The sequence below is a fragment of the Phocoena sinus genome, chromosome 10, assembly GCF_008692025.1.
Source record: "Phocoena sinus isolate mPhoSin1 chromosome 10, mPhoSin1.pri, whole genome shotgun sequence".
NCBI classification, from domain to species: domain Eukaryota; kingdom Metazoa; phylum Chordata; class Mammalia; order Artiodactyla; family Phocoenidae; genus Phocoena; species Phocoena sinus.
This window is the reverse complement of record NC_045772.1, coordinates 96,634,378-96,770,134: the sequence shown is the minus strand read 5'-3', so window position 1 is coordinate 96,770,134 and position 135,757 is coordinate 96,634,378. Positions and strand designations below refer to the sequence as shown.

At 51.3% G+C, this 135,757-nt stretch overlaps 9 protein-coding genes, 1 long non-coding RNA gene and 1 other non-coding gene across 55 annotated transcripts in view; 2 read left to right on the top strand and 9 right to left on the bottom strand.

Annotated features, from left to right (window-relative positions):
- IFFO1 (intermediate filament family orphan 1) overlaps window positions 1–1,313 on the bottom strand; it is a 13,783-nt gene extending 12,470 nt beyond the window's left edge. For 4 of the 13 annotated variants that reach the window (XM_032645974.1, XM_032645980.1, XM_032645982.1 and 1 more), the window contains exon 1: window positions 356–1,197. In XM_032645974.1, coding sequence (XP_032501865.1) covers window positions 356–1,134 — 779 coding nt within the window. In that variant the 5' untranslated portion in view covers window positions 1,135–1,197. Of the gene's footprint in view, window positions 1–355 lie in introns of all 13 variants that reach the window. The other 9 variants (XM_032645987.1, XM_032645978.1, XM_032645979.1 and 6 more) reach the window with 5 other exon arrangements.
- A 360-nt stretch (window positions 1,314–1,673) lies between these two features.
- Window positions 1,674–10,548, bottom strand: NOP2 (NOP2 nucleolar protein). Its single transcript, XM_032644328.1, has 16 exons — window positions 10,419–10,548; window positions 10,026–10,135; window positions 8,915–8,960; window positions 8,645–8,733; window positions 8,216–8,454; window positions 7,047–7,102; window positions 6,769–6,926; window positions 6,473–6,672; window positions 6,228–6,317; window positions 5,290–5,377; window positions 5,073–5,213; window positions 4,426–4,565; window positions 4,194–4,283; window positions 3,928–4,050; window positions 3,589–3,817; window positions 1,674–2,463 (listed from the first exon to the last, which is right to left on the bottom strand). The coding sequence occupies exons 2-16, from the start codon at window positions 10,129–10,131 to the stop codon at window positions 1,784–1,786; spliced, it is 2,475 nt and encodes an 824-aa protein (XP_032500219.1). The 5' UTR covers window positions 10,132–10,135; window positions 10,419–10,548; the 3' UTR covers window positions 1,674–1,783.
- Window positions 10,549–11,380: 832 nt separating this feature from the next.
- Window positions 11,381–41,514, bottom strand: CHD4 (chromodomain helicase DNA binding protein 4). Of its 17 annotated transcripts, none has more exons than XM_032644317.1 (40): window positions 41,388–41,513; window positions 40,377–40,554; window positions 36,729–36,850; window positions 36,349–36,564; window positions 35,949–36,142; window positions 35,586–35,827; window positions 33,830–33,957; window positions 33,463–33,598; window positions 33,139–33,317; window positions 32,685–32,924; window positions 31,873–32,076; window positions 31,548–31,753; window positions 31,090–31,221; window positions 30,914–31,010; window positions 30,041–30,232; window positions 29,365–29,565; window positions 29,043–29,180; window positions 28,501–28,622; window positions 28,202–28,375; window positions 27,662–27,803; window positions 27,437–27,568; window positions 27,216–27,333; window positions 25,533–25,657; window positions 24,942–25,179; window positions 24,605–24,780; window positions 19,903–20,083; window positions 19,732–19,818; window positions 19,552–19,640; window positions 19,314–19,447; window positions 18,828–18,972; window positions 18,549–18,714; window positions 18,188–18,285; window positions 17,949–18,078; window positions 17,631–17,702; window positions 17,171–17,308; window positions 16,808–16,916; window positions 16,561–16,693; window positions 13,086–13,281; window positions 12,175–12,338; window positions 11,381–11,991 (listed from the first exon to the last, which is right to left on the bottom strand). In XM_032644317.1, the coding sequence occupies exons 2-40, from the start codon at window positions 40,474–40,476 to the stop codon at window positions 11,974–11,976; spliced, it is 5,814 nt and encodes a 1,937-aa protein (XP_032500208.1). In that variant the 5' UTR covers window positions 40,477–40,554; window positions 41,388–41,513; the 3' UTR covers window positions 11,381–11,973. The 17 variants fall into 17 exon arrangements, with proteins under 17 accessions (XP_032500208.1, XP_032500217.1, XP_032500202.1 ...); XM_032644326.1 differs by having other exon boundaries at window positions 35,949–36,067; window positions 36,349–36,543; window positions 41,388–41,455; XM_032644318.1 differs by having other exon boundaries at window positions 11,423–11,991; window positions 13,083–13,281; window positions 19,903–20,080; window positions 41,388–41,514.
- On the bottom strand, window positions 18,370–18,509 carry LOC116761412. The gene has a single exon (XR_004351982.1).
- Window positions 41,515–50,157: 8,643 nt separating the features above from the next.
- On the bottom strand, window positions 50,158–62,670 carry LPAR5 (lysophosphatidic acid receptor 5). The gene is made up of 2 exons (XM_032646733.1): window positions 59,453–62,670; window positions 50,158–53,975 (listed from the first exon to the last, which is right to left on the bottom strand). The coding sequence occupies exon 2, from the start codon at window positions 53,753–53,755 to the stop codon at window positions 52,652–52,654; it is 1,104 nt and encodes a 367-aa protein (XP_032502624.1). The 5' UTR covers window positions 53,756–53,975; window positions 59,453–62,670; the 3' UTR covers window positions 50,158–52,651.
- A 132-nt stretch (window positions 62,671–62,802) lies between these two features.
- On the bottom strand, window positions 62,803–70,180 carry ACRBP (acrosin binding protein). 5 transcript variants are annotated; one of them, XM_032646727.1, is made up of 10 exons: window positions 70,069–70,180; window positions 69,621–69,839; window positions 69,324–69,418; window positions 68,803–68,920; window positions 67,743–68,118; window positions 67,165–67,297; window positions 65,044–65,223; window positions 64,770–64,937; window positions 63,663–63,746; window positions 62,803–63,137 (listed from the first exon to the last, which is right to left on the bottom strand). In XM_032646727.1, exons 1-10 carry the CDS (start codon window positions 70,109–70,111, stop codon window positions 62,985–62,987), a joined length of 1,569 nt encoding a protein of 522 aa, XP_032502618.1. In that variant the 5' UTR covers window positions 70,112–70,180; the 3' UTR covers window positions 62,803–62,984. The 5 variants fall into 5 exon arrangements, with proteins under 5 accessions (XP_032502618.1, XP_032502620.1, XP_032502621.1 ...); XM_032646729.1 differs by having other exon boundaries at window positions 62,803–63,107; window positions 70,069–70,167; XM_032646730.1 differs by lacking the exon at window positions 64,770–64,937.
- LOC116761046 lies at window positions 69,506–77,292 on the top strand. Of its 3 annotated transcripts, none has more exons than XR_004351916.1 (5): window positions 69,506–69,594; window positions 70,417–70,540; window positions 73,564–73,703; window positions 73,839–74,061; window positions 74,546–74,979. It is a non-coding gene; the product is annotated as an uncharacterized LOC116761046 (long non-coding RNA). The 3 variants fall into 3 exon arrangements; XR_004351917.1 differs by lacking the exon at window positions 69,506–69,594 and adding an exon at window positions 70,086–70,195; XR_004351915.1 differs by lacking the exon at window positions 69,506–69,594 and having other exon boundaries at window positions 70,255–70,540; window positions 74,546–77,292.
- ING4 (inhibitor of growth family member 4) lies at window positions 71,015–80,846 on the bottom strand. Of its 5 annotated transcripts, XR_004351913.1 has the most exons (9): window positions 78,647–78,729; window positions 74,989–75,060; window positions 73,093–73,259; window positions 72,798–72,912; window positions 72,497–72,602; window positions 72,094–72,241; window positions 71,752–71,813; window positions 71,415–71,643; window positions 71,015–71,178 (listed from the first exon to the last, which is right to left on the bottom strand). XR_004351913.1 is itself a non-coding variant. In XM_032646734.1 (8 exons), the coding sequence occupies exons 1-8, from the start codon at window positions 78,681–78,683 to the stop codon at window positions 71,604–71,606; spliced, it is 750 nt and encodes a 249-aa protein (XP_032502625.1). In that variant the 5' UTR covers window positions 78,684–79,651; the 3' UTR covers window positions 71,015–71,603. The 5 variants fall into 5 exon arrangements, 3 of the variants coding, with proteins under 3 accessions (XP_032502625.1, XP_032502627.1, XP_032502626.1); XM_032646734.1 differs by having other exon boundaries at window positions 71,015–71,643; window positions 72,497–72,605; window positions 78,647–79,651; XM_032646736.1 differs by having other exon boundaries at window positions 71,015–71,643; window positions 72,807–72,912; window positions 78,647–79,650.
- Window positions 80,847–80,996: 150 nt separating this feature from the next.
- On the bottom strand, window positions 80,997–100,589 carry ZNF384 (zinc finger protein 384). 3 transcript variants are annotated; one of them, XM_032646724.1, is made up of 11 exons: window positions 100,382–100,589; window positions 99,138–99,197; window positions 92,459–92,529; window positions 91,933–92,170; window positions 91,649–91,696; window positions 91,111–91,444; window positions 86,491–86,715; window positions 85,609–85,791; window positions 84,072–84,150; window positions 83,147–83,305; window positions 80,997–82,576 (listed from the first exon to the last, which is right to left on the bottom strand). In XM_032646724.1, the coding sequence occupies exons 1-11, from the start codon at window positions 100,584–100,586 to the stop codon at window positions 82,211–82,213; spliced, it is 1,968 nt and encodes a 655-aa protein (XP_032502615.1). In that variant the 5' UTR covers window positions 100,587–100,589; the 3' UTR covers window positions 80,997–82,210. The 3 variants fall into 3 exon arrangements, with proteins under 3 accessions (XP_032502615.1, XP_032502617.1, XP_032502616.1); XM_032646725.1 differs by lacking the exon at window positions 100,382–100,589 and adding an exon at window positions 100,116–100,350 and having other exon boundaries at window positions 81,252–82,576; XM_032646726.1 differs by lacking the exon at window positions 85,609–85,791 and having other exon boundaries at window positions 81,007–82,576; window positions 100,116–100,389.
- Window positions 100,590–104,454: 3,865 nt separating this feature from the next.
- PIANP (PILR alpha associated neural protein) lies at window positions 104,455–110,954 on the bottom strand. Its single transcript, XM_032645805.1, has 6 exons — window positions 110,757–110,954; window positions 108,534–108,593; window positions 107,779–108,290; window positions 106,986–107,067; window positions 105,971–106,192; window positions 104,455–105,657 (listed from the first exon to the last, which is right to left on the bottom strand). The coding sequence occupies exons 2-6, from the start codon at window positions 108,548–108,550 to the stop codon at window positions 105,636–105,638; spliced, it is 855 nt and encodes a 284-aa protein (XP_032501696.1). The 5' UTR covers window positions 108,551–108,593; window positions 110,757–110,954; the 3' UTR covers window positions 104,455–105,635.
- Window positions 110,955–128,883: 17,929 nt separating this feature from the next.
- COPS7A (COP9 signalosome subunit 7A) lies at window positions 128,884–135,321 on the top strand. Of its 5 annotated transcripts, none has more exons than XM_032645807.1 (8): window positions 128,884–129,016; window positions 129,498–129,702; window positions 131,614–131,689; window positions 131,908–131,996; window positions 133,072–133,298; window positions 133,959–134,064; window positions 134,174–134,325; window positions 134,480–135,320. In XM_032645807.1, the coding sequence occupies exons 2-8, from the start codon at window positions 129,541–129,543 to the stop codon at window positions 134,517–134,519; spliced, it is 852 nt and encodes a 283-aa protein (XP_032501698.1). In that variant the 5' UTR covers window positions 128,884–129,016; window positions 129,498–129,540; the 3' UTR covers window positions 134,520–135,320. The 5 variants fall into 5 exon arrangements, with proteins under 5 accessions (XP_032501698.1, XP_032501701.1, XP_032501700.1 ...); XM_032645810.1 differs by having other exon boundaries at window positions 128,885–129,016; window positions 133,096–133,298; window positions 134,480–135,321; XM_032645809.1 differs by having other exon boundaries at window positions 128,981–129,129; window positions 133,096–133,298; window positions 134,480–135,321.
- The last annotated feature ends 436 nt before the right edge of the window (window positions 135,322–135,757 follow it).

Genomic DNA, 135,757 nt, shown 5'->3' with positions numbered 1-135,757 from the left:
CCGGATGTGACCTCTCCGACCCATGTCCCTTTTACACATCACAAAACCCCCAGTTAACACAGTCCTCCAAACACTGCAGCCTAGATGAAAAACAAGTGTTCCCCGCAGTATTCGGCTCCTAGACGCCTCCTTCCGGTCACGAGTCTCGACTTCTGCATTCTCTAGGGATTCTAGTCTCCGGGTATCCAATTCCTTCTGTGGACTTCCAAGCTCCTCCTTACACAGCAGGAACTTTACTCATACTGACTCCTCCCTGATTCTTGGGCCCCAGCTGCTCTCGGCTCCTGTACGCACACCTAGCCCCGGCCCCAGTGTGGCGTGAGCTGAGCCCCCTCCCCACCTTCCCGATCCCTACCTCCGCTTGTACTCGTCCCGCTCGCGCTTCACTTTAGCCAGCACGTTGTAGAGAGCGCGGATCTCGGGGGTGATGGTGTCGATCTGGACGCCCACCCCGTCGGGGTGCACCCACGACAGGCCAGGCCCTTGCACCAAAGTGGGCTCCAGTCCCGGCCCGAGCCGGCGGGCGTGAGAGAAGGACCAGATAGTGCCTGGCATGAAGCGGGCCGACGAGGAGGAGGCGGAGGAGGCGGAGGTGGAGGTGGAGGGAGCCGGGTGGCAGGCCGCGGAGGGCGCGAGGGGGCCTGCCGGCGAGCGCGCGGGCGAGCCCAGCACCCGCGCCGACGGGGTGCAGACGGCAGCCGGCCGGGCGCCCAGGGGCAGCCCCAGGGGTCTGACGGGGCTGACGAAGCCGGTCTGCACGGCCTGGTCTCGGCGAGCCAGGCCCCGCCGGCCCTGCTTACCCTCCTCCAGCGCCTGCTGCAGCTGCTTCTCCAGCAGCCGGTTGCGGCGCTCCAACTCGTGCACCTTGGCCAGGAAGCAGCGGAAGCGGAGGTTCAGGGTCTTGAGCACGTTGATGTTGGAGCCCAGGTCGTTGCGGAGCGCCATGGCGGCTGGGGGCGCCGGGCCCGGCCCGGGCGGCGAGTAGGAAGCCGGGCCGGCCCGGGCGAGCGGCGCCGGGGGCACGTCCCCGCCGCCGGCCAAGTGGTCGCTTCCCACGGGGTCCCCCAGCGGCCCGGCCAGGCCTTGCTGCTCCTGCTGGAGGAGGAAGAGGTTGGGGCCGAATAACGGATTCATGGCTGCGCCTTCTGCTGGGAGATGGAGACCCGTGCAAGAGCAGGGCTGGAGGGCGAGGGAGGAGAGCCAATGAGGCGCCAGGGGGACGAGGGGCAGCCAATCAGACGGCTCGGCGGAAGGGGCAGAGGTCAGCGGGGCGGAGGAGGCCAGGGAGGAGGCCAATGAAAGGCTCATTCGGAAGCTGGCACCTGGACCGACCTTTCCGGGTCTGAGGCTGAGCCCGGAGCCGACCGGACCCCGACCCATGCCCAGAATCCAGCCAGCGTGGCAGGACATAAAACCCAGGTCCTCCAGTACTCCATGGTTCTGGTGGCACGAAATTCACCTTCCCTACACCCCAACTGCCCTCCTCTCCCCTGAATCCAAACACCCAGGCTCTGACTCCATGACTCTCCTTCCCTGGGTCCCTGGGAACTGACCTTATTTCTCAGTATACCACACTGTCCGCTCTCTTCAGGGGTTCCCTGTCCCACCCTCCCACCTCTACCCTTCAAGCAGCAAAGCCAGTACCCAGTCCCCTCCAAAAAACACACAGCGGCCAGAGATTGTAAAACGTGTATTAAATTTCACATCCACAGTGGGGAAGCCATCCTCACAGAGGTAAGAGTTCCAACCCAGTAACAACGGCAATGAGCCACCCCAGTATCGTTCAACCATCCATCGGAGACAGCAGGGGCTGGCTGCCGCCTCTGGACAGAGGTTTTCTCCTCTTTGCTGGTGGGGGCCGGCTGGGACCGCAGGGGGACACGACTGGAGTCTTAGGTGCCTTGGGGGTGCCATTCTGTTTCCGGAAGGCAGCTTTCTTGAGGGGCTGCTCTGGCACCCGCTGTTTCACCTCCTCAGCCCCTGTGGTGTTCCCCAGGGGCTGACCACGGTCCTCAGGCTGGAGAGCGGCCTGGGTCTTGGAGAGGGACGGCGCAGCACGTCTTTCCGTGTAGGTGCCCTTGGGAAGAGCATGCCGCTTCCGGAAGGCAGCTTTCTTGGAGGACTGCCGTTCGGGTGACTGTTGCTGTAGCTTCCCAGCTACCTTTGGTTCCCTGACCCCTGCTGCTTTTTCAGCTGGCTGACTGCTATCCTGCAGCTTTGAGGAAGCTTGGGCCTTTGTGACAGAAAACACAGTGGACACTTCTGAGTCTGTCCCTTTGGAGACGCCGTTCTGCTTCTGGAAGGAAGCCTTCTTGGGATGTTTCCGTTTCTGCAGCCGCTGCTTTGCTTGACCAGCCACCCTGGCCTTCTTGGCAGGCTGGCTGCTGCTCTCAGGCTGGGGGGTCACCTGCCCTTTCAGGTGGGGCAAGTCTAGGTTTGTAAGGGTGGATATCACAGAATTTCCTGAGGTTAAAATTAAACAGATGGTTTGAGAAAACAGGCCTCATCACTGGGTCTTGATCATTAGTGGAGGAGGAGGTAGGCAGAGGTATTAAAATAAGGAGATTGCTGGGGTACTATCTCTTGGCCAAGTGTTCCACACAACTGGGACGGTGCCTAAGAGCAGATTACCTGGCTTCATATCACTTAATATCACCTGGTCTTTACGCAAGTCATATTTGAACCCTGTATTAAAGAGAAGGCATCGCTACCCATCCCCATCCTTGGGCCAAAAGGTTTTCAGAGGAAGCTGTGCCCCCTTGAGGCCAGCAGGTGACAAGACACTCTAAGGAGGAGGCGAACGCTGAAAAAACCTGAAGCACTGGGCTTTTCTTTCCATCAGAAAAGATATTTTTTTCATGCAGAGTTTGATGAGATGCAGGAAAATAAGAATGCACACAGAGCAACTAGAAAAAGCTAGTCTTCATTAATGAAGACATATTAAATATGTATCTTTACAGTTACAGCAAAAAAAAAAAAAAAATGCAAGAAATTTTGCTACTTCTTAAAGAGGTTTTTGTTCTGTTAACATTCAGATGTGACTTTTGTTAAGAGGCATTGTTTATAAAGAGGAAACAAAATCAACTCAATAAGTCATGTTGTTTGTGTCCAGAGAAGCCCGCCTCTCCCTCTTCCAACTCAGCTCAGGGTGGCATCCCAGCAGGCAGAGCCCTCAGGCTTGTTTCAGAAAACCCCACCCCTCCCCTTGAGATCAAGGCCAGACTCCTCAAGATGGCTGAGGAAACGATCTGCAATTAGTGTGATGGGCTCTGAGAACGGACAGTTCTGAGGAGTCGCGTGCCAACCCAATGCTGACAAGGCTGGACTGGCAGAGGCCTATTACCAGTAAGGCAACCCTCGGCCAAGAAACCACACTCGCGCTGGGAATGCGTTTAGTGCCGAACAATTGCAGCCATTTGGCAGGATCAAGGAAAAGACCCCACCCACGTGAACCCTGTAACATACCGAATGGGGCCCAGCCTTGGGAACAACTCTAGCTGGGATGAAAGGGGTCTCTCACCCAAGCGTGCAAAGGCCAGGAGAGGGAGGAAAGGTGGAGAGGAGAGGTACAAAGAGCACACTGCTTACCTGTTTGGGACTGGGGGATAGAATTGGAGAATTTCTTGAACTTGGCAATAAAGAAACCGTCCACGTTGTGGGTGTGAGGGTAGAAGCGGCGGGTGGAGCGCAGGGTAGGGTGGAAGCGCCTTTCCCGGAAGCGGGTGAAGCCCTCCTGGCCAAAGTCCAGGCCCGTGGGCACCAGCCGCACGTTCCTTTTTCTCAGGGCGTAGTCTACCACCCACTCGTTCTCTTCCACCTGACGTGTGGGGGAGACAGAGACGGAAGGGAAAGCGGAGCTGGAGCCGAGGGGGTGCTGGGGGGTGCCGGCGCCAGCCCTGCCCCCTCTTGCCCCACGACAGGCCTCACCATGATGGAGCAGGTGCAGTAGACGAGGTAGCCCCCCGTCTTGGAGGCGGCGCTGACAGAGTCGATAGCGCTCAGGAGCAGCTCCTTTTGAAGGTGAGCGCAGCGCAAGACGTCCTTCTCATCCTGTCCCAGGACGGAGAGACCCACAGCGCTGGACTTTCTAAAGGTGGCCTCAGGAGACGTGAGCTGCTGACTGCCCACCTCCCACTCCGCTTCGCCAGCCCCACTTCCCCGAGACTTTTCAGCGGGTCCCCCAACCCCTGCACCTTGTTCGTCTTCACTGCTGGGTCCTTGGAGATGATACCGGTGCCACTGCAGGGGGCATCCAGCAGGACTCGGTCAAAGCCCCCCACCACCTGGGGAGAAAGGTAGGCTAAGTGGATGTTTTCGGCAACCTGAACCATACCGATTATTTCCTAAAGGGAGGTCTCAACATCCTGAGGTCGGGAAGGGAGCAGGTGAGGCGCCCCAGGAGAGACGCACAGCGGGGAGCCCCACCTTGGGAAACTGGCGCCCGTCATAGTGGCTGATGACGGTGTTGGTGACTCCCAGCCGGTGCAGGTTGCCCACGACGCTCCTGAGCCGCTCGGCGTTGGCGTCATTGGCGAGGATCACACCTGTGTTCTTCATGAGCTGGGCTGAAGGGAGGAGGGCAGTGCTCACCGGCAGCTCCTGTGCCTCCACACCTGCCGGCCACCCTCTAGCCCAAGACTCTGCCTATGAAGTCTCACCCCCTTCCCCAAATAAGCTGCAACCCCACCGGCTGCCCGGTCCGCACCGGCCCTGTGATGAGCGAGCCCGCCAGGATGGCTTTTCTGTTTGTTACTGAACGCGCTTCTGATCCTTCAGACTAAGTTACTTCTTCCAAGGGGTAACAGTTTAATAAAATGGTTACGACTAATTATACGTAGCTGTTACTGTTCCAGGGACTTGCATATGCGCACCTCGACCCTCACGACCCACGCGTAACGTAACGGCCAACACGAGCACCATCACCTCGCCGTTCCACGGTGCCCAAGGTTACGTGGGCAGTAAGAGGCCCAGAACCTGTGCTGCTGCCCACCCTGCTGACCGCCTGTGCAACCCCACCTCCTTTCATAAGCGGAGAGCCAGCTGAAGCCTAGCCCTGCCGGCCCTTCTCATACCTATGTAGCTGGTCTTTCCTCCAGGGGCACAACACATGTCCAGGATCCGCTCATGTTCCTGGGGTGCCAAGGCCATGACAGGCAACATGCTGGAGGCCCCCTGCAGCATGTAGTGTCCAGCCAGGTACTCGGGAGTGGCACCTGTGGATGAGGACCCGCCTGTGACATGCTGGGACGAGGGCAGGGGCGGAAGGGCTCCGGGGCGGGGAACACTTACCAATGGGCACCGAAGAATCATATACCACGAGTCCAGTCTTCGACCACTTGCCCAGGGGATCCAGGTTAACCCCACGATTGATCAGCGCCTGAAAATAAGATGGATGAAAGTGTTAAAACCTCGGAAGCTACTACACCCAGTAGGGGAATGGAGATATGAAACCCTGGTCCTGGCAGGAGGCCCGTGGCACCACAACCCCTAGAGCTTAGTCAAGACACAATCATCACAGGCGCACGGAACAGACTGTCCCATCGCGTCCCGTGGTCTCCTCTTCCTCAGGTTCTAACTCAAGGTCCGAATTCCATCCCAATGGAGCACACTGCCAGCTCCTGTCCTTTCATCTCCTGGAAATGGACCCCGACTTTCCAAGAGCCTCAGCCCCCTTGCCATCCTAAAACCTAGCATTATTGGTTATAGCAACGTTAAAGATAATTATCGAGTTACCTTCCAGGAGAGACAACAGAAGATAGACACCAGGAGACAGACAACACACAAGGCCACACCACTGCCTCTGGCACCAGGGTTTTAACCTGGGGCCCCTGAACCCCTGGAAACGAGGAGCTTAAAACACTGCTTGTGAGTGTGTGTCACGTCTTTTCCTGGGGATACACCAGCTTCTCAACGATCTACGAGGCAGACAACCCCCTCCCACTTCTCTGTGAGGCGGCACTTTCATCGTGATGCGGATGTCTCAGCCTTGTCACAGGGAGCAGAGGCTGAAGGGACGAGCTCCCCAATCGACAGAGGTCCTCAGCCCTGCCAGACAGACCCAGCGTGACACCAGGCCTAGGTCTGCCTCCTGGGACCATGCCTGTACCAAGAAATGCCTAGGTACTAAGACCCCCCCCCCACGCCCAGTGGGGTGGGACGGCGGGGGCGGGTGTCTCTGGGATTCAGTGCCGCCCTGAGACAAGCAAACCTCAGGGCCCACCCCTCACCTGAGCGAGGTCCCGGCGCCGGGTCTTCAAGGTATTGGTCCTGAGGGTGATGGGCCGAGGCACCTCATTGGCTTCCAAAAACTCCACCAGCTGGGACAGAGCATGGCAGGGAGCAGGTCAGGCTGGCCTAGGAGCGCAGCCAGAAAAGCAGAGAGCAAGGGGGCTGGTTGCTTTCTTACACAGTGTAAGAGAAGAGAGGGCGAGGAAAGAAAAGCATGAAGGGCATCAGAATGGCAAGTCGGTACCTCAGACAGAGGGAAGAGGTCCATGAGCTTGCCAAGGAGGAAGTCTCCATAGGAGTAGTAAGTGGCCAGATCCTTCCGAAGCCGCTGCAGATACTCAGAACGAGACCGACCTTCCTCCCGCTGAGTCCCAAAATCACGCAGCACTCCCACTATGTCTTGGATGCGCTTGTGAACTCGCTGCAAGTCTGGAACCTGGGCATGTGGACCTGTTAAGGAACTGCTTCCTGATTTCCTGGGGCCTGGAAATGCCTTCTCCCCAGCATCTCCCTCCGGCTCCCCCTGCCCCAGAAGGATATCCTGCTCCATCTCCCCAGCAGGGGGCAGCACAAAAGTCTCCCCCTTGTCTGCGTTGATCTGCAGGTCCCCTTCCATCTCATCCTCTTTGGGGCCTGACTCAGGGGACACTTTCTCCTCTTCCTCCTCTTCGTAGGTCTCCTCCTCACTCCACTGGCCCCTATAAACAGGTCCAAGAACAGAGTGGTTCACAGATCAAAGCAGACACCTCCTCCTTCCTCACATTTTCCTTCATCCCAGCCACTGCCTACTCTCCGCCCTAAGAGTTTCCAAAACTCACCCAGCAACAGCCTCCTGGGCCTTCTGCTTCCGAGCAGCCCTTTCAATGGGCAGCAACTGAATAAAGAGACAAAAGGCTGGTGATGCAAAGCTTGCCCTTCCACCAGCCCACAAAATACTTCCTACCTCTGTTTTTTTCCTAAATACAAATGTAACTCTTGCTCCCAGAAAGAAATTTAGACCCTGAACAAGTGAATATAAAAAAAAAAAAAAAAAGAAGTGAATATAAGATTGGCAAAATATTTACTGTTACTGAAGTGAGATGATGGATTGAAAGAGTTCGTTACATTGTTCTTCCCATACCCGTATGTACACGGGGGGCGGGACACACACACACACACACACACACACACACACACACACACACACACACACACACACACACACACTGCCCTGGGCACCCATTTTGCCATATTTTCCTCCACGCTTACTCTACATTTTTCACACAGTTAAAATCATGATTCATTTTCGAGTCTGTTTCTCGCCTTTTCTCATTCACAGATCACAAGCATTTTCGCAGACGTAATGGCCAAACGTTAACTTAGCACACGAGTGAACCATAGTTCACTTAAGCATGTTAGGCATTTTGGAAGTTTCCAGAGTTTTGGCATTATGGTCCACGTGGTGCCTGGAAATCGCAGAACAGTAGCTCTGCAGAGAGAAGGGGGGTCGGGGGAGAGGGGTGAAAGTGGGAACTTTCTTTCGATTACGCTTGAATCTTCCTAGTAACACACTCATATACTTAAACTGTATAATACACGATAACTTCTTACACTTCGGCAAGTAAACCTCTGTCTACGTTCTGGATCACCTTCCTCAGGTGGAATTACTAAGTGAAAAGGAAAAACCTTTTTAAGGTTCTCAGATACCAAATGCTTAAAAAAAAAAATTGTGTGCATTTCTAGTCCCATCAGTGGGGCCATACAAGTGTCCGCCTTACCACGTCCTCACCAGCACTGAGCGTCGTTACATTTTAAAGTGCTCTATCCTGTGGCTCTTTTAAACTTGCACATGCGCTGAGAGGAGGTGAGGGGCCACGAAAGTGACGGACACTAAAATCCCCTTTCTCCACTCAGGCTTATCCCTGTCACCGAGAGACAGTCTCAAGGATCTGGAAAGACTCTGAAAGGCAAGGACAGCTTTCTGAAGACCCAGAGAGATAAAGCTCACCTCTGCACCGTCATCCTCATCTTCGTCCTCTGAGCTGGAGTCAGCTCCATAGTCATCTACCATATCAGCGTCACTGTCCTCGGAGCCCCAAAGGTCCCCCTGGTTCACCACACCACCCCCTTCAGAGTCTTCCTCCTCTTCTTCCTCGTCACTGCTGTGGGTTGGTGCTGGGCGCTTCTTGCCTCGAGCACTGTTAAATAAGGACGGGGCTCCCTTCTTACTGGGTGCCTGGACAGCTCCTGCAGAGATCCCAGAGGGTTTGAAGAATCCTGGACTGAGGGCAGCCACACGCTGATGGAGCCTCTGTACTTTCTACCCCCAAGAACGTCCTCTGGCTGTTCCTTTCACTTCAGAAATACTCAACAAGCCCCTCCCTACCCAGGACCCAGAGGACTCCTCACGTGGCACCCTGCTCCTATGTCCACTGACCTTCTGATAGCTTTCCAGGCAATGGTTTGGCCCCAGGGGACTTATTCATCTCAGGGGCTTCAGCAGAGCCCAACCTCCTCCTGGCTGCCCTGAAAACATAAAAGGAGTGAGGAAATGGAACACACCTCTAGGCTCTGCCACTTCCCAGTGCAGGGAAACCTGACAGTCCCCAACAGCTCTTTCCATCAGCATGATCACATGGGAGCAGTGCCTAAAGATGAGTGGGACCAATTTAACCTGGGTAACGTAAGTCTAGACATGCACACTCACCTCTTTCGGGCACGACTGGACAGCCTCTTGAAATTTTCATCACCACCTGTTTAAAAAAAAAATTTTTTTAAACAGGCTGAACAGGAGGTTACAGGGGAAATGAAAAAGAAAGCAACGGGAAAGGAAATAAAAGGGAAGAGAATTAGAACACTAGTTAGAAGCAGTAGATGATAAGTCACTCCACTGTGCTCTACCGGGAGCTGGATAAGAGATGTAGAGGAGATGAATTCCACCTGGCTGTTCACCAGCCAAATCCAAACAGGGCCTCCCTCCAGACTGGTTTCAACAAACAGCATCACCATCATTCTGGTGACACAGATTCAAAACTTTCTTCTCCCCTTTCTTTTACTCTCAACTCATCAGTCACCAACCACAATAGATTTTACCTTTACAACTGCTGCTGTTCGTATGTTCTCCAAGAAACAGAAAATTTAAATCTCAACTCTGTCATTTAATAACTATTTACAGGTTAACCTCTCAGCACCCAATTCCTTGGCAGGGCTTCTCTCACAGGACACTGAGAATGAGAGGATACAATGTGTCCAAAGGCTTCCGTATAGTGTTTAGCATGTGCCAACACCTCAGTAAACTGCATCTTTTATATGATGTTCAACACAAACTACTTGCCCATTCTTCCCTGCCACCCAGTCTTCCATGCAGTAGATAATAACCATGCAGGAACCAGATCTGTGCTTTCCCATCTCCATGCCCTCAACAATGCAGTTCACAGTGACTGGACTATCCCCTTCCAACTTCCACTTGCTAAAATGTCACCCATTTTTCAAAACCCAACTGCTTCACAAAATCTTTTCAAACAAAACCTTCTCAAACTCTCTAACTCCGTGGGATCCCCCTTCCTCTGAACTCCCGCAGTGTTAAACCACACCTCTCCTTGCATGGGTACTTGTGTCCCAGTCGCATCTTCCCTAAGTTCTAAACGCTAAGAGAGTACCTCATTCCTACTTATTTCCTAGTAACTCATTAAAAGAAAATTCCGCTTGAACAGAAAGCGAACACACAAAATGACTAAAAAAACGGAAGGGTTGCGCTACAGATAAAAGAATAGCGCAAAAGCTGGAGAATCGGGAGAGGGAGCACGCCAGACCCTTACCTGCAGGCAAGAATTTGGCAAGTTCGGTCTCGGCACCTTTCTGTTTCCGGGCCTTTCGGCCCGGCCCGCGCTTCTCCTTCTTCGTAGGGTCCAATTTACGCCCCATGGTACTGGGGAAAACAAAACGGGAGACAGTAGAAGAGCGCGTATTGTAAGGGAAAGGCAGAACGCAGACGAAACGAAATGGAGCGGGAGAGGGTATCGCCTCCACCAAAACCTCGACTCAACAGCCCCTCGAGGCCTGGCCAAACCTCCACTCCACGCTGAGCCCCGGGCCCTGGGTCCCACGCCCTAGGTACCGCGTACTCCCACCCTCCCCACGCCCCAGTCCAGGTCAGCGCCTCACCCTTCCTTCCCCAACTTCCTCCAGACCCGCCTGAAGCCTCGGCTCACCTGGAAGCCAATCCAGCCCCGAGACGGGATTCGGAAGCAGGCGCGGAGCTCCACGTGCAGCCCAGGTCAGGCGCTCCGACGCCGCACCACGAAAACGTCTTACGCAGGCGCCCTGTGTGCCTGCCGAGGCCCCGCCTCTTCCGGTCTTCCGGTCCGCCGCGGAAGCCGGAACGTTTGCTTCCCCGGCCCGCGCGGGGCTGGGGGGGGGGGGGGCAGTGCGGCCGGGCACGATTCTCGGGCGGACCGCTCTGCTTTCCCCCCGGGCGGAGAAGGTGGTGCACCCAAGGCGTTTTCGGCTTCCCCGCCCTCCTCTCCGGGCATGGGCCTTTCGCCTCACTGCAGATTTGTCGGAAATACTGTACCCGAAAGCAGCCCCTTCCCCTCGAACGGAGGCGCCAGAGCCGGGCCCTCCTCCGCCCGACGTCGCCTCAAGATCGGGGGACCCCACGCCTGCGACGCGGAAACCCTCTTCCCTGACCCCAGACCCCGCGCTCCCCCTCAGGTAACGGTCCTCTCCGCCCAGGTTCCCGTCTTGGAGGTCGGGAGGAAGGCATCTCGCGTCCGGACTTCATTCACGCAAGTTAACAGAAAAACCGACTTCAGCCTTTCTTCAAATAGACAGCAAGGTGGCGCTTAGCTGTAAAAACTCTTCCAGCCCTTCGTTGGTTTTGTTTTCCCAACTCTGCGAGGAAGACCCCTTCATTTTATTCGCGCGACGTCCACAGCCCGGAGAAGTCCGCTTCCGCACCCTCGCGGAGCCAGGAGGCCGCGGTGTGGGCTGTGAACCCCGCTGTGCACAGGTGGGCTTGTCAGCACGCAGCCCGTGCACAGTGGGAACTCGGCTCTTTCGTGAAATCTCAGGACACAAGGAAACCCTTCGTCTCCAAACACACGTCCCAAGGCTCCCATCAGAAACATTCATCCACCTGCACCTACACCCACACTGAACGAGAGCACTAAAATACAAGGAAACTTTTATTTTCAATTTTCGTCAAGAAATTTGCTGTGGTTTTTTTATGCTTTTGGTTTTTTTTTTTTTTTTTTTCCACTTTATTTAATTCTAGCCACTCAGGGGCTGGAGCCGCTGGGTTCCTGGTATTAAAAAGATGCCAACAGAGGTAGCTGTGTCTCACCCAGGGGCCCGGCCCACTGTGAATACCCCCCAAAAAAGGAGAAAAAACACAAAATAAACCAACAAAATAAAACCAAAAGGAGGAAGAAATTCTGATCATTTTCTTCAAGCCTGTTGGGAACCCGCAACAGTTTGTGTGTAACAGACGTTACAGTGGGGAGAAGCCAGGGCCCGGAAGGCCAGCCCGCCAGCTCCCCGCAGATGGCGCCGGCGCTACTGCTGCATGTCTCTCCAGCAGGAAGGGCACCACTGCCCCTCACTCCCTCCCCTCCCCCAGTGCTCAGCGGGGCTGTTCCTCTACAACTTGGAAGATGGGGCAGAAGGAAGGAGAGGGTCTCTCAGGCCCCCAGGGGAGAAGCTGGGCAAGGGAAAGTGAGGAAGGTCACTGCTCAGCGGTGGAGGTGGTATCATCAATCTGGATCTTCACTGCTGCTGGGCTACCTATAGGAAGAGAAAGCCAAGGGAGTCAGAATTCCAGACTCCAGGAACCCACCTGATCCCAAGGGAACTCACTGGTAAGCCAGCCCCACCTGCCCAGTATGTAAAGCTAGGGACAGACAGCAGAGTTAAAAGTTCTAGAATGGCTCTGTTGGAAGGGCTGGCCAGACGAAAATGGTCCTATACCTGCTGTGGAGGTGGTTCAGGTGCCCGGTTTGCCAGGCGACTGAGAATATTACGCTCTGACATCTGTAGCCTCACAGCAACTGGGGGAATTCGGGCAATAGTAGCTGGGAGTCGAGTCACATCGGCTTTCATGTCACTCAGCAGTTCTTCTAGCTGTTTCAGAACTGCAGGGGGAAGAAAAAGAGGCGGTGAGCCATGGTAGTCAAGACCGAGGTCCATCTTTCCCATTAAGTGGACCCCCCCCACACACCCATTACTTCTCAATGACCAAGTGACTGATGTGCCGGAGTACTGTCTTTTGTCACCGAGTCACCTGACCTGGCTCCACCACACTCAAATTCCTGTCCCTCATATTCCAGTTCCAACTGTCCATGATTCTGTGCTTTCTAAAGCCAACTGTCCCTTGATCCCTATTGTCTCTATTTCCTCCACTTCTTCAATAGCTATTCCTATTGTTTCCTCTTCTCACTATCTTTCCTCTGCACCTTTGGAGCTGTCTCCCTTTTCCTTTGTAACAGCTTTCTTTTCCTCATTTCACCCTCCATCCCCCTCACAATGTCTTAACTTTAATTAAAAACAGAATGTTGAAAGCAGTCTAGAATTTGACAGGATCTTAAATCACCTTGTTACCTCTAAACTATCCCAGATCACACTATATTATTCTGCTTTGCTTTCCACCTCCAAGAACTGGAATACATTCAAGAGTTAAAAAGCAAAGAACTACTGTCCTTGACCGTCTCTAAGATGTTAGCTTCCTAAGAAGGAACGCAAGGACCCCCAGCACACCCTAAGCTCCCAGACAAAGAAAGGGGCTCCAAAAAAGGCTCCGACCTGAGAAGTAGGTGTGTGTCGGGGAGGGGCAGAGGAGGAAGGAGGCCAAGTCCACAGGAGGCAGGGGAGCCACTGGCTACCTTTGTGCAGGACCGCATTTGCTGGCTTGTTTCCCGCCATCGACTCCTTGGACAGGTGCTGATGACTCTCTGCCAAACACTCCACCTCAGCAAAGCGGGTGTTCAGGGCCATGGAAGGGTGAGAGGGGTCCTCTGACATGTTCAGGTAAGCCGCCCGACGCAGCTGCTCCTCAATCACCAGGGCTTGTTCTAAGAGCTGGACAAGAGAGAAACAGGAGATGGCAGCTGGACTGACACTCACTTTGCTCATTTCTCATGGGCCTCTCAGAACCCACACCTGGCCAGTTCAACATTCCATTGCCTTTTTCACCCCACTTTGAAGGTCTGTGTTTTTAAAGCTCTTTACCCTTTATTGATTCACTCTTATACAAAAATGATAAATCCTCAATTTAGAAAATACAGAATTGTATAAAGAATTAAAATCACAATTCCACCTCCGAGAGCTACTGTTAACATTCTGAGGTTTTCTGTTACATGTTTTCTACAAAATTAAGATTCTATATACGTATTTATATTGTTTTCACTCAAAGTTACATGGTAAGCCTCTTCCCTTGTTATTAGCTGCTCTTTATAAAAGATGACATTTTTCCCCCATTCTTTTTCAAATTCTTTTCCCGTTTAGGTTATTACAGAATACAGATGACTTAATGGTTGCATGGCAGTCCATCTACCCTATCAAGTTGTTTTACTCTCTAAAATTATTCCTGTTGTTTCTCTTCTTTCATCTCTATATCTCACTCCCATTCCTTTCCTTCCTCAATAGGCAACCCTTCTGATATACCTACTGTGTGTCTTTTTGTGGGTTTTCTTGAAGACAGTATTGTTTCATGTGCACATTTCTCATTTACAGAATGTTTTTCTGTACATTATAAAATGCTTTTTCATTTCCCCACTACATACCTTTTTTAAAGGTCCATTTATGTTACAAAACGTGTATTTTGTTGCTGCCAACTGTTTCTTAATGCTCGGTGATGTGAACCCACATTTTACCTACCCACACTCCCAATGTCAAACATCTAGGTTGCCTCCAGGCCCCACCACCAAAAATCATAACGCAACGAACACCTGCACATGTCACCTGATGGAGCTGTGTAAAACGGCCTTTGAAATACACTTCAAGGGACAGAATGTTGATTCATGACTTACGAGACTTATTTTACTCAAGTATCCACTGGTTCTTAAAAAGAATGAATCCACCAGGGGTCAGGAGAAAGGACAGTATGAGAATGGACTACTGTTTCTTCCAGAAGACCTGGCTCCGTTCAGGCCTAACTTATCCCCAAACAGACCGAGCACCTCCTTTCAATCTATATACCACCCTGTCTCCTTCACCAACTCCCCTCCCTCTTGCCCCGAACTATGAGCTTTCTCCAGGATCAGCATTCTCCCAAGAGCTCTCTCCCCTCCTGGCATCAGCCAGCACCTCTATGCAAGTGAGTTGGTGCTTTTCAAACATGCATCTCAAGCACTGATAGTTCTGACCCCACTCGTGCATGGTTGATCACTTTGATCCCACTTGTTTAACGGTGGTGGGAGTACTGGGAGGATATTTACTTGTGAAGAACACCAAATGGCTTGTCTAAAATTGAACTGAACTTTTTTCTACAAACTGCTCCCTCTCCTCACTTCCCTGATCTGCCAATTTACTTTCTCAGTGACTCAGACTCAAAACTTCAGTTATTTTTGGAGTCTCACTCCTTTGTATCTCAAATTCAATAAAGTAACTCAGGGGTCAGCAAACTATGGCCTGTGGGCCAAATCTGGGCCACTGCCTGTTTTTGGATGGCCCAAGAGCTAAGAATGGGTTCTTCATTTTTAAATGGTTGAAAAAAAATCAAAATAATAGTTTATAAAGCTTCATAAAAATTATATGAAGTTCAAATTTTAGTGTCAATAAATCAAGTTTTACTGGAACATATTCATACTTATCACCTATGGCTGCTTGCCCACTATGACAGAGCTGAGTGTCAGTGTCTCACAAAGCTTGAATTACTCTGGCCCCTTAACAGAAAATGTTTGCTGACCCCTACAGTAAATCAGTAAATCCTGTAAATTCCTTGGTGCTTCATTCCCTTTATCTTTTATTTATTTATTTAGTATTTATTTATTTGGCTGCACCGGGTCTTAGTTGCAGCACGCTGGATCTTAGTTGTGGCACGGGGGATCTAGTTCCCTGACCAGGGATCAAACCCGGGCCCCCTGCACTGGGAGTACAGTCTTAACCACTGGACCACCAGGGAAGTCCCTCGTTCCCTTTATCTTATCCTTCTCATTTTCCACAACCAGCATCACAGACGAGCCCTTACTACCTCATGACTATATGATAGTTCTGTAATCTCATGAATGTTCTGTTTCAGTTTCCCTTGGTTGTATCAAAACCCTTCACAAACCCTCAATGGCTGCCCATGAACTATAAGGTAAAGTCCAAACTCTCTCATCTGGTGCCAAAAACCTACCTACCGACCTCCAGCCTTACTTCTCTCTCCAACTTACCTCCCACCATCACCAACACAAGTGTCTTCTACACCCCACCTGGACTATTTGCTGTTTCCAAACACCATAAGCTCTACAGGCTCTGTCTTTGCCTAACCTAATTCTTTTGATCAAAGGGCCTTCCATTTCTATCCGGCGATCTCTATTACATTCACCAAAACTTCATTCCAATGCCATCTTCTCCCTGGAGCATTTGTGAGCTCTCCCCACTCCCCACATTCCCTCTGGAGAACTTCCTTAAGGATTTAGCAGTCTCCCTCGCAACACACAGAATGACATTCATCTGACCACACATCTGCCTCTACGTTAAACTGAGAGCTCCTTGAGAACAGGCACCAGGCCTGCCCCTGGCCCACCCATTCCCTAGCACGTGATATTTGAAGGTTTATTAGTGTACGTTTCTTATTCCCCCAATTATACTCAGCGTTAAGATCCACGTGTCTCATCTCCATGGTATCCCATTATGATGGTCTGCACACAAGGTGCCCTTAATATGCATCTGCTGAGTTCCTGAGGAAAACTCCCCTTCAGTCCTGGGCGTATCAGCCCTAGTGATTCTGAAAATGGAGCTCTACACCTTTGCGTCTACCCCACCCTTCATCCACACAGACCCAGAAAAAAGTACCACCAGCCCACTGGCAGCGCTGCCTCCTCAGAGATCCAATTCAGTCCCACCTCTGCATCTTTCCTCCTGAACACTCCAGCCTACCGTGTTCCCCCAGCACACCCACTGCACTGGTCTGTGTCCTGCGTCAGGCACAGTCACCTTCAGCCCTTAACCAGCTGGTTAACCTTCAGGTCTGTATGTGTTGATCTCTAATATTTAAGATACTTGGGAGCAAAGCCTTTCACAGGATACAAAGCGAAGTGCACAGGGGAACACAATAATCGATGTGGCTGAATGAGCAGACCCCCTCCTTTAGTCCCTTCTGCATTTTAAAGGCTGCCACGTCAACGCTGTATTCCTCCTCGTCCTGCTCACCTTGAACCTTCGGGCTAGAAACTTATTCTTGATCTCTAAGAAATTGCCACGGTTCATTTCACCCTTGAAAGGCTCATTGAGGATAGCATAGCGTGGGTCATTCTGGATGTCCTGCCACCGGGCATAGCCATGGCTATTGGAAAATTAATTGCTCAGGAAAAACGAAACAAGGAAATTAAGAACTTCAAACTGTGGACCCTCAGAAACCTTCACCAAGGACCTCAGCCCCAACTCAGGCAAAGGATACTTTATGATGCCAGCCAGCAGCCAGTAGTCATGCCGTCGGTGCCAGATCTCATAAGTCTTCTTGGTGACTGTGGCTGCCCGCTCCTCATTCTGCCAGAGGGAGTGCAACTCTGAAGAGGAATTTAGGGAAGGTTGGGGAGAAAAAGAAAGGCAAACATCTGTGAGAATTCAAAAAGCTATTTATTCCTGATTCCCAGATACCAACTTGATACGCCTCTGGCTTTCTAACATGGACCCCAGAGGGGTGTGCAGTCAGCCTGGCATTCTCTCTATGAGAGGTAAAGTCTCTGTACCCTGGTTTCTGACAAGAACCCTGGTTTCACCTCGAATCCATCTAACCCCCGTGGGCCCCTCTTTTTCATACCAGTAAAACCGCCATCTGCAATGTTGAACATGAAACGCTGTTTAATATTTTTCTTCTGCTTCTCATCATTCAGGTCCTTGGGGGTCTCTCCATTCTGAAGCATCACCTCTTTTTTCTCTTCTTCTTCTTTCTTCTCCTCTACAGGACATGCAGAAGAAAAATGTCAGCTCCAGACAGAAGCCAGCACCATAGCCCTTACCCATACATAGCACCATATGCTACAAGATACCCACCCACCTCCACCCTTTCTCCACAGAAGTGTTCTTAAACCCAGGAAAAGGTGCCACTGGCCCACTGACAGCCACGTGTGGGGAGAGGTGGAGTCTTTTAGCTTGGGATAAAATGATTATATGGGTATGGATCGGGGAACCTGGGGGTGGAGGGGTGTCCAAGAGATAAAGTCCTTCCTTTCAGCTTTAGAGTCCTTTTAAAAGCACAGTCAGCTTCTCCAAACACCCACCTTTGTCCTCCACCACAATGGGAATCAGATCGACTGCTGACTTCTCCTCCACCTTCTCCACATCAGCAATACCTGGGAGAACAGATGGCACTGAGAGCATATCTAAGGAAGTGTATTCTCTGTTCTACACTATATCCTGAACCTAAATCATGATGAAAGTCATAAAAGGTGTCTTGAGAGAGAAAAAGCCCACAGTTTAAAATCAAGGGTACAAGATTCTTCAGTGTGTCACTTCCTCTGGACTTCCCTCCAGCCGGGCTGCAAGCCCAAGAGCAACTGTGGTTCACAGGGATCTGCAGTGTGTGAAAATGTACATACCTTTGGGATCTGTCTCCATTGGTTCCTCTGTTCTCTCCTTGACCTCTGCCTTTTCCACTTTCTCCTCTCCCTCGGGAGGCTCAACAAGGACTTTTTCATCCTCTGAGGCAGGGGCAGGGGGCTGTGTACACTTCAAAGGAAAGAAGAAAGAGGCTGAAGCAGACAAGCCAGCACCCAAGGGGAAGAACAGGCTTATCCGTCTGCCTTTGGTGTGGCATCCAGTCACCCCCGTCTCTTACCTCAACAGTGGCTTCAGGGGCTGCAGATTTCACTTCCTTTTCTCCTTCTGCACTGTCTTCTTCTTTGAGGCTATTTTCCTCTATTTTTATCCCATCCTCTGCACACCAATAATAGACATTCATTAGGAAGAAGGTCCCAGATCAGAGAGAAGGTCACACCTTCTCAGTTTGTCTCATCTTAAACTGTCCTCTCGTGCCTTTAAGAGCCAGCCCTATTCTTAGGACAGCCCTCCTAAACTGAGAGGGAGATTGCTGTGTGTCCTGCCAGACTCCCCTGTTAGAACTGAGTACAGGGAAACAGAAAAAGCAAAGGCCAGGACAAGAAGAAAAGGATAGAAAACAACAGTCCAGGCAGACTTACCAGCAGGTGGGGCAGGTGCAGGAGTATTGGGTTGTGTGTCCCCTGGAGTGGAGGGTGTGGGAGTCTTTGGGGAAGGTGACCCTGGCTGTGACATTTTCTTGTTTTCCTCTACTTCCGCAAGTTCGGGCATGCTCCAGCGCCCATTAACGTGTTCAAACTCCTGAACCTGCAGCAACGGGACAAGATGCTGAAGACCCAATTCCATCTAGGTTCCTTTCCTGCTGGCTCTCCAGTTTCACCTAGAAACCCCTGAACGATGGAGGGAGGTTCTGGGCTCACCTTCTTGCGAATCAAGGACATGACACCAATCCTAGTAAGGACGTGCTGGCGAGACAGGCCTTCTCGGGGTACACCATCAGCAAAGGTCTCGGCCCCGTCTGCTCCCGGCTCACATAAATGCCGCATAAAAAGAGAGACGTAAGCCCTGCAGTAAACAAATAGAGAAATGGGTTAAACAGCAATCATGCCAACTCCTAGATCAGATTCTTTCCCACCCGCAGTCAGGCATCACCCCAGACAACAACTATGGCTCCATTTGAGGCAAAGCCCACCATCGTGCTGAAAGCTGGTCTCCAGACCCCACACCATGTCCCAGGTCCTCTTCCAGGGAAGCGAGGAGTACAAGGAACGCTATTACTAACAGCTTCCCTTGCCAAGGTCAGCAGAGGAGACAGCCGCTGTCCTGCGTAGCCTGCACTAGTACTGTGGAGTGACCAGAGACTAAAAGCCCTTGCTCTACACCAGTCATTCCTGCTCTCAACTTACTTGAACTCCTTCTCTGACTTGCCTCGCAGATCTCTCACAAGCCACTGGGTGGTAAAAGCATCCTGAGGTGGCATCCCATATCGCATAATCGCATTGAGAAAGGCTTTTCGCTGACGAGCGTTAAAGCCAAGAACCTGGGGGGAGAAGGAACCTAGGTGAGAGAAGGAGTAGACCTTACCCCACCAAAGACCTGACAGCAGCACTCACCCAACCTTCCCTAGAACGGAACGGTACTTACTTCAATATTCCCACCAACACGGGCCAACAGAGGAGGCAATGGCTTATCTTTATCATTCCGCAGGCCCTTGCGACTGGGCCTGCGGGGAGCTGCGAGAAGAAAAGGATGCGTGAGCGACACCGATAGGGATATTAGACAAGGCAGTATTTTAAAAATCCAGCAGAAAGGCATAGCCCTCACCTTCTGAACGTTCATCAAAGTCTTCATCACCTTCCTCTGAGGCCACTGAATAATCGGACTGGTTGTCGGACTGGTCGTCCTGCCAATCTGGAGGGAGAGAGGGCAGATGAGCGGGGCCCACTGCTCTAGTGGAACGGCCCATGGGTTGGGGGCGGGGCCGGCCACACACACCTCGGTCCTCCTGGGAGCCATCATTGTAGTTGACCTGTTTACGGATTCTTTTTCCTTTGCCCAGATTGCGGGCCAGATCTTCTTGCTGCTGCTCATAATGGTGCCGCAGCAATTTCTCCCAGTAGTCAGGATCCACACTTTCTTCCTGTTTTATGATTTCCCGTTCTACCTCCTCTTCCTCCTGGGACAGAGGGAGGGCCAGGACTCAGGGGTGCTGAAGTCGGCACCACCAGCTACCCCTGGTCCTCACAGTCCCCATTCTGCTATAGCTCCTTCTCATGACTGGACTCTGAAATACTTGGTGAGCCTGCTTGGACCTAAGAGCTTAAAAGAAATTTAATGGACAAGACATGGTTGGTTCCTCGTGGTTATGTTTAGATTAGCAGTCAAAATAACTAAAGAAAAATATAGGATGGAGCTGTTATCACAAGAGAAGAATGAAGAGACAGTATGTTTTCTTTTAACCCCTTTCACTGATGCATATACAGCTGCGAGACAGTAAAATGAAGAAAAGTGAGGTTACAGCCTTAGCGAGGTAGAATGGAGAAGCTTCTGAAATACTGCAAAAGATTCTCCCAGGAGATAAAGCAGAAGGGCCATAAGCCCTTTCTGTTCTTCATAAACTTCATAAAAGTTTACCAACTGTGAAAAAAAATTATATATATCCTCTTATATCCCAATAGTGTTTATGCTCCTTTGAAAGTCTTACCTTTTTTTCAGATCGTTCAGGACCACTTAATTCCAAATCCCTTACATTAGAATTAAGCTGCTGCTAACAGCATAATACTAGAAACAACCTAAGTATCCATCATTATGGAACTTGAATAAACTATGGGGGGTGAAAAGGGTGAAGAGAGTCAAAAGGTATAAACTTCCAGTTATAAAATAAATAAGTCATGGTGATTTTATGTATAGCATAGTAACTATAGTTATAAACTTCCAGTTATAAAATAAATAAGTCATGGTGACTTTACGTATAGCATAGTAACTATAGTTAATACCATACTGCACATTTGAAAGCTGCTAAAAGAGCAGCCCTCAAAAGTTCTCATAGGAAAAAAAAAAATGTATCAAATCATTATGTTGTACGCCTGAAACTAATATAATGGCATATGTCAATTATATCTCAATATATTCTGGTACTTCCAAACAAGGACATATTATGCAGCAAATAAAGGGGTGGGGAGGGGGGAAAGCTCTTTGGGTACTGATTTGGACGAAATCTTCCAAGATTTATTAGGTGGATAAAAATAAGGTACAGAATGTCACGTATAAGAAACCACTTTCCTTATGCAGCAACATGGATGCAAGTAGAGATTATCATACTAAGTGAAGTAAGAAAGAGAAAGACAAATATCATATGATATCACTTATATGTGGAATCTAAAATAGGACACAAATGAATCTATGTAACAGAAACAGAATCACGGACAGAGAGAGAAACAGAATCACGGATGTAGAGAACAGACTGGTGGTTGCCAAGGGGAGGGGGCTGGGGGAGGGATGGAGTGGGAGGCTGGGGTTAGCAGATGTAAGCTTTTATATAGAGAATGGATAAACAACAGGTCCTACTGTATAGCACAGGGAACTGCCACAGTGGAAAAGAGTATATATAAAATAAGAGAATATATATATATGTATATATATGTATAACTGAGTCACTTGGCTGTACAGCAGAAATTAACACAACATTGTAAATCAAATACACTTCAATTAAAAAAAACAACAACTACTTTCCTTAAAAGGAAAAGGAAAAAAGGCGTTCGTGTGTATATACGTGTATATGTATATATACATATATATGTAATTTGTGTGCACATAAAATAATTTATAAAATAAATACCACTTATCCCCAGGGAGGGAGCTAGGTAGCCAAAGGACTGGAGTGGGAAAGAGATACTTCTGTAGCTTTTGAATTTTGAACTAGGTGAATTACAGGTGACCCTTGAACAACACAGGTTTGAACTGCACGAATCCATTTATACGCAGATACTTCTCAATAGTAAATACTACGGTATTACATGGTCCATGGCCAGTTGAATCTGCAGATGTGGAGGAACCACAGATATGGAGGGCTACACTATCTATTCAAAAAATAAAGTTTAACGGGACCTAATGAAACTTAAAAGCTTTTGCAGAGCAAAGGAAACTACAAACAAGATGAAAAGACAGCCCTCAGAATGGGAGAAAATATTTGCAAACGAAATCAATCGACAAAGGATTAATTTCCAAAACATATAAACAGCTCATGCAGCTCAATATTAAAAAACCAACAACCCAATCCAAAAATGGGCAGAAGACCTAAATAGACATTTCTCCAAAGAAGACATACAGATGGCCAAGGGGCACATGAAAAGCTGCTCAACATCACTAATTATTAGAGAAATGCAAATCAAAACTACAATGAGGTATCATCACCTCACACCAGTTAGAATGGGCATCATCAGAAAATCTACAAACAACAAATAAATGCTGGAGAGGGTGTGGGGAAAAGGGAACCCTCCTGCACTGTTGGTGGGTATGTAAATTGATACAGCCGCTATGGAGAACAGTATGGAGATTCCTTAGAAAACTAAAAATAGAACTACCATATGACCCAGCAATCCCAGTACTGGGCATATACCCAGAGAAAACCATAATTCAAAAAGACACATGCACCCCAATGTTCACTGCAGCACTGTTTACAATAACCAGGACATGGAAGCAACCTAAATGCCCACTGACAGAGGAATGGATAAAGAAGATGTGGTACATACATACAATGGAATATTACTCAGCCACGAAAAGGAACGAAACTGGGTCATTTGTAGAGACGTGGATAGATCTAGAGACTGTCATACAGAGTGAAGTTATGTCAGAAAGAGAAAAACAAATATTGTATATTAACGCATATATGTGGAACCTAGAAAAATGGTACAGATGAACTGGTTTGCAGGGCAGAAATAGAGACACAGATGTAGAGAACAAATGTATGGACACCAAGCGGGGAAAGCGGTGGGGGGTGGGGGCGGTGGGGGGATGAATACGGCGATTGGGACTGACATGTATACACTGATGTGTATAAAATAGATAACTAATAAGAACGTGCTGTATAAAAGTTAAATAAAATAAAATTCAAAAAAAATAAAATAAAATAACATTTAAAAATATTATAAAGTAGGGGCTTCCCAGGTGGCGCAGTGGTTGAGAGTCCGCCTGCCGATGCAGGGGACGCGGGTTCGTGCCCCGGTCCAGGAAGATCCCACATGCCGCAGAGCGGCTGGGCCCGTGAGCCATGGCCGCTGAGCCTGCGCGTCCGGAGCCTGTGCTCCGCAACGGGAGAGGCCACGACAGTGAGAGGCCCGCGTACCGCAAAAAAAAAATATATATATATAAAGTAAATAGCAGCCTCAGCCACTAATGAGAGGGCTGTCTGTAGAGGGCTGTCTGTATACCTGTGTAGTCATCAGGAGAGGTCATCAGTGGGAGGGAGAGTGCCACCCCTCCCCTACAACCACTCAGCACGTTCTGCCCCAGTCAGTCACTCCCATATGCGGTCACCACCCTGACAGAAGGGCAGTTTTGGCTGAATACTACTGGTCTGTAGACCTGTCAGACTTTTCAGCCACAGTTACACCCAACTGAAGTTAGTAGAATCACTTTCAAGAACAAGGATAATACGTATCAGAAAAATTAAAAAAAGAAAAGAAAAATACAACAAGAGGGATGGTTCTGAATTGGAAGGATGAGAAAAGATGGCAAGGACCACCAGAAACTGATGCCAATTCAAAGAACCCTGACCTGGTGGCTAAAAGAGGACCAGAAGCGAAAGCAATTTTTTGTTTCATTTTATACCCTAGATATCATTAGGAGGAAAAACTTCATTACAGAGGCCAAGCATTTATAACTGAGTATGTTTTGTTTTCTACTAAAAAAAAAGACCAAGAATACACAAGAAAACAAAAAGGGAAAACAATTCTAAAGTTTTAAAAAGCACAGGGGGAAAAAAAAAAAGCACAGGGGATATGCTAAGTATGTATCGTATCTCCTACCTTTTCTCCGGAGAGACTTGAGATAGCAATCCAAAATTTATTTATAGGGCTAATAAAATACATAAGAGAAAATAAGATGAGATTCTGATAAAGAAGAGCTAATACAGGGCTTCCCTGGTGGCGCAGTGGTTAAGAATCCACCTGCCAGTGCAGGGGACACGGGTTCGAGCCCTGGTCTGGGAAGATCCCACATGCTGCGCAGCAACTAAGCCCGTGCGCCACAACTACTGAGCCTGCGCTCTAGAGCCCGCGAGCCACAACTGCTGAAGCCCGCACGCCTGGAGCCCATGCTCCGCAACAAGAGAAGCCACCGCAATGAGATGCCCGTGCACCGCAACGAAGAGTAGCCCCTGCTGGCCGCAACTAGAGAAAGCCTGCACACAGCAAGACCCAACGCAGCCAAAAATAAAAAAGTTATTAAAAAAAAAAAAAAAAAGAAGAGCTAATACAAGTGTTTTGAGTGTGAAAAGTGGCCGGACAGCCACGTCAAAGATGAGAATGTGATTTGCTCCTATGTTACAGAATTTTTCTTCAAAGGAAGAGGTATATCAATTCAGCAATGTACTAATTTGCCTGCAGATGGTTTCCTCTCATCTCAAATACCATGGTGGTCTCAACTCCAATTTTTGGACCAATCACCAAGCACAGCATTGCTTTGGACTCATACTCACCCCCATTTCTTCTTCTCGCACCACATACTGGGCCACTTTGAATGAGCTCAAATATTCATTCATGCCCTGCAATTCCGTATCTTCTGTCTCATCCTGGTTCCGGTCCAGCAGTCGTTCAATGGCCTTATCGTCATAGTGGATAACACTGCTGTCTTCTCCCTCTTTGTTGTCTCCTCCTATAAAGAATCAGGGGTCCATACCCCAGTTAACTTCAGCAGCTGCAGTGGAAAAAGCAAGTCCCAGAGGACCCTAGGTCTGAGTCTCAGGACCCTAGGTATCAGAGATACCCTTTAGAGAAGCCAAGCCCCACACCAAAACAAGCTCCTGCCTAGCTCACCTCCATCTGTGGCTTCGTCCTTGAATAGCTCCTCAGTGCCAAACTTGAGGATGTCATCAAGCTCCTGTTTGGACATGGATCCAGTCTTGGAGCCCAGCCCAGGCCGAACAACTAGATGCGTCAGCATCATCTTCTTCTTTGCCACCTGCGTGATGCGCTCCTCCACTGACGCACGCGTCACAAACCGGTAGATCATCACCTTCTTGTTCTGCCCAATACGGTGAGCTCTGCTAAAGGCCTGGAGTTGTGCACAAAACGGAGGCAAGAACTGAAGTAATCGTATTTCCTTGCTTCTACTCTTGCCCTGACTTCCACATAATAAGTTAAATCCGGCACAAGGCAGGAGCTGCGGCTTGCCCTCACACAAAACTTCCCTTTGCACCCCTACCCCAAGATACCACCCTCTATCACGTTACCCAAAATAGGACCATAGCTAACCCAAACTCTCTGGCTTACAGTAAGGTAAAAGACATTTGAAAACAATCTATTGTTTCCCCCTGAAACAACTAATCCCAGACGGTGGAGCCCTCACAGAGAACACTATGCATTTCCAAAAAGTCACTGTAGACCAAGGCTGCTACCTCTGCTCACCTGGATGTCATTATGGGGGTTCCAGTCAGAGTCATAGATAATCACTGTGTCAGCAGTGGCCAGGTTGATTCCAAGGCCCCCAGCTCGAGTGGAAAGCAAGAAGCAGAACTGCTGAGCACCTGGTGCTAAGAGAGGAACCAAAAACACCATTAGAGGTGTCTCTGGAATTCCAGTTAATACATGTTTAAGGAATATCAGAACTATAAAACCTCAGTAGGAGATGCAAACTGTTGTATATAGAGTGGATAAACAACAAGGCCCTACTGCATAGCACAGGGAACTGTATTCAATATCCTGTGATACACCATCATGGAAAAGAATATGAAACAGGATGTATATATATGCATAACTGAGTCACTTTGCTGTACAGCAGAAATTAACACAACATTGTAAACCAACTATATTTGAATTAAAATACCCACCTCATTAGGCAAACACAAAACTAATAATATTAATAAGTAATACTCATAAGCAAGGTCCACCAAGGGATACCGAAATCAGTGTGAAGGTTTAAGGAGAAACAGGATGTCACCACAGTCTAAAGTATCTCCCTCAAGATATCTATTAATCACAATGCAAAAAAAAAAAGAGTAACTTTACATGGGAGGAATTCAACAGACACCACCTTAACCAAGTGATCAAGCTTAACACCAGCAATGGAACATTATCAACATCATGTCCTCCCTGGGAATGATGCACTGAAAAGGACACAGCATCGCTTCTCCGGGATTCCTGTCCAAAATGTCTAGTGTCCATCTCAGCATGAGAAAATATCAAAGCAGAGACGTTCTAGGGCTTCCCTGGTGGCGCAGTGGTTGAGAGTCCGCCTGCCGATGCAGGGGACACGGGTTCCTGCCCCGGTCCGGGAAGATCCCACATGCCGCGGAGCGGCTGGGCCCGTGAGCCACGGCCGCTGAGCCTGCGCGTCCGGAGCCTGTGCTCCGCAACGGGAGAGGCCACAACAGTGAGAGGCCCGCGTACCGCAAAAAAAAAAAAAAAAAAAAAATACAGAGACGTTCTACAAAAGAGCTAACCAGTCGTCATCAGAGGTATCAACGTCATGAAAGGAAAGGAAAGAATGAAGAACTGGGAGAGAAACAACAACTACGCTCAACGTGGGATCTGGGACTGGATCCTGACACAGGAACAGTGGTGACATTCAATTCAAGTCTACAGTTTAGGTAGTAGTATGACGCCAGTGTTAATTCCCTGGGTTTGATCATTGTACTGAGGTTATATAAGTCATTATTAAGAAAAGCTGGGTGAAGTGTATACACCAACTCTCTGTATTATTTTTTGAACTTTAAGTTCACAATTATTTCGAATTAAAAAGTAAAAAAAAAGAAGAGGAGGTGGTAGTGGCTACTGAGACAAGCCTGCCACTAACTTGCTATCTGGGTTTGGTAAGTCCTGGTCCCTCCTGGGCCTCAAGATGCAATGCGGAGGGTTAAATAAAGTGCCCTTCTTTTTAGCAGAAAGAACAAAGACTCCAAAGGGAATAAACAATCTCCTAGCAATAATCCAAACATCCTTCCAATCAAGACATTCAACAGTACTCTTCCACGTCAATTGACAAAAGACCCTAAACCTCTACACAGAAAAGCAGATGCTCAAGAAGAACAAGTGATCGGTCCAGGGCCGTGAGTGAGGGTGCCAGGACCGAAGGCACTCCTTCCCTCTCACCATTGAAGCGGTCAATGGCCTCCTGACGCATGTTCCCAGTGATTCCACCATCAATACGTTCATATTTATAACCTTCATGTTCCAAGAAATCCTCTAGCAGGTCCAGCATCTTGGTCATCTGGAAAATGAGCATACTTTAATTATGGGATTAATCAGATGACAATTCCTCCCCTATGTCACTGAGCTGTCCACTGCTACCCACAAAAGCTCCCACACAATACCTGGGAGAAGATGAGTACACGGTGCCCACCCTCCTTAAGGTTCTTGAGCATCTTCTGAAGGAGCAGTAACTTCCCAGATGCTCTGATTAGGGCACTGCCATCATACATGCCATTAGGCATCTTAGGGGCTTCCTGAGGAAATAAGCAAAAAAGAAAAAAATATTGAAAGAAACCCCAAACGGAGCAGTTCCTGCCCAGGGAGGAACAAGAGGTGGCACAACGTACCATGGCAGCCACGGGGAAAAGATACGGGTGGTTGCAGCACTTTTTAAGATCCATCACGACATTTAGCAAAGAGACCTGGTTGCCGCCACCTCGAGCATTGAGCGCTTCAAAGTTTCGAGTGAGGATGTACTTGTAGTATTTCCTATGTGGGCAAGACAGCAAGTAAGTCATGCTCAAGAGCCTTTATGTGACTCATAATGCAGTCCCAGGGTCTGGGATCCTCTTTCCAACATATCTCACTTTGGGACCGAGGAAACCTAAGAAGCGCCACCATCATCATTTTAAACAAGGTAAGGATTAACTCAATAAGAACTCTGGGCTGCGCCGCTGTAAAGCAATTATACTCCAGTAAAGATGTTTAAAAAAAAAAAAAAAGAACTCTGGGCCCCAGCAACCTGGCAACAGGTTTCTTTAGCCCTCGCTGGCTCCTGTCACCACACGCCTTGTGGCGGAGTATGGAGAAGGAAACACTGTGCAGACTGGCAGGTGTCTAAGTGTGTCTGCAAAACGGAGCCAGTGCTTCTGTCCCTTCAGACTCACTTCTGCATAGGGCTCAACTCCACGCGCACAATGAGCTCTGTCTTGGAAGGCATGTTCTTGAACACGTCAGCTTTGAGCCGCCGCAACATGTGAGGCCCCAGCATGTCATGCAGCTTTTTAATCTGGTCCTCCTTGGCAATGTCAGCAAACTCCTCCAAGAAGCCTTCCAAATTGCTTCAGAAAGAGAAAGGAAAAAGTTGTTGGAGAGGGGGAAAGGAAGAAAGGAAAGTGACATAGGAAACGGGCAAAAGGAAGAATTAGAAGAATGCGGAGCCGATTATGGATAAGCACACACTCACTGGAACCTCTCAGGGGTGAGGAAGTTGAGCAGGTGAAACAACTCTTCCAGGTTGTTCTGTAGTGGAGTCCCTGTCAGCAACAGCTTGTGCTGGAGCGAGTAACCGTTTAAGACCCGGAAGAACTGGTGAGGCAGGAGAGAAGTGGAATTCAATAAGAAGAGGGCTCCAGCACATGTCCACAGACTTCTGCTTTGCCGCCCAGCAGTTACGCCCCCATCCCCACCTTTTTTTTTTTCCTTTATCTTCTTTCCCGTTACTCTTTTTTCTTTTTTTTTTTGGCCGCACCGTGCGGCATCCCAGTTCCCTGACCAGGGACTGAACCCGTGCCCCTTGTAATGGAAGCGTGGACTCTTAACCACTGGACCGCCAGGAAAGCCCTCCATCTTACTTTCGAGGCCTGGCCTCCAAGGGTCATCTATCACGAGTGAGGAAGGAAGGCAGAGAGCCTCTCTCCCTTTCCTGTCCTCCTAGGTCTCCCCTTAATGAGTAGGCAGTACTAGAACACTAAAACTGGAGGCCATACCTCCCGCGCCCCCCCTCACCTTAGACTGATTGTTCTTGAGCCGATGGGCTTCATCCACGATGAGGCAGGCCCAGTCAATAGAGCCCAAGATGGCCATGTCAATGGTGATCAACTCATAGGACGTCAGCAGCACGTGGAACTTCACAGATGCCTCTTTCTGCGCAAGAAGGCAACCTGGTCACTCCTGTCCAACTCTGCCGGTACAGGCCAAGTCAAGGGACTCCGGGGGGTTTCCCTCCTCCCGGCTATTATCCTTTTGCCTCACCCCAGGGACCGGGGCACGAGGGGCCCAGAGCAAGAACTCCCCTCTCCGAGGGTGGGTCTCCCTCCCGCTGAGGTACCTTCATGCGGGAAGCCTTCTTGCCACCACGAATGGCATTGTCCTCAAAGGAGAACTCATTCTCTCGGATGATGGCACGGCTGTCTTTGTCACCCACGTAGGTCACCACATACATATCTGGAGCCCACATTTCAAACTCCCGCTCCCAGTTGATGATGGTAGAAAGAGGGGCGCTCACTAGGAAGGGGCCTTTGGAATGACCCTTTGAGGAAGAAGAGGAGACGGAGAGTAAGGACTGAGGGTCCCACACGCAACCCGAGCGCCCACCCTGCCCCTGACCCTGCCCCGGAGTGGGCGGAGGACGGGCGTGTGCACAGGCCGCTCCTCTCCCTCCCTTCTCCATGTACCAACACGCCCTGCCTGCCCTGCAGGGAGCTTACACCGCACCCCTGCCGCTCGATGTCTCTCCACACTACTTCTACCCACAGTTCTGCTTGTCTCAGCGCATATCCGTCCCCCAGGACCGAGGCTCCAGGCACCCACCACTAATCCCACCCACAGCTCCATTCCCTCCAGTCTGTCTCTGTGTACTTGCGTCTATCTTACTGTCACTCAACACTGTTCTCCAGGGCCAGAGACCAATTTTTTTTCTTCCTTTTTCTGTCTCCTCAGAGTGTAAGAGAAGACCACGAACACAAAATACCCACACAAAAAACTAACAGCCCCAGCTCTCCTACCTCCTTGTAGAGGGAGTAGAGGAAGACTGCGGTCTGAACGGTCTTCCCAAGGCCCATCTCGTCAGCCAAGATGGTGTCGGTGCCTTGAGCCCAGGAGAAGCGCAACCAGTTCAAACCCTCCATCTGATAGGGGTGCAAGGTTCCACCTGTAGCGTCCAGGTACTCTGGCTGTCGCTCATATTTCACTGTTGGCTGAAGGATGAAATAAAGAAGTCAAGAGCTGGCCAGGAATTCCCTTCCTTCCGTAAGACAGCAGCTGCCTCCTCCTGACACACTCTCACTAGATCCTGCTTGAGGGGCCACAAAAAATGGTGGGAAAAGGTGCTTAATGGTTACTGTAACTTTGTGTTTTATTTAGGATCCTCCAGGAAGCAAGGCAAGACGCAGATCTTGGTCCTACAGACATCCAAGAAAGACACATCATAGTCTCCTTGGCAGTACAGTAAATTCTACTGGTCAGGAAGCACCAGGTAAATGATCCTATGCCCCCTCTAGATTTATCTGTTTAACCTTAACCAGACTCACCTTATGTTACACAAAACCCCGGAAGAACTGAGCCATGAATTAAGGGTCAGAAGGCCCAGTTTCCAAAATAAGTTTCACAAAAGCTCGGTTATGTGACCCCTCCATACAAAACACCTCCTCAGTCATATAAACACTAACATCTATGTTTTTATTTTTCTGATGAGGAAGAGAGAAAATAAAGTAATCCTAGTATTTTCCCCCTGATTTACAGAGATGTGGAGAATTAGGGAAGCAGTCTGTGTGAAGCAACTTAGCTACAGTGATCACTTGAGATCATGCCTTCAGACTGGAGCACACAACATACGTCGTCCTACCTGACAAACCGCCCTCCCTCTCCTGATGACTCACGTCAACCGTTGGGGTTTCAGGGGGCCTTTCCAACTTCCTCAGCTTCACCTTCTTGAGCTTTTTGCCTGGTCGTCCTTCCTCACCCCTCATCAACTCCCTAAGGAAGACAGATACGTCACACAGCTGCCTGGAGTCCTTCTCAATGAGCAGCAGCTCTACTCATCAAAGTCCCTCACCTGTGATTCCAATAGCTCTGCTTGAACAGGTCGTAGTCCTGTATCTCCACATCCTCACTCTCCCAGGATGCCTGATCATAGGGCAAGTCCCGCCACTTGATCAAGTAGTGGACATGGCCCTTCTTGTCCACGCTGCAAAGTCAAGGAGAAAAAACCCTCAGAGCCAGAAGGCCACCCTGCTCTGCTCCCCTCAAAAAAACCAGACCTCTAAGGAGGCCAGACACCACACGTGTTCAGAAGCAAATACATCTGGCCTACCAGTCTTTGCACCAAAAATGATCTCTAGTCTACAGCCTATGGCTCAAATACCAGGATTCAGTCAGTTCATAACATACTGAGTGTCTCATCCAACTGTAACTTACTGGTAACATCCATTTTCTTAATGAATCCCCCACGGATGCGCTGCCCACCTCCAGTATGCCCACGACAAACGCAGCGTGGCCCAGCTCCCCCGGTACCTGTGGTTGAGAATTCGGTGGATCATCATCCACTCAGGCTTTATCCCGTAGCGATAGAAGCGTTCCTCCATCTCTGCAAATTTCGGGTCCTTGTTCTTCCGCTTTCGGCTCTTCTCTTCATCACCACCGAAGTCCCCAGAGGGTGGCTCATCCATATCATTCTTCCGCTGATAGTTTCGGAACATCACTTGACAGTGCAGCTCCAGCTGCAGAAGCGGCAAGAGAAGGAAGTCCGCGAGGAGTCATGTCCACTCCTACCCACAAGGCTGTTTTCTCTCACTACCCTCTTCATCGCAGCCCCACATCTACTCTATCCCAGGTTTACCTGCAGTTCAGACACCCAGGAGCAGTGCCAATACGACATGCCTTGCCATTTCACAAAGAACTGCCGCTCCGGCCGCCCCTCCAAGGGCTTGGGGGACGGAGTATTGGGATCAGCATCTGGGGGCCGAGGCACTGGTGTGGGAGATGGTGGCTGACCCCACTTCCAGATTAGGATCTTCTGAACTTTGCCCTTAAGAGCTGGACACTAAGAGGAAAAGAGATGATCCAACACCGAATCATTACCACGGCACAGCCCACAGGCAGCTTCAACCTCATCAAAGCATTATTAAAACCTCATTTCAAGTAAGACCTAATCCCAGGACCCTAATCCCAGGAGAGAAGAACAGAATTCCCTCTCTGTTTCTGGACTTCATCCAGGATTTGTGAGACATTATCACTCCTATCTGCCTAACAGAGCCAGTAGCTAGACTTCAACAATAACCCAGAACAAGTAGGCACAGAGAAGTCACAGACCTGGGGCTCAGAAGTCCTCTCTGAAGCAATCTAACAGCATTCAGTGGCCCTGTTATGCCACCAAGACCTCGAGGCTGGGTGTCAAGACGGGAAAGGACATTCTGGGCTAAAAGAACACCGCTTCGGAGAGCTGGCAAAGCATCAACTCTGTTCAAAGTTAGTCCTACAGTTTCCCAGAACAAAGGTATCCCATGACTCTACGAGGAAGGAAAATCCATGCCTCAGGGCTAAAAGGCCTGTAGCTCTCCAGTGACCTCTCCTGCACCTCAGCCTCACGACACCTACACGTAAGAGGGGTAAACCCTGCTGCTGGACCACCGGCCGGGGCCAGGCACCCACCGTACAGCGGGGACAGAGCCACTCTCCGTTGGGGATCTCTGGAAGGGGCGGGTTCAGGCAGTGGATGTGGTAGGAGGAAGGACAGGCATCGCAGCACAGCAGCTCCCCCCCATCCTTGCAGACCCGACAGAACTCCATGTGGTGGTCATCCTCCTCTTCAGGGTCTCCCCCCACCTCTTCCAGGATCTCCTCACCCTCCGAATTGTCCTCCTTAGCCTCCCACTGGATGCCTTCCTTCTCCTGCAGTCAAGGACCACAGAGTCAGATTACCACCACCCCCACCCCCACCCCCACCCAACCCCCGTCTGAACCGCGCCCATCATTCCTTTGAAAGCTTCCCAAAGCCCGTAGCCAGCAACGCCACCACTTCTACCCCCACCCAGGCCCAAAAGAGTTTCCTCATCCCACCCTTCCGCTCAAGGGTCCCAGAGGGCCACGACGGCCCGGCACTCACGCAGTGTGGGCAGCTCCACTTGCCCTCGGGAGCCTTCTCCATATCCGGATCCAGGCAGACCATGTGGTAAGCTCGGGGACAGGTATCACACAGGATGATCTCTCCGCCTTGCTGGCACACCTCACAATAGTCCTGGTGGTCTGTCTCATAACCATCCACAGCAGTCACCTCCTCCTCGCCTAGGCAAGGAAGAGGGAAAGCCCAGTTATTAGAAAAAACCTACCTCCCCCCACCCCCTAAACCCAGCCCCTATCTCCTTAGGGAGATGCTTCCCCAGTCATGCCCCCTCACTCCACTACATGCGGAGACAGAAGAGAAACACACCTTTCTTCTTCTTTTTCGTGGTCCGGAGTTTCTTGCGGCTGCGGCTACTGCGGCTGGTAGAACCATCCGAAACGGAGTAGCTGTTGATACTGGCATCGTCGAAGTCAGACTCCACATCCAGGTCGTCATCCTCACTCTGGCAGGATGAGAAGGTCAGAGGTTCAGGCCAAGGGGAAGGAGAGAGTGATGGAGAAGGGATCACCCTTTACTAGGGGTGCTGGAATCCCCGCAAGGAAGCCTAACCACCTCTTCTATGGCCAACTCCCCACATCCTCATGCACCTACCGTGAACCCTGAATCCTGACATAAGACCACATCCTCCCCGTTAGCTAAGGCACCCTCGCCAGGGGATAGGCTGGGCTCTCACCGAGGATCTCTTACGCTTAGAACCAAAACCTCCCAGCTTGATTTTCAGGGGAGCTACTTTCTTGGGCTTAGGCTTCTTGGCATCAGGGACACGAGGGCTGCCCTTGGGCTTCCTCCGAGCGTTGGGACCTAAATCAGGAGAAAGCAGGTAAGAGCATACAATCCAAATACACACCACAGAGCAGAACATGGGAAAGATACTAGGTTGGCCAGAAAGTTCCCTCGGTTTTTAAGTAAACATAAAAGACACGTTTTTCATTTTCACCAAGAACTTTATTGACGGTAACAGCGTAGTCACCGTTTTGTTCCACTACCTTCTGCCATCTTTCAGGCAACTTCATCATTCCATCTTCCCAGAACTTTGTATCTTTTTGAGCAAAGACCTGTTCCAGGTGCCTTTCACAGTCTTCCAGGGAATCGAAATCTTTTCCATTGAAAGAATTTTGTAAAGACTCAAAAAGATGGAAATCCGAAGGTGCAACGTCTGGTGAATATGGCGGAGGAATCAGAACCTCCCAGCCAAGCTGTAACAGCTTTTGCCTGGTCATCAAAGAAGCATGCGGTCTTGCAATAGCCTGATGGAAGATGATGCATTTTCTGTTGACTAATTCCGGACGCTTTTCGTCGAGTGCTGCTTTCAGCTGGTCTAACTGGGAGCAGTAGTTGTTGGAATTAATCATTTGGTTTTCTAGAAAGAGCTCATAATAGAGGACTCCTTTCCAATCCCACCATATACACAGCATCACCTTCTTTGGATGGAGACCGGCCCTTGGCATAGTTGGTGGTGGTTCATTTCGTCTGCCCCACCATCTCTTCCGTTCCAGCATCACCTTCCTTGGATGGAGACCGGCCCTTGGCCTAGCTGGTGGTGGTTCATTTCGTCTGCCCCACCATCTCTTCCGTTCCACACTATTGTACAGCATCCACTTTTCACCACCTGTCACAATTTGTCTTAAAAATGCAACATTTTCCTCACATTTAAGTAGAGAGTGGCATGCAGAAATACGGTCGAGAAGATTTTTTTCACTCAACTTATGTGGAACCCAAATATCAAAGCGATTAACGTAACCAAGCTGGTGCAAATGATTTTGAGCGCTGGATTGGGAGATTTTGAGTATGTCGGCTTCTCTCGCGTGGTATAATGTTGACTGTTCTCAGTTAAGATCTCGATTTGATCACTATCAACTTTAACTGGTCTACCTGACCGTGCAGCATCATCCAGCAAGAAGTCTCCAGCACGGAACTTCGCAAACCGCTTTGGATAGATTCGATCAGTCACAGCGCCTTCTCCATACACTGCACAAATCTTTGCGTTCCAGTTGCCTTTTTATCTTTCTTGAAATAATAAAGCATAATACGTCGAAAATGTTGCTTTTTTTCTTCCATCTTCAATATTAAAATGGCTACACAAAAATTCACCAATTTTGATAAGTTTTTTTTTTAAATGCACGCTGATATGACAGCTGTCACAATATAACCTAACGAAATTGTTTCAAATGAAGTTAAAGACAACTACTAAGTGCTACTAGAGCCATCTCGTGGAAAAAACAGAATGAACTTTTTGGCCAACCCAATAAAAGATTCCCCACCTAAAATATTTCTACGTGGCCAGCTTCCCCAGTTTCCCTCCTAACCCACGGTTCATTCCCACCTCCTAGCTTCCATCTTTGGGCTGACAGAATAGCGCGTCCGCGCTTCCTCCAACTTCGACATCCCAAGCCCGCACTAGTCCCCACTCCCACTGAGTCCCATGTCACCTTTGCCCTCCTTGGTCTTGGCCTTGCGGATAGGCACCTCCACAGGGGGCGGAGGAGGTGCAACTTCAGTGGCCGTCACCATGCTCTCCACCACGGCCACTGCCGCAGCTGCCGCTGCTGCCACAGAAGCCCCAGAACTGCCTTTGAAGGGGTTGTTGGTGCTGAACTCCCGCCACTTCGCACCCAAAACCATCATCATCTTGGAGACAGCGATCTTGGGGTTTTTGGCAGCAATGAGGGGTCTGGGGGAAAAAATGGCAGGAATAGAAAAGAGAAAAAGTTTAAAAATAAAGGAGGCGAGGGAGGTGAGAAGAGATTACAGAAGCGCTCTCCATCTCCTGCCCCCAAGACCCTCCTGTTTACCGGACAAACTGGCTGAAGGCCTTGTAGTTGGTGAGCGTGCGATAATCCTCCTCTGAGAACACGTGGTCGATGTCTTCCATGCCCCAGTCTTCCAGGAGCTGAGCAGATGACTTAGGCTCCTGCGGAGAGAGCAAAGCCAAAGCCTGACTCCTAGTGCCCCAGTCTTCCAGGAGCTGAGCAGATGACTTAGGCTCCTGCGGAGAGAGCAAAGCCAAAGCCTGACTCCGAGTGCCCACCCTCGCCAAGGGAGTTTGAGTTGCCACTGAGGCTGGCAAGTCCAGGGTAAGAGGGCTAAGAAGCAATCATCAGAAACAGGTGGAGAGAAAACATTCTAAGGGGCAGCAGAGTGTCTGGAAAACAAAGGACAGAAGTACAGAGAAGAGGATGGAGGTCCAGGCACCTTTGAATCATCGTCTTCGTCATCCTCCTCCTCTTCCTCTTTCCGCTTGGACTTACTCTTCTTTTCTTTCTTAGGTCCGAGCTTCTTCTTCTTCTTCTTGCCAGGGGTGTAGTCGCTGCCCTCACTGTCTGAGCGCAGAGCCACCTCTTCGTCCTCCTCCACAAACTCCGGCCCCTCCCCAGAGCTGTCCCCCAGCTGCCGGCATAAGAGCATACGCTGGAGCAGGGAAGGGGGGAGGGAGACACACACACATGCTACACACATGCTGACCTCAGGACGGCCCTGAGGCTCACGCCCGGGACCTGGCCCACCGAAGGCCCCAGCCCTCCACGGAGCACTTCCCACCCCCCGCTGCCCATGACACCCACTCACCCACTCACCTCCTTTTTTTGGCGCTTGCTCTTAGGGATTTTAGGGTCCCGAGGTTTCTTAGGCTTTTTCTTTTTCTTGAGCTTTGGAGTCTCTGCTTCTGACAAATCCTCTTCCGGGTCCTCTTCGTTTTCTACATATATTTTGGCAAAGAAAGGTAGGCAGGGAACAGATCAATAGCAAAAGGTTAGAGCCCAATCCAGAGGCTTTAGACTTTATTCCCCCACCTTCTGTCCCAGATTCCACTGAAGAGAACTGCTATACACGCCACAGAAGGAAGCTGATACTCAGGACAAAAACAGACAAAGAGAGAGCTGTATATGCCTGAAATAGGCCTGCCGGGCCAGACCAGGCCCACCTCGGGCAGCTGTCCAGACCCCTGCCTCCTCTCCCTCATCCCTAACACGAGTCCTCTATGTGTTCACCGGTGCAGCTGAATCAAGCTGCATACGGTTAACCAAGTAAGAGAAATATGCCTAGTCCTCCTATAACCAGCCACCAAGTGTTCAATAAGCCGGGAAATGAGAATAAGCGGTCCTACGCAGAAGGTAAAAACTAAAGAATATACCCTCAGCACATTCCCAGAACAGTACCTGCTCGAGGGTCCCAGAAACCACGCCCTTCACGAACCCCTTTGGCTCATCACTGCGCAGAACCACCAGAACCTCCAAGCCCAGGCTCGGTGCCAGCCCAGGACCACGCCCCCTCCCAAAGCTGATTTCCTTTCCCCATCTCCAGCTCTACTGCTCCTCCCCAGCTTCTCCTGGGTCAGTAGCCTCTTCTCCCCAGGGGCCCAAATCAGCCCAGCTGTCACCATCCCCCCCCTTCCTCCCCCCATCTGGCTCCACCTCCTCCCCTGGCTGGGAGCACACACAAAGCCTGGGGTAATACTGAGAGCTCCTGGGCAGGCCTAGGTGGGAAGGGGCACAGAGAGGGAGGAGAAGGCCAGGAGGCAGCTTCCTTTGTAACAGACATTCACACCAGCAAACCGGCTCCCTCCTCCTCCCCCTCCTGCTTCCCAAGCCACCCGCCCCCTCAAGGTGGGAGGAGTGGAGAAGGGAGTGGAGAGAAGGAGGGAATGCCTCACCCACTGAGGAGAGGGAAAATGGCTCCTGACCACAGAAGCCAACCCAGGGCACCCAGCTGCCAACAGAGGACAGACAGGAAGTGGCAGGGGAGGGAGTGCGGTTGAGAGAGGTAGCCGGGGAAAGACTGCCCTCTCACAGAAGACTTCCCAAATTACTACCTGGTCCCAGGTCCAAATGCCACCTCTTCAAACACCTACTGTGGGATGACACTGTTCTCAAGAGGCCATTCTTATAATGTCTTAGGCAAGGAAACCCAAGACACCTTGAAGGGTGACACCATGTGAGGGGCTGACTTACTCCCTCGTTATGCCTTCAATCATCGGAGCTTAGACTTAACAAGAGTTCGGTGGAGCTGTGGGCAGAGCACACAACCTTCCTTCTGACACCCAAAAGATTTACCTTGAGGAATGGGAGCCCACAAGACGCCTCTGAAACTCAGTTTCCTCATCACCTCTACCAGAGTGCAGGCCACAGATCCTAAACCACCGCTAACAGATCAGAGGTAGCCACCTATCCAACAGAGAAAAAGGAGCAGTACCTAGAGAGTGGTGACAACAGAAGGCTTCCTTTTCTCCTACACATGCTCTCTGCTCCTGACCCCCAGAACTGGCCCGAAAATGCCTCTGACTCCGCCCTTCCTGTGCGAGGCAGATACCAGGGAACGGGCGGTGCTGGGCTGGACAAAGCACCATCGGCCTCCCCCTTTCCCTCTCAGCCCAGGATCAGGCCAGGCACAAGACAGCCCCTCCCATTCCCTTGGGAGTGGGACACCAGCCTGGCTCTCACCAGAAAGAATCATTTTCTTAAGGGCTTCTCCCCAGCAATCCCTGTGGTGCCCACCTTCCCAATCAGCCACGCCTCCCTAAAAGCTGGAAGTAGAGACAAGGACAAACTCGCGGAGGCAAAAGGGACACCCTTCCATCCACCTAAGACCCTCAAACTTCTCAGGCAGATGTGCTGACACGGCAAGCGGCAGACTGGCTGAGATATAGAGAACGATTTGGGAAAGGGGCAGGAATGGGGTGGGGCAAGTGGAAAAACTGGGTCACGCTACAGCTTGGGGCAGAGTTCACCCTGGGAGCCCACAGGCTCCCAGTCAACACAGGGGCAGCCCCAGACCAAGGGGCCAAGGGGCCAAGCCCCAGACCAAGGAAGCCAAGATGTGGAACCAACACTGGCTGGATGGCACTGCTACTTCTCACGCCCCGCACAGAAAGGATGGGACTGCCTCACCACTAGCACCACCCTACCCCCACCTTGGGCAACAGCACAGAAATCTACCACCTTGCCCTACACGGTGATGAGGCTCAAGCCTAAGATTCTTATCCCAACAGCTGAAGATTCAGTAAGAAGACTGACCCTCTCCTAAGTGACCTCAGGTTGAAGTGAAGACTTCCAACTTAGAAAGTGCCAAATGCGGAAACATCTCTCCCAGACCACCTCAACGTGCAGCTGGAGCTAAGGAAAGAGAAGGCAAAAGTGAAAGATGTTTGATGGGAAACAAAAACAGGACCAGCAGGCTCCAGGATTAAAATAAAAATATAAACAAGGAAGATGAAGAAATGGCATGTAAAAAAAAAACACTAAACTAAAAAGAGCTCAAGGAAACAAGTAGATGACTTAGCTAAGCGCCCTGAAGAACGAAGGACAGAGGAGAGAGACATCCACTTAGAAACATGACATCCACCATCAGCTGAGGATAGACAAGAGCCATGCCAACCATGCAGGCTGGTTATAGCCACCGGGGTTCGGCCAGGCCAAGGAGCCACCCCAAAACACAGACAGCACAACCCCCAACACACCGACACAAACACTTCACACCACCAGCCCAAACCCCAGGCTACCTGCACAGGGCAGAAGCCTCCTGGGAAAAAAGCCAGGATTAAGTCCACTTGCCAGGGGAAGAGGGGTGCCCAGGGTGTCACCTTCCTTCTTTTTGCTCCTCCTAGTATATCCTGCAGGCTATGACATCCTACCCCTAGCCTCACTCAACATTCCAGCGATCTGCCTGACTAAAAGCGCTCTAGATCCCAGCTGAGGAGCGCGATTCAAACTTCACACGGTTGAAACTGCACAGAAAGCCGGTAACTGATCAGAAGCTAAAAATAATCAGAGAGTAACCCGCACTCCCTCTTTCCTTTCCACAGCAGCAGCTACAGGATCCTACTAGCAGAGATGCCCGGCTGGTCTCCTCCAACCGCAATCCTCAACCCCGCCGCCGCCGCCGCCGCCGCCGCCGCCGCGCAGCCTCCAGGGGTCCCAGCTACCTGCTTTCCTCCTAGGACCCACGCCAGGCAAAGCCTGCCAGCCCGGAGAGCTCCCTCAACCGGGATCTGCACAGCATTCCCGAAGACAGTGCAGCAAGCTTGCATCGCGGTCCGCGGAGCCCAGAAGGCACATGGCTTCCAGCCCCCTCGCACAACAGCTCCGCAGAAGGGAACCACTCCCTTCGGATGCCCTCCACCTCCGACTGCACAGAGAAAGCCCAGAAACTCAACCCTGCCGCACCAGAGTCGCCAGGGAGGGCCCAGATGGCTCCTTCCTGCCCGGGGCCCTTGGGGAAGCTGTTACCTGGGTGGGGAGGGGGCAAGCTGTTGTTCAAAAGTGCATCCATATCCTCCTCCTCGCTGCCCGCTGAGCAGGGGGACGGGGAGCCCAGGCCCGACGCCATCCCCTTCCGCTCCCGGCCAGGGAATTGGCCCAGCTGCTCCTGCCTGCGGCCTGGGGCCCTCGACACTGGCCCGAGTCACTGTGCGGGGGAGGGGGGAGAGAAAGAGAACAGTGACGCGCACGGCCCCCTCCCCCACCCCGCCGCGCTTTCCGCCCACCCCCGGCCGCCCCACAGCCACCCGAGCAGGGCACCCGAACCACTCAGGCTGAACTTTAGTTCCACGCTCCCGGGGGCAGCCCGGAAGCCGGCTCCCCGGCTGGAGCCCCCCCAGACGAGAGGGAGCGGCGCCCCCGAGGGCAGGCCGGTGCCGGCGTGGGGAGGGGAGAAGCCGCTGGACGGAGCCGGGCGTGACGGGGGAAGGGGTCCGAGTGGCCGCGGCGCGGGGGGGGCCGGGGGAGGCGGCCGGCGGCGAGGCGCTCAGGGACACAAGGTCACTGGGGGGTGGGGGGGCGCCTCCCTGCGCCTGGGGAGGGGCCAGTCCCCAGACAGGGTAGCTCTCCAAAGGCTGTCCTCTGGGACAACTCGGGTTCTCCGGAGGAGCCGCGGGGACGAGGGGGCGTGGAGGCTCGGCGCTCCAGGGGGCTGGAGGCAGGGGCGTGGGGGGCCGGAGCTCCCACCGGGCAGGGGGCCGGGCCACGTGTCCCGGGGGGCAAGTGAGCAAAGGGCGAGGGGGGCGCCGGGCATTGTGGGAGGCCAAGCCCGAGGTGGGGAGTCGCGGGGAGCGAGACTCGGGCCGAACGAGGGCGGGGGCTGGGCACCCTGCAGTAAAGGGAGAAGCAGGGTCGGCTCCCCGGGCAGAGAGCGGTCCGCGGGTCCGGGGACGCCCGAGGGGCGGCTGGGTGGAGGGAGGACCTTCGGGGCTGGTCGGGCTGAGAGGGGTTGTCTCTCTGGGAACCCCGCGTTCTCCTCACCCCAGAGCCGCCGCAGGTCGCGCTGGGTCCGGCCCGGTGTCACTCCCGCTCCGGCTCCTCCTCGCCGCGGCCGAAGGGGGGAAAATGGCTCCGGCTCCAGCTTCGCCTCTTAAAGGGCCCGAAACACCGGCCGGGAAATCCCACCGCACAGGCCCCGCCCCCCCACGGACAGCCCATAATAACCTCAACCAACTCCAACCCCCCCCTCCACTACCGCCACCCTCCTCCCTAGGTCTCCCGGGCAACCCCCGCCCCCTCGTCGCTCCGGCAACCATTGACCACGCCCCCTCGAGCGCGCGCGCGCGTCACCCGGGCAACCACCCACCCCCTGGCCATCCCATAATACACACGGACACCACCACCCCCACCCCCACCACCACCCCCACCACCACCACCCCCACGCACACACACTCCATACACATATATGCCAGGGCTGTTGACATCTCATGGTATTGCCGACCCTTTGCAACTAACCCTTTACACCCCCAGACATCCCATAATAGCCATCCTTTGCCAACTTCTTCACTCTTGGCCCTAATGCTAACATCCCATAATAATTCGTCACCTCTCCCTCCCCGTGGCCATCCCATAATAAGCACCCCTCCCAGCCATTCAGCCTCACATCCCATAATACTCAATCCCCATCCCCCACAGACATCCCATAATAACCACTCTTCATCCACCCCCAGTTTGATATCCCATAATAGGCAGAAACTCACCCCCCACACACAACGGACACTTCGGCCTCCTCCCACACACATCCCGTAATAATCAGTCTCCCACCTTCTATACTGACATCCCATAATAACCAACCCCCTGGCGCTGCCCTCGGCCCCTGCAAGGCTAGATCCTCACAACATGACCCCCAAGCTTCGCACATTCATTTTAAGTTCACAGCCCGTAATAACCACTCCTCCCCTATCAAAGAGATATCCCATAATGATCAAGAGCCCTACTGTCACCCCACAGAGGGACAACTAATCTCCTTTCCTCTAACACTGGAAAGATATCCCATAATTTTACTCCCCCACCCACACCCTGACATCCCATAATAATTGCAAAGAACCCGTGGTCAACCAGACATACCATAATACTCCCAGCACAACCCAGAGTCACATCCCATAATGCTTCATCTCCACTCCACCACCCCTCTACCTTTCCAGCCAGGCATCCCATAATATTCATACTCGTATCTCCCCTGTCTCCAAGGCTGTCAGTCTATTCTAACACCCACACCAGCGAGGTTGAAACAGGCTACCCACATTGCCCTCTCCCCCACCCCGACTTGTACACACCTTCATCCCTTAATGAGACAAAGCAGTGTCCTGGCACAAAGCCCCTTGATGTCTAAGATGGACCCTAGCTTCCCTCGTCCATCATTTCCAGACACGCAGGAACTGAGAGTCATCCTAGGGCCCCACCCAATCCCACCAAAATCCAGGTGTTCTCCAGACACTTACCTCCAGTTGAGTTTTGAGTAAGACCAACCAAATACCATACTGGCCAGATGAGCCATTTACATAAAGTTGAGTTCACCCCAAAGCATCCCATAAAAATTACAAACTCCCACCTAAAGATTATTTCTCAACATTCCAGCAGTCCTCTTCCCACACCGCCTCCCCAGGTCAAGTGGTCTATTCTCACCCCTAGGCCATTCCTATGGATGGACATCCCACCATGGTATGAACTGAGGATCCGCTATATACACACAAAGATCCAGGAACTGCTCTCCCTCTGCTCACTGCTACTCATGCTTATGCAACAGATGTTGACGGAGTACCTAGCAAGGCACAAAGCTGGGCACCATGGGGAGTGCCTCCCTTCAAGAAGCATAAACAACCAAACTCCAAGATGAGATAGAATGTCTGGTGTCAACGGAAAACTGAGTGCTATTTCCTAATTTTCTGTTACAGAGAATAAAACAAATGCCAACTGACCTCAGGAGAGATCAGATCCCAGTAGAAGTTCTCAGCGGTCCTTCTAGAGCCCGGAAGGTATTTCAAAAGGATTTACAATATAGATGGATGGTCAAGACAATCTCCTATCTGCTCCCCACATACTAAGGGATTTTGATTGGAAAGCAATGTTCATCCATCCAGCGTTTCTAATACGAAATCCTATAATATCACCACGTGCTTCCTTCTTGAGAGACTCATCAACATGCCAGAATTGTCATCATCATGCTTGAACGCCAAGTTCTGCTTACCCTCAAAGCCCCATGTTTCTTATTTATATCCTTTCTCATTTTGTATCCTGAAATCTCATAATACTTCCAACTGTCCCCATCTTCATCTTGTTGAGGTCCCATTCTCCACCCAAAAAACACCCCTGATCTTTGTATAACGTTCACCATCTTCCCCTCCTGTGTACAAGTCAACATCCCAGAATGCCTTCTTCATTTATTATGCCACAAGGTAGCCTCACAACACATACCACCCCCTTCCCTAACTGCACCTACCCTGCAGCCACACTGAGGACCCAGCCCAAGAAAGTCAGAGAGCCCAATCTTAGAATTTTTTGGCCCTAAGAGAACCTAAGTCTACAGCCTGTCACTTTTCCCTCTTCCTGATCCCCAGAGAACCAGGACCTGGGTGAAAACCAATATCCCAATGCCACTTCCTTGCTGCCACCGCTCCAGACCCCAAAGTCAGATAACATCTTCCTCTGCTTTTCACACAAGTCCAAGACCCTTGGTGGTAGGACAGGTTGAAGAGAAACCGGAACTTCCTCCTAAGAGAGGCCCTTCCTGACCAGAAGTGAGTGGGACGAACCTCACATCATCTCTGCACTGCCCTTCTAATCTCACTTCCCTAGAGAAAGGGCCTGGCCAGATGACTCTCCCTCCTCTGAGAACCTCAGGACTGGAGAACTGGTGAGGAGAGATGAATTCAGGAGACGCAAGAGCTTGCTTCGGGAAATCACTCTCCTTGTGCCCCCAAGCAGACCACCAGTGATGCTGATAAGGCTTTCCCCCAGCTCCCACCTGACTTAACTCCCTGGACCACCCTTTCGGCATATCCATTGTGGCACACAGGCTGTTTCCCCCTTTGTGCAAGGCTGCCTAGTCTTCTCATTAAATTCTCTTGACATCAAGATTGGGCCCCATTCATTTGTGCAACCCCTCCCCCATGCTTATTCTGAGTACTAAGAGGAAAACTTTTACTCCTTACTTGGGGGAGAGCAGACAGCTCTTTCATTAAGATACCATAACGTGGGTAGACCTCCTTTCGAGAAGTTTCTCATTCGTGTATGAACTGCCAGGTACTTAGTGCGCCCTCCTCCTTCCCCATTTCTCTAGGGGATCCAGCCTGCCTCCGGGGCTCAAATTCCCTTCTGTAACGTCTCCATCTGCCCCATACCCTCTTCTTCGCATATATATACCACCACGTTACTACAGTGACTCATAATATAAACCAGGAAGAGAGTTTTGTAACTGGGTAGTCACAGCCTCTTGCCTGGGATTACAAACATGGTCCCTTTTGTCCACCACAGCCCCTCTGCCCCACCCCTGCAGGTTGTATCCACTTATCCCCCGGCTCCCCTTACTTCCCACCTCTCCATGATACCACCACAAGGAGAAGGTTAAAGTCCCTTCCTCTCTTCTTGAGTTCCAGAGGGCTAGGATGTGTTTGTGTTTTGCTTTTGTGGTCCTTCTGTGCTTCGCCTCCATACCCTAGCCCCATGCTACCCTCCCAGATAAATTATAAATAAACCACCAGCATGATTGGCCCACAGAGACTAAGGGTGGGATAATCTCCTGATTAATGCACCCAGGGGGACAGCCTCTCTAGCTGGTCACCTTAGAGTTCTGCTTCCATCCCATGGTACAGAAGAACCTGGAATAACAGAGTGGGCTGTCCATGGAGTTTTCAGCACATGCTCTATAGCTCTTCTCTCTACATCTCTGTTCTGTGAGTCCCAGAAACTCTGCTCATAAGACGTCTAAGGGACTAGGGTTCCCCTGCTCTGCCAGAAAAGGGGGTTTGGGAAGGCGACATAGGACAGAAAAGCCACAGTGACAGTGCACTCTGATAGCCAGACAGGATGCAGGTGGTGCAGGACTGGGGGGCACCACACAGGCATGTGTCCTGCAGGAGCCAACACAGTCTCAGCTCCTTGGGTGTGACTGCAAGGTGGCAGAGCTCCCCTGGCCTGACCCCTACCTGAGCTACAGTCCCAAGGCTCAAACCCAGGAAGGCAGGGAGCAAGGGGAGTACTTGGTGCTGTGGTCACCCAGGAGCACTACTACCTCGTGTGTTACACAGCCAGAACCCAGGCCTCCTCACTGCATGCCTGGACTCAGCGACCCCGTAGCTCACAAGCTGTTTAGGGACCCAGGTGTCCAGGGCTCAGATCCGGCTAGCTCTAGCCTGCCCCCAGGGGCCTCTTCAAACAGCTGTCACTGAAGAACCTCTCCAGCCAGTCACTCTTGCCAGGCCTCAGGTCTGGCTCCAGGGCTCACCCCACCCTCCCCAGCTTCTTCCCTCCCTTTTCCTTCCTTTCCTTCCCCATCCCCCTTCCCCAGAGCTTCACCTACCCAGGACAGCCCCACCCAGCTGCGCTGGGCACATCCCATAATAATCCTTCTCCTTGCGAGGCCCCCCCCCCAAAAGAGAGGCGGCCATCCCATAATAGCCACCCACAAGAGACATTCCGCGGTGACCGCCCCCTCCCTGCAGAGCTGCTGGGAGCAGCCATCCCATAATAACTGGCCGCCTGTTTTACTGGTTACGGCTGTGGAGGGAGCTGGAGAGGAAATGGAGGGGAGGGGGAAGGGGAGAAGGATCGAGGGCCCCCACTTTGGGGAAGGGGACGGAGAGTGACCCACGGGGATGGGGAGCCTAGGGGACGCCGGACAGGTGGGAGGTGTGGTCCACTGGCCACCACATCCCCACTTTGGGACCTTCTCCCCATCCCCAGGGGCTTCCTTTCCCCCTCAGCACCCGCGAGGTGGCTGCTAATTAGGCGGGATGCCTAGGATGGGTTGAGGTGCCCACAGAGCGAGTGGGGGGGTGGTAGATTTCAGGTGTTCTCCTTGGGCCATTTGCGAAAGAAGGCAGACCTTAGAGAGGATGGCAAGAGAGTAAGGGGTGTGGGGGGGGCGGTGGGAGAAGAGCGCCTCAGGCCCTCCCCATTCTGCACCACCATCCCATAATAATCCCCCAGCCCCTCTCCCCCTCCCACACACGACATCCCATAATATCTTCTGGAGAAGCAGTCCCCGCAGTAGGTACAAAGAGCTATCCCATAATATGCTCCCCCACCCCCACTCGCCACCCCCCCAACTTGGCCCCCCCCTCGGTCACATGCAGCCGGTGCCATCCCCCGCTGCTCCCCCCTCTGGCCACCGAAGGCCTTGCCAGCCCATAATACTCTTGCCTCTGGTCGCAGGAGGCCTCCAGCCCATAATATTCCCTTCCACCACCACCCCCCCTTCCCGCCCCGCACCCCTTCCTCCCGCCTCCAGTTGGAGCCGGGCCTCACCAGCCCATAATATTCCCCTGTCTCCTAAGGCTGTTCCAGCCCATAATACTCTCCCTGTCTCCTAAGGCCTCTCCATCCCATAATACTGCCAGACGCCTGACCTGTGGGCCAAACCCCAGCCCGTTCCACACATCGAGGCTGTGTCAGCGCCGCCGGTCTCCCAGCCTGTCCCTCCCTCCTCCCTCCCCAGCGCTCTCCCTCCCAGGCTGTCTCCCGCCCTCCGGCCCTGGGCCCCTCTCCCGGCCCCACCCTGTGCCTGCCTGGGCCCTCACTTCCCCTCCAGCCTCCTCTTTTGCCCTTTCTCCCTTGACTGGTTCTTCATCCCATGGCCCCTCTCCTCTCCCTTTCAGGCACTTTCCCACCCACTCTTCTGTCTGTGGGGTGGACAGCAAGGCCGGTGGGGAGAGAGTGCCCCCAGAGGGCGACAGGCCAGTCACTGCCCCTGCCTCCTTGACCAAGCACCATGGCAGCTGGCCCAGCCTGCCTCGCTCACCCATCCCTGGCCCTGGTTCTGATTGCCCGCAGAGCTCTGTCTGGGTGAGGATTCACCTGGAACCCCTGCTGTCTTCCAGAAACACTCCCGCTGAGCATCACAAGCAGACTTTACTAACAGCATCTTCTCCCCACACCCTGGCTGGAAAGAGAGATCCACCTTATGGGATGTCTCTCAGGTGCCTTTCAAAGGTGACCTCATTGACCCTCACTACAACCCAATAAGTAGATATTATGATCCCCATTTCACAGAAGAGAAAATGGAGGCTCAGAGAGGTTAAATAGCTTCTAAGATCACGTTGCCAAGAAGTGACAGAGCTGAAATTAGTACCCAGGTTTGTTTGATTGCGAAGTTCTGAGAGCCTTCGGGATTCCCCGAGCCCCTGGGAGAAACTTCACTTTTCAGTGTTTCCAGGGCTCCTCTGGAAAAGATAGCATGGTGACAGTTCCCCAGCCTCCCTTGTCTCCAGGGTCTCCTGAAAGAAGGGAGAAGGAAGGCTCCATGTGAGATTAACCTCCCCCTCCCCATTTCTTCCAGGGGACCCCAAGTGGCAACCCCACAGGGACTTCCCTCAGGACGGTCCAGGGCTAACAAGCATCTCTTCCCTTTTAGGATCACTTACCTTTCCCTTGGTTCTCCTGAACTTTTTGTTTTATCTCAAGACCAATGATTGTTAATCTTCCCCCAACTACTCTCAGTGCATGGAGGGACCATTCTACGGAGGAGACAGACTTTGAGGAGAACCAAGGGGAAGTGTCCTCTTCAGTTTAGCTGGTGGACAATCAGGAATTCGCTGTCTTGGAGATGTTGGGTACATCCCAGCTGGGGGAGGGGAGTCATGGCCAAGTGCCTGAAGGCTGAGCCATCCTGCCTTGGGTGCCACCCACGAGCCATTCCCTTCTGAGCCCTCGATGCGGTGTGTTTTAGGACCCACCACCGTTGGAACGATGAATGAGCCCAGTTCTCAGCGCTCACACAGCCACACCGGGAAGGGGCAGGTATGCTGTAGGGTGCGTGGGTTAGGAGCGGGGAGGAAAAGCTGCACAAGGTGGCCAGAGATGATACAGTAGACTCAAGGTGAGAGAGTGGTGGCCTACATGAGGAGGGAAGGAGAGGAAAGGAAACCAGGGAGCGGTGGGTGTAAGGGAACCAGGGATGGGAAGGTGGGCAGTAAAGGAAAGGGAGATACTGTAGGGTGTCCTGCAAAGAGTAGGAGTTCCAGAGTCTAACAGATACTGTGCCACTTCCTGCTTGTGTGACCTTAGACCTCAGCTTCTCCGGGGTGTTTCATCTGTAAAATGGAGATAACCATCATTCCTAACTCAGAAGGTTATTGTAATAATAAAATAAAATAATTCATTTTAAGCACTAAATTGAGGTCTTGGCATAGCAAGTATTTTTACAACTTGTTAACGCTCTTCTTCCAGCATCTAAGATTTTATCCTTTTCCTCCTTTCGATTTTCCTAAGCCTCAAAGTGGCAAGTAACTCCAGGGCTCGGGGTGAGGGCTCTGGATTTCCCACATCTCACCCCCGTCATACTGGCCACCCAGTAGTTGGAGGATCCTGTGAAAATGGCAGGCAGTGGCTACAGGCTTCCTTAAACTTCCTGTTAGCGTTAGCTTCTGTTCATTCCTCCTCTGCCTGCAACATCTCCTGATTCTATTCTTTTTTTTTTAATACTTATTTATTTGGTTGCATGGGGTCTTAGTTGTGGCAGGCAGTCTCCATAGTTGCAGCATGTGGGCTCCTTAGTCGCAGCCCATGGGCTCCTCAGTTGCGGCACGTGAACTCTTAGCTGCGGCATGCATGTGGGATCTAGTTCGCTGAGCAGGGATCGAACTCGGGCTCCCGGCATTGGGAGCGCAGAGTCTTATCCACTGCGCCACCTGGGAAGTACCATCCTGAATCTATTCTTGCCTCTCTGTCTTCAGGATGGAAACCCTTTGCATATACTGAATGTGGGGAAACAGTCCACCAGAGCTTAAACAGAGGGGATTCCACACTGGAGAAAATTCATTTCCATCTGCCTCCACAGGCCGCGAGCACACTTCTCCTAGACCAGCTCCCTCACCAGTCTTTCCTTCCCCTTAGACTCTCCCCACCTCGTTTCCCTACAGCTTATCCCACCCAGTGTGTCAGGGTGGGCAAAATCTCACTGAAGAACTTACAGAGGGGCTTCCCTGGTGGCGCAGTCGTTAAGAAGCCGCCTGCCAATACAGGGGACACGGGTTTGAGCCCTGGTCCGGGAAGATCTCACATGCCGCGGAGCAACTAAGCCCCTGTGTCACAACTACTGAGCCCGCGTGCCACAACTACTGAGCCCGCGTGCCACAACTACTGAAGCCCGCGCACCTAGAGCCCGTGCTCCGCAACGAGAGAAGCCACCGCAATGAGAAGCCTGCGCACCGCAATGAAGAGTAGCCCCCGCTCGCCGCAACTAGAGAAAGCACGCACGCAGCAATGAAGACCCAATGCAGCCAAAAATAATAAATAAAATAAATATATTTTTTAAAAACTTAAAAAAGAAAAGAACCTCCAGAGACGGCCCACTGCCTACCAAATTAACGGCCAGAGCCTTACTTTGCATTCTTTCATCTTCCATCTTGAATGATAATTACTGTTGACTTGTTCTGTGGTCCCCACTAGATAGTAAACTACTTCACAGAGAGATTCAGCTGTTCTTTACAGCAGTAATTAATGCAACATTGTAATTCAACTATACTTCAATAAAAAATAAATTTGAAAGAAGATTCAACTGTTCATCATTCAACAAATATTTATTAAGTACTTCTTTTACGCCAGGCGCTGTTCTAGATGCTGGGGATACATCAGGAAACGGACCAAGCAAAAATCCCTGCCCCCAGGGAGCTTACATTCTACTTCGGGGGTGGGGTGGGGGACAGAAAATAAACTATAAAAGTTATAATAAATAAATAAATTATATACTATGTTAGAAGAAACTTGCTATGTGAGTTTTAATTACTTTGGAATTCATTCACATTATCTCCATATAAAAATACTCAAGTAGGGCTTCCCTGGTGGCGCAGTGGTTGAGAGTCCGCCTGCCAGATGCAGGGAACATGGGTTCGTGCCCCGGTCTGGGAAGATCCCACATGCCGCGGAGCGGCTGGGCCCATGAGCCATGGCCGCTGAGCCTGAGCGTCCGGAGCCTGTGCTCCGCGGCGGGAGGGGCCACAGCAGTGAGAGGCCCGCGAACCGCAAAAAAAAAAAAAATACTCAAGTAATTTTTAAAAATTGTATTCTGTTCAGTTTGGATAGGGCAAAGTCCTGAGACTTTGGACGGTGATGACGTTTGGTGCCCCCAGGGCTGGAAGGGCATGGGTCCTGAACCCTAAGGATGGAGCAAGATGGAGCAGGTGCTAACCATCAAGCCCTCTCTAGAGCAGCAGGAGGTGAGGGCTCTAACCCGCCAGATGGAGGAAAGCCCGACTTCACGACCATCACTGAGGAATCTGGGTCAGTTCTCCGGTTTGGCCACCAGGGGTCATTTTACCCTTGTAAATCACCATCTGGAGCGATCACGTAAAGACACAAAAGTCTTAGTCCGAACTAAACACACAGAGACACACCCGGGAAAACTCTGACACTGTCACACACACACACACACGCACATATACAGAAACATACAGCATTGAGAGACATAGGGACAGAAATGCATGCAGGATGTGTGCATGGCACCAACTCCCTCACGAATCTCACTAATGTCAGGGTCTCAAGATGTCACAGTGCCAACTCCGCCATTCCTCCCAGCCCCGACTACGCTAAAGAGGGAAGACAGTAGGTGGCCTGTAAACCAGACTTCCATTTCCTTACCTCCAGCTTGCCAAGAGCAGTCAGCTTACTCCCGTCCTCCCGTCCATCAAAGTTTATTACTTTCCCATAAACTTCTTGTCTGGCTCTGGCACAGTTCCCTTTTCCCTGCCCAGAGAAGCCCTCCACCTCCTCCTGAGTATCTGTGCAACTAGTTCCAGCCCCACCTCCCGCTGCAGCTCCTGGAAGCCCCAGGTGGTGTTCACTGGGTGTGCAACTCCTCCCCCCCCCCCACCGCCCCGAAAACCCCAAGCCTTACGGACTACAATTAGCAATTGATTTGCTGAGCATTGCCCTCTCCTTGCAGCGATAAAAAACAATGTACATAATGGCTTGGGAAGACTTTACACATGACTCTAATACTCCAGTACAGGTATGGCTCTCCAAGTGTGATCTGAGGATGGATTCTTTGAGGAAGTCCACGAGAACAAAACCGTTTTCATGATACTACTACTAAGATGTCTTTTGTCCTTTTCACTCATTGTCTCACGAGTAGACGGTGGAGTTTTCCAGAGGCTTCATGAAGTGTGATGACACTTGCTCTCATAGCTATTGGAATGTGTGCTTGGGTATTTCTGTTTTAAAAAACTTACTATTTTTGATTTCTAGTATGGTCATGTATCAAAAGGACAAAGTATAAGCAAACTCTCTTTGGAATTCTCCATTTTTAAGATTGTAAAAGGGTCTGAGACCCCAAAATTGGAGAACTACCACTTTAGTACAGAGAATGTTCTCCTTATTCTAGACGAAGCAGCAGAGACACACACACACGGTGGTGGTGGGGGGGGTGGATTTAGGATCTAGAATGGAGGAGCTTTTGAAAGGGTGGGTGAGGTGGAAGGGGAAGGCAGGACCTAGAAAGGGGAACAGTGACCAGGAACTTGGAGGAAAACCCCCTCTGCCCCCACCCACCCACGCTGGGCGTCAGATCTAAATTGTTAAAAGTCACTAGACAAGAAGGAAACCAATTCAGCCGGCATCCAATACGCTTTTGCATTACGCCTCAGTGCTGGGCAGGCAGAGCCCAGGTGGAAAGCGGAGTGGGTGGCGTCCATGGCCCGAAGACCTCTGTGGTCGGTCTAAACGCAGGACACCCATCTTCTGCTCCAGCTACCAGCTACGGGCCGGGCCGTGTTTCATGCCCCGCCAAGGGCATTTCATCCAGTCTCCCGCCTCTGCACGGGCAGGCTCACGGCAGCACTTCCTAGGTACTAAGGAAGAGGTCCTTCTGCGCTCGCCATCACCACCTAGTTAAAGACATTTGCAGCCGCGCTCTTCCTTCCCCGGGCCCCTGCCCCGCACACTTTGTTCCCTCCTGCATCTGTGAGCCGGAGCTGCCGCTCAGAAGTCCAAGTGCCCAACCCACCGCCCTGCTGTGCACACACCCTGCGTGTCTGCGAGTGCGAGAGGCGTGGGGGTGGGGTGAGGGGACCGCGCTCTGGCACGACGTGCGTTCAGAGGGACGAGTCCTCGGGGTACCGGGTGAAGGAGCCCCGGGGGTCGGAGGGCCGGAGCAGCCCCTGGCTGGCGGCGGCCGGCACGGTGGCGTGGGAGGTCTCAGCGGTGGGTTCGGCGAGTGCCCCCCGAGCCCCGTTGTTGGCCGAGGTCCTGGCCCGGAGCGGAGAGCTCAGGCTGCGCAGGGTGTTGCGGAAACCCTCGGCGCTGAAGTAGTACACCAGCGGGTCGAGCACGCAGTTGGATCCGGCCAGCAGCACCATGACCATCAGCACCCCGCGCACCTGGTTGCGCGCCGCCGGACTGGCCAGCACCACGTGGCCGCGCAGCAGCCCGTACACGGCCAGCGTGGCGTTGTAGGGCACGAAGCACAGCAGGAAGATGACCAGGCTGGCCAGCAGGAGGCGCACCGTCTTCCGCCGCCGCTGGCTCCGCGTGGCGTCGGGCCGCGCCAGGGTGCAGAAGACACGGACCGAAGAGTAGACCACGGCTACCAGGGGCAGCAGGAATCCCAGCGCCTCGGCTAGCAGTAGGAGCGGCAGCAGCTTGCCCTTCCACAGCTCGTCGCTGAAGTTCTCGAAGCACACGTGCACCCAGCGGCCGTCGCGGGCGCAGGGTGAGGGCCGGTGCACCAGGACGGTGGGCACGGCAAACAGCAGGATGAGTGCCCACACGCCCAGGCAGAGCAGCCGCGCCACGCGGGGCCGCCGCAGGTGGCGCAGCCGCAGCGGGTGCACGATAGCGACGTAGCGGTCCACGTTGATGAGGGTCAGGAAGATGCAGCTGCCGTACATGTTCATCTGGAAGACGGCGCCCGCCAGCTGGCACAGGAGGTCCGAGAAGGGCCAGTAGTGCTGCGCATAGTAGGAGAGGCGCAAGGGCAGCGAGAGGGTGAAGAGGAGGTCGCTGGCCGCCAGGTTGCACATGTACACGCTCACTACCGAGTGCACGCGCAGCGCGTGCAGGAAGACCCAGAGGGCCAGCGCGTTGAGGGGGAGCCCTGCCGCCAGCACCAGGCTGTAGACCACCAAGTGCAGGTGGTGGATGGACTGGTGGTCCGGGCACCTGAGATCAGAGTCGTTGGCCGAGGAGTTGGCCAGCATCGTGCCAAAGGGCGAGGAGGAGCTAGGCCGGGGGCATCAGGGGGCGCACCCGCGTGCTGGCCTCGCGTTCATCTCCAGTCTCCACGGCGGGGGCCTGGAGGCTGCACAGAGCCCCAGAGCAAGCGGGGGCCGGACGTAGACTTGTGGCTGTGGCTGCAGGGTCGACAGCTGCGGAGGATCAGATGCCCTTGGTCAGAGCTTCATCGGCCTCAGTGGAGACCTGGCATAGGAGGGAAGGCAGAAGTCAAGACTGTGCAAGGAAGGGCTGAAGACACAAATGTCATATAGCTGAACCTGCTGGCCTCTTGGGCCTTTTCTCAGCCTCACATCTTTCCTCCACCGTCCTTCTGGCCAGAACAGCTTTCTGCAGCCTGCTCTATGGCACAGTGCTAAATGCCCAGGCTCTAGAGTCAGTCCTGCCTAGGTTTAAATCTGGGCTTTTGTCCTCAGAAAAGTGACTTAATCTCTCTGCCCCTCATTTTCCTTACCTGGAAAAAAAAAAAAAAAAAAAAGGAGAGGGGCCCCTACTTCACGAGGTCGTTAGATTCAACGAGATGATACATTTAAAGTGCTTTGCTTACTGTTATTATCTACTAATATCTCTCCCTTACTTCCTTTCTTTCTTCTACAAAGGCTTACCAGGATTTTATTTTTTTAATTATTATTATTATTATTATCATTTTGGCCTCGCGGCATGCAGGATGTGGAACCTTTGTTCCCCGACCAGGGATCTAGCCTGTGCACCCTGGAGTGGAAGCCCGGAGTCTTAACCACTGGACCACCAGGGAAGTCCATACAAATGCTTACTGAGACTTTAGAAGGTTCCAGGCATGTTCACAGCAGTGGACAAAACAAAGGCCTTGCCCCCACCTATGTTCCCTTCCATTGAAGGGAGACAGATAATAAAGTCCATGTAAAAAGGTATTATGTTAGGTGGTGAGAAGTACTGTGGAGCCCCTCCCCTGGCACCAGCCCGTTCCGCTGACTCCCCATTATCTAAAGAATAAAGTTCAAACTCCCAAGTACAGGACAAAATCCCAGGCTCATCTCCACGATTGCTCCTGTGTGGGCTGGGTTTGTGGTCAGAGCGACCTGGTTCAGCTGGACTGTTTGACCCCTCTAAGTTTCCTCATCTGTAAAATGGGGACAGTAATATAATGGGGGTCCCTTAGGCCAGGGGTCACCAACCCCCGGGCCACACAGCAGGAGGTGAGAGAGCGAAGCTTCATCTGTATTTACAGCCGCTCCCCATTGCTCACATTACCACCTGAGCTCTGCCTCCTGTCTGCATTTCGGTGGGTTGTATAATTATTTCATTACATATTACAATGTAATAATAATAGAAATAGTAATGATCTTGAATCATCCCGAAACCATCCCCCACCCCGTCCGTGGAAAAATCGTCTTCCACGAAACCGGTCCCTGGTGCCAGAAAGGTTGGGGACCGCTGCCGTAGGCTGATCGCATACACCAGCACAGTCCTTCCGGGCAGGGGACGGCCCCGTGGGTTGAACTTTTCCTGGTGCTCCCCTGGAGAGTCTGACTCGGGTGCTTCCTAGTTGGGATTCCGTGATGGGGGCAGATAATGGTTCCGTCCTAAGGGCTCGAAGGGGGCCCAGAGAGGGTGGCAGTGAGACAGGGAAGTACCGTGCGTGCTGACGAGGCTACTGGAGAGAGCAGAACACAGCCACTGCCGTCCCCAGGCAAAAGCTGCCAGAGGAAGGATGTGGTCAGAGGCGGAGGAGTTAGAAGACAGGACTTGGTCGTAGGATTCCACCTTCCTTAATGCCATAAGGCCACGGCAGCCACCCCTGCATTGCGACCCCCAGGTGCCCTCTATTTTGTGTGTTGTAAAAATACATAACTTAAAAATTACCATTTTAACCATCTTTAAGAGTACAATTCAGCGACATTAAGTACAATCGCAATGTTGTGTAACCATCGCCACTATTTCCAGAACTTTTTCGTCATCCCAAACAACAACTCTATACCCATTACCAATAACTGCCCATCCTCCCTCCCTCCCTCCAGCCCCTGGCAACCTCTATCCTACTTTGTGTCTCTCTGAATTTACCTATTCTAGACACCTCATCTGAGTGGACTCATATATCTGTCCTTTTGTGTCTGGCTTATTTCACTTAGCTTAATGTTTTCAAGGTCCATCCATGCGGTAGTTTGTATCAGAATTACAGTCTTTTTATGGCTGAATAATATATTCCTATATATACACACCACATTCAGTTCTCCCATTCATCTGTTGATGGTTACTTGGGTTTTTCCATCTTTTGACTATTGTAAATAATGTTAATGATCATGGGCTTCCATGGGCCATCTTAGGGAGAGGAGTTATCCAAAGACCCTGAGCGATTATCCCAAGATACGGAACATACTCCCTTCAAAAGGAACCACTTAAATCCTTACATGGAACCAAGTTATAAACATGAGTATAACAAGTTTTCTAGGGTTTTTTTGTTCGTTTGTTTGTTCTCCCTCCAACCATGACGCTGACTCCAGCAGTTTAAGACTTGTAAGAAGCATAGTACAACAGTTGAAGGGAATAAGGAAACACTTTCTCTGCAAAATACCAATTTCATCAATGAAAATAATGCTAGATGGGTCTTAAACGTGCTGAAAAGCAAGTAACGCCAGGCTCTCTTCCTGAAACGTGTCCACCTCCCATGCTCCTTTGCTCCAGTCACGCCAAACTAGTGATAATTCTGCACATACCTTACATCTTCAGGGCTCTGTCTGTGCACGCGCTGCTTCTGCAACTGGGAATGCCCTTTCTCCCATCCTCCAACTGGCAAACTCAATCGTTTCTCAGGTCCCCACGATGCCTTTCCTGACTCCTTCCCTTCCCACCAGGCGAGTCCCCTCACTGGAGCTTTCCCAGCACTTTGGCCACAGGTCAGCTGTTCCCACCTGTGCTATGATTGGCTGTTCTTGGTCTGCCTCTCCCGCCCGCCTGGGAGCTCCTTGAGGGAGGGCCTGGGGACTGTGACTTACTCATCTCTGTAGTCCCAGCCCTCCCTCCATAAATGTTGGGTCAAAAATAATGGCTACCATTTACTGATCCCTCACCATCTTGCAGGGTGTTTTACACGCACAAGCTCTAATCCTTCCAACAGCCCTTTGAGGTAGGAGTTTCTCCTGATTCTTACTTAAGAGCTCAGTCAGTGAGGAGTGAAGTCAGGACTCAAATCCAGGACATCCGGGCTCCAAAGTCCAAAAAGCTGCTTCCAATAAGAGTGGGTGGGTGGGTATGAGGCTGGATGCCGCACAGAGCACCTAACTTTTATAGCTGCTTATATCAAATCTGTGCCCATAGGTGAATCGTTTTACTTCCTCCTTTGTCCAATTGAAACGTATACTTTTTAATAACCCACTTCCTTCTTTCTCCCACTTCAAACACTGGCAACACAGACTCATCTCTCTTTCACACACACACAGATACGCCCTTCCTGATGATTTCCCCTTACCTACAGACACAGTTTGCTGCTTTGAACTCCTTAGGTCATGACGTGTGCTTTTTTTTTTTTTTTTTTTTTATGACGTGTGCTTTTGTCCCACTTCCCCAGCCAGACAGTAGGGTCCTGGGGGTGCAGACCACACCTTCCACAGCTTTCTTCCCAGGCTCACTCACACTTCAGTCTCTCTACCTAGCAGGCCCTTGTGATATTCATTGGCTGCCTTTCAGGAAATCTGCCCCCTCCCCCCATGTCCGCCCAGCCTGTAATCCTGTTATAATATTTCTTGCATCAGTCCAACCACTTCTTATCACATTCCTGACTATCTTGTCCACATGTATAACTCAGAGAAAGGCATGTCCCTTTTGAAAAGCTCGTTTGGAAACAGCTTGCATTAAAACTTCAATAACAGTTTACGGCTACAATCACAGTTAACATTTTATCATTCTTTTTTTTTTTTTGGCAGTACGTGGGCCTCTCACTGCTGTGGCCTCTCCCGTTGCGGAGCACAGGCTCCGGACGCGCAGGCTCAGCGGCCATGGCTCACGGGCCCAGCCGCTCCGCGGCACGTGGGATCCTCCCAGACCGGGGCACGAACCCGTGTCCCCAGCATCGGCCCGTGGGCTCTCAACCACTGCGCCACCAGGGAAGCCCACATTTGATCATTCGAGTGAATGGAAAATTATTTTCCAAGAATCCCAAGTCTTTCGTCAACAAAGTTGCAAGGTTAAAGAGACCAAAATGTATTAGGTGAGCTGCTGCTAAAAGGTAGAGTTAGGAATCCTTCAGGAAAGCAGATGGCGATGCTCTCGCCTTACTCCATTCCAAAGCGGAGAAGCCCTTGAGTTTATTTGTCAAAAAGCCACCCCTTTCCCACAGACTCACACAGAATGGCCCAAGCTGTTGAGAGCTGCCAGGCCCCTGCCCTGGTCCCCACCCGATCCGCTTGCTTCCCGAGGGCTCCCCATCAGTGGAGCTGAATGGGCACAGTGCCAGGCCAGATGGCAAAGATGGGAAAAACTGCCAAAAAGGAGGCAAACAAGAAGTGGAAGGAGGGCTCTAGATGTGGGGGAGGAGCGGCACGGCACTCTCCTCAATCCTGCCTTGAGCAAGAGGTCAGGTTGGGGGTGCGGGAGACGGAAAGCAAAGAGGCAGCAGGTGCCCCAGAAAAGCACAGACACTGGGATTTCATTTCACCAGGGAGAAGGGGGACGTGGAGGCCCACGCTGGCTCCGTAACCTCAGCACGCCCGGAGGTCATATGAGCACGCCACTACACACACACACACGGGCGCGTGCAAGGCCACACGCAGGTAAGGGTCCACTGAGGGATGTGCACACAAGATCCCTAGTAACATACGAATCAACGTGTATCCACAGCCTGTAACACACGTGTGCACGCGTGGAGGCACAGACAGCCGAGCCAGGGGAGAGAAAGCAGACACCGTCCCCGCCTAGGGACATTATCCTTAGCCGGACAGACAGACGGGCAGCTTCAGGAGCACACACACGCATGCAGATGTGCACAAACAGATTCCGGCCCCAAGGCACTGAGAGGCAAAGAGAGGCCCTGGGGACGGCCCCGCCCACATCCCAGCCCCCGACACCACGCACACGCCAGATGGTGCGCGGCCACCTTCCTCCACGCTGCTTCTCTGTCCTTCAGCTTCCCACCTGCACACCTGGGGCCCAGGTTCCTTATGTCCTCGGGGCCTCTGGGACCTGTCCCATTGCCCTCTGAGCTGGGCTGGGCACTACTCTTTGCTGAGGTAAGTCAGAGGGGCAGGGCTATTTTCTGCCCTGGCAGGAAGTGAGAATGGAGGATAAAAGTGGTCAGGAGGCTACATCATGATCTTTCCCTTCCTCTCCTCCACACAGCTGGCCCGTGGTGTCCACCCTTCCGGCGCCTGACCAGGGATGCAGAGGGGAGCGGAACAGAAAGGGATGGGTGATCTGGGACAGAAAGGGAGGGGAGAGAGGCACCCCGTCTCTGTATAGCTTCCTCCTGTCTGCCACCCTCTCCATGTGCTTCCTGCCCCCCTACTCCCCACCTCCTCTCCTCAGGAATCCACGTCCTTCAGAAGTTTGGAAAGTGCGGATGTCAATCCTCATCCTCCTTGCCCCAGAAGACCAGCTCCGGAATAGCTCCCACCTTCTTTTAGGTTCTGGTGGCCAGGCACCAGGGAGCGTGTCCACCCTCCACCTCCCCCGCACGGCGCGCGCTCCCTGACCTGCGACCTGCGCGTTGCTGGCTGAGCCCACTTCCTCTGCCGCTACACCTCGGCAGCCACGGGAAGATGCACCCTTTATCAACAGACGCTCGTAATTGTGAAGACCTCTTAATGCCTGTAGGTTCAGACTCCCCAAACAGATCCAAACCGTGCTAAGCCTTCAGCGGAAGCTTCAAGAAGTCTAGAGGCTTTGTGAAAAGCTCTGTCCCAGGGCTGCTCTGGGTACACACGAATCCTGCCCATCAGCTTGTCCTGGGTCTGGGGAGCCTGTGGGGTGGAGATAGTACCAGGTCACCGGACTGAGTGGATGGCTTCCTCCTGCCCTCGGGGCCACGTTCCACGTTCTCCCCCGCTGCTGGGTGTCCTATCTTCTCTCCATCCTCCTTCCTCCCTGATCCAGCCTGCTCTGCTTTCTCCAGCCCAGATTCCTGCTCCAGCCTCTCCCCCACCCTTCCCCACCTGAGCCTCTCTTCCTGCCTTTCCAGCACCATCCCTGGGTATTCTCATCTCATCCCTCCCGAAATTTTTTCTAGGAAAAGGCAGAAAGCAAAGGCGACCTACAGCTCCATACTTAAGTCTCCCCAGTGCATGGCTGTCACCTCCCCACCTGCAGACATTTCTCCACCCTGCTGTCAAGAGCCGAAAAACACAGGAAACGTAGTCCCAGTCCAAGACTCAGATGGGCTCAAGCCACCCTCCGCAGCCCTGTGCTCTGGGTGGTCCTTGCTTTGGGGCCTGGCTGGGTCCCGCTGCCTCAGAGAAACCTCCTGGAGCCTGTGGCTTCATGGACCTCACCCTGACCTCGGGCGGCACTGAGTGTGCTCCACACGTAGCCCTCACGCCTCTGCTGCCCCCTTCCCCGCGGGCCTGGGCATGCAAGGCTTCCGTGTTGCAGGGGTACACACTGGGGGCATCAGACAGAGGCACAGCTGGGCTCTGGGGTCTCTGGGTGGCCAGGAGGTGAGGCTTGCGGGTCGAATAAGTTTCTGCTTCCTCCTCAAGCCTTGCTTCCATCTCCCCTTCAGCGACAACTTCAGCTCATCCTGAAGGGACTGGAGATGTGACCTGATGGGAGGGCCCCTTCCCATCAGAGAGGCCCCCATAGACCCGGGGAACAGGTGGGCAGCTGCCCTCAGTGGTGTGAGGCAGAGGTATCAGAAGGCCTCACCCACCCTCCCATATCACCCCCCCCCAACCTCATGGTCAGTATCTGAAATTTTATCCACTTCATGACACCCATGGGCCACATCCTACCATAGCTGTAGGAACATGGGAGACAGCTGGTCTAATCCTCTATTTTTTTCCTTTTTTTTTTAAACTAATTTTACCAACACTTTATTCTTTATCTTTTATATATATATTTTTGGCCGCGCTGCACAGCATGTGGGATCCTAGTTCCCCAACCAGGGATCAAACCCATACCCCCTGCAGTGGAAGCGCGAAGTCCTAACCACTGGACCGCCAGGGAAGTCCCTAATCTTCTTGTAAAGACAACGGCACTGGGTGAAGGCAGTATCTCTCTAAGGCACCACTAGAACACTTTGGTTCGCTGGGAAGGATAACTGTGAGAGCAGACCTGTGCCTTGAACCCGCCTGTGGTGTTTAATCAGATCAGATCATTGTCACCAGCAGAGGCCCAGCCCTGGGGTGAGAGGGTCAGGGGTTGTCTTATCTGAGAGTGGGAAAGGGCTGGAAACCATCCCCAGAGGGCCCTCCCTCCCCAGTGGCCTGGGATCTGGGATTCAGCATGACAGCGGTGGAGGGGGGTGCCTAACGGGTGAAGGGGCAGACGCAGCTCCCAGGCATACAGGCCCCAGGGTGCGTTGGTGCTTCAGGTCTAGGGAGCATCCTCTTGTCTGAGGTCCGCCTGCCTGAGGCCATCCTTTTGAATTCTTTATTCAAAAAGGTTTCCCAGGGCCCAGGGCCCCCTCTCACCTCCATCCCCACCCGTGTCTCCCGTTTCTAAAGACGGGGTGCTGCCCCACGTGCCCCTGTGAGGTTCAACCGCAGCTGGGACGCCCCCATACCTGTGCTCGCCGCTGTGGCTCAGCCGCTGCTCCAAGCCGGCTTCTGCCTGCTCTGGGCCGGGCTGGGCTGGTAGGACTTGTTCCCGGTGGGTGGGACACACACACCTCAGCAGATCTCGGCAGATCCCAGCTCCCTGCACGCACCCAACCCCGGGCAGGGCAGGGAGAGAGAGAGAGGAGGAAGCGGTGCCCTCAGTGGCCTCCACGGACCGGCCAGAGAAGAAACCCCAGCAGATCATGACACTTAATGCAGCCCCGACTCTCCCCCAGTAATGCCTCCCACCCAACCACCCATCCATGGCTCACACACTCCCTGCAGTTTCCGGGAAGGCTAACTGGCACACCCACCCACAGATGCCAGATGACTAACCCCCAGCCTCCCGCTGTCCTCGGCAGTTCCCCCTGGCTGTCTCGTCTCTTTTGGGTTCCGGCAGGTGGTTTCGTTCTTGCCACATGTGGTTTTTACCTCCCTCTGTGTGGGGGGTGGCAGCCCCCAGTCTCTGAACCCTGGGCTGAGCCCCTTGTCTTCTGGATCAATAGGGCTGGGCAGGTTGCGCTCAGTACTCGAAAACAAGCTTTAAGTGGTAGGTGAAAAAGGACAGTGCGGTCGAACGAGTATGGGAAACACTAAGTCGAACAGGTTTCTCTATTTCAGGGCTTCTCAGAGCCTTTGACATGCCTTTAAGAGGTTGACTGCGTGTTGGTAATTGAAGCCGGGTGAAGGGTGCATGGGAGTGCATTACACTATTCTCTACGTGTGCGTGTTTGAGCTTTTCCATAATAAATGTTTTCTTTTGAATGCTGTATAGCTCCCCACACGTGTGTCCTCCGAACACGTCTTGGGAGATCCCAGGTTATTAAAGGCCAATGCTTCAAGATGCAGCTCCTCCCCACATTCAGGCCATCGGGCCCATGACCTGACGTCACAGCAAAAGTTTCCTGAGCTCCAGCCCAGTTGTTTCCTTCCTCCTATAAAGAGCAAGTCCTACCCTACTGTCTGGGATTGGTCCCCCTGGACACAATCTCATTCAGCTTGTCCTCCGGAGGGACAGTCCTACATTCACATCTGAGATCATGGGATCAGGGCTTCAGAAATGGAGACACCCACGCCCTCATGGCCCACATGGTCCCCAAGACACCCACCGGCTGTGACCTTCTTCAATCCAACTCTGATTTCTCAGGGCTTCTCCTCCTGGCAGGGGGCTGCTTCCCTGAGTACCATCCCCATGGTTCCCTCACCTGCAGATGGATCCAGGGGTTGGAGGGTTGACTCCCCCGGGGCAGGGCCAACGAGGGGATCAGAACCAAAACAGGCCACACAGGTTGAAAATAAACATTTTATGTAAAGACATCCTTTAAGGTAGGTGGAGCTCCCATCGCAGACCTCTCCGGGATGGCTGCCCCAACCCGAGGGAAACGTTGAGTCTGGGCCAAGTAAGAGACAACCTGGGGCCTGAGAGCAATGGAGGGTGTGGAAAGTGGGTGGGGAGAGGGCAGAGTCCAGCTCAGCCGGCTTGGCCGAGAGTCAAGGTGCTAAACTCCTGGCTCCATCGAAGCACGAGGTCCTCGCTCTTGGCCGGGGTCAGGACGGTGTATGTCTCATTCTGCAGACATCTCATGCGGGACACCTGCATGGGGATTGGGCGCACGTGGTCCAGCTAGGAAAGCCAGGAGCCCGAGGTGTCGGAAATTCAAGAACAGGAGGTGGGCGAGTGTAGGCACAGGGAGCAGAGGCAAGGAGGAAACTCAGATGTGGGTTTTTAAAGCGGGGAGGCGCACCACGTAGCCCGACTCCCCCTTTCAGAAATGAGGAGCCCGAGGCTGGAGAGGAAGTGACTTGGCTCAGACGACTTGGTGAGTAACAGCAAGAGCCAAGACTGAGGCCTCAGCCTCTCGGGCCCAACCCGGCTGGGGGTTCTTCCCTCCTGGCGTATCCACAGGGCCTCTGATCTGCAGCCTCCCTCCCTCCTGGAACCCTCTGCCTGGGGGCCTGGGAGAGCTGCTCACCCCAAGGCGGGAGGAGTGGGGACAGAGCTCCATGGAGGAGGCTCTGCCCAGAGATGCACCCACTCTCCACACCCCTGATGCTTGGACACCACGGGGGGCCCAGAACGGACCAGCCCTTGGGGCTGATGGGGAGGCAGCAGGGGCGGGGGCGGGGGGCTGCAGAGGGAGGGGCTCACCTTCCGTTTCCGGTTTCTCATCATACACTGCTGGCTTTTGAAGGCACAGTAGTTCGGGTACTGCACATATTCTGTGTCACAAATCTAAGCCAGGAGCGGGGAATGGGAGGTGGGAAGACATCAGAAGCCTCACAGACACCAGCCCTGCAGAGTGCGCCCACGATGGCAGGACCAGGGCACAGAACCAGACCGCCTGCACCTGGGGTGTCCCCTCTGCCCTTCCCGTCCCACCCTCAGCCATGGTTCAGTTGCTGGGAAGAAGCCAGGAGCTGGAGCTGAGAAGGGGGTGCCCTGCTGGTCACCTAGCTGGGAAAGCAGCTGAGCGACGAGGGCCAGGGAAGGGGCACTAAGGGCCCAGTACGCGGGAAGGGGCCCAGGCAGCGGTCCCATCTCAGGGAGCTTCCTAGGGACTGTTTAGTGCGGAAGAGGTCAGAAGTGCCTCTAATGTATGACCCTGGGCCAGTCCCTTCCCTCTACGAACCTCGCCTGCCCATCTATAAATCCAGGGGAGCAGCTGAGGCAGTCCGAGACCCCTTCCAGATCTAGGGGCCCAGGGAGAAGAGCTGGGCGGAGACCTCTCGGCTCAGATAAAAGCCCTTTCTTAGGCTGCCTCTGCTTTTCCTGGTCTTGATTTTTCCTGCTAAACCACAGAAGGGAGGGGCCGGGCTCTTAGCTACAGCAGCTAGTTCCATGGGGGGAGGTAACTCTGGAGGCGGGGAGCAAAGTTGATCCCATTGAGAGGGAAAGCACTAGAAGATTTGAGAAGGAGCCTCCAGACTTAGGCAGGGAAGCACTGGGTCACCGTCAGCAGCCGTTTGGGGCAGAGATGAAGTCCCCCAGCCCACCCCCTGCAGGTAACCGGCAGAGCTGGACCAGACCTGTCTCATGCCCCCATGGCCTGTGCCCTCCCGGCCCTCCAGGTTTCTACTCCTTTGCTAAGTGCAATCCTACTCTCTTGGGGGTCTGGAGGGTCTACTGGGGAGTGGCAGGAGGCTCAGTGAGGCCAGGGGCCCAAGCCCCCCTCCACATCCTAGGGTTCCCCAGAGCAGGGGACCAGAGGGAACCGGGGTGAGCAGGGTGGGGCTGAGCTTTGGGGAAGGCGCTGACCTTGGTGGGGAAGTCCCCATCCTGGAAGCTGAGGAACTCAGTCTGGAGCCAGCTGGCGACTCGACTGTCTTCGCAGCCCTTGGTGGCCAGCTGGGCACACCAGAAGTCCATGCGCAGCCCGCCATACAAATCCAGCGCGTAAAAGCGGCCCGATTTTAGGGTCCCTATCTGTGGCATGGGGCACAGGGGAGAGGTGGGAGTCCCGGCCCCCCTGCTGCCCCATCCTGCCTGGGGCCTGAGGCCCCCGGCCGCTGCAGGCCACCCTCCTCGGTACCTGGGTGCCGATGGACGTGCTCTGGGACGCGAGCAGGGGGCTGACGAAGGGCGTCTTGTGGGAGCTGTCACACTGCTGCCGCTGCAGGCTGGCCTCCGAGCGGCACTGCTCCAGCTTGAGGGAGCAGAACTCACAGAGGTCACATGTAGCCACGTGGCGCCGCCCAAGGTTGTCACAGACCTGAGGAGGAGCGTGGCTGGGGAACTGAGACTGAGGCTTCCCCGCTTCCGCCCTCCAGAGCCGCTCCGCAGAATGTCTCCGCATTAAGTCTCTTCCAGAAGCTCCTGTGGCTTTTCCCTGCCCCCCTCCCCAAGGGTCCTCAAGGACCTCCCGTCGGCTCTCTGTTTCTTCACCCTCTTCCTGGATTATTTATCTACTCACAGGTAATATTCATCTCCCTGCTGGTGACACCCAAACCTTTACCATCACTTCTGATCTCTTTCCTGAGCTCCAAATCCCCACGGCCAAGTGCCTGGCAGACATGTAACTTAGCCCGTCTGAAAAAGACTCGTAACCCTCCCTTCCTCTCCGCTAATATTCACAAAGAGTCGGCACGGTGCTGCGCACCATGGCGATGAGTGCCGTCATCTCCTTTGGTCTCCACAGGAACCTTCTACTAGCACAGGTACTAAGCAGGCCTCCGTCGTGTGCCTGACGAGGAAACCGAGGCTCCGTGAGGCTGAGTCAACTGCTCAAACCCACGTCTAGTGCGTGTGGAGCTGAGGCACTGGTCCTGGTGCTTCCAACTTCAAAACCTGTCCTCTGCCCGAGCACCTAGGCTCAGAACCTCCAAGTTCTTGGGTGACATTTTGTATGTGGAGCCCGGTGGGGCTCTCTGCCCTGAGCAAGTCTCCCCAGCCTTCCAGGAGGAAGGAGGATCTCGCCCTGCAGCATCGCCAGTCCATCCCGTCAGCGTGTCACAGTCACAAAATCTCTTACGTCGCCTTCCTTGCTCCTCCTGACAGCACACGGGGGACGCATCACCATGTCCCTGACCCCAAATCATGACCGAATTCTCTTTTCTTACCAAATTAAATACAAATGCTTCAGACTGCCATTCGGGATTATTCACATCATGACCCTTATTCTCTCTTTGACTCTAAAAATCCAGTGAGCCCTCCACCACTCCTGAACTTCCTACACTCCAAAACAAAAACAAAAAGACCCAGAAGAACTCCCTCTCCAGCACCTACCACACTCCTTTTGTAATGCTACTGAATCCCTGCTCCCTGCGGGCCAAGAACAGCAGTGTGCTCGTTTTTTTTTTTTTTTTTTTTTTGGTTCCACGTGGAATTTCTTCTCTTTCTTGCCTCAGAGACTTTGCACATATTGATACTAACCCCTCTAGCAGGAACCTCTACCAACCCCTTCTTTTGCCTGGTTAACTTCTTTTAGCTCCGGGTCTCAGTTTACACATCAGTTCCTCCAAGAGGCAATTCTCCGATCCAGCCCAACGCGACGTTTGTGCTCTCCATCTGCTCTCTGCACTTTGTGCCTGTCCGTCATGCATTGATCCTGCCACACCGTTCTCCGTTTCCGCGTCTGTCTCTCCCACCAGACTCCAGGAGGAGAGGGAATGGGATCTGTTGTACTCATTGCTAAAATACCTAGGACAGAGTTGCTAACATCTCAAATACCTAGCCCGATCAATATTTGAACAAACGGATGAATGGGTGGCATACGAGCTCTCAACAAACATTTGCTAACTTGCACTTTTTGAAAGCCCTATTTCCTGGGAATAGGACCTGCTGGGTGCTGAGGACACGTCGAGGCTGGGATCTCTCTACAGATCCCTGGAAACGGTTCTATGATCCCTCTGGAAAGAATAGCTACATCTAAGGTAAAGCCAAGTCCTGCCGGTGGTGAACTGGCTCAGGAGATGACTCAAACCTAACAAGGCGCAGCCACAGCATGAATTCTGGACTGCAGTGGATTCCAGACTTCGTCCTGTGACCTCCTCCTTTAAGGGGAGCTGGAGATACCCTTCCAAAGAAGGGATTCTCACTTGGAGAGAATCTCCAATGATGCCTCGGGCTTTATGTAGTCCCGCCCATTAACCACTCCTGAGGCCCAGAGGATGCCCAGTGAGCATGGAGCCATTAAACAGCATGGTGGGCATACCGACTTCCCGAAACCAAGGATCTCATCCTCCAAGTGCTGCCAGGCCTTGGCTGTAGGGGTTATGACACAGGTGTTCTCCACAATCGAGTAGCACAGTGCCAGCAAGGCCTCCACGTGAGGCAGCTGCAGGAGACTGCAAGAAGATGGCACCGGCTGGGGCAGAAAGCCCACCCACTCTCTTCCCCTCCCCTTAGCGTCTAGTCCTAGTCACACACATTTAGCATGCTGGATGGGGCCCCGGAGGCCTCCAGACCAACTGCCTCCTTTTACAAATGAGGAACTGAGATCCAGAAAGGGGAAGTAAAAGTTGCAGTGCTTCTTGGGGTCAGAGACAACCCCAGAACCCAAGTCTAGTAGCTCTAGGTTCAGGGCGCACCCCACTACTTCAGAGACGGATGTCCAGGGCAGTGCTTAAGCCCATGACGGCCACAGAGCAGGCGTGGCAGGCAGCGGCTAGGTGCACCTGAAGCCCAGGCAGATGTGAGTGGGTCTGGAGGCCGAGGCTGGCAAAGAGGGCTTCTCATTCCCAAAGACAGCAGGGAAGGTAGGGCCGGTGGGACAGACAGAACTTCCTGTACCTGCCAGGGCTCTGGGCTTTCCAGATATTCTTCTCATATACATCATTCACTTCATCCGTTTCCTGCACAGATCGGATGACCTCTTGGATGTCCTCCATCATCATGGGAGTAGACTCCACTTCCCGCACCCGGGGAGTGAAGGAGAAAGGGTTGGAGGATACAAATTCAGACTGGGTCTTGGGCTCCGGGTCTGCCTGCAACCCAGACGTCGCCTCCAGCGCCTGCTTTGTGCCCTGTCCTTCCTCCCGCTCCTCCTCTTGTCCCTCCCGCTCCTGCCCTTGATCCTGGCCACCCAGGGACAGGGAGGATTGTAGCAGCTCCTCCACGCTGCTGTTAAGCCGCTCGGGCCAGGGCTGGAAGGCCTGTTGTTCTGTGGCTGCAGCAGGGTTTGGGAGGGACCAAGAGAGAGAAGGGAAAGGGATGGTCAGGTTTCTGAACTCCCGTGTCTTTGTTCACAGAGGGACGCACATAAACGCAGACAAAAACACATAAACACACACAAACACATACATAAACACAAAGGCAGAGGAAGGCAGTGCAAACTGCACACATTCATTTAGTTGAGCATAAAAAACACAGGAGAGAATACAAATATCAAAATAAAAGAACGTTACCATGGCGACAGTGGAGGCAGCGTTACTGGTCCCCTTTCCACCTCCCTTACAAGTGGTCCTCTTCCCTAACCCACCTCAAATACCACCTTTTGTCCCCCTCACTTAAGAAACACCAAGTATTCTGAATACCTAGCAACCAATCCTTTCTAGAGTGAAGATTTTAGCTGGGAAAAGTCCCAGAGCACTTCTTAATGTAGGAAGGTTTTGGGGAGCTAGGAAAAATCGGTTCAGGGCAGAGATGTACGTAATGTCAGAAAACATCCTAGGACAGGAAAGCCCTAACTTGTATTCAGAAAAAGCAGGCTCTCCCTTATGTAAATAGCTGCCCATGGCCACCTCCACTGGCTCATCTCCCCACGTCCCTCCCACTGATGCCTTAAACCCTGGGCTCCGGGACTCCGTGGGAGGAGAGGCTGGGAGTCTCCCGGGTGCTGGGAGGGTCTCACCTGTGATGTGGGAGGACTTGGGGGAGGTCATCGTCGTGAGCGGCACTTCAGAGGAAGTGTCCACCTCCTTGAGAGTGTTTGGTGAGAGGATAGAGACTGGGTGGGAGCACCCGACCCGCTGCAAGGAGAGACGCAAAGTGGGAACGCCTTTCCCAAAGGGCGAACTTCCACTCCTGCTTATCCTCCGTCCCTGTCCCTCGGGTCTCCTCTCTCACAGTTCCTGGGCGGGAATGAGGGCACATGGCCCCCGGTGGAACTCTCTAGACCTGAGAAAGGGTCCCCTGCAAGATCACACTCCCGTCTGGCCCACACTCCTGCCTTCAGTCTTTTGCATTTGACTTGAATGACACCACTGACCTGCTGGAAGGGCTTATCTCTGCCTCCTCCCATCCCTCTTCCCTACTTTTCTTGCAGTAACAGGACTGTTCTGACAGTCTGAATGCCCAAGGTGAGACTGGAGCCACTGCCACCGCCTGTCCCTTGATCCTTGACACCAGATCCAACCTCTGTCCCAGCCTCACCTTGGCGTAGTAGACGTGGTTGGAGCAACGGTACTGAGTAAACTGGCAGAAGGACTCAAACCAGGAGGCATAAGGGAGGTCGGAGCAGACAGCGCCTGGGGAAGGGCGTGCGGCGGAAGTGAACACACCAGGGGGAACGCCCTCTGGGAGGGGGCACGCCCTCTGGGAGGGGGCGGGACGGGGCGGTGGGCTCCCGGGGTCTGGAGAGCCCAGCACGCGGGCTCAGTGTGAGGCGCCAGCCACCCCCTCGCCCCGGGTCCAGCGAGCACAGGTCTGGCCCTCGAGGCGGGCCCTCACCTTCCGGCACCAGGCCGTGGTTTTCATACTGGTCCAGCTGGACGAGGGTGGGGTTCCGGCAGCCGTGGGTTGCGCGGAGCCGGCAGGTGGTCTCTGCCTTCCAGGTTGGGGTCAGCAGCGCAAAGAAGCGCTCATACTCGGTGGGAGAGAGGGGGCTGCCCGGAGTGGAGGTCGAGAGGGAATCCTGGCCGGGGGCCAGTGCCGGAGGCAGGCACAGCACTGCGGGGCGGGAAACAGACCACGGATGGGCCCAACTCCGACACCGGGCGAGCCGGCCCGTGCACACGGGGACCGGGGTCGTCTGGCCGCCGAGCCCGCGGGCGAGGGCGAGAGAACTGGGGCGGGGGGGGGGGGGGGGGGCGGGGGGAGGGGCTGGAAGCGGCCGGCCCAGGGGAAGGCGGTTCAGAGGCGGGTGCAGGGAGGGCTCCGGGGGCGGACGCGCGCTCACCCCTCAGGAGTGAGAGAAGGGAGGCGGCGGCGAGCTGCCTCATGGCCCCGGACGGTCGCCCGTGTTCCCGGGACCGAGCGGCCTCTAACGGGCCGAGCCAGGGCTAGCCGGCGGGCGGGGGCCGCGGGTGCGAGGCCGCCGACGTCACAAAGGGCGGGGCGGGCCACGCGGGGGTGGGGGACGGGGAAACGGACGTTTGGCCGGGCTCGGTCGGAGGGCGGGTGCCGGTCCCCGCGTGTCACGCTCCAGCACGAGAGGACAAGGAGGGCAGGAGTGATCACTGACTCGGTGCCTTGGACGGCGGAGCTCCTGTGTTGTTCCTTACGCGTGACGTTTTTTCATTTCAAGGTGATCCCATAAAGTGGATAGTTACTAGCCCTATTTCACAATCTGCTCAAGAAGGGGTGAGGCCTGGAAGTGAGGCGCGCAGAGATGGGACGTACAACGCAAAGTCTGGAGAGGGCGCCTCCAGGTAAGGAGCCGAAGGAGAAGCAAGAGGGGGTTCGGGTGAGGAGGAGATGGGGCATGAGGGGGGCTCAGTCTAAGGAGGTGGTTTCCTGGTGGAGGCGGGCCAGACAGCTCACTGGTGTAAGGCAAACTACGCGTTGTTCTGTTTTGTGTTTAAAATAAGTCAGCCTGATACTTCGTCACGTATAAAGCACAAAATACACATTTACTGGAAATTAAGTGAAAGGTATCTGAGGGAGAAAAGATGCAGAATCGTAAAGGTTTTGGAAACCCTGGTCTGAGGCACAGTCCCCAGGCAGCTTGGGTGGTTCCAGAGAAGTTGACAAGTTGTGGATTCTGGGGCGGAGGTACCACTTCTGGTTCCACATCTTGTCCCACTTCTGGCATGTCATCCTTCCACCTTTTAGCCAACTCAGAGGAGGCAAAATATGCTTAGCACATGTACTGAAATAGTGTCTCTACAATAAACACAGCAGGCCAACATGTACAGCTTTTATTCACCGACCCAATTCCTTTACATACGAGATATCTGCACTCCACCCTGCCCCTCCCACTCACAAACCAGGACGAATCCTCTTGGCACAGAGGAAGGGGTGACCCTTCAGCCAGGGCCACAGCCCAGATGATCTGGAGGAGCCCCCGCTGGAAAAGCAGGAAGAGAGTGAAGAAAGTTTATCACGCCATGGCCCCCCACGAGGGGAGGGGATCAGGAGGCTGGGGGAGGGCCCCATGCTACTGCCCCAGTCCTTAAATACAAAGCAAGGGGAGTAAAGAGGACCATCCCTCAAAAATACAGCACCAACCTCAGCATGGAGGCAAAAGGACAGTGGGCAAGACCCCTTCCCTCTGAAGGGGGCGGGCTGAATGAGAGCACATACCGTTAGTGGCTGCAGCAACCCCCGTAGCAGGGTCTGGGTGCAGCGTCAGCACCAGGAGTGGGGCGGGGAGGAGAGGGGATGACAACTCTGCGCCACCCACCTCTCCCTGACCCCAGCCAGGCATCCCTCTCCCCACTAGCCCAGGTCAGGGGATGTGGAAGAAACTGTGTTGGAATCCAAGGCCCTTGTCTATTTCTTCTTCCGTTCTTGGGAGCAGCGTGGGCAAAACCTACAAAGGAACGTGACAGAGAAGGGGGAGAGAGTGAGCAAAAGGGAGGATGCCCTCTGTCACTCACTCAGCTCGTGACAGTCCAGCCCCACCGCAGCTCTCACTCACCACTTCCCCCGAGGCTTGGTGGTCAGCCCCACACAGGCAAAGTGGAACCACTCGATGGAACACTGGGAAAGGAAGAGGATGGAAGAAGCAGAACTCAGGGACCAGGGTGGGGCAGAGGAAAGAAAAGAACTCCCCCCACCCTCCATTCCCCCCCCATCCCTTAGGAGTACTCCCTTATTCCATCCCTTGAGAGAATTCTTGAAGGGTCCAAGGCCAACCAACTCCATCTACCTTTCTCCTATCCCGAAGTCCCCCTATTCAACCGTTACCCCCCTTCTTGTACCCAACTCCCTTCGTGTCCACCAGAACCCCCCCACCATCCTGAGGCAAAACAGTTCTTACATCAGGGTTGTCACAGCCAATCATCTCTCCATAGGAGACCTGGTGACAAAGGCAATAGGTGGGTTCGTTGGGATCCACAGGCATATCCAACACATCAGAGGGGTGGACACTGCCAAAGGTCACTGAGGGCATCCCATACTCAGGGCTTCTGCGTGCCAAGAAGAAGAGAAAGTGTCATCTGCACGAAGGGAAGCTACAGCTTGAGATGCTCAGAGCCGGCAGAGGAGGAGGTCCTTGTGGGGCTAGTGATTTGTGGCTTCTCCTCTGTATCCAGCAGATACCAAAATGGCAAGGAGAGTTGTTGGCACAGGAGACAGCAAAGTGGCAAGGGGCACTGTGGCTGGGGTGAGGTGGCGGGAAAGAGGAGTCTGTCCCTTGGCAAAATGCTCCCTGACACACTCACGTGCGAACAAGTTTTAACTTCTTCTGGGCGGCCTTGGGGGCTTCTTCGTCGGAGTTTTTCCCTTTGGAACGAGCACGGGTAGCCTTCTTCTCCTTTTGAGTCCGGCCTTCTAGGCAAGGGGGGGGAAGCCAGAAGGCAGGGAGACAGAAGGATGGGTTAAGCCCCCCTCCCCCTGCCCCTCCTCCAAGCCTGTGGCCCTCCCTCGGAGCTGAGGAGCAGGCTGGCTTCTCCCTTGGGGTCCTCGGCCCACCCCTCGCCCCACCCCTCGCCCCACCTCTCACAGCCCCGCCCCCCTCCTCACTCTTTTTGCCTTTGCTGGAAGAGCTGTCATAGTCACTTGACTCAATCTGCTTCTCCTTCAGATCAGCCTCAAAACGGGCCAGGTCTGTGTCCAGTCGCCGAATGTGTTTGTCCACCTGGGTGGGAAGGAAGGAGAAGGAAGAGCTACAGGGCTGGTTCCAGTTAAAGAAAACAGGCTGAGGCAGATTCTATGGATCTCCCAGACCCAAAACAGATCCCAACACGGCTGAAGGAGGGGGTCTAGGACCCCGAGGAATAGACGGGAGGCAGGTGGGGAGCCATGGACAGGGCCATACCATCTCATAGGTCTGCATGGCAAGCTGCACCTTGTCGTCACCAAATCCCTTGCACTTGCCATAGGCTTCCTGGATCTGTCTGAGAAGGGCCAATTTCTCCTCGGAGCTCAGGCTGCGGGCGCTACTCATATACTCAGTGGCCAACTTGTCAATTTCAGCCTTCAGGTCTACAACAGAGACAGAGGCCTGGTCACAATGGCCCCTGAGTGGCTAGGTGGAACACACTTCTTCCTCTTGCTCCTTGGACCTTTTCCATTGACCATCATAACCTTCGAATTAAAACGTACTGAACATTCCTAGGTACTGTGCCACGTACTCAAGTAATGCAACATGTTCACAATATTTGTTTCAAAGGTGCCTTCGGGTGCTGAAAACATTGCTATCATAGTTGGAACTGAATTTATTGAACCATAATGAGGGATTCCTGGCACCCGGCACTAATACGAAACGTGTTTTTGTCGCTGTCTGAAGATGCTTCTTTGCAGGGCTTGCTGCCTCTTGAACCATGAACTTTGTCTCAAAAGCCATCTGGTTTCTCGTCTCAAAAACATCCCACGACAGCTCTGAGTGCTACAAACCGGGCTGGGTCATCTGCTGCTGCTGGCTTCCAGGTCTGTATACCTCATCATTTAAAATTAGGCCCTGGTCCATTCACGGCACAGTTCTTCTACTTACTGCCCACCCTGTTTTGCTCATTGTTTGCAACTTGCTTATATTTCCCATCACTTTTTTTTCTGTTTGTTCAGTTTCGATATTGCTCCAAATGTTTCTGCAAGGCTGGTGACGTCCCAAGGCACTGAGACTTTAGATGCGCACCGCCCAACATTTGGTAGTGCTCACAAAACATGTCGATGGAGAAAGAAGTATGACTGCAACACGGGGCAGCAATAGGCAACAGGGAAGACCTGCGCGCACACCAGGTTTACGCCCCGCTTCATTCGAGGCCCTTGGAGGAAGCTGGAAAAGCATGTATGTACTTCAGTAATCTCCAACTGGCCTTTCTGTGCATGAACTCAAGAGCTGGAACTGTATTACAAAGCAAGGGGCTGGTGCTCAGCATTCAGCAGGGAGTTCTCAGGGCCTACGTCCAGGACTTCAGATGACGTTCACCTTTTCATGAGTAAACTTACCAAGAGTAACTTGAGTCACAGCTTTAGGTATTCTAACAACAGCTTGTTACATCCTTGGGCAGAGTTACATGAGGATGCACCTATATATCCATCAGCAGGTGTGGGGGGATAGCGCCAACAAATACCTTTGACCTTGAAGAGACAAACCTGACCACTGTAGTGTGGCCTCAGGCTCCAAATGAATGCCTCAATGCAGCCCAACTTGCTCAATGCCCAGGCAAGGCCACAGATGGTACCCGGTGCGTCTGTGCGGCTGAATATAGTGTAGAGATCCCGATGTTTGTTAATTGCTGCTTTTTCTTCCTTTTTCCTTTCTTTTTAAGATCTTCTCACGCAGCAGAGTTCCTGTCTACCAACATGAGTTGCAGTCTAAAGCCACAGTGAATTTTGTGACAGTAACATTAACAGTCCAATGGAACAGAAACATTCTAGTCTTCCTATAAACGTACTGAACATGGAGAACAGAAATGATTCTAGGACTGACTTTGGTTTTTTTAATTATTCTTGAGGGAGATATAAAGAGCATAGCATCTTTGAATTCTTGAGGCACTGTCACGCCATGTGTTACGGAAAAGCTGACACACAAATACGGGTCATTATTACCCTCCTTCTAAGAACTGCAAGAGAGAGAGAGAGAGAGAGAGAGAAAGAGAGAGAGAGAGAGAAGCTGCAGCAATCCAGACCAGATGATATGCTAACACCAAACAGAAGAAGAAACGATCATATACACACTCACTATACACTGGACTCCTTACTCTGTACGTACCCTCTGTTCTTTGGTCCAGGTCCCTCATGAGCTGGAAGTTTCTCTGCAGTTCAAATGGGAGGTTTTCAATACCTGGGGAGAAGAGGAGAAATTGAGCCTCCCTGGAATGCTAGGCCCTACAGCTGCTTTTAAAGAACAGGTCCAAAACAACACTCGGTTTTCCCTCCTTCAAACCGCTGGATTATCTGTTACAGCACTCATCGTTCTGCTCTCAGGAGAGGTCACGTCTGCCTCTTTCCACAACTAACCCCTCCATCTCTACACAGCTTTCCCACCCTTCCTCCCTTCAGTGACTTTACAAATCAGCCTTTCCCTTTCCTTTCCTTTCAATCTCTGTCTCCAAGCTCCTTGCCCTCAACTTGCAAATACCCTCCTGGCATCCTCCACCACTCATCACACACACACTTCCAACCTGCTCTCCGTACAGTAGCCAGAATGTTCTTTAAAAAATGCAGATCTGGGCTTCCCTGGTGGCGCAGTGGTTGAGAGTCCGCCTGCCCATGCAGGGAACACGGGTTCGTGCCCTGGTCCGGGAAGATCCCACATGCCGCGGAGCGGCTGGGCCCGTGAGCCATGGCCGCTGAGCCTGCGCGTCCGGAGCCTGTGCTCCGCAACGGGAGAGGCCACAACGGTGAGAGGCCCGCGTACCGCAAAAAAAAAATGCAGATCTGCTCAAGTCACTGTCCTGTTTATAACCCTCTAGTGACCTCCTACTGCAATATTCCTATAGCTATTCTGCACTTTCTGGCCCTTGCTTCCGTCACACCAGCCCTAACTCACGTCAGTCCCCGTCTGTGCTCTCCCTGCTCTATCATACTGCCTCCTCTGAGTGCCTTGAACTTGCCAGTGCTCTTCATGACACTTGGCTTTTCACACGCTACTCTCTCTGCCCAGAATGCCCTGCCCAGTCTTCTTCATCCCACCTCCACTATACCTCTTGGCCTTCAAATTCCTGTTCATTCTTCAAAGTTCAGCTCAACCCTGACTGCCCCAAACTCCAACAAGTGCCCTGGATTATGCTGTCGTGCTATTTTTTTTTTTTTAAATACGTATTTCGCTGCGCGGGGTCTTAGTTGCAGTACACGGGATCTTTGTTGCTGCATGCGGGACCTTTTAGTTGCGGCATGTGGGATCTTGTATCTGCAGCGTGTGGGATCTAGCTCCCTCCCTGACCACGGATCGAACCCAGGCCCCCTGCATTGGGAGTGCGGAGTCTTAACCACTGGACCACCAGGGAAGTCCCTGTCGTGGTATTCTGTGTCTACCCTTTTGGGCTCTTATCCAATGTACTTAAATAAGTAATTGTGTAATTAGTTATTTGGTATGTCTCCCCAGCTCTCCAGAAGGGTTAGATGTATCTGTCTTCTTCCCTATTTCTCTAGAGTTTAGATGTGCATACAGAGGATCCTCAATAAATACTTGAATAAATGCATGAATACTTAAGTCTCTCTCATAAAAGAAAAATCTCTTCCCATGACTCCACTTCCAACTTTTAAAATGCCTCCACTGCTTTAACCTATAAACTCAGGTTCACCACCACCAGTTTACTGAGACTAAGCCATCAGTGACTTACCAAGTCAAATGATGGGTTATTAGTCCTATCCTAAAAAAATTACGTTCGCAGGATCTGGCACCATCTTCTCGTCTTCGAATAACTTTCTTCCTCTTAAGATTCCAAATCTCATCACATACTTTCTAGCAATTCCATCACTGACATTTCCTTAGCCTGTCCCTTAAATGTTAAGATTTTCTTGAGCTTACACTTAATTTAATCCTCTAATTTTCTCACTTGCTTTCTCTGAATGATCTCCATCTTATTTACTCTTACAGATACAATTACCATTCCCATGCTTAAATCTAAGTTGAATAAATATGTTACTGTTACTCCTGAATTTCCTATCTTGTTGATGATTTACTGTCTACCTCACTTCCCAAACAGGAAATAGAGAAGTCACCTTAGACTCCTCCTTCTCTCTCAACCACTCAGTCAGTCAATCCTGTCATATTTAACTCCTAAACACTTCTGTCACTCCCTGAGATCAGGTCCTCATCTCTGACCAGAACTGTTATCCCTAACTGGTCTCCCTATTACCAATGTCATCATGCTCCAATTTATCATGCAACATTTATTTTCGTTTATATTAAAAAAATCACTCTATTTAGAAAATCTGTTGGTTCCTCGCTATTTAAAGTGCACGCTGGTGGACTTCCCTGGTGGTACAGTGGTTAAGAATCCGCCCACCCGCAGTGGTTGAGAGTCCGCCTGCCGATGCGGGGGACGCGGGTTCGAGCCCTGATCCAGGAAGATCGCACGTGCCGCGGAGCAACTAAGCCCGTGTGCCACAACTACTGAGCCTGCGCTCTAGAGCCCGCGAGCCACAACTACTGGGCCCGCGTGCCACAACTACTGAAGCCCGCGCGCCTCGAGCCCGTGCTCCGCAACAAGAGAAACCACCGCGATGAGAAGCCCGCGCACCACAACAAAGAGTAGCCCCCGCTCACCATAACTAGAGAAAGCCTGCGGGCAGCAACGAAGACCCAATGCAGCTCAAACAAACAAACAAATAAATATAACGTGCAAGCTTCTTAGCTTGGCTTAAACGACCTTTCACAACCTAGCCCCAGCTACCTTCTCCAGTCTCGTTTCCCAATCTTGCACCTCGGAGTCCTATACATCAAACACTCTGGCCTCACTTTTCCCTGGCTTTGCCACAAACCCGTAACACCTTTGCTGATGCTTTCCCCAACCTGCAATTCCCTCTCCGCACTCAACCTTCAAGTTTCTATACATCACATCCTCTGTAAAGCTTTACCTACACCCCCAGGTAACGAGCCCCTCTTTCTCCAGTGTTACCTACTGTCCTTTTAATGTATTTCTATTATTTCATTTGTCACACTGTTTTATAAATATTAGCAGAACCTGTGTTCTACTAGACTATGAGCACTTGAGGGCAAGAGCCGGGTCTTATTCATTCTTGTATATCGCCAGTACCTGCCATTACGTCTGAACCATAGCAGAACCTCAAAAAACGAATGAATTAATGACGCTCAACGATAAGACAAATGTAAGGGCATAGGGTGACGGACTCTGTGAAGAGGTAGGTTACACAAATGGCATAAACATAACACCATATTTCCATTTGATGGGAATTGGATCTTTACTCCAAGAGGAGAAGCCTTCCGGTTCATCATCTGACAGTGGTCACTCGTAACCTCCCATCCCCACGAGAAGCCGCTTCTTCGAAAGAACTGGTTGGAGCAGCCGCGAGCAGATCTTCATCGCTGCTCCAAATGGCAGTGGATGATATATTAATACGAAAACTACCGATTCGGAACGATTTTAAGAAAATGATATGTGCTGAGGCCAGAGACTCTGCAGACGGGGGCAGCAAATATCTTCCCGGCTATGCCCACCAGCCCTTCAAGAGCCGTCCCCCAGCCCTGCCGCGCAGCCCCTCCCCCGTCTACACCCCAGAGCGAGGCCTCGACCCCGGTGCCCCGCCCCCTATTTCTTCACACCCTCCAGTATTTTCTCTCGCTCAACCCTTCACGACTGTGACTTTCTGACCACCGAGACTTCGGAGCCGTGAAGCTCCTCAGCCCCGATTCCCCCCAACCCGTCTGTGACCCCTGACCCCCTCCTCCAGCCTGCTCTTACTGTCCAGATAATGTTCCAAATACATCCCCGCAGCCATCTTGAAGCAAAACAAAGCAACTTCCGCTCCGCCCCGGAAGTGACTGAACGCGAAGGGAGACGAAGCGCTCCTACCCGGCCTGGAGCCCTTCCGCCCTCACGAGGAGAACTTCCGCCCTCACGAGACGAACTTCCGGTCTGAGTACAGGGCCCGCCAAGTTGCCTTCTCCTGGCGCAGACACTGGTCCGTGGCGGGTCGGCCGGGTGCGGGGCCGGCGGCGGTGGCCGCCGCGGCCGAGGGCGCCATTTTGCGTCCTCGCTCAAACGTCCGTCCCCTCCAGGACGGGGACGTGCGGGCGTGAGAGCAAGGAAACCTGTCTCTTTGGGCTTTCAGTCCACAGAGAGTCCTTCTCAGCAGCTGGGGAATGTGAATCGGCCCCTTGGCGGAATGTGAAGCTGGCGATCAGGGCAGGTGCCTTCTTCCGCGTCGCTAGTTTCTTAGGAAGTTGAGGAGGCGCCTGGCGGTGCGAGGTTTAAATCCTCCCCGTTTCTGTTCACTCGCGCGACCACCAACTCCCCAGGATTATGTTTTAACGTGGAAACAATTATTAATAAACTCTACTTATAAATACAAAGAACTACTCACACAATAAAGCTGCGACTCTCCACACCTTTTGTCAGGGTTCCTGTCACTTGAGGACGTTCTCGCCTGTAAAGTGACAAGAGTGCTTCTGGCCTTGCCCTCCTGTTTGTCTCCCTTTTTATTCGAGTTTGGGTACGATGTTAACTGGCACCATAATTCTGAAAGGATTGGGGCACGGAGCTGTCACAACGGGGCCAGTTGGATGCCGACTATCACCCTGGTCCGCGACATCACAGCGACAACTACGCTCCTCGTCCGGATGGAAAGCCACCAAGTGCACGACAGGCCGCCACCACACCAGGGACGCAGAACTCAACGCCCAGAGCCGGAGAGTGTTAGGAAGACAGTTTTGGAGATCACTGTCACCCCAAATCACGCGTTCTTAATAAGTATTAATGTCACATGGCAGGTTTTGGTTTGGGGTTTTGTTTTTGTTTTTTGGACTGTGCCGCGGCTTGCGGGTCGTTCCCCGACCAGGGAGTGAAGCCGGGTGGCGGCTGTGAGAGCCCAAGATCCTAACCACTGGGCCACCAGGGAACGCCCACATGGCAGGTTTTCAATGAAACATTTCAGCCACATAATTTAGCTCAAATATGTAAAAAAGGGCAAGGTGAAACCCCAGGTTTACTACTGAGCAGGTGGTAGATAGAGCAATAGAATCTAGAAGACGTCCCTCTAGTTGCAAGCGGCAGACCCTTGGATTATCTAAACTCCGTGCCCATTTCCTTGTCTATCAAAATGCCTGGAATCCTGCTTACTTCATAGGGTTGTTGCTGTTGAAGTGTGGGGGTACCCTTCAAAAGAGATGCTGGTTGTAATACCTGTGATGAAGGTAGGGCTCTCAATGTCAATTCAACAGTTGGTGAGAACAGGGGGAAACGTAGTAAATATGCGGGAAACACACACTGCACGTTCGTTCATATGTGATACAGTCGTTAGTATCACACCACGGACTGAGACTATCTTGGATGCCCACACAAGAGCCCGAGCCCTAAAGCTAAGAGGTGTTGTCTCATTGCCTATCCACACGCCACCAGCCAATGAGCGTGGCTGCCCAGCAGTCCCACACAGGATGGCCACGTTGTCAGACGTGGGAGCTTTGTCACAACTTTTTCAGTGCTTAAAAGATTTTTAATTTTCAGTAATCTTGGAGGCGATCTAGCCCAATCCCTTCATTTAACAGCTGAAGAAGCACTGCGGCCGACACTGGTTGATGGGAGAGCCAGGGCGGAAGTCCCGGTTTCCCGCCCCTGCTCTGCCCCTCAGCACTACAACTGTCCTGTTTCATTCTTCAATCCCGGTTATGGGCTCCACCACTGGAAACCTCTGGTTTTAGGTGCCACAGGATATGCCAGCTGGAATTAGCACTGAGCCCACAGGTGCTCTGGCAGCAGTGCAGGTCCTTCCAGGAGGCCGTGCTTCCATTCCCTGGATAGGGAGAGCTTCGAGGTATTTTGTTAACACACGACTGAACCCTGCTCTTACACCTTAGGCGACACAGTCCTCACAGCGGGATTTGTATGTAGGAACCCTCATAAACCAAGATTTCACTTCAGAGATTTCAAAGTTGTGCCCTTCTGTGGCTAGGGATACACACACAGCCCCCATCACACAGCATTCGTTCTTACCGTTCGCACACTCTACTGTAAATCCTTAGTACTGGCCTTGAACATCTCCCCAAATAGCTGTTTCCCACGCTTATACTCACATCAGTAGCTCCACTGCCTCTGATCCTTTTACACGAATTTATTTCTATACAAGGTTCTAAAAACACCCCTTGGTTTTGTACATAAGTTTTTCTTTTTTTCCTCATTTTAAATTACTTTATAACAACTGGTTTCCTGATTTTTTTTTCCATTTTCTCTTTTCTCTGAAATCTGCCATGATTTAAAAAAAAAAAAAAAAAAAGACGAAAGGAAATAAAAATGCCATTGGCCAGAAGACAGGGTGGAGAAAAACAAAAGGGACAAAAATAAACATCAAATATGAAAATTCTCAGAGATAATGCATTTATAAACACAGAAATGGTTACAACAAAGATGGCCGTGATGAGTGGGTATATATATATTTATATATATATTTATATATAAATCCGTGTCCGGCAACTGACCGTGGCACCTAGGGAGCTAAGTCCAGTCCTTGCATCTGCCCCGAACTCTCCCTTCTCTGCAGCCCCCTTATCGTGGGGTTTCATAAAGAACCCGCAGCTCCTTAGGTTGGGGACGGGGAGACTGAGCACAGGGCCTCAGCTGGCAGAGAAGGGGAGAGGCTCCAAGGAAAACCATAACCCACACTTCTAAGCCACCGTCGGCCATTTTGGGGATCTCCGGCCCCTTGGGGACCACATCTCGGCCCTTGCCCCTTTACAAATAAAGGGGGTCTGACCCGCCCCAGACCTCCCTCCAGCATCAGGTAGGAAGTGAAGTGAGATCATGAGGGGAAGAAAACGGCTCCTAGGGACAGGGGCACGGGAGGAACCTCTGTTCTTTCGCAGGCAAGAACAGAACAGGAGGCTGCTTGCATTTAGGGCTCCCTCCTCTGTGCCGTCTGGGAGTGCCAGCCTCTAGTCCTGTCAGCCCGAGCTTGGAGGATTACGAGGGTGAGGAGAGAGTAAGTGCCCACGCTGGAAAAGTCTCTATGAGGTCATAGCAAACCCCTCCCCTGAGCACCAACCCCCGATGTTAGAAGCTACGCTTAGGCGGGAGGCTGCTGGATTACGCGACCAGCTCAGTACTCCTCTGCCACTCAGGAGGGCTGACGTCCCTTCGGAAGAGGAGCTGAGACAATAAGGATGGTATCCTGTGAGAGAAGGCCATGCCTGAGGCCCAAGGAGATGGAGCCGTGGCCTGTCAAGGAAGAAGAGGACTTTTCCCACCAAGAGGAGCTGGAGAAAGAAGGGACCAGAGCCTCTTTCCCCTCTCCCCGGGGGGCGGCAGCACAGGTCTCTACGAGCTGGCCAGGTGCTCTACCTGGATGGTGCTGGTGGTGACGGTGAGGCAGATGTCCTTGTGGTGCTCTGCCGTCTTATAGGGGGTCAGGTCGAAGGAGCACTGGGGTGGGGGATTGGGGTTGCTGTCCCCGCCACCCCCGCCCTGGGGGGCCGCCCCCGGGGACTGGAAGTGCGGAGGCTGTGGCGGCTGCTGCTGTGGCTGCTGCGAAGCCTGGGAGGCCTGGGCCTGGGCCTGCGCTTGGGCCTGCGCTTGAGCCTGGGCCTGGGCCTGGGCCACTGCCGCCGCCGCCGCCGCCGCCTGCACCTGCTGCTGGAGATCAGGAGGGTTGTGTTTGCGCATGTGCTTCATCAGGTACGTTTCCTGAGGGGGATGGAAGAGGGGTTGAGGGAAGAAAGAGAAGGAAGGAGGCTCCCTGTAACCAGCACCCTGGGCTGTTACCTTGAACAGAACGACACTTATACAGAGGTGCTCTGGAGCCACGCAGGTTCTCCCCACGAGCCACTTTCAGAGCTCGCACCGGGTGGACAAGGTTGGGGGGGACCTTTAGGGTAACCGTGGGCATTCAGCTGGCACGGGGAAAGCTGTCACTTTCTCAAAGATCTCTGAATGGAACAACCTGACCACCTTTTTCTGGAGTCTAATGGAAAACATCTAACTGAAATCTCTCGTCTCTCACAATTTCAAGACGCTTTCTTTTGTCCTGTGTCTAAGTAAAATGAAGGATCACTGCTGAGCAATCGCTATAGGCTTAAGGGTCCAGGCATCCCCCAAATCCTCAACTCTGCGCCTGTTCAATTTCTGTTCTCTTTACTGATCCCGGCAAGGGGGAGCCAGGGATGGATGGGGTGTATTCAGTGCGGCAGCTCTTTATCGGAAAGGCGGGGTGAAGCCGCGTGCGCGCGGGGGGGGGGGGGGGCTCCGAGCGCTCACCGACGTGTACGCCCGGCTGCAGATGGTGCACGTGTACACCTTGGCGTGCTTCACCGTGTGCGTGGACAGGTGCACCTCCAGCGAGGTCGCGTCCGTGTACGCCCGGTGACAGTTGTGGCACTTGAAAGGTTTATCTTTGTTGTGCTGCCGCCTGTGGGACTGAGAAAACAAGGAGAAATCAGGACGGCTGCACCAGACTCCGCCCTCCTGCCTCCTTGACCTTAATGGAAAGCCCTGGGCTGGGCGCCAGGCCTCCTGGGTTCTCCTACATCCGAAGGCAGCAGAAATTGCTTCAAATGAAGCTTCAGACGCTACCAGCTAAGGGAAGCAGCATCAGGCAGGATCCTTAAAGTCAGAATGGCGGCTACGCCTGGTCCCACTACTCCAGTGGTTCTCAAAGGGAGGCATGGGGACTGCCAGGGGACACCAAGACCTTTTCAGGGGGCCCGCGAGGTCAAAACTATTTTCAAAATAATAATAATAAGACGACACCGTTTGCCTTTTCACTCTCATTCTTTCATGACTATACAGAGATTACACGACGTGTAGTATCGTAAAGACTGAACGCAGCAGACAAGAGAATCTATCTTCTGGTAAGCCAGACATTAGAGAAGCGTGCATAAACATAAAGCAATGCCGTTCTTCTCACTAGGCTTTTTGCGGGGAGGGAGGTTAAGAGATATGTTATTTATGTTAATGTACAATGGGGTTTGTTATTTTTAAACAAATTACTAAATCGTTTTTCAGTTTCCTAATGTCTACGTAATTAGGTGGTACCCACGTCAACGAAAGCTCTTTGGGCTCCCCAGTGACTGTTAAGAACGTAAAGCGGCCTGAAAAAGCTTGAGAACCACTGTACCAGTCAAACGGCACTGTGACCCCAAGTCTTAGACTCAAGGCCTCGTGTGGAGGGTGGAACACCTACCTGCAGGTTGGAGAGCTGTGTGAAGGCTTTCTCGCAGCCCGGGTGTGCACATTTGTACGGCCTATCCCCGGTGTGGATTCTGCACGGGAGAGAGAAGAAGAAAGGGGAAGGACATCAGCAAGGCCGTTCAGGGACCAGCGCCTTAATGGGCCTCCTCTGGGAGCACAGGGTGGGTCTCCAGGAGACGCCGGCTCAGGCCAGCGGGCCCGACTGCTGCTCGCTGCCCGCACCACTCCGCTCAAGCTGGGCTCCTCTCTGCTGGCGGAGGGCCGGGGGCTTGGCAGCCAAGGCAGCTCCTACGGTCACCAGCCCTCACGAGAGTTCAGAAACGTGAGATAAACACACGGCGAGAAAAAAGAAACACATAACACTTCTCCCTTGGCCCCCAACACACAGCCAGAAACTACCCCTTCAGCCTTAGCACCAATCCCAGAGCAAGTTCTGGGGTCAAAGAAAAGCACAGAGTTATGCGAACTGTGAAGGGCGGCAGCAACATCGATGCTGGTGGAAGCTCCTTGGGGCTTTTCCCAGCTCAGCCCCTAGCGGCAGGAAATGCCGAGTTTAGTACTGATCTGACCTCTTTCCAAACACTATAGGGCCCTCTGCTGAGACGAGCCAAGGACTTGAAAGTTGGCAGACCCCTGCTCCTCGGCAGGGACTTCAGAAGCATCTCTGTGACCAGGTGCTTTTCGAGATCCCGGGCATGAAATCCTGAAAACCTCGCAGGACACGTCTCCTTGTGAGGAAAGCCCGATTCCTCCTCTTCGAGAAGCAAGCTGTCGGACCACTTTAAGAGGGACTGCCACCTCCAGAAGCAGCCGGGAGAGGAGACCTGTAGCCAGCAGGAGTCTGGACTCCAGCTCAACTTGAGATCCCACTGAAGGAGACCATCAGCTCTTCCAGGAGGCAGGCTCACCTCCGAGCCACTCCAGACTCACGGGACAAAGGACGCATCCTTACGGAGTACGAGCATTTTCGTCTCATTTGCCGGTTCTCTGTGAACATTTACGCTGCGCTTTGTTCTCTCCTGTACCCCTGGCATCCCTTGGAGCCTCGCTTGGTGCTGTAGGTGTCGCTGAGTTGGTACCCAGCTGAAGTCTGATTATACCTCCTCCCGTTCATAATCGGTGCCCTAAGGGCTAGAGGCATGGTCTTCTCCGACCAAGTGGCCCTGCTTTGGCATCGAGAATCTTGCAGGATGTGTGCACAGGTGTCTCCAGGGAGGGAAATGAGGGAAGGAAACGCCGGCTCTGCTCCCAGTGAGTTTCCTCCTCCCTCGGATCAGGGAAATGTCCCACAGTCACTGTGTCTCCTCGGCGCTGCTTCTGCCCCAGAAAGGCTCTCTGAGCGTCCGCTTGCGTCTCCAGTCTTGCTTGGTCTTCCTCCCAGATGCCAGCTGTGCTCTCCTCCGGCCAGCTCTCTCCTCCAGCCGGGTCTCTCCCCCGCCCCCCGCATGCGGGTTGTTGTGTGTGTCCGGGGCGGGGGTGGGGAGGGCATGCCAGCGGGGCGGGGGCAGTAGCCCGCCACTCTCCCTTACCGTGTGTGCTGCTGGAGGTGGGAGAGCTGGCGGAAGGCCTTCTGGCAGTAGGAACAGTTGTAGGGCTTGGCCCCCGAGTGGATACGGAGGTGCTGGGCCAGGTAGGAGGTGTTGGCGAAGGTCTTGGAGCAGTGCGGGCACTTGTGGGGCTTGATGGTCTCCGTGTGCATCTTGGAGTGGATCCTGCCGGAGAGGAGAGGAGGGAAGGGGGGAGGAGGGAGCGGTTCGACACCACGGGCTCAGCTCTCCGCTGGGTGAAATGATGTTGCTTGACGGATGACAGCACCCCTTCCTCCCTCCCCCACAAACCCGCGCCGGCCTGGAGAGGCTCGTGAAGAGGACACCCACATCTAGGTTGCTGCTCATCTTAAGTCGGTGGCTAGAATGGCAGTGAGATGATGAAGAGCTGCACCCCTGGCTCCTGTAACCTTAAAGATTTCGGTCTCGTCAGCCCTCTGCTTTGTGCCAAGGTTACACACTCACCACAGACATCCTGCTTCCAAACAGTAATTTGAACAAAGACCAACACCGCCTGTCCCCCATGGACCTGAGGCTGAATGCACACCTTGGCTCTGAACTGACGCATATAGTAAAAGCAGGGCCTGCTCTGCAGAAGATTTCCGAACACAGACACAGAGAGAAGCCACATAAATCGTTGCAGACCTTGGGACCGGAGAGCACAATGTTCCAGGCACCACCCCCAGGCTGCAGGGGAACGCAGTTTAGTTTTCACAGACAGCAGTGGGAGAGAATCGAGGCTCCCAAAGGGCAGAGTTGAAAGGGACAAAAGAAAACGTGGAGAAAAGAGGAGGCGTGGGCCATGTGGCCTCGGGGTGAGGGGTCCACGGCAGGGAGTCGGGGGGAGACTGAAAGCAGCCTTACCGGGTGTGCTGCTGGAGGTGAGAGAGCTGGCGGAAGGACTTCTCACAGAAGTTACAACTGTAGGGCTTGGCCCCCGAGTGGATACGGATGTGCTGGGCCAGGTAGGAGCTGTTGGCGAACGTCTTGGAGCAGTGTGGGCACTTGTGAGGCTTGGTCTCGGTGTGTGACTTGGAGTGGATCTGCATCTCCGACTTCGAGTAGAACGTCAGGGAGCACATCCGGCACCTGGGCCAAGGGAGGGCAGCGGTTAGGACCCTGCCCACCGTGAGGGCGTTGCTGAACCCGCCCCTCCACTTCCAAAGATGCCAACCTATCTGATCTCTCTTCTATTCCAGCGACAACGCGAGGCCCTCGAGAGGAGGAGCTCTATTTTATCTATCTTTACAGTCTGCCCTTCTAATACAGCCCAACACAAGTATTTAGTAAGTGTTTGCTGAAATGCCTGGACTCCCTAAGTGTGTACACAAACAAGAATTCAACCAGGTAAGACAGGAAAATCTTATTACGGGCCCTGGGCTGACACGGCTTTCACCGGACCAGGAATATCACCTAGCCTCTGTCTTCCTTCTGCCTGTAACTTGACTTCAGACTTCTGAAGAACCCCTTTCCCCAGTTTCCCGTGGAGAAAGTACATCCCTCAGGTAATCCTCAAGCTCCTGAGGTGACAATGAGGACAAACTGACTAGATTCCTCAGAGGACTTTTCTCCTGTCTCCTCAGGTAACTGTCTTCTCTCAGATTTTCTCCTTTTTGCCAGTGATTTCTAGAGGGATGAGGTAAGAATTATCAGGGTTATTTGGAGGGGGCTTTCCCAAACCACATGTCCGGCCTCCGCTCTGGATCTGATGTTCCACCGACTCCCCCCGTCCCCCGGCCCCCTGGCAATCAAGTGAGAATTACTTCCGCAACGAGCCAAGGTAACTGCTGGAGTGGGTTGTATCCCTCAAATATGAAGGAGAAAAAAAAGACTGGCAAAATACCGAGCTTCCCCGCTAAACCTTTCCTCTTTCCTAGCTCAACGCCAGCACTTCGGGTTGACAACAGTATCATCCGAATACACTTTCATGCATCATCTGAGCTGGTAATCCTTCTTCCTGCTCTGATACTGCCCAACAATATCAAATAAGGAGGCCTGTGGGCAAGATAAGTCACAGCTATTCAGACTTTACTGGGCGAAAGCTATCTATATGTGAGCTGGAACCCTATCACTCAAACAACTCACCAGCACACAATGTAGAAGCCAGGCCACTGGGGCAAGTCCCTCTTCTCTGGGTCCCCCCCACAACTTCTCTCTCTAGGAGGGGCTTAGGATGGTGAAGGGTGACTTCTGCTTTTTTCCTGGTCCCAAGAGAATATTCAGAGAATAACTGAGACGCAGACTAAAAAGAACTCTGAGCTCCTCAGAGAAGAAGAGACCACTGTTACTTGGGGGTATGGTTCCTGTATTAATGCTTCCATTAAAAATCCAATCATTGAGGCCAATTTCTAGTTCTCTAGTCACTTGATAATTCTGAAAGAAATCTGATTACCTGTTTACCAACCCCTGGCTGTTGTCTGGGATGCCCAACCATTGTGTGGGAGGGTGGGAGGTTCTGTTTATAGTTAGCAGGGTCCAAAGGACACAGCCAACAGAAGTCTGGACACCGGGGTTCTACTCAGGGTTCAGTTACAGGCTTGCTCATCAATCTAGACCTCAATTTTCTGGTCTGTAAAATGGAGAGATAAATAACTGCCCCCAAAAGGGCCAGCAAACACCCAGGATAGTCAATGGTAAGCCAAGCATTCTCTAACAATAAAACTGCATTAATGTTAGCAGCACTGCTACTATATATTTCACTAAAACTGAGGTTAGAAAACTAGACACATTGTCACTTGGAGAGGAACTGCACTAGAGTTACAAAATAGCTTCCCTCCACTAAGATTTCTCAGACAGGTGGAGTGATTTTAGCTCAAGCAAAACCTCATTAGTTTGCCTGTGAATGCTGAACACATAACTGCACCCCTTAACCTGAAATTAGTTATAGAAGAGAAAATAACCCTCTTCCTCAAAGTTTTCAACGAGGGAAGAATCTGCAAAACTTAAACTCATCGATAATGGACTGGCAACAACATGAGCTGTCTCCAGAGGGGATAATCGTAACGATAACACAGTAATGGCGGTAGCAAGAGGTGCCACCTATTGTTGTGCCTGACGCTGCCGGGCTCCAATCAGGTCCTTTAAACACATTGTTTCCGTTCCCTAAAACAACCTGGCAAGTACTATCCCTGTTCTACAGACAGGAGCACAAAGGCTCAGACAGGTAAAGCAATTTGCCAAAGGGCGAACAGTGATTCATTCTCACCTAACCTTAAGACTCCTCACACTAGAGGTATCCAGGGGGAAGCTGGACCATCCTATCATCTGCCAGGAATGTTTAAACACTGAAACTACAGAGAAGCCAAATAAGTACAAGCTTAATACAAGATGTCAGGTGCTGGGAAAGAAACCCGATTAGGAGAGCTGTGGCCGTGTCGCTGGGTGCACAGCTCCAGGGGGCACCATTCACACCCGACACCACAAGGGTGCTCCCTTGGAGACCTGCAAGGCAATGGCCTTGGTTACAGTAACCGCTTTGAAGTGAATTATCAACGCCTTTTTCCCTAAGATGTTCAAAAACACTTTCAGATACTCTGATTTTCCCTCAAAACATTTCCACAGGATAGATGAGGGCCATGACTGGTCTTCAAATTTTACTAGAAATAAGTTGACTTGCCCAGAGAAAAAGAACCCAGTTCCCCCAATACCCAGTCAAATGCCACAGACCACAGGAATGGATGTGGTTGACCCACACCTGTATCGAAACAGGGACTCCTCGTGACTAAAAAGATTCCTTTGGAGCCCAGAGTTCTGAGTTTCTGAAGAAATTCCATTTACCTATAACATAATCGACCCCCCTTAAATCCAGAGTTCTCTTTAGTCACCTGGAGGTAGTGTGTGGAAAATCCTATCAGGGCTGCCCTCCAATTGTACATTCACATTTCTTTGCACATGCAGTGTGGGAAGTCCAGAAATAGCTTTAATGTGCGTCCGGAAGACAAAGAGAGAGAAACCTTGGCAGAACCAGATGACGCTGATCCACGTGAAGGGCCCTACAGAGTGTCAGGGAGCCCCCCCACCGTTCCTGCAACAACCGGTCTTGTTCAGGTGTAGCTCCATGTCACAATGACCTCACTTTAAGCCAACACATAAAAATCCAAATTTCTACAAAATAAATTTAAAAGGGATTTTCATTTTATTGAATGTATGATATCTTTAAATGAACCAAACTTGTCAAGTAACTTTATAGTATGATATGATGTAAACATTGCTCAGGAACACTTTTACTGTATAAGTGGGGTACACCTGTAATAATAAAGCTGCAGTGAACTTTCAGATTATGAGCTGGAACTCTGCAGTGCTCAATACTTTCTGCATAGCAACACTCCCCTCATTTTGACTTACAAAGACGGATTTAAACGCTCTGAACTCTCCATGGTAGAAGTGTACAACACATAAAAGTAAATGCTAAATGATGACTATTTCTCATCTCTTTCGAAGTTCCCAACATTTCAAATCTCATTTGATATATAACTCCCAACAGCTGGGAGGCATAAACAGAATTCTCCCCATTTTACAGATGAGGAAACTGAGGCCCAGAGAGGGGAAAAGGACTTGCCCAGGGTCACACAGCAAGTTCGTGGTGGAGCCGGGAACTGAATCCATGAGCCCAAGGCTCTGTCCATTTCCTGTGCCGCAGTTCCCTTCGCTCCTAAAATGGGAACAACATTGCCCATCTCGGTACACTAAGGACAGACCCAGTCTCCCAGCCATGCACATCTACCCCTGTCTGTGTCAAAGCTGTGACGGTGGCTATTCCACTCTGTACACTGGGACCAGACTCCCCAAACCCACTAGGGCCCTTGACGGTTCTCAAGGGGATTAAAAGATTTCCACCTTTCAAAGGGCAGGGAGTTTAGATACGTAATTATTTTCACATGCAAATATGCTTATAATGCTTTTTGGCAATGGACGACTTAAAGGAAGTAGAGGATCAAAAGAACTTCCATGAATGAGAAAGTGAGAAAACAGCCATCTCACAAGCATATATTCCACAGGGGGAAGGGGAGGTATCCTATTCGTTCCACCTTTTTATACAGACCCCTCCCATCATCCCAACCATGCAGGGTCAGGCAGGCTCAATCCTCAAATACGGCCCAAGAACCGGTGGAGAGCACACTGGTTAAGGTTAGGGGCTTACCAGAAATGTTTCTTGAAAAAATAGAAACGGAAAATGTAGAAACCAAAAAGGAGATGGAGACAAGAGTCTCAAACCCAGTCTAAAGCCTCATTACAAGAAAGAAATTCCATTACGTCACCCCAAAATAAGTCAATGCTGAAGACCTCAAAGAAGGAAGGGGTGAAATGGGTCTGCATCCTGGGGAAGAGGAGCCAGAGAAGGGCCAGAAGCTCCACCGTCCTAACCCTCAACAGAACACCTGACATGCACGTGGATCCGAGGCGGAAGCTGCCGGAGCGCGGAGCCCGATGGGGGCAGGGAAGCTGAGAGAACCGCACCCCACCCTGCCCGGCTCTGATCCTCACCTGTAGGTCTTGCCGTCTTTCTGATGGTCATCGTCATCCTCAGGGGAGAGGACGTAAGGGTCGTTCATCTCGGGAAGCCCCGATTCCAGCATCCGCTTCTTCTTTCGGCCCCGGGGGGGCTTAGCAGCCACAGTGCCGCCGCCGCCACCGCCGCCGCCTCCTTCCTCTGTTAGGGTCGATGCTACCTTCTTAGAGAGGTCAGGGACCACCTGCAGGGCTTGTGAGCCAGGGGGAAGAGCTGAGACAATCATGGGAGCCGAAATGGGGAAGGTCTGAGCTGACGAGGCTGTGGTCACGAGGGAGCCTGAGGGGGATGTGATAACCAAGCCGGGACCTAGGATTGTGAGAAAAAGGAGATGGTGTCATGTTGCCCAGTCCGGATCCTAGTCCTACGTCATTTTCCCCAGATCATGGTCTATTTAACCCCTCACCACCGCCCCCCCCCGCCCAGAGTATACAGGAAACCCCAAACCCTGTAGAAAGACAACGGTCTCCTAACCCCTGTCCCCACCCCGCCCCCAGTAACAGTGAGATTTACCCCTTGATTGACTCCCTTCTCTTCTCCACCTCTGAGAACAGGAGACTCCTTGATTCAGAGAAGGAAAGAATGTCACCTCCTCAAAGGCAGGGACCGCATCTTCTACTTCTTTGTATCGCCCACAATGCCTAGCGCATTGCTAGGCACACAGTAGGCACTTAATAAAAATCTGATTGAGTAATCAAACACATATCCCACTCCCCATGTCCTTGGCGCCCTCCAGCCTGGGGTACTGATCGTGGAGGATCAACACCTCAGATTGGAGAAGAGCAGAGGGTGCTCACCAGCGGTCATCAGTCCTGTCGACGGCACAGGGACCACCGTGATATTCTGGGTAACGGATGCCTGGCTATGTGGGGTCAGCTGGTCTGACTTGGACTCTGTGTCCATGCTGATGCCCGAGGGCAGGGACACCGAGGCAGGCACTGTCAGCAAGGTGGGGTAGTGGGGTGGAGCCAGCCCACAGCCCTTCTCTGGCAACAGCTGGTCCTTCATCTTGTTGATGAACATCGTGTTCTCAATCTGAAAGAAACGGAACGGGACAGTGGCCTCTGAGGGAGAGTCCCGAGTCTGTCTGCTCCCTCGGCACCTCACACTGTCCATCCTCTGTGGGGATCAAAAGGCGGGTGGTTAATATCTGTGCTTCCAGAGAGAAGCTGAACAGAAACACTGTGTAATTCTCAGCGATGGGGGGCCTGGCGAAACAGCATGGGATTTATCTTGCTTCAGTGTCCACGGTAACAGGACTTGCTACTCAGAGCTGAAAAAAGTACCCAGTGGAGCAGAAGCAAAAAACCAAACACCACGTACCTGTCCTGAGACCGTGGGGATGGAAGGCCAGAAGTACGGGTTAGAATTGAAGTGAGATTCTTCCATTCTACCTGAAGAAGGAAACGAGACCACATCACACTCAGGAATCATCTGAAGCAGCTGAGCAAGGGCGAAGGGGCGCTGAGGAGCTCCGGGTCTCTTCCCACAGGGCTGGGAGTGAGGAGTCAAGGCCTCAGGATCTAGCATATTAGTCCCGCTGGTCAGAGCCACTCACCACTACATCCCCATCCAACAGAGGCTACCCCAGTTCAGATGCTGGTGAAAGAACTTACACACATCTCATTTACCCACACAATGTTTCCTGTACCCCAAATAAACAGAAGTGGTATTTCTTTCTTTGGCTGACAAAAAGAGAAATTGAAGTCCTGAGAGAGGAAGGCTCGGACCCAAGGCCCACGCAAAGCAGGTCACCGATCGGCCTGAAAACAGCCAGGGTACCTGTCATTGTTCCTCTCCTTTCACCCCTCAAATCCATCTTCCTTGAAATAAACAATTTCAAGGGTTCCAACTGACATGTCTATATTTCCCTGTAGCCTGAAAAGGTTCTAGGCCAGAATACAAAATGTCCAAGAGAATTAAAGAATGAAATTGGCAAGAATCAGAATCAAGGTCTTTGGGGTACCAGATGATATCTGGGGACCACGCCCCATGGATCCCACCAAGGTCTGAGAACATCTGTGATGCTGCACTGGGTACCACACACACTGGACCGACCAGTAAGAACCTAGGAGTTACCAGTTTTAAAAGGGGTTCTAGGGAATTTCCCGGCGGTCCAGTGGTTAGGACTCTGCGCTTTCACTGCCGAGGGCTCGGGTTCGATCCCTGGTCGGGGGACTAAGATCCTGCAAGCCACATGGCACGGCCAAAAAAAAAAGGGGGGACTGTTTCCAGCACCAGCACCCCAGATCTCCACCTAAAGGGATTTAGAGCAGGGACAATGGTGGGTCAGAACACACACACATTACCAGACTCCTCTGTAGTTCTCAAACACTATACCTCTAAGAGTTCAAGTTCTCCTCTGTACGCGGATGACAAGTAAGCTTAAAGCCTGGGGTGGGAAGAATAAGGAGCAAGAAAAGGAATCCCTCAGAATCACGCTGCAAGTCACGGATGGGTCCGGAACCCAGGCATCCCACCACTCATTTTCATACTCCGATCGCTTCTCCTAACAAGGCTGAATTGCAGGCTCTTGGCCCACAGTAGCTTCCCAAAAGCCTGGGCCAGGAGAGACCCAGGCTGGCAGAGGCAGGTGAAGCGGGGGGAGGGCACGGGTGGGAAGGGGAAGTGAGGGGATAAACATTAACACCGCGGCGCTGCCCCGGGCCAAGAGCGGCCGAGCTCCAGGAGGGGCAAAAGGACTACAGGACGCTGTGACTTGTAGCCTGGTCACACACATGGTCCCACTGAGGACATGCTGCAGGGGGACACCAGGGATTCTAAGAGATGGGTGGGTAGACTGGGCAGAGAGACTGGGTCTCAAGCAGTGACTAAGGAAACCAGGAAAGTTCTTCAGCACAGGAGGTGAAGCAAAAGATCTCACTCTAAATGTAACGGTGTTCCTGGTCCTTCTCCAGAAGTCTCATCACATTTTTTGCTCTACTGAACAACACTCTGAATTTTCATAAAACCTATAAAGGGAAGCAGAACTGAATTTCAGCCTATTTTTCCCCAAAAGTAGCAAAGTAGAGTAGCAAATCTGTGGCTACCACAGCTTCACACAAATGAGACTCAACTTTAAATGCCCTGAGGGTCAGGCACAGACCAATTCTGCTTCCCAAGTTATAAACACAGTAAAACCAGACACTCTCCACACGGGTGCCACCCAGTTCCCTGCCAGCTTTGTAAAGGGCCTTGAGCCTCAGGCCCTCCGGAGGCAATGGACGTTGAGAAACAGTGAGATGGCAGTGTAAGGGGACCCGATCTTGCCCAGCTTTGGGGGAGGCAGGGGCCACATCCTGAACTGCCCCCAGGTTCTAAGACAAGACCCATCACCCAGTAGGCAATTCCATACTTGGTGAACCGAGTGGCAGCAGACTTCGCATACGGACCCTGAAAGCCAAGCCAAGGGCTCCGACTGGGACCCACAGCCCCCATCCCTCTAACCTTCTAGCTGAGATGCATGAAATCGACAAGGGTGGCGGCTGTGGTGGAAATGCACTAGAGAATCAGGCTGGAGAGTAAAGGAAAGGAGGATCTAATCATACTATCCCCCTAAAGAGACAAGGAAGTAAATGCATTACGGATGTGAAAATTTAGGAGGGAGGAACTGAGAGCCTGAAAATAAGGCTGTCCTCAGGATTCTGGCGAACAAGGCTCCTCCCCATGCCCAAACTACATCCACTCTTAGTGTCCTGCCAGGGGCGCAGGGGAAGCAGTTTCTGAGTCAAACATGGCCTGTAGGTTGTTACAAAGGGGCACGAAGTGACTTGGAGGACAATATCACCACCACCATTAGCATCTATTAAGAGCCCACTGTGTTCAAGGTACTGTTCTGAGCACTTTACAACCATCGCACCATTTAATCCCACAGCAATTCTATGAAGCAGGACAGTGCAATCCCTGTTTTTCTTTTTTCTTTCTCTTTAAAAAAACATTTTACTGAAATATAGTTGATTTATAATGTTGTGTTACCCATTTTTCAAATGAGGAAACTGGAGGCAAACAGTAAATAGCAGGACAGGGATCTGAACCCAGGACCAAAGAGCAAGCTAGAAAAGGGTCCTACAAGAGACCAACTCAAGTACATGCTCTCTGCTGCTGGGGCTTGACACACAAATCGGAATTTAGACTATTTCCAGAAACGGACTATATACTTTTCAGGTAGTTCTCAATAAATGCTTTCAACAATGAAGTTTTCAGGGAATTCCTTGGTGGTCCGGTGGTTAGGATTCCACACTTTCACTGCCAAGGGCCCAGGTTCAATCCCTGGTCAGGGAACTAATATCCCACAAGCCACAGCATGGCTGCCAAAAAAAAAAAAAAGCAAACACCAAAAACGAAGTTTTCAATGACAGCAAAATGCAGTGAAAGATGGTATTCTCTGTCCACATCCAGTGAAACCTCACCTGGCCACCAAGGTAACTGATTTTAGAATGATGGGGTCTGAATTAAAAGGCCAGAATGTCCAGAAGGGGTAAATAGAAGAAAAGGCCCCTCCACCTCCCTGGATACCCAGTCTCTCACTCTGCTTTGGTTCTTAAAAGAACAAAGCTGAAGATCAGAACCACAGCCGCTCCTAGGACAAAATGATAAACGTGTCTGTGGGCTCCTGATAAATACATCAGCCCAAAAGCGGGTGCACGGGGAGCCCTGCTTGCCCAACTGGAAGCAATATCCGCCTGCAGGATGACACCGGAGAAAGGGTCAACACTGTCCTGATGCCAGAATGTGATGTAAATGGCGCCCCCTGGGGTTGTGTCACAGGGTGCCCTGGCACCAGCTCACTCAAATACCTGCCAACTGTTGTCTTACCACTTCTCCTTTCAACTCTTTATCACGCATGGAGGAACGCCCACCAAACCATCCTGACATCCAGGTACACACATATGAACATTCTTAAAACCCGAAGAAAGTAATGATATTACAGGGAAACTTCATCTCTACACAGAGTGACAGTTTTCTTTTGTTTGTTTTATATTTTGGCCACACCGCATATCTTGCGGGATGTCAGTTCCTCCACCAGGGATAAAACCCAGACCATGGTAGTGACAACACCGAATCCTAACCACTAGGCCACCAGGAACTCCCCACAGAGCATCAGTTTTGATGATTATGCCAACACATTAAAAACAAACCAGAAGGGGTTTACCCTAGACTGGGAAGGAAGAGGCAGGCTTCTATTATAGCCCCAAAGCTCAGGAGAGAAGGAAAAACACAGTAGGTGGAAAGATGATGTTGGCAGATTGAAAATCTGGGTTCTAATTCCAACTTTACTACCGCACCATGCCTCTGCTGTTCTCCAATAAGAAGGGACGTTTACTATAATTAAGTTGGACAGCATTTTCCTTTCAAGAGGTTCAGGAACTACATACTCCTTTTCCAATCTCAAAAGAAATCTTGGGGGGCTTCCCTGGTGGCGCAGTGGTTGAGAGTCTGCCTGCCGATGCAGGGGACACGGGTTCGTGCCCCGGTCTGGGAGGATCCCACATGCCGCGGAGCGGCTGGGCCCGTGAGCCATGGCCGCTGGGCCTGCGCGTCCGGAGCCTGTCCTCCGCAACGGGAGGGGCCACAGCAGTGAGAGGCCCGCGTAACGCATAAAAAAAAAAAAAAAAAAAAAAAAAAAAAAAGAAATCTTGGAAGACTGAGAAGGTGAAGAAAAAAGACAATATTAAGTTACGTCCATGAAATACATAGGAGGACTTGAACTCTTGCACCAGAGTTCTGTCCATCTGTTCATCCTTCCCCAGTGCTACCAGCCATCCAGGGATAAAGACATCACTGCCTCCAGCACTGCAGTTTTCGTAGAAGTACTGAAGACTACCACTTCTTTCCTGGTACTTACAATTTTTACATTTTTTCCCCCCAAAATAAAGCATGGTTTTCTTTTCTCAAGAAAATAACATTCTCTCACACAACCAACCTTTAGGAAATCATGGAATACACCAACCCAATTTAGTAGCCAGAGGATGGACCGAGGAATCAAAGCTTCCAGAATCTAGGTTTAGGCCCTACATCAGTAAATGACTCTGAGTAATTTACGACTCTCCTAAATTTCTACTTGGGTAGAGGATGGAAGAGCATCAAACCCCTAAAAAATTCATAAGGCACATGGAATTGAGATGGAGACAACACACAGAAGAAAAAGAATAAAATGCTCAAAGTACTCCTGAGGAGAGTTAGAGAAACACTTCCATGTGATGAGGACTATTCGTGACAATTAGCAGAAATTACATAGAGACCACATAATTATAAAGGAACCACCCAAAAGTATCAGATCTATAGCCCCCAGCTTACTAATCACCAACTAGAAGAAGCACTAACAAGAAAGAGAGATGCAAAGAACAACCAACTCAAATTCAACTACAGAAAGAACTGGAGGGGCTTCCCTGGTGGCGCGGTGGTTAAGAATCCGCCTGCCAATGCAGGGGACACGGGTTCGAGCCCTGCTCTGGGAAGATGCCGCGGAGCAACTAAGCCCGTGCACCACAACTACTGAGCCTGCGCTCTAGAGTCCTCGAGCCACAACTACTGAAGCCCGCGCGCCTAGAGCCCGTGCTCCGCGACAAGAGAAGCCACCGCAATGAGAAGCCCACACACTGCAACGAAGAGTAGCCCCCGCCTGCCGCAACTAGAGAAAGCCCGCGCGCAGCAACGAAGACCCAACGCAGTCAAAACTAAAAAAATTATTAAGAAAAAGAAAAAAGGAAAGAACTTGACACATGGATCTCGGACACTCTATTGAAAAAAACGGTTCCAAAATGCACAACTGCAGAAAGGTTGCAATATTAGCTAAGGACTTGAAGTGAGGAAACACACAGGACCATTTCTCCTCAGTTAGGAAACAAATCTTTTTCTCAGGTCCTAAGGGCATTCAAGAAGGGCCATCCCAATAGGATCTGGGGACTTCCTACTGTGAACTCTCCCAAGTACAAAATAACTGAGAACAGATTTATCCCAATTCTACTGGGAAAGACCATCACACCATGCCCAAAGAGACCAACAGGACCACTACCACCACAAAGCTGGCAATCTGAGCCAGCACCTTCTACCCTGGGCACCACTGGACCACTGGACCTGCACCCTGCAGGGAGAACGCCATAGTGGTTCCCCCTGTCCTGCCCGTTCCGCTATTAACTGACGGACCTGCGCATTGTGAGGCAGGAAAGAAAAAACAAACCAAAAAAAAAGTCTGGAGAAGAGGGAATATGCACCTAATATTTAATCACCAACTTGGCTCAGAAACCTATGGGTAATAAATTTTATAAACCAGCCTGGAATTGGTTCTCAGAAGACACCTCTAAGATTATAAGCTCTGAACTCAAACTCTCTTGAGTTGATATATTGTCATTTTCAGGCAACCTAAAACTCAATCACCATCAAACCTCATATTCTGAATTCTTCCAGAGCTACTTCTGGAGTCTACTCCATACAGTTTTATCCATTTTATTTCAAACTACCCACGAACGAATCAGTTTTTTTCCCCCAAACTTCACCCTGCCACGTCAAATTCAAATAACATCACACCACGGATTCTAATCACTCACCAGATCCACTCCAAACACTGATGCAACGTTAAGGATACAAACTCCACTCTAAACTCAGTTCTGCTTGTTCCAAACACGAGAAAGCAATTCCATTAGCTATGCCACAAAGGCTACAATGGCAACTAGGGCCCATTTATCTCCAAAGCAGAATAAATTTCTCCTTTGGACACAATGCAACACTGCTTAGTGAGTTCACTTGAGCATCTCACAACTCATTCTTCTTGAGGACTGGTGGGCATGGAAGGTGATGGGGTACAGTGCCAACTTTCGCACAAAACTTCCTGGGTATCCTCAAGAGATAATATGAAGAGGCTGATTTTTCTCCTACAGCAAACACCAGTATTACAATTGCTATTACTTGAACAATTCTGTCACGCTGTCCGCAAAAGGGCCATTTGATTATGACCCCTTCGCCCCCCAAAACTGGAAAAGCCATTAGCACCAAATTGTCTTACCCTCTCTCTCTCTTCCTCCTGTCGTCTTATTCCTTGTCCTTTCCAGGGCTCCTGAACTTTCTGTAAACAAATTGTCTGGGTTACAGGGGCCGGTAAGGGTGCAGCCACCGGAGAACTGTGGAGAACCTCAGGAATTCTTTGACCACCAGCACTCAGTCCAGAAAGCAGGCGGACCCCCGACCAACCATCCAAAGATGCAAGGACAGAACGACAGCAGTGCAGGGCCACCCGCTATGTGGATACAAGGGAAAGACATCCAATTCCCAGCAACTAAGATGAACTCTACCACCAGTGCGTGGGGTCCACCCCTGGGCTCAGACACTGGTTCTTCTTGGTCTCCCGGGGCCGCAGGTAACCGGAGGCGGGGGCGGGGGTGTGTGGGGACGGTTAGAGAACAGAAGAGCTGGAAGAAGAGAAGCGTCCCTGCCTCCCAAGGATTGGCTCAGAAGGCAAAGCTGAGGACCCGGGTGTGGGGGGGGGGGATGCACAAGCCCTTGTGTCAGGCACAGTGCCAGTTCAGGCCCAGGCACTTCCTCTGGCCTCCCCCCCCCCCGCCGCGAGGACTTCGCCCCTGCCTACCCAAGGCCCTGCGCCAAGAAGTACCTCCCTCAGCCTGCACAGTGGTCTAGCTACTGGAGACCCCGGCTGTCCCCCAAACACCTTCGCTGCCCTGAGACAGCCCCTGGGCGCCTTCTCCTGAGGTCGCCCACCACCCCTCCCTCTAAGACCCTTCTTTGGGACGCTCCTCCTTCCTCTCCAGGGAGCTGAACTCTGCCACCCACCAGACAGACACCCGCCCCCTAAACCCCCCCATTCCTCCCCATCGCCCGCTCCTCCACAACCACTTCCGGTTCCGGGACGGACACACGTACAGTCCCATCGTGGACCCCCCCTTCCCCGCCCCCCCCCCCAAGGAAAAGGGGAGGGGGAAGGAGCAGAGAGCTCGGCGCGCGCCGGCTGCAGCGGCGCGAGACTCACCCGGCGGCAACGGCTGCGGCGGCGCCAGAGCCGGAGCCAAAGAGCGGGAGGGGCGGCGTTTGCTGGGAAGGAGGGAGCAGAGTGCGGTGGGAGGACCCGGAGGGGGCGAGGGGAGGGGGATAGCGCCAGGCGAGCGCGCGGGCACGCACTTTAGGCGCGAGGCAGACCCACACACTCACACGCACGGATCGTGCGCGAGACACCCGCAGGGCGGGGGCGCTAGGCAGTGGGTGGCCCCCTCCCTCCCTCCCTCCCCTAACACTCACCCGGAAGTGGTGCCGCAGCTCGTGCTCCCGAGAACCCCGATTCCTCCACGCCCCCTCCCTCCCTCCCCCCACTGGCTCGGAGTTGAGCCGCGGCTGAGAGAAGGCGGGAGCGCCGGAAACGAAAAGGGGGGAGGGAGGGAAATAGCAATGTTGGGGGGGGCGGCAATGGGGAAAGGGGGGGGTGAAAATGCAAAGGTCGAGTCATTTCCGGGAGCAGCTAGAGCACATCCGGCGCGGTGAGCGCTCCAGCATACTCAGGGCGGAAGTTACGACAAGTAGGGGCGGAAGTAGCTTCTGGCCGGGGACGCGGTATACCCTCCAGGGATGTGACGCCACAGCGGAAGTGAAGGTGGGTTCTGCTCTAAGGGCAGGAGCCGAACCTTCACGACTGCGGTTCCGGGCTTCCGGAAGGGACTTCAGGGGAAGTGGGAGGGTGGAAACGCGACAGGTTCATGAATTATACATCAAGGTACGAGGGGCGGTATGGAGTCTTAAAAGACGGGTCCTGGTTCCCTTCCCTCAAGGGGCGATAGGCAGACGTAGGGAGTTACCATTCTTTTTTCTTACATACTCTCCAGAAGGTCTCAATGCTTTGAATATGAAAGAAAGGAAAAGGATGTGTCAGTAGTTTTCTGAGGTCCCTCCTTAGGCCCAAAGCGTGACTAATTAACCCCCCCCCCCCCCAGGCCTCAGAATCCTACCCCTGCCTAACCACACCCCTTACTCTCTTTGCTTTGGTCTCTAAGTTCTTGTGGCCCTCTTCCACATCTTTATCTCCTACTCACCCGGCTTTACTTTTAAATATAGCACTCACCTCTACCTGATTCTATATTGTTGGATGTCCTCCTCTTCTCACTGGAATATCGGCACCACGAGGGCAAGGACTCTGAATTGTTCGCTGCTGTATCCTCAGAGCCTGGCACTTAGTAAGCAGTTGGTAAACGTTTGTTGCATCAATGAACAATTAATGTGAACTCTTTCAGGAAGCCTTCGTTGATTGCTCCAACGGTCTCGTTCTCAATTTCCACAGCATTTAGTCCGTACCTTTTTTTTTTTTTTTTTTTGGCTGTTTTAACTATTTCATATATGTGACTCTTCAGCAAGTTTGTCAGCAACTCGGGAGAAACTGTCTCATACATGGTACCCTCCCACTGCTTTGTTGAGCACACAGTAGATGCTAAATAAATACATGCTATTTGAGTAAATGAATGCTGCCACCAGCCTGTCCCAGATCTGACCAGAATCCCTCTGGGCTCAGCTCTATTTTGAGTGAAACAGAATCGAAGTGCCTCCTATTAACAGTAATAGTTCCTTGCTTAGAGATCAAAATAACCCCGATAGGAATAACTGTAATGCCAAATTTTACATATAATGAACATAAGACTCTGAAGACTTAAGTGATTTTCCCCAAGGTCACAGCTTCCCCAGGAAGTAGCAAAAGACACCTAAAAATAAAAATTGCAATTAAATGTTTAAATAGAAGATATGTATTTGTATCTTTTTAAAAGCGTCCGCTCTCTTTATCACATTTTGGGACTCTGTAACCTGTCTGTGTCAACCCAATAGTGACACAATAGGATAAGGGTCTTAAGGGCGCAGATGTGACCAGACGTAGTTGCTGTATGGGTTAGAGATCGATGATTTGAGAAACCTTGACTTTGGGGGCAGAGATAGAAAAGTGGGAGCAAAATGGTGGTAATCACTGTAAGTTCTGGTTCTCTTTCTGTTCTTCTCCTATTTACAATAACTGGCACCCCCCCGGGCCTCGGTGTCTCCAATTGTCAACCCTGCTGCTGCCCTTGCTATAAGAAGCAAGTTTTAGTGCTGTGAACTCCTTAGAGAAAAGCTTTAGAGAGATAAATGTGGGGCGTAGGGGGAGGAGGGCTGTTAATTTTAGCCTGGGGTTTTCCAGCTGGCACACTGTTTCCATCTTGAATCACTTCCACACCCTGAGCTCTGCCTGGGAGATCCCTCCTCCTGGGGGCTTCCCCACTCCCTGGTTTGGTCTGAGCCACAATGGTAAGCATTCCAGAAAAATGCTTAAGAGAAGCCTGGTTAGTCATTTGATGCACAGCTCAGGAGGCAAAGAAAGCATACAGATGAGAGATGCTGGTCCCGGTAGTGATGGGTGGCTTCCAAGAAGCAAAGGGGTAGCATGGCCACTGTTTGTGTTCTTGGTCTGTGACTAAGCAGTGACTCCTTTGCCACTTGGAGCCTTCTAAGGACCTCCCGAGGCCCCATAGTTTCAGTTTCAAGACTACATGAGATAAAGTTAGGATCCTTCCCCAGGGCCTCCTGACTCTTCCTGGTTAGCATTACAATGGGATTTAGTTTGGGATCATTCCTTTAGGACAACTCAGAAGACTCGGACATCTTTCTCCTCTGTCTCTCCCTGCCATCTGACTTTCCATGGGGAAGGAGGGCATTTAGGGAGAAGGAACAGGTAAGAATTTCCTGTGTCTTGCTGGTGTATTTTAAGTTATTTAAATTTAGGGAAACAGCAGTCTAATCAGGTGATAATTAAGTCCCTCTTCATTAGGGACCTTCATGTGTGCCTTTTGCATATGGATGAGCCCTGGGGTCACACCGTTTCTCTGAAGAGGAAGGTGGTAAGAGACATGTGCTGTCCGGGCACTTCAGCTCTTCCCCTTCTGCGCCTCCTCTTCCCCCCAACCCCCACCTGACAAGGACTAGATTCCTGTGGGGAAGGAAGGGAAAGGGTAATGAGGCTTCCTCTCCCGCCAATCTCCTCCCCCCCTCGTCCTCCCCCTCCTCCTCAGGTCCGTCCCTCACTGCCTCCAGCCCATCCCAGCAGCACCTCTTCCTGCACTCTCAGGTCTCATCCAGCCCTCTCCCTTCCACCAGCTTCAGGCTGGGGTCTCTTCAGGTCCCACTGGGTTGATGCTGAGCCCGCCTCAGCAGAATGTTTGCCTCGCACCTCTGCTTTTAGCTGGTTCATCACTCCTTGGCCCGGATCTGCTTCTTTCTTCTTTTTCTTAGGGAGTCTGATGACCCGAACCCACAAACAGCTCTGATCCTGAGAAATACACTCCCTCCACCTCGCTCACTGTTGTGTGCTTCGTGGACTCAGCCACACTTCACTTGAGTACACAGTAAAGCGCCCCAACCCCTAAAGCACCCACCTACAGATCCATAGACATTCCTGATTCTAACTGCAAAAATAAATACATGGAGGCCAACACAGGCCAGGGCAGCCCCCCTCTTGCACGTGACCATCTCCTCTCCTCCCTGGAGCGCCCCCATTTCCAGGGAGCAAGTGGGGCACAGATGGGGGTGTGGGGAGAAATGGGACCTGGGTGGTTACCATGGCAACAGAACCTAGCAACAGCTGAGAGGCTGCCGTGTGGGTTTTTGCAGGGCTGTTACGAGAGCCAGACCTAGAACTGGGGGCTCAGAGGTGACTGATCCCAGCTGGGCAGCCTGCTTTCCCTCCTCCAAACGCACCCCTCGATTCCACGCCCACACCCCAGCAGTGCCTCTCAGAGAGGGCAGAGCGGGGAAAGCTAACGAGAGCTAACCGCGGGGCTTCTGGGGGCAGCTGTGGGCGGGGGCGGGTGAGGGAGCAAGGCTGCAAATAAAGCAAGCAGGGCAGCCAGCCTCTTTACTGCGGCTCCCTCTCATCACTTGCCCGTTGCTCCATTTTTTCTTCTCCTTTTGCCCTTCAACCTCCATGTGTCTATCAGCGCTCTCCTCTTCCTTTTCTTGCTTGCGCCATCGCCTGTGCTTCTACGTAAGTTTCCCTTTTCTTCTACCTCCTTTTTCGTGGTCTCTCTTGACCTTCTCTAGCAATTAACAAACCACTCTTCCGGTTTCTCTCTTGCTGCGGCTGCTCCTTGTCAAGAAAGACTGCCCCCTTCAGAGTCTCTTCCTTCCATTCCATCCCGAGTCAAAGCCCCCGAATCCCAACCCCGGGTCAGAGCAGGCCAGGTCACATCGGGTCCGGAGGGGTTACACGCACCCCCCCCATCCTTCTTTTCTTCCCTCTTAGCTGCCCATCGCCCCTCCTCCTCTTCTCTCTGTGGGGCTCATAAGGCAGAACCAGGGGACTCAGGTATCTTGCAAAGGCTTTATTTGAAAATTTTGAAACTTACATCCCACAAGAATTCAAGATTATCACCACAAGAAGAAAGAGATAATACAAAAATATATATCACAGCATAGGAGCCAGGTAAGAGAGGGAAGTAGGAAGGAAGGTGGGAAAGCCATGAGAAGTCAGGACAAACCTGAGGGGGGGGCGGTGCAAAAGGAGGGAGAGTGGAGGAACCAAGGAGGGAGGGAGGGAGGGAGGGAGGGGCGGATTGGGAGGCAGAGCTCCCGATGGCCTTGAACCAGCTGGCTCCGGTCCCTGGCAGCCTAGGTGGAGTTACGGAGGCCCTCAGGGAGGCCGGCAAGTGGAGGACTGGCTCAGGGGGCTCTGAATTCCAGAGTGACATACACAGACAGCCAGGACAGACGAGACGGAAGGACTTGGGAAGCAGGGGAGGGCACATGGGAGCCCCTTTCTCAGCGGGTGCAGCGGGTGACTCCCCAAAAGCCATCTCCCAGACAACAGAATTTAGCGGTGGAGGGGGTGGGAGTTTGCGCCCTCAGTACTCCCATTCCCACAGGGAGCCCTCGGAGCGGGATGGGGGAGACAGCGAAACACGTGACGCGGAGCGGGACGGGACCGCGACAGATGGAGGCCCATGGAGCCCCCAGCTCACCTCCCACCCACCTCCGGGGCAGCATGCAGGGGCCACAGAAACTCAATCAGTGAGTGTTCATGAGGCGAGAGTGTGAGCATGACACACAACGCCGCAGCGCAGGGCCGGGACATGCACACGAGAGTCCACGGGAGTCACCCCCTGACCTCTGAGTGATGGGCCACTGAGCGATGGGTGGGACGGGGGAGAAGACAAAGGGAACAGTGTGAGACGAAAGGGAGGACGTGAGGGATCCGCGGAGGGGAGAGACGTGGCTAGGGAGACTGGCCGTACAAGAGCAGGAGTGTGTGCAGTGGCTCGTTGGGGGAGAGGTGAGTGTGCAAGGCTCTCACGTGAGTGTGCCAGGCCGGGGCCGGGGGCCAAAAGCCACAGATATGTGGGGCCCCCACCTAAAGGAGGCTGAGCGGGTGCGCTCACCCGCAGGCTAGCGAGTGTTCCGAGGCGCCCACGGCCGCCCCGCCCTCTGCGGGACGGGGGCTGTGCTGGCCCCTTGGCCCCCTGCTTGGTGGCAGCCCAGGCTCGGGGGGGGATCACAGATTCACCAAGGGAATCCTGAGAGGAAAAGGGAAAGGGCACCGTCAGGAACCAAGAGGCAGGCCAGAATCGAGAGGGCAGTCCAAGAAATAAAAGGGATCAAGTTTAGGAGGGCAGAGTTGGAGTTAAATGGCAGCATGAGAACAGGACGCAGATCCACAGACAGCGGGAGATGGAAGGGTGCCCCGGCGAGGAGGGGTCCAGTCTCCCGGGGTGGGGGGGGCAGGTCTGCCTCCTTTCCACCCGCCCGGGAGGGAGCGCCCCAATCCCACAGTCGCAGCCCCGAGGTGCCTCCCCTGCCCGCCCTCCCAGCCCTCTGCCCTGCCCTCACCGGTTCAGCTGGAAGGCTGGAGCCCCCTTGGGCTGGGGCATCCCAGGCCGGGGTCCCCCTCGGGGCTCCTCGTGGTCAGGGGTGGGGGTGGGCGAGTCCCCGAAGGCCCCCAGCACAGTGACCCCGGCTGGGGACAGGTCTGTCAAGGGCTGCTGGCTCTCCTCTTGCCTCAGGGCACCTTGCTGCCCAGAGGGCCTGCGCCGCTTCTGGCTACGGTCCCAGCTGGTGCCCCGGAAGGAAAGAGGTTCTCACACACTCAGGAAGCCCCCAGCCTGGGCTTCCAGCGCTGGCCACCCCTAGCCTCCCTCAGGCACCCGCAACATCCTACAGCAGAGAAACCAGCCTCTAACAGGTCCCTAAGCCCCGTGTCCTGAGACCGCGTCCACAAAACCACTTCCTCTCCCCGCCAGGGGGCTCGGGAATCTCAGCCACCCTCTCGCCTGGTTCAGATCCACAGAATGAGTAGCTCCTCCCCACAGACACACAGAGTCCCCCAGAACCGCCTCTCCCCCACGCATACCCAGCAGAGCCATTTCAAACCTCCGCAGCAGGCGCCTGGCAGGTTTAGTTCTAGTTCAAAGTCAGCTAATGACCTGGACGCCTGAGTCTAACGATTCTTGCAGTAAAGTGGGAAGGACTGAGCGACCCGATCTTAAGTGTGTGCAAAGGAAGCTCGGATTTTTCTCCCTCCTCCCCAGGCAGCCTTAAGAAGGGGCTCTGCAGAATGGGTCGTGCAGGATACGGGGACAAGGGCTGGCCACCAAAGCCCCCGTGCACACAAATGACTCCCCCCCTCTCCCATCACCCTTGTGTTTCCCCAGAAGGAATCTGCACTCATTTCTCAGAGCTTCCCCCACCCGAATCCTTCCTACCTTTTCCCAAAGTCTTGCCCTAACCCACCACTTCCTATCCCACCGCCAGCAAAACCGCCGCCCTGGCTCCTTCCCTCCTTCCAGCCAAATGTAGCCAAACATTGATGGGGATGCCAGCATCTCCTCCCCCCACCCCAGCTTACCAGAACTTGAAGATGATGCCAGTGGCCACGAGAACAATGATGACAGAGATGGTAATTGTGACATAGAGCTGAGGGTCCACACCTGCTTGGGGTAGGGAGAAATTTTTAGGGAGGCTTGAGGTGGAGGGAGCTGAGAGAGGCTGGAGGTTGGGTTGGAGCGTTGCCGTTTGAAGCCACATCGCCCAACTCTTTCTGCTTCTCTGGAGCCTCCCCGCTTTATTTTTATCATCGGCTTTCCACAGAGTTTTCAGCTCTTTTCCTCCCAAATCCTTTTTCTCCACTTCCCCAAATCTTCTGTATATATGGGATGAGGAGGAGGCTCCAAGGTCATAGAGATCTCTCTCTGCACAGAAACTAGGGGCTGGAAACGTCCATCTCCACCCTGGCCCCACCCCCAGACCACTGGCCCTGAAGGGCTCGTTCATTTCCTCTGACTGGAATACTCCCACTGTTTCCAAGGTCCAGCTTAAATGTCAGTTCTTGGAGGGTGTCCTGATCCCCAGGCAGAAGTAGTCTCTCCCTTCTCTCTCTGCCTAAAAACACGCTGTGCACACCTCCATTAGAGAATTTATTACATTGACTCATCCCCGAGCGTTTACACATCTGTCTTCTCCAGTGGACCTGAGCTCCTCTGAGGCTCAGATGCATCTTCATCTCGGCCTCCCGTGCCAGCGTTAGTGCCCGACACATTTGTGGAAGGAGCTAACAGGCAGGACCTCTGTTGCTTCCTTTAGAGTCTTCAGCCAGCCTCCCCACCCCCAAATCGCTACCAACCTCCCCAACTCCCACTCACCTTCCCCGCTGCCCCCGAACAGGACTGGCCGCAGGGTGGCAGGTGCTTCTCCAAGGCTAAGCCCATCTCCATCACCCCGCATGGAGTCTGAGTTGGGGTGTGGGGTGGCCAGCCCATGCGGGGCTGCGAAACCATAGTCCAGGGGCAGAAATCCAGGATTGGCAGAGTTGGGGTCCCCCCCATCCTCTCGAGACACTGTAGGACCCCACACAATAGCCCAGGGGTACTGGGATGAGGGTGGCCCCTCTTCAAAGCCTGATGGGGTGGCCGGGGGCGAGGTGCCCGGCAGGACTTGCCGACGTGATCTTGGGACCCGCGGGGAGCGGCTTGGTGGAGGTGCCCGCTCCCACACGCACACATGGCGTGGGGCTGAGGGCCCTCCCCGGGCACAGGGGGGCCGGGCTGGGGCTGGTGGGGTCCGAGGGGAGGAGGAGGAACCTTGGGCAGGCGGTGGGAGGGGCAGCAACAGCAGTGGCCAGAGAGGGAGGAGATGGGACAGCAGCAGCGCAGGCCTGCGGGAAGGGAGAGAGAGCGGGTGAAACCAAGGCCATCTTGGGCTTCTGTGTGCAGAGGACAGGCCGCCTCCCTACAAGACTCTGTGCAAAAAGTAGGTGGGCCTTGGGAAGACTGGTCTCATTTCCCATCTTCCTAGGGTCTAGCCCTCAGGATGAAAGGCCCCGGGTGGGCCTAGGAGGGAAAGGGCCAAGACCCCAGGGAAAGTGGCTTCCAAGCTTCCCCTGCTGGGCCAGACTTACCACATTCTGGACTCCATGTCCGAGATCTTCCTCAGAGATGACCCAGATTTTCAGCCTTTACTGGGGGAGAGAGGGGTCATCACATCCCAACCCTGCCCTGAGTACTTCCCCAGCTCATTCATCCACCAACTCACCTCCATCTCCCCTCCCAGCTGTGGCTGCCAGCTATGCTGCTGCCACTCAGGACCCATGGCTGCCTAGCATCCTCTTGTGGGGGGGTGGGGAGCGGGGAGGGGAACCCCCAGAGTGGTCCCCTGTCTAGTCCCCAGCCTCTATCTACACAACTTCCCAGGTCCCTGTTACCTCCCCACCCCAGGGTCTACTCTCATTTCTCTGGCTTCCTTCCGTCTCACTTCCTCTGCCCACAGCTCCTAGCTTTTCTTAGATCTTAATTTAGAGCCAAGAACCTTGTGATTCCTTGAGCACCTACCGAGGGAGGGAGGGAGTCTGAGTGGGGGAGGGAAGAGGAAGTCAATCTGAGTGAGTGTGTGAACGTGTGCGGTTGTACAGGGGGAGCGTCCCCGCCTGCCCACCCCACTTGTTGTCTGAGGCCTTTCTCTTATGATTGAATGGCCCCAGGAATCTCGTCTTCAGGAGCAGGGGAACAGGAGATGGAGGGATGGAAGGAAAGAGAGAAAGAGAGAGGTGGGCGGGAGGAAAACTACAGAATATAATATTTGCTCAATGTTCCATCATCCAAATGCATAGGTGCCCTCTGAGGGGAGGTGGAGCTGGGGAGAGGCCACCCCCTCAAATGTAGCTCTCCTGGGTAAAGAGTCCTGGGAGAATCGGGATGGATGGTTTTGAAAGAGGAGGACACGTTCTCAGAGCTGAGGGTGGTGGATCCAGGCTGCGGCAGCAGGTTCCCCAGTGAATGAGGATATGACACTTGGTGTCCTCTGGATTCTGGGTCTAAATCTGGACATTAAACCCTCTCAGAGAATAACAGGGGAGTAGGTGGGAGAGTCTGGGGAAGGGATTGGGGAAGTGGGCTGTGGGGAGAGATGTGAAGGCATGATGGCCTGAGACAGGGAAGGCTGGTGAGGCGTGAGAAGGGAAGAGAAAGGTGAAGGGGAAGCAGATGAAGGGGGCTAGTCCTGAAAGAATGGACTGGGGGGTGCAGAGGAGATCGGCAGCTGGAGGATGCTGAGGAGGAGAGTAAAGGTCAGGGAGGGAAGCTGAGAGGGTGAAGCGGTCACAGGAGCGGGGAAGAAGGAGGAAGGGCAGGAGGAGGAGGAAGGAAAGGTCCAGGCAGGATGGGAAGTGGAGATCGTGGAAGGGGAAGGGAGAAAAGGGATGGAGGGGACCGGGGATGGGGAGGAAGGAAGGGGGAAAGGCGAGAACATGGTACTGAGGACAACCTGAGACAAGGAAGGGACGGGGGACGGAAAACGGGAACAGCAAAGATGGAGGAGATGGAAATTGTTTCTTCCAACGGAAAGGGATACGGAGCTACGGAGAGAGGCAGGGATGGGGGCCAGGTGGGAAGGGAGACGGAACCGGGAAAAGAACGATGCTGCAGGGACAGAGGAAGGCGTGTGAGCCAGGGGAGGGGAAAAGGGCTCCCAGGGACGTCTGTGGCCAGCTGACTCCAGGACCCACTCGCCTCTCCGCCTGTGCATCCCACCTCCCCAACCAACGTCATCTCCAGTCCCCGGACCCCGCACCCCTTAGTCACCCCGTCCAGGAAGCCCCAAGTCCCCTGGCTGGCGCGCCACCCCACCCTCCCCTCGCTCCTCACCGACCTGTTGTGCGCAGGAGACGAGCTGGGGGTGGGGCGGGAGCCTCGGGCTGGGGGAACCGGGCCCCATCCCCAGCGCGGCCGCGAGCCCACCCCTCCCACAGGCCCACGCTCCCTGGACAGGGCTGGAAAGCGATAAGGGGGGCGGGGGACGAGGACCAGGAGGTAGGCGAGGGGTCTCCTCGGGCGGGAGCGCCGAGAGCAGAAAGGGAAGCCGAGGCTGGAGGATGCAAGGAGCCGGGGGCTGAGCCCAAGGCGGGAGGAAGGCAGCGGCGGGGACGGCGACCGCTGCGCCAGGAGGGCAGGATGGAGTCGGGACCCGCGGAGCAAAGGAAAGCGTGGTGGGGAAGGCGCGCTTATGGGCTGGAGGCTCGAGCCGGGCGAGGGACCGCGCCTGGAGGGGCGGGGGGCGAAAGGCGCGGAGTCTGGGAGGGCAGGGCCGGGCTCCCTCGGGCGGGGGCGTGGGGGTTCCTCTCGCTCACCTGCATGCCTGGCGCGGCGGCGCGGTGGCTGCGGGAGCTCGGGGCTGCGCCGGGCTGGGGGGTCGCGGGAGCGTGTGGGGCACTGGGCATGGTCGGGGGGTTCTGAGGGCAGCGGGGTGCTGTAGAGGGTGGGGGCGGGCGCCCGGGGCGCGGGGCGGCGGCGGCGGGAGATGCTCGGCTCGGCTCGGCTCGGCTCGGGCTGCGCTCGGCCCGGCGGGGCTCGGCGCGGCAGCTCGGAGCGCTTGGTCTCCGCCTCTCCCCATCCCGCATGGTTTAACCCTCCCGCTGCCGCGCCTGGGGAGCCGCGCCCGGCTGCGTCCCAGGTGGAGAATGCGAGAGGGCAGCGGAGGGTGAGCACCGTCCGATTCCCCGGGTTCCTGTGGCGGGCTTCTCCACCCTTCACCCCACCTCCATGGACACCCTTGGTTGCCCCGGTCAATCTCTGAGATTCTGAGCCACCCAAAGCTCTGTGACCCCCAACTCTGTTTCGCCCCTGCTGGAGAGTGCTGAGTGCTGGGGATGAGGTCGGGGTCAGGGTGGGAGTGGAGACCTTGGATTATCCCAACAGCTTGATCCCCTGATTCCATTCTGGTCCTGCTGCAATGCATTCTTCCCGAAGCAAACCAAACGATCTTTAAAATAGGTAGACCGAGTTGCATTACTCAGCTTTTCTGGCGCTCAGAGTATCAAACTCCTCACCGTGACTTACAGGGCCCTGTATAACCTGGCCCCGCCCCTCCTAACACTCTTCATGCCCCAGCCACACTGGACCTGATCTATGTTACTATAGTTAGAAGGGCTTAACCTGCCACAGGGCCTTTGCATTTGCTGTTCCCACTGCCTGGAATGTTTTACCCTGGCTTTTCACAATGATTCACTCATTTCATTAAAATTTCAGTTAGATCCAATGTCACCTCCTCTGCGAGGCCTTCCCTAACCTCTCTATCTAAATGGGCTTCCCCTGCCCCCACTCTCATCCTGTCCTACCCTCCCCCACTTCAGGTTACCCTGTTTTACTTGAGTTGCACTTCTAGGACATTACACTCTTCTAATTTCCCTTCATCCTCCCTGGCTTTTCCTTCTCCGTCTTCTGCCTGACCTCTAAATGTGAGAACTTGCTAGGGCTTAGTCCTTGGCCCCCTTCTCGTTCCACATTCTCTGTCCAGTGATGTCATCCAGTCCCAGGGCTTAAATACTATGTAAATGTCAGCAAGTCCTAAATTTATATCCAGCGCTCCAGACTCGTTTATCCAACAGCCTACTTGACATCTCCACTTGGATGCCTAATAGCCATATAAAGCTCCTATGGTTCAAATAGATGTCTCGAATTACCACTGCTGCCCCCCACCAATCCATTCCTCTCCCAGTAGTGTTCCCCATCCGGGGATATGATGGCTTCTGCTTGTTCAGGCTAAAAACCTAGGAAACATCCTTCCTCCCTTTCCCTTTTCTCACTGATTCCCACCGTGTATCTAATTCATCAGCAAGTCCTGTGAGCTCTGCATCTAAAATATGTCCTGAATTCATCTCCTTCTCTCCACCATTGTTATAATCTTGCTATAATCTTGTTGCTTCTGCCCTTGCCCTTTACAAACTAGTCTTCACAATATCTAGTAATTTTTTTATACAGCAGGTTCTTATTAGTTATCCATTTTATACATATTAGTGTATATATGTCAATCCCAATCTCCCAATTCATCCCACCACCACCCCCCCCAACACCCCGCTGCTTTCCTCGCTTGATGTCCATATGTTTGTTCTCTACATCTGTGTCTCAATTTCTGCCCTGCAAAACGGTTCATCTGTACCATTTTTCTAGGTTCCACATATATGCATTAATATACGATATTTGTTTTTCTCTTTCTGACTTACTTCACTCTGTATGACAGTCTCTAGATTCATCCACGTCTCTACTAATGACCCAATTTCGTTCCTTTTAATGGCTGAGTAATATTCCATTGTATATATGTACCACATCTTCTTTATCCATTCCTCTGTCGATGGGCATCTAGGTTGCTTCCATGACCTGGCTATTGTAAATAGTGCTGCAGTGAACATTGGGGTGCATGTGTCTTTTTGAATTATGGTTTTCTCTGGGTATATGCCCAGTAGTGGGATTTCTGGGTCATATGGTAATTCTATTTTTAGTTTTTTAAGGAACCTCCATACTTTCTCCATAGTGGCTGTATCAATTTACATTCCCACCAACAATGCAGGAGGGTTCCCTTTTCTCCACACCCTCTCCAGCATTTGTTGTTTGTAGATTTTCTGATGATGCCCATTTTAACTGGTGTGAGGTGATACCTCATTGTAGTTTTGATTTGCATTTCTCTAATAATTAGTGACGTTGAGCAGCTTTTCATGTGCTTCTTGGGCATCTGTATGTCTTCTTTGGAGAAATGTCTATTAGGTCTTCTGCCCATTTTTGGATTGGGTTCTTTGTTTTTTTAATATTGAGCTACATGAGCTGTTTATATATTTTGGAGATTAATCCTTTGTCCGTTGATTCATTTGCAAATCTTTTCTCTCATTCTGAGGGTTGTCTTTTGGTCTTGTTTATGGCTTCCTTTGTTGTGGAAAAACTTTTAAGTTTCGTTAGGTCCCATTTGTTTATTTTTGTTTTTATTTCCATTACTCAAGGAGGTGGATCCAAAAAGATCTTGCTGTGATTTATGTCAAAGAGTGTTCTTTCTATGTTTTCCTCTAAGAGTTTTATACTGTCTGGTCTTACATTTAGGTCTCTAATCCATTTTGAGTTATTTTTGTGTATGGTGTTAGGGAGTGTTCTAATTTCATTCTTTTACATGTAGCTGTCCAGTTTTCCCAGCACCACTTATTGAAGAGACTGTCTATTCTCTATTGTATATTCTTGCCTCCTTTGTCATAGATTAGTTGGCCATAGGTGCATGGGTTTATCTCTGGGCTTTCTATCCTGTTCCATTGATCTGTATTTCTGTTTTTGTGCCAGTACCATATTGTCTTGATTACTGTAGCTTTATAGTATAGTCTGAAGTCAGGGAGTCTGATTCCTCCAGCTCCATTTTTATCCCTCAAGACTGCTTTGGCTATTCAGGGTCTTTTGGGTCTCCATACAAATTTTAAGATTTTTTGCCCTAGTTCTATAAAAAATGCCATTGCTAATTTGATAGGGATTGCATTGAATCTGTAGATTGCTTTGGGTAGTATAGTCATTTTCACAATGTTGATTCTTCCAACCCAAGAACATGGTATATCTCTCCGTCTGTTTGTATCATCTTTAATTTCTTTCATCAGTGTCTTATAGTTTTCTGCATACAGGTCTTTTGTCTCCCTAGGTAGGCTTATTCCTAGGTATTTTATTCTTTTTGTTGCAGTGGTAAATGGGAGTGTTTCCTTAATATCTCTTTCAGATTTTTCATCATTAGTGTATAGGAATGCAAGAGATTTCTGTGCATTAATTGTGTAACCTGCAACTTTACCAAATTCATTGATTAGCTCTAGTAGTTTTCTGGTGGCATCTTTAGGATTCTCTATGTATAATATCATGTCATCTGCAAACAGTGACAGTTTTACTTCTTCTTTTCCAATTTGGATTCCTTTTATTTCTTTTTCTTCTCTGATTGCCGTGGCTAGGACTTCCAAAACTATGTTGAATAATAGTGGTGAGAGTGGATATCATTGTCTTGTTCCTGATCTTAGAGGAAATGCTTTCAGTTTTTCACCATTGAGAATGATGTTTGCTGTGGGTTTGTCGTATATGGCCTTTATTATGTTGAGGTAGGTTCCCTCTATGCCCACTTTCTGAAGAGTTTTTATCATAAAAGGGTGTTGAATTTTGTCAGAAGCTTTTTCTGCATCTATTGTGATGATCATATAGTTTTTATTCTTCAATTTGTTAATATGGTGTATCACATTGATTGATTTGCATATATTGAAGAATCCTTGCATCCCTGGGATAAATCCCACTTGATCATGGTGTATGATCCTTTTAATGTGTTGTTGGATTCTGTTTGCTAGTATTTTGTTGAGGATTTTTGCATCTATATTCATCTGTGATAATTGGTCTGTAATTTTCTTTTTTTGTAATATCTTTGTCTGGTTTTGGTATCAAGGTGATGGTGGCCTCATAGAATGAGTTTGGAAGTGTTCCTTCCTCTGCAATTTTTTGGAAGAGTTTGAGAAGGAGGGACGTTAGCTCTTCTCTAAATGTTTGATAGAATTCACCTGTGAAGCCATCTGGTCCTGGACTTTTGTTTGTTGGAAGATTTTTAATCACAGTTTCAATTTCATTACTTGTGGTTGGTGTGTTCATATTTTCTCTTTCTTCCTGGTTCAGTCTTGGAAGGTTATACCTTTCTAAGAATTTGTCCATTTCTTCCAGGTTGTCCATTTTATGTCATAGAGTTGCTTGTATTAGTCTCTTAGGATGCTTTGTATTTCTGCAGTTTCTGTTGTAACGTCTCCTTTTTCATTTCTAATTTTATTGATTTGAGTCCTCTCCCTCTTTTTCTTGATGAGTCTGGCTGATGGTTTATCAATTTTGTTTATCTTCTCAAAGAACCAGCTTTTAGTTTTATTGATCTTTGCTATTGTTTTCTTTGTTTCTATTTCATTTATTTCTGTTCTGATCTTTATGATTTCTTTCCTTCTGGTAAGTTTGGGTTTTGTTTGTTCTTCTTTCTCTAGTTCCTTTAGGTGTAAGGTTGGGTTGTTTATTTGAGATTTTTCTTGTTTCTTGAGGTAGGCTTGGATAGCTTTAAACTTTCCCCTTAGAACTGCTTTTGCTGCATCCCATAGGTTTTGGATCGTCGTGTTTTCATTGTCATTTGTCTCTAGGTATTTTCTGATTTCCTCTTTGATTTCTTCAGTGATGTCTTGGTTATTTAGTAACGTATTGTTTAGCCTCCATGTGTTTGTGATTTTTATGTTTTTTTCCCTGTAATTGTTTTCTAATCTCATAGCGTTGTGGTCGGAGAAGATGCTTGATATGATTTCAATTTTCTTAAATTTACTGAGCCTTGATTTGTGACCCAAGATGCGATCTATCCTGGAGAATGTTCCATGCGCACTTGAGAAGAAAATTTAATCTGCTGTTTTTGGATGGAATATCCTATAAATATTAATTAAATCTATCTGGTCTATTGTATCATTTAAAGCTTGTGTTTCCTTATCAATTTCCTGTTTGGATGATCTGTCCATTGATGTAAGTGGGGTGTTATTGTTGTGTTACACTATTATTGTGTTACTGTCAATTTCCTCTTTTATAGCTGTTAGCAGTTGCCTTATGTATTGAGGTGCTCCTATGTTGGGTGCATATATATTTATAATTATATCTTCTTCTTGGATTGATCCCTTGATCATTATGTAGTGTCCTTCCTTATCTCTTGTAACATTCTTTATTTTAAAATCTATTTTATCTGATACGAGTATTGCTACTCCAGCTTTCTTTTGATTTCCATTTGCATGGACTATCTTTCTCCATCCCCTCACTTTCAGTGTGTATGTGTCCCTAGGTCTGAAGTGGGTCTCTTGTAGACAGCATATATATGGGTCTTGTTTTTGTATCCATTCAGCAAGCCTGTGTCTTTTGGTTGGAGCATTTATTCCATCACATTTAAGGTAATTATTGATATGTATGTTCCTATGACCATTTTCTTAATTGTTTTGGGTTTTTTTTTTTTTTTTTTTGCCGTTCGCGGCCCTCTCCCGTTGCGGAGCACAGGCTCCAGATGCGCAGGCTCAGCGGCCATGGCTCACGGGCCCAGCCGCTCCGCAGCATACGGGATCTTCCCGCACCAGGGCACGAACCTGTGTCCCCTGCATCGGCAGGCGGACTCTCAACCACTGCGCCACCAGGGAAGCCCTTGGGTTTGTTTTTGTAGGTCCTTTTCTTCTCTTGTGTTTCCCACTTAGAGAAGTTCCTTTAGCATTTGTTGTAGAGCTGGTTTGGTGGTGCTGAATTCTCTTAGCTTTTGCTTGTCTGTAAAGCTTTTGATTTCTCCATCGAATCTGAATGAGATTCTTGCCTGGTAGAGTAATCTTGGTTGTAGGTTCTTCCCTTTCATCACTTTAAGTATATCATGCCACTCCCTTCTGGCTTGTAGAGTTTCTGCTGAGAAATCAGCTGTTAACCTTACGGGAGTTCCCTTGTATGTTATTTGTCGTTTTTCCCTTGCTGCTTTCAATAATTTTTCTTTGTCTTTAATTTTTGCCAGTTTGATTACTATGTGTCTCAGCATGTTTCTCCTTGGGTTTATCCTCTCTGGGACTCTCTGTGCTTCCTGGACTTGGGTGGCTATTTCCTTTCCCTTGTTAGGGAAGTTTTCGACTATAATCTCTTCAAGTATTTTCTCGGGTCCTTCCTCTCTCTCTTCTCCTTCTGGGACCCCTATAATGCGAATGTTGTTGCGTTTAATGTTGTCCCAGAGGTCTCTTAGGCTGTCTTCAGTTCTTTTCATTCTTTTCTCTTTATTCCGTTCCACAGCAGTGAATTCCACCATTCTGTCTTCCAGGTCACTTATCCGTTCTTCTGCCTCAGTTATTCTGCTCTTGATTCCTTCTAGTGTAGTTTTCATTTCAGTTACTGTATTGTTCATCTCTGTTTGTTGTTTAATTCTTCTAGGTCTTTGTTAAACATTTCTTGCATCTTCTCGATCTTTGCCTCCATTCTTTTTCCGAGGTCCTGGATCATCTTCACTATCGTTATTCTGAATTCTGTTTCTGGAAGCTTGCCTATCTCCACCTCATTTAGTTGTTTTTCTGGGGTTTCATCTTGTTCCTTCATCTGGTACATAGCCCTCTGCCTTTTCATCTTGTCTGTCTTTCTGTGAATGTGGCTTTTGTTCCACAGGCTGCAGGATGGTAGTTCTTCTTGCTTGTGCTGTCTGCCCTCTAATGCATCTATTCCTGATAAGAGCCCCCAGGAGGCTCTAGAATGTCCTGTCGCTATCCCTCCTCCTGGCCCCACTTTTCATGTCAGCTTGGTTTTTAGTTCAGCCATTCTTTCTTGAGATCCCTTTCAAAAGAGAACTCTTCACACTCCCTGTCACCTTTCGCCAGTTGTGGGCAGTGATTTGACTGTGGATCCAAGCCCCTTTGATTGGATTCCTCCAAAGAAAGTTCAGCACTGGGGATAAGCACCTTTAACTGGAAATATTGGTTTATCTGCTGCTAGTGTTGGAGGGTCTCCTGCAGAGGCAGCAGGGGGCTGTGGCTCACCGCGGGGACAAGGACACTGGCGGCAGAAGTTCTGGGAAGTGATCCTTGGCGTGAGCCCTCCCAGAGTCCGCCGTTAGCCCCACCAAAGAGCAGGTAGTCCTCGAGTAATGTTTTGAAAATCTAAATTGTATCATATTCTTGCCTGCTTAAAATATTTGAGTGGCTTTTCATTGTGCTTGGAGGAAATCTGAACTCCTTGTTAGAAGAGGCCCTCCAGCTCTTACTCCTCAATATTCAAACAACGTGCCAGGTCAGACTTCTTGATGTTCTAAACATCCGAAATTATCCTCTTGGCACCCCTGTACTTTTCATCCCCTCTTCCTGGCATGCTTTGCCCCCCGCATCTTCACCTAGTTGGCTCCCTCTTGTCATTCAGCCACCCACTCTGTCTCATTCGTATGTTTCACTGTTTTTCCAACTCATCACTCTCTGAAATGATCTTATATTTGTTTACTGTTTATTGTCTGATCCCACCCACCCCCACATACACTAGAGAACAAAGACCTCATTTGCCTTGTTTACCCTGTATCCTTCCTTGGCGCCTAACAGATAGTAGATGCTCAATGTTTATTGCTTAGCGAACCTCACCTGGGACCCCTGCCCACTCCAAACTCTTCATTCTCTCCTCTGCTCTCCACCTGCCTTTCCGGTCCGTCTGCCTGCTCCCCCTGATCTCTTCCCTGTGCAGAATGCTTTAAGCCAAGTCTCTGCTTACACCCCTGCCACTCCAGACTCTCACGCCTCATCCCCTGCGTTATTACTACCATTAGCCTGACACACTCGCCTCCCGGAAGGAAACCTGCTGTTCTGACCAGCATCTGCAGTGACTGCCCTCCTGCTTGTCTGTCCCTGACAGCCCTTCATTCCGAGGTCAGAAGACAGTGAGCGAGCCCTCCTCCTAGTGTCTCCCAGTGGCAGGGAAAGACGGTGCACACTGGCTTCAAACCGGGCCATGTCAGGCAGGGTGTGCAAATCCTGGGCCCCAGTGAGCCCCAGCTTCATCCTGAGGATATGATGGGTGTGGGTCAGATTTATCAAGTGAATATTCACTAGCAGTGTAAGTGACTTTTACACTGAAGACTTTGGGTCATTATGAATTATTTCTCATATTCCTGATTGATTCATTCTTTCAGTGACTTTTTTTTTTTTTTTTGCGGTACGCGGGCCTCTCACCGCTGCGGCCCCTCCCGCCGCGGAGCACAGGCCCCGGACGCGCAGGCTCAGCGGCCACGGCTCACGGGCCCAGCCGCTCCGCGGCATGTGGGATCTTCCTGGACCGGGGCTCGAACCCGTGTCCCCTGCATTGGCAGCTGGATTCTTAATCACTGCGCCACCAGGGAAGCCCAATACCTTTTTGTTATTGAAACTTCCTATCATGGATTTTGGGTATCTCTCAATTTATTTAGATCGTTAATGTCTTTCAATGAACTTGTATCATTTTCTGCATACAGATAATGCCCATCTTCTGTTTTACCTATTCCTACGTACTTTACTGCTTTTCTGTTACGGTAAATGGTATTTTTTAAGACTGCATTTTGAATTGCTTTTTGCTGGTATATAGAAACACAATTGATTTTAAATATTGATTTTAGCTTATTAACCACCTTAATAAGCTCCCTTTTATGTATACTAATTTTTCTATAGACTCTTGGAATTTTCTACAAAGACAGTCATGTCATCTGCAGATGATGGCAGTGTGCTTTTTCCTTTCCAATGCTGTGCCTTTAATTCTCTCTGCTTGTGCTGGCTGGGACCTTTAGTACAATGTTGAACACAAACAGTAATATCTGGCTTCTTTCTTTTGTTCCTGCTTTTAAAGGAAACACTTCCAGCGTTTTCCCAGTAAGAATGGTGTTTGCCGTAGTTTTTTTTTTTTTATTATGAAATTTTATCAAGTTAAGGAAGCCCCCTTGTATTCCTAGTTTGCTAAGAGTTCTGTCACATGTGGTTGTTGAATTAAATGCTTTTCAAAGCCAATTTTTATTGTGAAATATAACACAAAGATAAATGCAATGAGAACATAAAGTATATTGAACAGTTATAAAAGGAATACTTAGAGAGGGAATACTCATGTAACCACCATCTAGGCCAACTAGAAGAGTCTTGCCAGTATTCAAAAAGGACCTCTGTGATCTTACTCCAACATATACCATTCCCTCCTCACGGTAGATCAGTAGTATTTTGACTTTTATGGCAATCACTTCCTTGATTTTCTTAATAATTTCCCTGTATGTATCTACATGCCTTAACAATATAGTTCCTTTTGTCTGCTTTTGAAGATACACATGTAATAATACTGCGTGTATTTGTTATACGTGTAGCAGTGAATTACGGCATCATAGATGGGCATCTTCCACTTTATTAGATAATGCTAAATGCTTTTCCACGGTGGTTGAACCACTTGTCCTCTCATTAGCTGTGTAGGAGAGTTTCTCTTGCTCCATGTTCTTGTCAACACAATATTTTCAGACTTTAGTTTAGGCTACTTTGGTGTATACAGCGATATTTCATTATGGTTTTAATTTACATCTGTCTAATTATTAATAAGGTTGAGCACCTTTTCGTATGTTCGTCGACCTTATGGATTTCCTCTTGTGGATTGCTAGTTCAACTCTTCAGTTCACATTTATAATTTTTATGGTTAGGAGTTTTTCTTACTCATTTGTAGGAGTTCTTTATACATCCTGGACGCATCCTTTGTCGGCGATAATGTTACAGATTCTTCCTTCTCTTCTGTGGTTTGTCTTTTGATGAACAGATGCTCTTGATTTCAATGCAGTCAAATGTATCCGTCTTTTCCTTTATGGTTAGTGTGTTTGTCTTAAGAACGATTTCCCTACCTTGAATTCATGAATAAATTCTTCTACATTATCTTTTTTTTTTTTTTTCGGCCATGCCACACATCTTGTGGGATCTTAGTTCCCCAACCAGGGATGGAACTGGGGCCCTTGGCAGTGAAAGCCTGGAATCCTAACCACTAGGTCACCAGGGAACTCCCCTACATTATCTTCTAAAACCCTTTTAATTTGCCTTTTACATTTAGTCTGTAGCATAGTAGGGAATGATTTCTGTATATGGCTTGAGATAGGGGTTCAGTTTTATCTTTTCATATGGATACCCAGTTGTCACAGCAACATTGAAATGTGTGTCCTTTCTCTGCTGCTCAAATGTGCAAATCTATCATAAATCGTGTCTACGTATGCGTGGATATCTTTCTGAGCTCTGTATTATGTTCTAGTGGTCAATTTATCTATCTATCTTGTGCCAGTACTACACTATCTTAACTATTGTGGCTTTGTAATTATGTCCTGGTATCTGGTAAGGCAAGTCTTGTTCGTTTCCAAGAGGCTATTTCTTGCCTTTTGCATTGCCATGTAAATTTTAGAATTGGTTTGTCAGTTTTATACACTCACAAAAAAAGCCTGTTGGGATTTTGATTGTCCTGAATCTATGAATCTCTTTAGGGAGAACTGACTTCTTCATGATATTGAGACTTCTAATCTATGGATGTGAAATATCTCTCCATTTATTTTAGATCTTCAGTGTCTCACAACAAATGATAATTTGCTGCCTATGGGTGTTACTCACGTTTCGTTACATTTATACCTTGATATTTGATATCTTTCATAGTATTGCAAGCGGTAAGTTTTACAATCATCCATCATCTGATTGTTGTTCATATAGAAATATACTAATTGATTTTATATTTTCTTAAGCAACCTTGTTAAACTCTTATTCTAATAATTTATTTGTAGATTCTTTTGAATTTCCTACATATGCAATCACGTTTTGACATTTTCTGTAAATGATAACTGCTTTATTTCTTTTTTAATCTAATGATTTTACCCTTTTTTCTTTCTTTCTTTCTTTTCTTACTCCTCTGTCTAGGATCCCTGTTACAAGACTAAATAGAATTGGTGGTACCAGGCATTCTTCTATCAGATTTACAAGTTCCCTTCTAGTTTTCTTCTTTTTTTTTTTTGACCACGCTGTGTGGCTTGCGGGATCTCAGTTCCCCAACCAGGGATTGAACCCTGGCTGCACGGCAGTGAAAGTCTGGAATCCTACCCACTAGGCCACCAGGGAACTCCCACAAGTTCCCTTCTAGCTTTCTAAAAAAAATTTTTTTTTTTTTTTACCACAAATGGATGTTGACTTCATCACATGCTTTTTCCGTATTTATTGAGATGACTGTGTGATTTATTCCTTTAATCTACTAAAGTGATGAATAAAATGAATGTATTTTCTAATATTAAGCTAGCCTTAAATTCCTGACATAAATTCAAGCTACTCTTGGTGTATTATCTTTTTTTGCATTTTGCTAGGTTCAGTTTGCTCGTTTTAATTGAAGATTTTTGTATCTCTGTTAATAAGTGAGATTGGCCTGCAATTTTCCTTTCTCGTATTACCCTTTTCTGGTTTAGCTATCAAAGTAATTCTGGCCCCATAGAATGAGTTATGGACTGTCCTTTCTTTTCCCAATTTCTGGAAAACTTTGTCTAAGGTTAAAATTATCTGCACTTTGAAAGCTTGGTGCAGCTTGCCTGTAGGATGTAATTTTTAACTCTTTCTTTTCTTTTTACACCTCACGTCTCCTCCATTTGCAAATCCTGTTCACCTCAGCTTTAAATTAAATTCAGAATCCAACTTCTTCTCACCTCCACCGCTACCACCTTCACTTACGCCACCACAGTCTCTCACCTGGATCATGGGAGTAGCCTCGTAAATACACTCGTCTCTACCCATGCAGCGTCACAATATCTTAAACATATGGGTCAGATCCTGTTACTCCTCTGCTCAAATCCTCCACTGGTGTCCATCTCACCCAGAGTACGAGCCAAAGTCCTTACCATGACCCACAAGGCCTGATATGACCTGGCCACCCGGCTCTCTCTCCCACCTCAGCCACTACTTCTCTCCCTTCTCACTCTGATACCGACTAGGGTATCAGATCAATAGAAGTTGACTAGAGGCCAGACAAGAAATCCAGGCAAGACTTTGCTGGGGCTCCTGCAGCCACAGGAGGTAGCGAGAACAAACAGCAGTTTCCCTTGATTGCTTGATCCCCGAAGGGGGCGGTGAGCTGGTTTCTTATACAAGGTGATGGTAGGGGTGTGTCCCAGGGGGTCAGGCCGGAGTGGTGGCTTAGGTGTTTTGCTTACCCCTTGGGTGGTGTTTTGTGCAGGGGGCGGGGGCATGCACAGTACCCTGTTTTTGCTCCTGGCTCCGCAGAAGTGAAGTGGCAGTTGAGTTTTTTGGTCTTTTTGTATCTTTTTGTTCATAATTTGTCCCAACTGTGCTTGCACATGGTTATTTTTAGTCCCTCATAGTTTCTTTATATCTTGTAGCTCCAGGAGCTGTTTGTCCAGTTGCAAGCATTGCAGCACTGCAGCAAAGGGTCCCAGGTCCCAGCCTGTTTCAACTCTGCTCCAGCCACACAGGCCCCCTTGCTGTTCCTCATGTTCAGCGATATGTTCTCATCTCAGAGACTTGGCACTTGTAGTTTGCTCTGCCTGGGACACTGTCCCCACAGAAATCCATATGACTTGCTCCTTTCTCTTTCTTTAAAGTCTCTGCTCCATTGTCACCTTATCAGAGAGGCCTTTCCTTATGACCGTATACAAAAGAGCAAATGTCTCTTGCATTCCCCATCCCCCTTCCTTGTTTTTTTGCTTCGTAATTTGCTCCTGACCACTTACGTGTGGACCTATGTATTTACTGCCTGAGTCTCACCACAAGAATGTAAACACCAAGAGGGCAGCTATGTTTTCTATATCCCTAGTAGTTAGAGCAAAAGCCTGACAATAAGAGGTGCTAAATATATTCTTCTGAATCACTGATGAATATTTTATCATGTGTCTGACTCCTTAGACATCAGACAGCTTCTCTAGCTTTATTTCAGTGCATCTTGTTTTCTACCCTTAGCATTAAAAACACAGCAACTGACACATGGCCTTGTAAATAACTGTCACTTAGTAATAAATGAATGAATAAATGTTACATCCTAATCTTTGCTTAAGTTTAATTAGCTCCCATCCTCCCTTGGAGATCTTTACTTTTCTTCCCACTTTCCCCTTTTTCCTTATTTCTGTTCTTCTCTTTCTCATATCTACCCCTCCTCCTCTTCTCTCTCTGCCCTTTCTAATCTCACTTCTTTAGTCCATCACCCCTCCTTTCTTTCTCCAAGTTCTCCTTTTCTCCTTATCAATTGTCCCCTCATTTTCTTCTCTTATTCCTCTCTCTCTCACGGGACCATAAAACATCAGAATCAGAGCTGGCCTTAATCTCTTACTTTGCAGATACTGAAGAGGAGCTACCACAAGATGGCACAATTCGCTTTAAGGTCATAGCTAGTGTAAAGCTGAATGAATCAGGACTAGATCTCAGACTATCTCTTTCTCCCTCCTCTCTTCTCTCTTTCATTTCTGCTTTTTCTTCTCTTTCTTAGCACAGTGTTGGAGTCAGACAAACTTGCATTTGGATCTCAGTCCCATCACTTATACTGCTGACTTTCAACAAATTATTTAACTTCTGTGATCCTCAGTGTCCTCACAGGTTAACTGAGATATTAATGTGCACCTCAAAGGGTTGTAAAGGTTAAATAAAAAGTTGAACAACAACATACACAGACCAAAAAAAACCCCCACAGCTAACATCATACTTAATAGTGAGAAACTCGAAGCTTTCTAAGGTCAGGTACAAGGCAAGGATATCCCCTCTCAGCATTCCTTTTCAACACTGTACTGGAAATCCTTGCTAAAGCAATAAAGCAAGAAAAAGAAAGAAAAGGTATACAGGTTGGGAAGGAAGACATAAAACTGACTTTGTTCGCAGATGACATAATCATTTACGTAGAAAGTCTGAAAGAATGAACAACAACAAAAATCTCCTGGAACTAATAAGCAATTATAGCAAGGTTGCAGGATACAAAGGTTAATACACAAAAGTCAACTGCTTTCCTATATGCCAACAATGAACAAGTGGAATTCGAAATTAAAAGCACAATGTCATTTAGTAACCAAAAAATGTGAAATACTTAAGTATAAATCTAACAAAGCATGTAAAAGATCTATGAGGAAAACTACAAAACTCTGATGAAAGAAATCGAAGAAGAACTAATTAAATGAAGAAATAATCCAAGTACATGGATAGGAAGACTCAATATTGTCAAAATATCAGTTCTTCCCAACTTGACCTATAGATTCAATACAATCACAACCACAATTTCAGCAAGTTATTTTATAGATATCAAAAACCATTCTAAAATTTATATGGAGAGGCAAAAGACCCAGAATAATCAATACAATATTGAAGGAGACGAACAAAGATGGAGGACTGACACTATCTGTTTAGCTGTATTATTATTTATTTTTTTTTTGGCAGTACGCGGGCCTCTCACTATTGTGGCCTCTCCCGTTGCAGAGCACAGGCTCTGGACGCGCAGGCTCAGCGGCCATGGCTCACAGGCCCAGCTGCTCCACGGCATGTGGGATCTTCCCGGACTGGGGCACGAACCCGTGTCCTCTGCATTGGCAGGCAGACTCTCAACCAATGCGCCACCAGGGAAGCCCCGACTGACACTATCTGATTTCAAGACTGACTATAAAGCTATAGTCATCAAGATGGTGTGGTATTGATGAAAAAATAGACAAACAGATAAATGGAACAGAATAGAGAGCTCAGAAATAGACTCCCATATAGCCAACTATTTTTTTTTTTTTTTTTTTTTTTTGCGGTAAGCGGGCCTCTCACTGTTGTGACCTCTCCCGTTGCGGAGCACAGGCTCCGGACGCGTAGGCTCAATGGCCATGGTTCACGGGCCCAGCCGCTCCGCGGCATGTGGGATCCTCCCGGACCGGGGCACGAACCCGTGTCCCCTGCATCGGCAGGCGGACTCTCAACCACTGCACCCCCAGGGAAGCCCCTAGCCAACTAATCTTTGACACAGGAGCAAAGGCAATACAACGGAACAAAGATAGTCTCTTCAACAAATGGTGCTGGACATCCACTTGCAAAAAAAAAAAAAAAAAAAGAATCTAGACACAGACTTTACACCCTTCACAAAAATTCACTCAAATGGATCACAGACCTACGTGTAAAATGCAAAACCATTAAACTCCTAGAAGATAACATAGGAGGAAACCTAGATAACCTCGAGTATGGTGATGCCTTTTTAGATATGCCACCAAAGACATTATACATGAAAGAAATAATTGATAAGGTAGACAATTAAAATGTAAAGCTTCCTCGCTGAGGTAGACAATATCAAGAGAATTATAAGACAAGCCACAGACTGGAAGAAAATATTTGCAAAAGACACATCTGATAAAGGATTGTTATCCAAAATATATGAAAAACGATTAAAACTCAACAAATAAGAAAACAACCCAATTAACAAATGAACCAAAGACCTTAACAGACACTTCACCAAAGAAGATATACAGATGGCAAGCTCCACATCAGATGTCATCAGGGAAATGCAAAATAAAACGATAGTGAGATACCACTAGACACCTATTAGGATGGCCCAAATCTGGAACACTGGCAACACCGAATGTTGGTGAGGATGTGGAACAACAGGAATTCTCACTAATTGCTGGTGGGAATGCAAATTGGTACAGCCCAGTTGGAAGATAGCTTAGCAGTTTCTTACAAAACTAAACATATTTTTACCATATGATCCAGGAATGGGGCTCCTTGGTATTTACCTGAGGGAGTAGAAAATTTATGTCCATACAAAAAACCTGAACATGGATGTTTATAGCAGCTTTATTCATAATTGCCCAAACTTGGAAGAACCCAAAATGTCCTTTAGTAGGTGAATTTATAAACAACCTGTGGTACATCCAGATGATGGAATGCTATTCCGCACTAAAAAGAAATTAGTTATCAAGCCACAAAAAGACATGAAGGAAACTTAAAGTGAAAGAAACCAATCTGAGAAGGCTACATACTGTATGATTCCTACTCTATGACATTCTGGAAAAGACAATGTTATGGAGATGACAAAAATATCAGTAGTTGCCAGGGGTAGGAGGCGGGGAGAGATAAGTAGGCAGAGCACAGAAAAATTTTACAGCAAGGAAAATACTCTGTATATTATAATTATGGATATATGTCATTATACAGTTTTCCAAACCCACTGAATGTATACCACCAAGAGTGAACCCTTAGGTAAACTATGGACTTTGGGTGATTACGATATGTCAATACAGGTTTATCCTAGGTAAAAAATGTACCATTCTGCTGTCTGATGTTGATAATGGAGTTATCTATGCATGTGTGGGAGCAGGGGGTATATGGGAAATCTCTGTACCTTCCTCTCAGTTTTACTATAAAACTAAAACTGCTCTAAAAATATAAAGTCTTTAAGGGACTTTCCTGGCAGTCCAGTGGTTAAGACTCTGTGCTTGCACTGCAGGGGGCAGGGTTCTGTCCCTCGCTGGCAAACTAATACCTTGCATGTCACAAGGCCAAATAATAATAATAATAAAAGTCATTAAAACGTTGAACAAATAAAGGCCTGGCACATAATAGAATATATATTGCCTCTTTTCTCGTTCTTTCCTTATATTTTTCTTTTTCCTTCCCTCTTTAAATGGATAAGGTTGGACTCATTAATTCTTTGGTTCCTTCAAACTTTGGATGCTTTATTATGCCTTTGATTCCTTCTCCTCACTTTCATGTATCAGCTCTTTCATTTATTTCTTCTTCTTCTTTCTCCTCCTCTGCCTCTTCTTCCTCATTTTATTCTTCTCCTTCTCTTTGTCCTTTCCCTGTTTCTGTTTCTCATTTTGTATCATGAACCAAGCCATGTGGACCATAAACATTGAGCTTAAAGTCCCCTCAGCTCCAGCAGTCTACCAGTTCTATGATTTTTTTTTTTCAGTTATCTTCTTTTTCCCTTTATCTTTCCAGTACTTATAAATTACTTAACTTCCCTGGGCCTCAGTTTTTCCATTTGGAAGATGGAAACAATAATGGATTGTTATAAGCATCAAATGAATGAAGTAAAGCTGTTAGCTCAGTGCCTCACACAAAGGCTCCAAGACACTGTTAACTTTGCTCTCGTTTTACTTTCTGCGAGCCCGGGATGAAATAAAAAACACTATAGAAATGTTAGTTTATTTTTCTTTTCCCCTAAAGTATCACAGTGAATTGGAAAGTTGGCTCCAGGTTTGAAAAGACATGGGTTCCAGGGAAAACTATGAATTCTTATGAGCCTCAATTTTCTGATCTATAAAATGAGAATAACAATATATGCCTTCCCTCCACCTAGTGTTTTTTTCCTTCCCGGGAATTAAAAAAGTCAATGTGTAGGAAAGCATCACCCTATAAGTACATGTGGTAATCATGACAGATGGTGTTCTGGAGCCACAGCGGGGATGCTGTAAAGTTACGAGGATTCAGCGGGATACATTTTTAATTTTAAAAGATGCCTGACCTACAGTAAGCATTCGATACATGCTATAGCTATTACTATTTCCTTTACCGTGTCCACTCTTTTCTCTAGATCCTCCAAAAAAATGAGTGGTTGCGCTACCCAGGTGATCTCTGCTGCTCAACTTCTATTATTGATTGTCCCCGTCCTCTCACCTCCTCATCCCACCAGGCTTTTTTCCTCCTCCCCCTCTCTTACGATCACAGCTTTCATCTCGCCTCAGGCACCCCGTGCAGCCAGATGCCCAGATCTCAAGCAGCTTAGAACTGCCGGGACCGGCCTGAGACCCGGAGTTCCCTTCGCTTTTAGCGTCTAGCACTCTTCCAACAATAAAGTTTTATTGAAAAAAGCCGAAGAAAAGACGCCCGTCCTTCTTTCTGCAACAGCCAATCAGAGGGCAGAACGCCTGCTTCGCTCACGGGAGCTTCAGCAGTCAGAGGAAAGGGCGGGGCATGTCGCGCCCGAAGCCCGCCCCGTAAGAGCGGAAGTACGGCCGGAAGCCAGCCATAGAGTTTAGGGGCCAGAGCGGCCCTGCAGGGAGTTGGCAGGAAAGGCTGGGAACAGCTGCCGGAGGTGACGGAGCGGTGGCCCCGCCCGGTACGCTGGAAGACGAAGCTTCCAGGTAGCTGTCCGCAGGGTCTGACCCAGAGTACGACGGGGCAGCCGGCGGGAGACCACGGTCCCTGGGCGGCTTCTTTAAGGGAGGGGGCGGAGCCACGTGGAAGGATCCCGAGGGTGAGGTCACGTGCTTCGGGGCACATGCGGGGCATAGTGGCGATTTGAGGGAGCGTCGTCGTTGGGGTGGACACTGTGTGACATCCCACCCCCCACTAAGACCTGTGCCTTGGGGTTCAGTGGGGTGCACTGGTGGGACTTGGGGGGAGGCCCAGGGATGGGGGAGGTGGGCGTGGCAACCCTGTGTCAGCCAGGCTGCCATCGAAGTGGCCGAATTTAGGATTCCTAGATCCAAGGGTTAGACTGCTCCATCTCTGATTCCTCGTTGCAAAAGTGGCTCAGTGCCTCTGCAATAGAGGTCCTAGGCCTTGTGCTTTCCATCCTCCCCAGTTCAGGAACCTCCAGCTTCACATCCTCTTTCCTTGCAGCTCCAGACTTCCTGAGCCCAGGTACCCCCAGCTCAGTGCAGCCATGAGTGCCGAGGTGAAGGTGACAGGGCAGAACCAGGAGCAATTTCTGCTCCTGGCCAAGTCGGCCAAGGGGGCAGCGCTGGCCACTCTCATCCACCAGGTGCTGGAGGCCCCTGGTGTCTACGTGTTTGGGGAACTGCTGGATATGCCTAATGTTAGAGAGGTGGGTTCTTGGCCTGGATAGCACCCAGGGAGGCTTGGGGCTAAAGTTTGAATTTGAGAACGGGTGGGCAGGGCTCATTCTGCAACCCCATAACCATTCAGTTGAACAAGAATATGGTGATTATTAACTGGCAGCTTGCAGAAGTAAGTAGGCAAGTAAACCTCTTAATTCCCCTTTGGAGATGTATGATCTGTGAAACCCAGTATTTTTGATTTTTAAGCAAAAGAGCCTGTGATTCAGAATAGGAGACCTGATTCTAGCCTGTCTCCATCAGTGTCGTAGCTCTTAATAATCATATTGCCTTGATCAGGTCACTTTTATTTTAGGGCCTAAATTGTCTTTTAAAAATGGACCTGAGGGGGAAAAAAAAAAAAAAAAAAGGACCTGAGGGCTTCCCTGGTGGCGCAGTGGTTGAGAGTCTGCCTGCCGATGCAGGGGACATGGGTTCGTGCCCCGGTCCGGGAAGATCCCACATGCTGCGGAGCGGCTGGGCCCGTGAGCCATGGCCGCTGAGCCTGCGCGTCCGGAGCCTGTGCTCCGCAACGGGAGAGGCCACGACAGTGAGAGGCCCGTGTACCTCAAAAAAAAAAAAAAGGACCTGATACTGCCCCTCACTATTGTAGAAATCAGATGAGATTATGGGAAAGTATAAAGTCTGGTACAAGTGGAAGGAATGAATGAATGTGAAATTGGCATGACCTGTTCTCTCCCGTTTGCACCATATGCTAATTCACTTAAGTTTGATAAGGTAGAAGTTAGCTTTTTCCCAAAGACACATGGCAAGATGCTAGGAACACAGCAGAGAGAACTGTTCACACGGAAGTAGCAGAGTTAAGAGTTTAAAGCCCAGAGTGAGTAGGTTGCCAAGATGGGTAACGCCAGCCGAAGCCCTGAGATGTTATGACAGTGGTAGGTGGACAGGTATGAGTTAGGTTTTTGAGTGCCAGTGATTGAGTCAATGAATTTAGCCTTATGGAATCCTTTTGGTCCAAAGAAAACTGGCTGCCTTCCTTCCCTGCTCTCCTCTGCGGTGGAATTAAAGAGAATCAGGGTGAAGGAAAAGAAGTGTGTTTTGGGTGCCTGTTCAGCACTCTGCTAGTCATCTGGGAATACCAGAAAAGCACAAGATACAGTGCTCCCCTTGTGAAACTTACGTTCCAGTTGCAGAGAGAAGATGAATGGATATCCACGTGTAAATCATTTATTTAGCAAGTATCAGCAGAGCCAACTTACGTGCACAGCTCTGCTAGACCTAAGTGGGATACCAGAGACCACATCTGTAATCTTGTTGAAAAGAAAGATATTCTTAGGTAACAACCTTAGGTGGGCTTCGATTGACTAAGTGGGTGATCAGTGGTAGGAGAGGAGGTCTGGGTGGACTGGCTTGGGTGATGAAAGCTCCCGGGTGAGGCCGGTCTGAAGCAGAGGCCACAAATCCCAGTGCCTGCTCAGTTCGTGCAGCCGTGAAGGGAGTGAGGCTGAGGCAGAAGTCTGTGGTGAATTGGAGGGTACAGCAGACCCCCTAAAGGTATTCAAATTCAGAAATGCTAAATATACTCTAAGGACCAGACAACACAGTTTGCAGTGTTTGGGGGGTGTGCGTGGTGTGTGTGTGTTAGATACTAAACACTGAAAGTTTTCAACTCTGAATTTAGGGTAGGAATTGGAGGCAGATGGAGCAAGAGGACATTGCGGATTGGGGGATAGTGTAAACAAAGGCCTGGAGGCGGAAGTGAGGCCTTCCTGTGGGGAGAGTGGTCAGAGAGGCAGAGAGCTCCTTTCGGTGAGCTGGGAAGCTAATGTTGGAGGGGAAGGCTGGGGCCAGAAAGTGGAGCTCAAGCTGGGTAATGCTGGGAAGGTGGAGAGAGAGGCCCTTCCTGTCACTTCTTCTCTCCCATCATGTTCTCACAGCTGGCTGAGAGTGACTTTGCTTCCACGTTCCGGCTGCTCACGGTGTTTGCTTATGGGACGTATGCTGACTACTTAGGTAACAGGAGGGGCTGGAGACTGGAGGTGGGAGAAGGGCAGTTTACTGAGGGACTTAGAAGAAATTCCTGGGATACCCGACTTAGATCCCTTAAGTACACAGGGTCAGGGTCAAGACCTGAATTGGCATGGAAAACTCAAAAAAAAAAAAGGCACGGGAAGGAACCTAGGGCTTTCCACAAATGTGAAATCAGGATTTCTTTGTCTTTTTTTTCCTAGCTGAAGCCCGGAATCTTCCCCCACTCACAGAGGCTCAGAAGAATAAGCTTCGACACCTGTCAGTCGTCACCCTGGCTGCCAAAGTCAAGGTGAGTGACAGTCCCCCCAGTCCTGAGGCACAGAGAGCCCTTCTGTATCTCCCTTCTCGAGGGTCCATCTGAAGGGAATGGCACTTGGACAGCCTTTGACCACCGTGTTGCTTCTTCCTGCCTCGCCCCGTGCCCCTCCAGGGTCTGTGTCTGAACTCTGTTACCTGCGGCCTTTGGGGCTGAATATTATTCTCCTAGTTTTCTATTTTGTTTTTCTTTTTCAACCAACTTAAGTTCTAATTAAAACACCTTTTATGTTTGGGGTCAGAATAGCAACTAGGATACTGCTCACTGTCGTTCAGCGGCCCCCTCTTCCCCCCGCCGTAAAGTCCTCTGCAGACAGCCGCGGCATCCAGGGCTGGAACGAAGCCCTCTCTTCTGGGGAGGTGCCAGCTTCTGTTTGCTAAAATAAGAAACACAGAACCCAGGGTATTCCCTGGCGGTCCACTGGTTAGGACTCGGCGCTTTCACTGCGGTGGCCCGGGTTCAACAATCCCCGATCGGGGAACTAAGATCCCGCAAGCTGCGCAGCGCGACCAAAAAAAACAAAAGAAAGAAAGAAATCCATAAGCTAGAAGTGTCTTTGTATATCCAGTTGGGTTCTGTTTTTGTTAACTCTCCGCCTCCGCCCACCTGCGTCTCCCAGTTGTTACTGACTCTCGGCGTGCTCACGGTTTTACTTAAACCGGGCTGTCTACTGCAAGATGCCTCTTTGGAGGTAGACGGAGTATAAATGGTAAACAGAGTAGCTCCAGACCTCTCCCACACCACATCCTCCCATTATGTCAAGCTCATCTTGACCAGGTCCGTGTTGTGTCCTGAGCTGGGCCAGAGGATGGACCTCTGGGCAGATGTCACCCTGGGGTGGGGGAGGGAAGGGAGTAGGGGAGCATATGTCTTTTATGTAAGATTGTTCTTCTCACGTTGTTATTTCTCAGGTGGGAGTACTTTTATTTATTTTACCTTAGAACCAGCCTCTTAGAGGAAACGATTTAGGAGTAGGCGTGGGGGGTGGGCGGGGGGGAAGGAGGGAAGAAGGACCTTGGAAGCCCCCCTCTGCTGCGGAACCTCACAGCCGCAGCCCGCCCTCGGGCCCCAGTGCATCCCATACGCAGAGCTGCTGGAGGCCCTGGCCCTGCGGAACGTGCGGCAGCTGGAAGACCTCGTCATCGAGGCCGTGTACGCCGACGTGCTGCGCGGCTCCCTGGACCAGCGCAACCAGCGGCTGGAGGTGGACTACAGCATCGGGCGGGACATCCAGCGCCAGGACCTCAGTGCCATCGCCCGAACCCTGCAGGAGTGGTGAGACCTGTGTCCTGGCGCCGTCCCTTCTCTGCTCGCCCCAAGAAAGGGAGGGATGCTTTGGAGGGGGGCGAGTTGGGCCGGGAGGCAGAGGTGGAACCCAAGAGGATGAAGGGGAGTGAGCTCGTTCCTGCAGAGGCCTCTGAGGGAGAAAAAGAGTGGAGGAGGGCCTGGGGGGCAGGAGGCAGGAGGCGCGTCCTCGATGCCGTAACCGGGGGTGGGGGGGTGGGGGGGGGGTGGTGGTACTCTTGAGCGCACCCGCTGCGGTGTGGATCACGTGTCTCCGGCTGCATGCAGCCCCCTGGTCAGTGAGCAGCCCTGTCCACAGGCCGCGGGCCTCTCCCGCTTCTGTTTTCTGTGTTCTTGTCTGACTTGAGCTCGTTAAGACACCTCCTCTTTTTCCTCTTTGCCTCCCCCACCCTGTTTTGCTTTTAGTTCCTACTCGCATCTCGCACATCACTCCGGGCACTTCTCTCTCCTCCCGTATCTTACCTGAGTGTCCTGCTGGCTCCTGGGAATATTGTCGCAGGTGGCTCCCAGGTGCCCTGGCAAGGCTTCTGACTCAGACAGGGGTCTGGATGGCCGGACTTGGGGGTGTCTGCGAGTCTCTCTTTCGTGAGCCTGGTCACAGCCCTCCTCTGCTGACCCTCGTTCCCGCAGGTGTGTGGGCTGCGAGGTGGTGCTGTCAGGCATCGAGGAGCAGGTGAGCCGCGCCAACCAGCACAAGGAGCAGCAGCTGGGCCTGAAGCAGCACATTGAGAGCGAGGTGAGCAGGCGGGCGTCCCGGGCAGTGACGGCCGCAGGCAGACCACGTGGGCAGGGGCTGGCAGGTTCTGGAACCTTCCTGGTTCTCCCCACTCCTTTCATCCTGGTAGGTTGCCAACCTGAAAAAAACCATTAAAGTCACAACAGCTGCCGCCGCCGCAGCCACATCTCAGGACCCCGAGCAGCACCTGACGGAGCTGCGGGAACCGGCTCCAGGCGGCAGCCAGCGCCAGCCTAGCAAGAAAGCCTCGAAGGGCAAGGGGTGAGCCGCTGCGGCGGAGCTGCCACGTCCGGGGGCCCTGCTGCTGCTTCCTCGTCCCTCCAGTCACCTGCGTGGGGGTCGGGAACGGGAGCGGGGGAGCTTGCAGCGCGGAGGGGGTTCCCTGCAGCCTCTCTCTCTCTCTTCCCCTTGCCAGGCTCCGAGGGAGCGCCAAGATTTGGTCCAAGTCGAACTGAAGGGACTGTCGTTTCTTCCGGGATGTGGGGTCCTAGCTGCCTGCCTGCCCCTTAGGAGTCCTCAGAGAGCCTTCCTGTGCCCCTGGCCAGCTGATAACCTAGTTCATGACCCGTCACCTCCCTTCTTCTCTCCCACACCCCCAGGCATAGACCGCACCGTCTCTGGGGGGAGGCAAGTACAAGTCGTGTTTTTGTTGGTACTTTTTGTTTCACGTAACTTTCTTGTGTGTCCCATTGTCCCCTCTTCCTGCCACGCTCCCTCCCCTATTTCTTTAGGAGTCAGCGTCTGTCCCTGTTTATTATACGTCACTGAGTGGGTGGGGCTGCCGTGTCTCCAGCATAACCCACACGTGATCCCTTCCCCTTCCTCCGCCCCAGCCCTGCATGCCCAGCCTCCTGCCCAGCCGCCTGTTTGGGCAGCATCTGAAGAGCCATAGGGCTCCCACCTTTATTCCCACCCTGAGAGTTCTGGGAGCCCTTCTAGGAGTCACTGGACACTCATCCTAGAATCCTGTCACTGCAGTTGTTTCCTGTCCTCTCCTCCCCTTGCGTCCTGGGAGCGCTGCTGCTTCGATGACCCCAGAGCCTCAGGGCAGCTGTTTCTTGAGCTGTTGTGAGATGGTCCTTTCTTGGCCCTGGCTGTCTTAGAAAGCCTGATGGCAATCCTGGAAGGATTTACACTTCCTTCTGTGAGTTTTGTGTGGAAGGGCAGGGGATATAGATTGTATAAAAAGAGTATATATACGTATATCTATATATAACATGACACAGAAATAAATCTATGAGAAGTCTATCTACAAACACGCCCTGAACTGGGTGTCTTCTGTCTTTGGTGTTCGTGGATGGGAAGAAGGCTCATTCCCAGTCCACTCTGAAGCAAAGTGCCGGAAAGACAAAAGAACCAGGTACCGGAGACCTAGATCGTGGGCCGTTTGACTCCGGCCAGATTGGCTCCGCATCTCGGCGTTCTTTAAGAAGCAGAGGGTGCTCCCCAAGCGCCAGCGTGTGGTAGGCTCTGGAGGTCCAAGGCGATGGGCACTGTCCCTGCTCTCAAGGAGCTTGAGTTCGGCCTGTTTCCTTCCACCTTATAGTATTGTAGGCGGAAGACTTGATAGTAAACTTCAGTTTTTGCATCAGTACCACACAGGACTCTCCCACCTCAGTAAGAAGCAGCAGTCGGGCTCCTGTCAGCGCACTGCTGCACACGCCCTAGAACTGGGAGGCTCTAGTGTAAGGGA

What these genes read in the sequence shown, in the direction of transcription:
- ACRBP (XM_032646727.1), bottom strand. Translation starts at nt 70,111, where the DNA reads ATGAGGCAGCTCGCCGCCGCCTCCCTTCTCTCACTCCTGAGGG. An exon ending in TCCTTGGTTTCGGGAAGTCG is followed by an intron (nt 65,224 to 67,164) that starts GTATGCCCACCA and finishes GCTCCTCCTCAG; the next exon opens with GTCTGTGACAACCTTGGGCG. An exon ending in TGAGAAACCGGAAACGGAAG is followed by an intron (nt 63,138 to 63,662) that starts GTGAGCCCCTCC and finishes TGGCTTTCCTAG; the next exon opens with CTGGACCACGTGCGCCCAAT.
- COPS7A (XM_032645807.1), top strand. Translation starts at nt 129,541, where the DNA reads ATGAGTGCCGAGGTGAAGGTGACAGGGCAGAACCAGGAGCAATTTCTG. An exon ending in GCCCGAACCCTGCAGGAGTG is followed by an intron (nt 133,299 to 133,958) that starts GTGAGACCTGTG and finishes TCGTTCCCGCAG; the next exon opens with GTGTGTGGGCTGCGAGGTGG. An exon ending in AGCAGCACATTGAGAGCGAG is followed by an intron (nt 134,065 to 134,173) that starts GTGAGCAGGCGG and finishes TCATCCTGGTAG; the next exon opens with GTTGCCAACCTGAAAAAAAC.
- NOP2 (XM_032644328.1), bottom strand. Translation starts at nt 10,131, where the DNA reads ATGGGGCGTAAATTGGACCCTACGAAGAAGGAGAAGCGCGGGCCGGGC. An exon ending in ATGAGGATGACGGTGCAGAG is followed by an intron (nt 7,103 to 8,215) that starts GTGAGCTTTATC and finishes CTCTTTATTCAG; the next exon opens with TTGCTGCCCATTGAAAGGGC. An exon ending in GGCGCCGGGACCTCGCTCAG is followed by an intron (nt 5,378 to 6,227) that starts GTGAGGGGTGGG and finishes TCTTATTTTCAG; the next exon opens with GCGCTGATCAATCGTGGGGT.
- LPAR5 (XM_032646733.1), bottom strand. Translation starts at nt 53,755, where the DNA reads ATGCTGGCCAACTCCTCGGCCAACGACTCTGATCTCAGGTGCCCGGAC.
- PIANP (XM_032645805.1), bottom strand. An exon ending in GTTCGGGGGCAGCGGGGAAG is followed by an intron (nt 107,068 to 107,778) that starts GTGAGTGGGAGT and finishes TACCCCAAGCAG; the next exon opens with GTGTGGACCCTCAGCTCTAT. An exon ending in GGCATCATCTTCAAGTTCTG is followed by an intron (nt 106,193 to 106,985) that starts GTAAGCTGGGGT and finishes CCGGGGCACCAG; the next exon opens with CTGGGACCGTAGCCAGAAGC.
- ZNF384 (XM_032646724.1), bottom strand. Translation starts at nt 100,586, where the DNA reads ATGACTCGACCTTTGCATTTTCACCCCCCCCTTTCCCCATTGCCGCCC. An exon ending in AGCTGCGGCACCACTTCCGG is followed by an intron (nt 99,198 to 100,381) that starts GTGAGTGTTAGG and finishes ATTTGTTTACAG; the next exon opens with AAAGTTCAGGAGCCCTGGAA. An exon ending in CACCTCCAGCAGCACACACG is followed by an intron (nt 84,151 to 85,608) that starts GTAAGGGAGAGT and finishes TCTCCCGTGCAG; the next exon opens with AATCCACACCGGGGATAGGC.
- CHD4 (XM_032644310.1), bottom strand. Translation starts at nt 40,476, where the DNA reads ATGGCGTCGGGCCTGGGCTCCCCGTCCCCCTGCTCAGCGGGCAGCGAG. An exon ending in GCCTTCAGCCAGTTTGTCCG is followed by an intron (nt 35,828 to 35,948) that starts GTAAACAGGAGG and finishes TTTTTCCCCCAG; the next exon opens with ACCCCTCATTGCTGCCAAAA. An exon ending in CACCGAATTCTCAACCACAG is followed by an intron (nt 31,222 to 31,547) that starts GTACCGGGGGAG and finishes TTGACTTTGCAG; the next exon opens with CGTGGACAAGAAGGGCCATG.
- ING4 (XM_032646734.1), bottom strand. Translation starts at nt 78,683, where the DNA reads ATGGCTGCGGGGATGTATTTGGAACATTATCTGGACA. An exon ending in AAGTTAAAACTTGTTCGCAC is followed by an intron (nt 72,242 to 72,496) that starts GTGAGTGTGTCA and finishes CTTGGCACGCAG; the next exon opens with AAGCCCTGAGTATGGGATGC. An exon ending in ACCAAGCCTCGGGGGAAGTG is followed by an intron (nt 71,644 to 71,751) that starts GTGAGTGAGAGC and finishes GTTCCTTTGTAG; the next exon opens with GTTTTGCCCACGCTGCTCCC.